The sequence below is a fragment of the Malus sylvestris genome, chromosome 12 (genome assembly GCF_916048215.2).
Source record: "Malus sylvestris chromosome 12, drMalSylv7.2, whole genome shotgun sequence".
NCBI lineage: Eukaryota > Viridiplantae > Streptophyta > Magnoliopsida > Rosales > Rosaceae > Malus > Malus sylvestris.
This window is the reverse complement of record NC_062271.1, coordinates 23,948,488-24,086,614: the sequence shown is the minus strand read 5'-3', so window position 1 is coordinate 24,086,614 and position 138,127 is coordinate 23,948,488. Positions and strand designations below refer to the sequence as shown.

Here is a 138,127-nt window from a genome sequence, read left to right as displayed (position 1 = left end):
TGTACCATCTGGTTTTAATTTCTTCTTAAAGATCCATTTGTACCCAATTGGCTTATTGCCAGGGGCAAATCGACTAATTCCTATGTATGATTTTGCATAATGGAATCTATCTCACTGTTAACTGCATCCTTCCAAAATGGAGCTTCAGGAGTGGACATGGCCTCCTTGAATGATTGAGGTTCTGTCTCGGTTACTAAGGTCACAAAATCAGGCCCAAAGTCCTTTCGAATTTTTGTCATTTTACTTCTTCTAGGTTCAAGTTCTTCTTCTTCTTGAACTCTAGACGAGGTTGAACCTTCATCATGTTCTCTAGGTTCGTAGTAACCTCAGATACATCATCATGTATCTCTTTTTCAATAAATTAGACTTGCCTAATTTGTATGGAAAAATATCCTCAAAAAATATTGCATTTATAGATTCTATAACAGTATTGACATGTATATCACTTACTTCGGAATGAAAAACTAAGAATCTATAAGCTGAACTATTAGATGCAAAACCAATAAAAACACAATCTATAGTTTTAGGCCCTAATTTTGTTCTCTTTGGCAATGGAACTTGTACTTTTGCAAGGCAACCCCACACTTTAAGCAATTTAAATGTTGGAGTTCTTCCTTTCCATAATTCATATGGTGACTCCTTTCTCTTTTTAGGTGGAATTCGATTCAAAATTTTATTTGCAGTAAGTAAAGCTTCACCCCACAAATTGTGTGGAAGCCCAGAACTATTCAACATAGAATTGATCATGTCTTTAAAAGTCCTATTTTTTTGTTCAGCAACACCATTTTGTTGTGGTGTATAAGGGGCTGTTGTTTGATGAATTATGCCATGCGTGGCACAAAATTTAGCAAAAGCATGAGACTCATATTCTCCTCCCTTATCGGATCTTAAGACTTTAATCTTCTTGTTAAGTTAATTTTCAACTTCTGCCTTATATGTCTTAAACATATCCAAGGTCACATCTTTGCTATGAAGTAAATAAACATAACAATACTTACTGAAATCATCTATAAATGTTACATAATAGTTCTTTCCACCACGAGTTGGATATGCTCTAAAATCACACAAGTCACTATGAATTAAATCTAACAAATCATTGGATTTTTCATGCACTGATTTAAAGCTTTGACTTGCAAATTTCGATTCTGTACAAGTTTCACATTTAACATTATCTATATAATCAATTATGGGTAGCAAACCTAAATTATGCATTCTAAAAAGAGAACGGAAATTACATGTCTTAATCTAGAATGCCATAAATTAGACGAATCAACAATATAAGCATAAGCATTATTTATTTCATTCATAGCATCAGCAAGTACATTTAGTTTGAATAATCCATTAGCAAGGTAACCCTTTCCCACAAACATTCCCCCTTTAGTTAATACAAACTTATTGGATTCAAAAACTAGTTTGAATCCCTTATTACTAAGGATAGGGCCAGAAACAAGATTCTTCTTTATATCGGGAACATGCAACACATCAAGAAGGGTTAATTCCTTTCCAAAAGTGAATTTCATAACACACTTCCCTATTCCAGCCACAACAGATGCGAATGCATTTCCCATAAACAGCTGCTCGTTTCCCTTGATTTTCTAGTACAAAGAGAACATATTTCTGTCACCATAAACATGGCGAGTAGCACTGGTCTCTATCCACCAATCAGCATGGTCAGATACAAGGTTGATTTCAGAAATCATTGCAGCCAGGGCATCCACATTGTGTTCAATCAGGTTTGCGCGGTTGTTGTTGCCTTGATTTCCAGGACCTTTATCCCTTCAATGGCGATATTCTTGAGCCCTATGGCCTTGCTTTCCACAAACCCAGCAACTTCCCTTGATTTTCTTGAAGTCTTTGCCTTTCGCACCAGGGATAAAGTGGCTTTCCTTCTTTTTAGTTTTCTGGAATTTCGGCCTTTACTTTGATGAACTTCCTTCAACAACATTCGCCTTAGCTTCCATACTCGAAACCATGCCCTTCTCATTCTTTCTGTTATCTTCCTCAATTCTCAACCTTATAATGAGATCCTCAAGGGTCATCTCCTTACGTTTGTGCTTGAGATAACTCTTGAACTCTTTCCAAGAAGGTGGCAGTTTTTCTTTAATGGACGCCACTTGGAAAGACTCATTGATTATCATCCCTTCAACATGAATGTCATGGATGATTTTCTGGAGATCTTCAGTTTGAGAGGCAACAGACTTGGAATCCACCATTTTGTAGTCCAAAATTTTGCCCACGACAAATTTCTTTGAACCAACATCCTCAGTTTTATATTTTTTCTCAAGTGGTTCCCAAAGTTCCTTGGTTGTTTTGAATGCCCCATAGACATCATACAACGAATATAGTTTCTGCAGAGGAAATCATTATCTTTCCAGGCATCAATGGCAGTTAAAGTTTCTGCAGAAAAAATATTTTCTCCATCTACAGTAGGCTCTATCTCGCTCAGAACATTAGCCAAGTTTAGTGTTGTCAAATAAAACAGCATCTTCTGCTGCCATCTTTTGAAATCTCCGCCCTTAAATTTCTTAGGCTTCTCAGAATGAGGTTTAGTTCCTGATTGTTCCATACTGTTCGAAGATTGTTGGAGAACAATTCAGAAAAAAACAAAAATAACAGAAATTCTACTATTTTATTAACCAAAATATACTTGTTGTGCAGAATGAAAATTATACAATGAATACAGAAATTAATGTTACTAACTTGATTACAAAAGGTAGATGTTAGCGTGAAAGCTATGTCCTTCGAACAGTATTTTCGTTCCACTCATGTGTTTGTGGTTCTACGACGTCTGCTCGACTAGGATTCAACTACCTAATTCTCCAATCCGCACTGGATTCTAGAACTCTAGCAAATTTGCTTTTTGTGTGTTTACTCTCTAGAAATTCGTACAGAAGAAAGAATTATCCATTTGGAAACTGTGATTGCAGATATATAGGCTGTTTCACACCCTGAAGGTACACAACTCTTACAAAACGTTTTTAATTAATAAATTAATTAAAAACTTAATCCAAAAATTAAAATTAATGAATCAGATTAATTTTGAATTCCAAGGCCCCAAGCCTAAGGCCTTGTCTTGATTAATTAATATTAATTGTATTTAGGCTATATTATACAAGCCTAATCCACACAACCATACGGCCTAAGCCTTCAATCCATTTCCAAATGGCCCATGTTGTAATTACTAGACTAAAGCATTAAATCTATATAAAGACCCTTGAGAATCTTGTTTTCCCCAATGTGGGACAAGAGTCTCAAAACTTCTAACAATATGTTCCTAAAGCATTAGATTCCCACTAGAGGCACAATGGCATACTCTGGTTTGAATCTAGCACAAATCCGATCTGGTTAAAAATCGGCGCGGCAACAGCCTAACTCACCACTAAATATCCAAACAGATATGCACAATTGCTACTCCGACGTTGATTCTACCATATATTAGTTTGACGATGACAACCAAAAGCTTCTCCAATATAAATTAATTAAAATCGTGCATGATGTGGAAATATCCCATTGCAATCACTATAAGGTACAAATCTGCCTACGCAAATCACCCTTTCTCTTCAATATACCTAAGTTAAGTGTACGTCCTCTCTTTGCCGACTCAAACTGATCACGAGTATGGAGACTTCGTAATTCGTATAGTGGTCCAATTCTTTTGATAAAATCTCGAAGACTTGGTTTTGTTAAAAAGAAGAAGAAAATGAGGACCAGAAATAAGCATAAGTTTCATGGTGTTTGAACAGTTTCATGTTGTTTGAACTCAGTAAATGAAGATGTCTGCATGCCCTTGGTGCCAAGACTTGGTTGTCATGTTTTAGTTCCAAACAAAAGAGTACAATACCATATGTATTACGTAGTAGTGTAAGTTTATCCCAAATATTTATACGTGTATTTGGCGATAGAGAAAGTGTTGCCAAGATCTTATTAGGAAATATCTTCAACTACTAATCTCTATATACTATGATGGATATTTTGATTGCTTCCGCACACTTCCAATCAAAGCAAATGGAAGCATCAAAATCAAAATATCCCATTTCTTATACAAATACACACACACACACACACACACACACACACACACATATATATATATATGGCACTCATCAAATTTTAATTTATAGAAAGCAGCTGGACACTACTAAAGGTAAAGGAGATGAGCAGGCTGCAAAGTTCCAAGGAAATCTGATATGGTCGTCCTCATGAGGGATATAGCAGAACTCTGAGTTAAGTGCAAGCTGGACATTGTGGTCATTTTGATGATGGTGAAGCCTGAGCTTCTTCTTCACAGTTCGGAATTGTTCTGCAGATGTTTCTGTTTCACTTCTGTCAGGCTCCGAGTCCGATGCAAAGTCCTTTGCATTTGATTCTGAGTCGTCACAGAGAGAAGGCAGCAACGTCTGCGACAAGGGAGCTTTTTTAGGTTTTGTGACCAGGATCGGACGGTTCTTGTTTGTGTCATGGTGTTCTGCTGAATATCTTTCAAGAAACCTTCCTTGGGCTTCAAATTTCTGTTTCAGGCTCTTTTGCACCTTAAAAACGAACCCACAAAAAGAATCTTATTAGTAATTTTTGGTGATCGTGACCGTGTTCGGTACTCATATGACAGAAACCTCTTTGACATAACATGTCAGTAAGTTTTGTTTGTGACAAGAATATGGACACACATAAATGACACATCAACGTATATTCTTTGTTAAAACAGACATCCGTTACATATATAGCCTGTCAATTTATATGGAGGTAGAAATTTTGCAGATTGTGATTTGGATAAACAATTTATTTATATACCTCATGTTGATCACTGAGTCTCCTGTTTACTTGTACTTGCATAATTTTGAAGGCTTCATTGAGCTGAGCAGCACTAGAAATTGTTCAAAACACACAGTAGGTTCAAAATTTTATTAGTGAAGCTAATTCAACAATTAACTGATACAACATGGTTATTATTATTTTTAACTTAAAAGAGGGAGAGGGAACATGATTACTCACGATGTTGTGCCGAAATTAGGCAGCATTTCTGAAATGTTTTTCTTCTGAAGCTTGCCTTCTGTGGAAAATCAAACAATAGTACCACAAGATAAGTAAGCAGTAGGAAATTAGATGCCATCAGATGTACCAAAATATATGAAGGAAATAAATAGAAGATTAAAATTGAACTTACTACTAGTCGACTCTGGAATGAACTTCGAGATTCTGTACTTCTGAAAATCATAAAAAGAAAAAAAAAACAATCAGATACTTTTTCCTGGAAAATTATCAAAAAGCAGATACAATATGCAGTGCAGTCCAAAGTTTTACATTTTCTCGTTGTTTTCCCTTGGTCTTAACTGATCATATCTCAAAACGGGGCGTGACAAAGGGAAAGAGAACGAACCTGCAAATGGCTTTTGATGTGGTAAATGGTCAGTCCAGAGACGCTCATGGCCTTTAAGATACCCTTTGGTGTTGCCCCTATAAAACCAAAGTGATTATAAACCTAAATGAATACACACCGGCTAGCTATATAGAACAAGCCATGCACACCATATTAATAACTGGGGGATTCGAGCGTGTCACCGAGAATTCACCCCCTCTCTCTATCTCTCGCGTTACATAATCACTCTCGAATCACATGATACAGAGAGATCAAGTAACTGGGACAATATTCACTTCAAATTAAGTAAATTAACTGCATGAACTAAACCTAGATTAATTGGACTTACGATCAGGGCCACCAAGCTTAGTAACTGCCTCCACAAACCTATCATGCAGCTCTTGCGTCCATCGCAGGCGTTCCTTATTCGCCGCAGAGCTCGCTGATCGGCTTAAACGCATCTCAAATTCGTCAAAGATCAGAAGGTGCTCCTGAGCTCTGTGGAGAGGAGGAACACGATTACAACAAAAAGAATAACATGTACAAGAAGCACCAACAGTTGTAAGCACCAACAGTTGTAGACAAAAGACGATGTGAACTAAGTGGAGAGTGCTGCGTTTGGAAGCTGTCTCTAACCGTCGGATGAAACTAAGAAAAAGCAGCAGAGTCCGCAACATTTGAAACTTTAATGTTTTATGTCTTAAAACTTTCTAAGTCAAATATTTCGACTTAAATTCTTTGTTTGCAGTGTTATGTACGAAGTTAAATTTACCTTGGTCAAAGTTGAAACCTTATTCACTAGGAAAATAGAGGGGCTGACTGCTAGAAATTATATATGCCCAGCTGTCATATGTGTAATTTTCTTTAAAATATGTTTTAAATAAAAATTAATATAGCATAAATTAGTGTCACTAATAAAAATGAGCATGTTCATTAACATTAAAGTAATAATTCAATCATCAACAACTACATAATATAATTTATAAAATTTGATCTAAATAGTTGGTCTCTGTAAAATTAACCAAAGATAAAATTGTGTGACGACTAATAAAAGTAAAATTGCGAACAAACATGTAGACATCCAAGTAAGTCAACCCCAACTAATTAATCAAATCAAGAGGGCCAGGGGACGAGGAGAAACTCTATACTAATTAAAAATGCTTTGGAGACGCTGCTTAGTACTACAGTCTAGTAGTATTATTCTTCATTTGTTAGGAAGAGATCTTATGTTCGATTCTTGCCAAATAATATATCTAACTCCCTCCATCCCTTTAATGCGCTTTACAAGTGACAAATATTTATTGAACATATAATATCTCCCAAGATTATATCTAACTCCCGGCTTTCTCGATACATGACTCTTATTCCAACTTTCAATATAAACTTACACCCTGCACCAAGAATGCCACATGTACATTTAAATCTGAGTCATTTCAGATTTGCCAAACCTGGTTTATACTCATCTTAATTTCATAAGGTTGAAAGGTTCAAATATAATTCATACAATTTGTCATGATTAATAACTGGAAGATAATATAAAAACCGAAGCAAACGTTTGATGGGGAAGAAGAAAGGCTCCAAACCCTTTGAACAGAGCATCTATTATGAACAAGCATCACAACAACAAATGCAGTACATTAAGTAGTGACATTTCCTATACTACTTTGTCAGCCACTGAGACGACGCTATCTGCCTTGTTCTCGTCCGATGGTTTGGGTTGAGTGTCCGCTACTGCCTGCCCCTTTTCAAGCTGCAAGACGGGCATTTGTATTGCTTGATGTTCTCGGCCTTAGCAGGTGTTATCTTGACACATTTTCCGTGGAACCATTTCTCACAGATGTCACAGCCGATCCAAAATTCATCTGCATTGTAATTTCCGCCACAGCTCCCGCAGAGAGTTTCACTATGTTCATCATCATCCTCCTCGAAGCTCTCATCAGGTGGTAGCTTAGGAGTGCTTTTCACTAGTCCATCACCGGATCTCTATAGAGAAGACGAATCAGTTAGTGGCTACTATATAACAAACACATATTCCAAATTCCTACATCAGCGGTACTGAAAAGCTAGCAATTATAAGACATGACATCTTTGAGTACATCGGCATCCGTGGTTTATCTGTAACCAAATATATTTTTGTTCTTTTCTTTTCTTGAGATGGAAAAAGAAATTTACTGTACATCAAAGCAAAAGATTCTCAACAAGTAAGAACCTTACACAAGAACGGGTAATATAAGATTCTAAGATGGAAAAAAAATAAAATAAATAAAATAAAAAATAAATAAAAAGAACAAGAAACGATTCATCTGACCTTTGTGCTGCCTCGAGATTTGCTTCCACTATCCACGCTGGGCTTTTCTTTGACGGGTTTCCGTTCCGTCACAACTTCAAAGACAGTAGGAAGATCATTGATCAAGCTAAATAGGCGTTTCCTGTAAATATACAGAGCAAATCCTGATGAATAAAACTATCGAGAACTCAAGCAAAGATGCATAAGAACTTGCTGCAATGAAGTTCCTCAATTCCAAACAATGACAGACATTTAAAAGCTGAAACATACAGTCATTTTATACTTGGAGCCTGGCTGCAAGTCGCAGAAAAAAGGGGTCAAGTGCTCAAAATTCTTCAATGGCCATAATGGACTTTTTTAGGTTCGTTTTAAGTTTGGTATATAGTCAATGCAGGACACTGGAAAAGTGACTATTAAACTAAACTACTAAGGATTTCTGTCAGATAATATCTGATTTCAAAATTTAGTGGAGATAGCTAGCGCTTATACCAATTGCTCCACTCACGTAGCTATTCTGCATCAGGTATTATATGAAAAGAAATTTTAAATCAGGATATAGACATCTTAAATCATGCATCGACAACATAAGAAGAGGAACACTAGCAGCTATTTATACCAACGTGCAGCAACAACAAAAAAAACATCTCATACCTCTCACTGCGGTTAAGACGTGCTCCAAAATAGAACGCGACAGAGAGCAGCCAAGAATCACTGTGAACAGCAACCAGAGAGAGCCAGTCCTTGCGGTTCATGCCATCTCTTGCAAAATTGATCCCAAGTGCTGGCTCAGGAAGCTCTGGTGGGACTTCTTCCGCCGGAAGTGTCACCTCCCAGGTTTCATTCGGGTGCCCATACAGACACAAATTCTCCTTCTCTGAACCAAACCAAAGATTTGTAACCAAAGAAAATCATGAATTGGGTCAAAAAAAAAAAATTAGAAATTGGTTTCAGTTTACCTAAAGTAAACTTAAATGAAGCTAAGGTCAGAAGGTTCCAGTTTTAACAATTAATCCAATTAATTAGCACACAATTACAGTAGAAATTAAGATTTAGCAGAATAAAAAAAAAACAGACAAATGTATCCTTTCCCTAGCTCCTTCCAAATTCGCAGTCTCTAGGAAACATATACAAATTATTTTTACAAAATACATTAAGCATTTAATTAACAGAAATACATTCATATTTTCATACAAAATTACAAAAGCCAGAGATTTTAGGGTAAAATTACAATTAAAATTTCACAAAAGCAAGCAAAATGTAATTAGAAGTCTGATCTACAATTAGGCATTTACCTGGATCACAGAGTCCGTAAAATTCATCGACATCTGCGAGAAACCAAAACCACCGAAAAGGTCAGAGATTTCCAATACCCAAAGAAAATTAAGAGAGAGAAACAGAGGAGAGAGAGAGAGAGAGATTGGAGTACCGTAAGTTAAAGCGCGGACAACGGCGGTTCTCCGAGCACTGTAATCCTTGAAGATCTCCTCCACCGTTCGCGGACTCGAGGCCATCTCCATGGGATCTAAAAGGGAGCGTTTTGGGGAAGAAATTGGGAATCTAGCGTTAGGCTTTCAGTGCAGGGAAAGAGTTCGAATTAGAGAGAGGGAAGGGGAAAAGCATGAAGACAGATCGGAGGAGGAGAGAGATGCATGTAAACGTGCGAGGAGAGAGAGAGAGAGAGAGAGAGAGAGCAGGGTGTGTTTAGGTCGCGGATACTTGATAATTCCACTCCCCCATCGAGTTCTATGAAGAATCTAAAATACTGAGAAATTGTAATTTAGCAAGGACATATATTGTATCAATTTCACAGTCGCCTCTATACTCGTTCTGATTTGCAATTTGGCCCCAACTTTCTTGGGTTTATTGTATGGGTGAGTAGGTGTAGGTGTCAACGGACCAGGATCCTCGCCGGATCCATTCCCTAGGGATTCCGCAATCCTGTCCATTCATTGTATATCGTGCGGTTAGAAATCATTTAAAATTTAAAATTCATATGTAAATAATACCTAAAAAACACTGACCGCACGATATACGATGAACGTACAAGATTGCGGGATCCCTAGAATCCCTAGCGAATGGATCCGGCAAGGATCCTAGTGCGGTGTCAACCGGTTTGCTTCGGTTTAGACCTCAAATTAGTTAGTACAAACAAGCTAAACCAATTTGGTAGTGACCGATTTGGTCGGTTATGTTCCTTTATAGTTACATGTATCAAATGGGGCTTTATTAGGAAAAATAAACAAGGATAATGCTTGTGTCCTCTTATGGAGAACTTACTTGTCCCTCACTTACGATTAATGAAATTTTACCGTTTGAACATTATAATCAAAACTGTTCATTCTCTTTATCACCATAAGAATATCATATCTAGACAAAATCATTCAATTTCAAGATCGTTTGGTCATTCATACGTGTTAAACTAATCAACGTTTTTTTGTGATCCGTCCATATGTTTTAGGAAACTTTCATGAAAAGGGCTTGGACTAAGTTTATTTTAATAAAAAAATCATGCTATAACTTTATTTAATTAAAAAGACTTAAATTTTAATAAAAAAGGACAAAAGAACTTAAATTTTAATGAAAACGGCATAATTTTAATATTAAAAAAATTAAAACAAAAATCTGACGCGAAGACTCATGCATCCTCACACTGTTTATGAAACTTCTACACTATTTATGAAACTTACGACACTGTTTATGAAACTTACTACACTGTTTATGAAATTTAACAACACTACACCATTGTGTTATGTTTGTAACCTGACCCATTCTCTTCTCTTCCCCTTTTCTTTCTTCTTTTCCTTTTCCCCCGTGAACACTCCAGAACTCTCTCTCTCTCTTTTCGAACTATCTGCCTTTTCTCTGAACCACCATCACCACAAATTCCAATTTAATTGAGACCCCAAACCACCAAATACAAGACATGCGCAAGCTGGGGATCCCTATGGTACCATGGCATGTTAAATTCTGTAATGGGAAGTAGGATAATCCAAGCAGGGGTTCTTGGTAAGAGTTGATCTAATGGAATTGAGCTACAACCTTTGAAATAGGAGGTAAAATTAGCTTGGTTTTGTTGTAATTTGTTGCTAGTAATGTCTTCTAGTATCTTGGATCAAATATGGGTTTGAAATCTAGGTCTGATGGAGTTTTGGGTGGGTGGGTAGGGGAAGCTATGCAAAGGATATTAAGAAGAAGAAGACAACAAAAGTCGATATTAGTCATGGCGACAACTGAAACAGACACAAAAATCACAAATCAATCGATTTTTCTTGGTCCAGCCGGGGAAGCAACGTATGACAGCTGCTTCTTTACAGACGTTACTGATCACGATTTTTAATTTTTATGTTTTTTTATTTATTTATTTTTGTTCTTATCATTAAATAAAGTTAGTTTATGGTTTTTCATTAAAATGCAAATATTTGAAGCACTTTTCATTAGTTTTCCTTATGTTTTATGCATATGAATGGATATCAACATTTACATTTTGCATTGTTGACTGCCGATATCAGAAATATCCCTTTAACGATTAGGTGTGAGGGGGTCTTCTAGCAATGGAAGGAGGAACTTGGCATCTCCAACATGTGCATCAACATGATGCACAACAGGGAAATTCCTTTGCATTTCAGATTCTTCGACGTTCTCTGCAAGAAACTCTCCATTCTTTTCGCATGTCCATAGACAAGGATATGAGGAACCTTCATATAGAAATGTTAAGACAGTTTCGCATGCAAGAGTGGAAATGTCGAATGTGATGAGTGCAATGCTGGAGAACCAAGTTGAGCTGATGAACAAGTTAGGTCTAACCGGAAAGAAAACCGGTAGCGCAGCAGCTCTAGCAATTGGTTTGAGCTCCGGTTAAGACTGTCATTGTCACTTTTGACTAGTTTTTTGTTGATTTGGGATATTGTCACATCCCGACCCGAGGTCCACTATATTCCGGACTCGACTCCGTCATATTACGATATTGTTCGTTTTGGACCCTAACCATGCCCTCATGATTTTGTTTCTGGGAACTCAGACGAAAACTTCCTAGTGGGTCACCCATCCTGGGATTGCTCTTGCTGTGATCTATCTTAACTTCGGAGTTCCTACAGAACCTGAAGCTAGTGAGCTCCTAAAAGGTCTCGTGTTATATGGAGGTAAGCATGAACATATAAGGCATAGAGGATCTACTCCTCCTGAGCGATGTGGGATCTAACAATCCACCCCCTTTAAGGGCCCGACGTCCTCGTCGACACACTTCTGGCCAGAGATTGGCTCTGATACCAAATTGTCACATCCTGACCCGGGGTCTACCACATCCTGGGCTCGACTTCACCGTAACACGACATTGTCGGCTTTGGGCCCCGACCACGCCCTCACGGTTTTATTTCTGGGAACTCACATAAGAACTTCCCGGTAGGTCACCCATCTTGGGATTGACCTCGCATGAACTCGCTTAAGTTCAGAGTTCCAATGAAACCCGAAGCCAATGAGCTCCCAACAGGCCTTGTGTTATATGGAGGTGAGCATGTACATATAAGGCATAGAGGATCCACTCCCCTGGGCGATGTGAGATCTAGCAATCCACCCCCCTTAGGGACCCAATGTCCTCGTCAACACACTTCTGGCCAAGGATTGGCTCTAATACCAAATTGTCACATTCCGACCCGGGCTCCACCACATCCCGGGCTCGACTCCGTCGTAGCACGATATTATCCGCTTTGGGCCCCGACTACGCACTCACGGTTTTGTTTTTGGGAACTCACACGAGACTTCCCAATGGGTCACCCATCTTAGGATTGCTTTCGTGCGAACTCGCTTAACTTCAGAGTTCTGATGGAAATCGAAGCCAATGAGCTCCCAAAAGCCCTCGTGCTATATAGAGGTGGGTATGTACATATAAGGCACATCACTCCTTTTCCACTTGTCGATGTGGGATGTTACAGATATGTACATTGTTTCAGTGTCATAATTTTCTCTCCATCCATGCGCGTTTGTTTTCTAAGTAGAGGAGGAAATTGTATCAATTTATGCATCATGTTTCGGCGTTGGTTCAACTGGATCTATTTCTCATTCACTCACACAAGGTTTCAACCAAAAATATTTAGATTGATGAAAAAATTAGACATACTGAAAACATACATACATGAAAAGATTTTTTGTAATTGCTGATAGAGCAGCAATCTACTTGTTACACAAGCAAACACACCAAACACCTACTTAGAACATCTAGGAAAGCTTACACTACTTAGAAGGATAATATGAACTGTTACGAGTCAACAACCGGCTTTTACAAAGATGTCAGAAACATTCTGATGTTTTTCCTCCGTACTGTCGAGGTTTTTCAAAAAAAATAAAAATAAAAAGCAACATTCTGATGCTTGTTTTCTGCTCCGGGGTCAGCTTGGGGAACTTGACGCTGAACTTAACAATCAAGTTCCCTTTCTTGGATTGTTCCTTCTGGATAGGCATCCCCTCCCCTATAATCACTCCTTCATGGGTCTGGCCGATAATGGAACTAATGGAGATGCTCAATTTTCTCCCGTCTAGGGCTGTCAGCTGCGCGGTGTGACCCGTCAGAGCCTCCGCTAGAGAGATATTCTGAGTGACAATCAAATCGTCCCCGTCTCTCTTGTAAACACCATGAGGCTTTTCATCAACGATGAAGACAATGTCTGCTGGTATCACACCTCGCCGTGTGTCGTGCCCCTCCTTAGGGAAAGTGATTTTCGTGCCCTTTTTCCACCCTGGCTTGATCTCAATTGTTAGAACTTCCTCCACTGTGCTTTTTCTTCTGCACCAAAAAATTACTTCCCAGAGCACAAAATTAAACAAAAAATATAGATTCATGAAAAAAAGGAAGAATGGACTTACCCACTAACACCAAGAACATCCCTAGAAATCTTCAGCTTCTTGGCGGCGCCCTTATACAGTTCCTCCAAAGTACAAGGTAATGTCCTCTTAATCGTCGCGGCTTTCCTCGACCCATTTCCAAGTCTTGAGTCCGTGCATTCAAACCACTGGAATCCATTTTCCCCTATTGTCCCTCCGACTAAAAACGTCGAGAATATCTCTTCCGGTTCCACGAACTCCATAACTCGAGACGTAACTTGAGCCATGCTGGTCCATGCCCCGAAAAACTGTGTGAATGGGTCAGGGCACTTGCCGTTCATGCGGCCAGACCTGGGTGAATGAGAAGGTTGTGTTGCCCCTCTCCTCAAACCCTCATCGCCCTGCTGATCGTACACCGCTCGTTTTCTGGGATCACTCAAAAACTGCCCATTTACCCATAATTAGCAACAAATTTCAGTTAAAATAAACTAAAATCGTAATTTGCAGCAATTCCTGCCCATTTTGCATACTACCACTAAAAGCGCTTTTGATTCATGAAGAAGCACCACTTCCAAGTGCTTGAAATTTATTAACAAGGGCTTTACTAAAATCATTTCTAATAAAAGCACTTGTATATAAAACTGTTTTCTACATAAACAGTTTCAAACGAGACCATCTTTACGTTGGAAAGCGTTTATGAGCATAAGTGTTATTATAAAAAAATAGTATCAACAAAGACCATCTATGCCGCCAACAAATTAGAGTAGTCTAGAATATCGCTTACTAGAAAAAAGGAAACTGAAATCCGAATGATCACATACCTTGTAGGCATCGTTGATTAGATTGAGCTTGGCCTCGACCACTTTCCTCACGTCTCTGGCGTTTCGTTGAACTTGAAGAAGCTTGTAGTAATCGACGGTCACTGCTCTCTCTCTCTCTGCTCAATCAAAACCATTGGATTTTCTGTTGGTCTAAACTCTCTGAACTATGACTAAAGCTTCAAATGCGACCATATTTAGATAGCGAGCTCAATTATTGATCAGACAAAGAAAACAGAGCAGGGTCACAGTGTTGGATGGAATATGCAAAAGTAGAGGGGCAAAAGGGTATTTTCGCAAGCCTTCCGAGGCAAGGTACCAGTACAGTGGCTTGAGTTACTGCAGCAGAAGACTATTTGGTTGAGCAGCTGCTTTTCAAGAAAAGTTGATGGCTTTTGCTTTTGCTTTTGCTCATGAACTCCTCGTTTAGGGGTTTTGGAGCACATGAAAAACAACTTCCTCGAGGGTTCACTTTTTTTCTGGATAAGAGATGAGAACTAATTTAGACCTTGTTTGGTATTCTATTTGAGTTCAAGGTTTTTAACTCAAAAACTGTTTCTCAATTCACAACTCAAAAATTTGTTTGGTAAGCTTGTTTTGCAAAACTTGAACTAAAAAACTAGCCTAAAATCTGAGAATAACAAAAGTCTATTTTTACTGTTTTTTTTTTCTTCTTCACAACATCTACAGGACCTTGGCGTCGAGGCCAGCGACACCAAACACCAAACTATAAGAATCCTATATGGACTCAACTTGTTGTGATAAGGACTAAGTTGATAAAAATAAATTTAAATTCATCAATGAGTTGTATACGTGGAATACTAGCTTCCTATAATCATGGAAACACATCCAAAATGCTTTGAATACAAACTGTTCCTCCACTACTCAATAACTTCCAGGTTGTGATGATATGGGACGATAACCAACGCACTTATGATAGATGGAAGTTGGCTACCAGTCATCAATAAATAAAAGGGATTCCCTACTCACAAAGTATGGGTTCTAAGTCTAAGGTTCTATCACCACAAGAGCATAAAGGGCTTGAGTGAGTAGAAGAGTTCTTTTGACAACCACGATGGCTTCGACAGGTACATCTTCCTATTATATATATCACATTGTGATTTAGGGTTAATTGTTAATTCTTATGTAGTCCCAACACAAACACCAACTGAGAGTAACTGGCGGTGATGAGATATATGTTTACGGCAATTGAGAGATGCTCCGGCGACCATGGCATGGATCTTTCCGGCAACTGAGATATTTTCTTCCCACCATCCCTAACCCACCATCCCCTCACTCTAACCACCCGCAAGCCCCAACCTCACATCTCCGCCATTACCAAGGCTTTACTTCAAACTCAATTTGCTCAATTTCAATGGCAACATTTGATATTAGCAACCTACCACCATATATGTGAACAAAACCCATCTGAAGACAACATGACTTCATAGTATGAAGTGTGAAATTGAGAGTTCCAAATCAAACCGTCAAGATATTGGGTCTTGGTGAGTATTTTCCTGGTCGCTTCTCGGATCCCAACCCGACCTTAATATCCTTCCTCAGCCACTGCCACCTAATGGTTTTGAACAAACAAGTTTTTGGGTTGTAAAAAAAAATTGCTCTTGAAAGAAGTTCATCCAAGTTGTTTTTGTTGTAGTCTATTTTTATCTGACAGAGAGACTAGGGTCGGCGACAAAGAGAGAGAGGAGAGAGATGTGTGTTTGTAGAATTGTAGGGGAATGTATGTGTTGTTATCCCTCCTACATTGTGCCTTTATTTATAGTAGTAAAGGGAGAGAAGATATTTCTTCTCCTCCAAGTAATACAAGTTGTAATAGGAAAGGATAAATAGAATCAAATCTAATCTAGGATTTACACAATCACACTTATTCTAGGAATGTTTACAACACTCCCCATTGAGTGTGCAAATACTTAAGGTAGATTCAGCATCATGCAGAAGTTGAGGAAGTCGACTCGTCGGCATTGATTCCAAGGAACAACGCTTATTCTCAATAAGGTAGGAACTTGCATAAGTAGTAAGTCTCACTAAAAAACCCTAAGGCTATGGCAAAAACCCGAGTAGGGACAAAATCCATAGTCTAAGGAAAAATGCGTGAGAAATGCAAAGTCAAAATAAACGTCTACAGGACGTCATCGGGGATATGACCAGCCCAAGGTGGGTGCCTCGTTAAAACCTAGTTAGGTAGCAAAAACCCAGTGGGAAAAATGCTCCTAATCGTAGGGAAAAATAGTACATTAAGATCAAGCAAGTATCCAGAAGATACTCCCCCTGAGTTTGACATAATTCCAAAGAGAAATAGCAAAGTTACAACTCAGAAAGTTTACGCATACCAATTCCATGAACAAGCTTCTGAAACGTCGCATTCGGTAGTGATTTGGTGAAGAGGTCGACCAGATTGTCTTGTGATTGGATTTGCGTGACTTCAATCTTCTGATGCTCTTGTTGTTGATGTGTAAAGAAGAACTTTGGCGCAATATGCTTGGTGTTGTCTCCTTTGATGTAACCCTTCTTGAGCTGTTCGATGTAAGCTGCGTTGTCTTCAAAAATCATCGTCGGGGCATTAACGGCGGGATGAAGATCACAGGAGCTTCGAATATGGCCCATTACTGCTCTCAACCAAAAGCATTCCCGAGTTGCTTCATGTAAGGCGAGAATTTCAGCATGGTTAGACAAAGTGGCAACTAAGGTCTGTTTAGTTGACCTCCAAGATATTGCGGTGCCTCCAACGGTAAAGACATAACCCGTTTGAGAACGCGCCTTGTGCAGATCAGATAAGTATCCAGCGTCGGCATAACCAACAAGGCGAGAATCAACCCGATGAGCATAGGGTGCGGCATCACTCGAGGATTCATAGGGATAGAATAAGCCCAAATCCGTAGTACCCTTAAGGTAACGGAAGATGTCTTTCACGCCAGTCCAATGTCTGCGTGCTGGTGTATTGCTGTATCTTGCCAAAAGATTAACAGCGAAGGAGATGTCGGGTCTAGTGCATTGAGCTAAGTACAATAAAGCGCCTATCGCACTTAGATAAGGAACTTCAGGTTCCAGAATCTCTTCATCATCCTCCTTCGGACGGAAGGGATCTCGCTTTGCATCTAGCGTACGAACGACCATATGAGTACTTGAAGACTTCGCTTTATCCTCATTAAAACGGCGCAGCACCTTCTGGGTGTAGTTAGATTGATGTACTAAGATTCCATCCGAACAATGCTCTATCTCGAGACCGAGACAGTATCGAGTCTTACCTAGATCTTTCATCTCAAATTCCGACTTCAGGTGCGAAGCAGTTCTCGCGAGCTCTTCAGGAGTTCCGATGAGATTTATGTCATCGACATATACTGCAACAATCGCAAATCCGGAATGTGACTTCTTAATGAACACACAAGGGCATAGTTCGTTGTTCACATATCTCTGACTAGTCAAATACTCACTCAGACGGTTATACCACATTCTTCCGGATTGTCTCAAACCGTATAGTGAACGCCCCAGCCGAATTGAGAGCGTGTTCCGGGGTTTGGAAATATTTGAACCACTCAATGTAAGTCATTCGGGAACTTTCATATAAATTTCTGTATCAAGATCCCCATAGAGATACGCGGTTACTACGTCCATCAGCTGCATATCCAGTTTTTCGGAAACTACCAAACTGATAAGGTATCGAAAAGTAATCACATCCATAACAGGTGAGTAAGTTTCGTCATAGTCAATCCCGGGGCGTTGTGAGAAACCTTGTGCTACAAGACGAGCTTTGTAACGCATAATTTCGTTCTTCTCATTACGCTTCCGAACGAAAACCCACTTATAGCCAACGGGCTTCACATGTGAAGGAGTAGGAACTACAGGTCCAAACACCTTACGTTTCGTAAGTGAATTAAGTTCGACTTGGATTGCTTGTTTCCAGTTTGACCAATCAGCTCTACGTTGACATTCATCAACGGAACGCGGTTCAATGTCATCGCTCAACATGATCTCAGTAGCTACTACAAATGTTAATGCATCGTCGACAATCATCTCATTTCTACGCCACACATCATCTAAGCTAGCATAATAGACCGAAATCTCACGATTCTCGAGAGGAGGATTCGTCTCTTCAAGGACGCTTCCATAATCTAGAATTTCCTCATGAGTTGGGTAAAATGAGTAAGCGATAGTCGGATTCACGGTAGGCTCTTTGGGACTTTGTTCCGTGGTTTTCCTCTTCCAGGGGTGTGAATCCTTTGAACCAAGGGGTCTGCCACGCTTTTGTGTAGGGGCAGAGGATTGGCTAGCCGCTAATGTACGTGGATCACCAGAATTAGCGTCCCGGGCTTCCAGGAGGGTAGTCTGTCGTACATTTGGTACATCTATCTTTGCAGGCATATTCACAGCTGGAATATGTGATCTTGTCACGCGCGCTAGATCGGTGAAAGCATCTAGCATGCTCTGAGCTATGCTCTGGAGATCTAATATGCGTTGCACTTCAGCTTCAGACTGAGCGGTGCGGGGATCTAAATGAGACAAAGTGGGAGTCGTCCACGATAATTCGCGTCGTTCATTAGGAACGTTGACGTTCTTATCTCCCCCTAACGACGGGAAGACTGTCTCATAGAAGTGACAATCCGCGAAACGAGCGGTAAACAGATCGTCTGTCAAAGGTTCTAAGTAACGAATAATCGAAGGAGAATCATATCCGACATAGATTCCCATCCTTCGCTGAGGCCCCATTTTTGTACGTAAGGGCGGCGAGATCCGCACATAGACCGCACAACCAAAAACGCGCAGATGCGATATGTCGGGTTCGCATCTGGTGACCAACTAAAGGGCACTAAATGGTTGTGTCGCAACAGGCCTCAGGCGGACCAACTTTGCTGCATGCAATATTGCATGGCCCCAAGCAGCGATCGGGAGCTTGGTACGTATGACCAACGATCGAGCAATCATTTGTAAACGCTTAATGAAAGCCTCTGCTAGGCCGTTCTGGGTGTGAACATGGGGTACAGGATGTTCAACTTCAACCCCAACCGACATGCAATAGTCATCAAAAGTTTTAGATGTGAATTCTTCAGCATTATCCAATCGAATAGATTTGATCGGATAATCAGGGTGGTGAGCCCTGAGCTTGATAACCTGAGCCAACAGTTTGGAGAATACAGCGTTCCTTGTGGACAACAAGCACACGTGTGGCCAACGTGTAGAAGCGTCAACCAAAACCATAAAATATCTAAATGGTCCGCAGGGAGGTTGAATCGGTCCACAAATGTCCCCCTGAATCCGTTGTAGAAAAATAGGAGGATTCGAACGAATCTTGTCATAAGAAGGCTTAGTAATAAGCTTTCTCATAGAACATGGTTAACATGCAATTTCATGGATCGAACCTAAGCTTCGGGTTAGTGGATGCCCATGTGAAGTTTTGAGGATATGGCGCATCGCTATTCGTCCACGATGTCCCAAACGATCATGCCAAAGTGTAATTTCGTGCGCGGTCCCTGTGGTAGGGCCGGCCACATAATGGCATTCTATGAGGCTTATGGTCGTAGTATACAGACCACTCGGGTTACGCTCCATCTTCTCTAGAATACGCTTCTGGCCATATTCGTAGGAAGTTACGCACAGAAATTCAACTTCGTTTTCTACGTGGGTTTCAGCGTGGTAATGGTTATCTCTAATGTCCTTGAAACTTAGTAACGTTCTTCCAGAACGTGGAGAATAGAGTGCCTCAACAATGGTCAAGATTGTACCATTGGACAACATTATACGTGCCTTACCGTATCTTTCGATCAGGTTGGATGGGCCTGAGAGGGTTGTCAGATGTGCAATCTTAGGTACGAGGTTAGTGAAATAGATGCGTTCACACAAAACAGTATGCGTGGTTGCACTATCTGCCAGACAACTAACTGTCCCATTAGTCATACCTAGAATGAAAAATTAATTTGAATTTGTCACATGCATAAAAGTTTATAAAAACAAGTATCAATTCAAAATAATTTCATTTATTAAAAAAAAAGCTTAATATCCAAAATAAATCGCCAACTAATAATCCAAAACATAAAGGAAAATTGTTCAAAATCAACCAAAAAACAAGGTGGGGTTCGGCCACTAGGTGGAATTCGGCCCCAATTGTCTTATTTTAACTGAAAAATAAGTTTATGTCTAAGATTATAATCTTCCATAGGAGTGGTATCCTCCTGAAAGTCAGAAACCTCCATCTTTGTAGTCTTTGGTTCGTCCACTTGCATGAAGTTTGATTCAAACTTCGTACGACGAGAATGATATTCATATACAACCTTCTTGGGAGCACGGCAAATACGGGACCAATGGTCCTTTGAACCACAACGATAGCACATATCGTCATTCATTGTGGCAGGTGCTTTGCCCTTATTCATGAAGTTCGGGGCCTTGGGAGTGAGGTTTGGGCGCTTCGGGGCTTTGTTTCCTCCCTTGGGTGGGCCTTGGCTCTGTTGACCTTGGTGGGATGGCTTCTGGCCGCCCTTACCACGCCTCTTTTGACGTTTTGGGTGCTGATGAGTGCTATAATGTGCTTCAGGCACAGCAGTAGCCCCAGTAGGTCGAGCTTGATGATTCTTCATTAACAGCTGGTTCTGCTTTTCAGCAAGAAGTAAAACAGAGATCAAATCCGAGAACTTAGTGAACTTCTGAGCTCTATATTGTTGCTGCATGACAATATTAGAAGCAGAGAATGTCGAGTAGGTCTTCTCCAGGAGATCCTTTTCAGTCAAAGTTTCATTGCAAAACTTGAGAAGTGATCGGATTCGACAAACTTCAGAATTATATTCATTCACAGACTTAAAGTCTTGGAAGCGCAAGTGCTGCCAGTCGTGTCTTGCTTCAGGCAAGAATATGTCCTTTTGGTGATCGAAACGATCAGCCAAAGCGACCCATAATGCACGTGGATCCTCCTCAGCAAGGTACTCAGTTTGCAAAGCGTCATGAATATGTCTTCGGATGAAGATCATAGCAATGGCTTTTTCAGCTTCGCCAACAGGTTTATCTGTTGCTTCTTCAATAGCAGGACGCAAGTTCTTTGCAGTGAGGTGGAGCTTCACATCTTGAACCCACTTGAGGTAGTTCCTCCCAGAGACCTCCAAAGCGGTGAAGTCGAGTTTGTTCAAATTCGACATGTTCCTATCACAAAATAGATGGACAAGATGTGGTTAGTGTAATGGAGAAAAATCAATCCATTCACATAGGAGTAGAACATACAGGTTCTAATAGACATGTATTGGTTTAATTTCGCATGAAAAACTTCGGGTTTCATGGGTGATATGTTTAAGTGAAAACTTCAGGTTTTCAAACAAGGCATGTTTATAAGAAACTTCGGGTTTCAAAGTAATTATGAACTTCAGGTTCATATATTTCTGCAGGCAAACACAAATATATATATGCAAACGAATATGCAACAAATATTGTATGCAAAAATATTGTATAATGATAATTGAATTAATTTATGTAGTCTTCGGGGCTTAAAAACATAGGCAAAGCCCACAGGTGGCTCATGGAGCTCACGGGGAGACATGGGCAAGGGGAATGGGCTGCTATGTGCAGCACCAAAAAAATTTTTGTTCGTGTCGGGCTGGGCCGTGACATCGCAGAGTAGCAGCAAGCCCAAAAGGGCGCTGATGCAGGCCGAGGGACAGGAGCCCACTGGGTCTCGGGTTTTTTGGATCAAACACCCCAGCGAGTGCTGGGTGTGTGTCGCCGGATGAGAACACCGGACCTGGCGCTTCTAGCGTCGGTCGGGGTTTTGTGGAAGACTCGATTTGAGTCATGGTGACCATGGGGGTGAACGGAGATTTAAAAAAATCTCAATATTCATTGTCAAAACCCTAGAAATTCGATTGTAATTTCAAAAAAAAAAAATCGAATTTGCAGACAAAAAAATCGTCAGGGACGACTGCAGGTCGTCGGGGGTAACTGGGCATGGCTGCAGGCCATGTTGGTTGACGATTTCAAGGGTGGCGACGCCTGCTAGGCGTCGGGTCTGGGTGTTGGGCCTGGAGCCGTGGCTCCAGGATTGGTTTTCGGCTCGGGAAAAGCACGAGTTCGAAGAACCCTAATTCCTCAATCGCAAAAAAAAAATTTAATGCAATTATATTATATGCATGTATAATTCTAATGAATCACATATTTACGTTGATGCATATGCAAATAATAGTTTCAATGCATGTACATATGTAAGATTCAGTTCATGACAAATATCAAATTCACATAATTGTAGCAATTTTGGTGATGAAGCATACACAATTTATGTAGAATCTAAAATACGTTAAACGTAAAGTTAGGTCATGCATCATGGTGAATGTTCATGCTATCAGGGCTTGCAAAATATCGAGTTAAAAACCGTTGTTTGGAAAGAACCTGATTGTGTGATGATATGGATGATATGGATGATATGGAAAGAACCCTAAATCTCCAACGTCAGATTCCTAAGCGCAGCGGTAGGAGCGTGCTGATAACGTGTTGTAGTCTATTTTTATCTGACAGAGAGACTAGGGCCGGCGGCAGAGAGAGAGGAGAGAGATGTGTGTTTGTAGAATTGTAGGGAAATGTATGTGTTGTTATCCCTCCTATATTGTGCCTTTATTTATAGTAGTAAAGGGAGAGAAGATATTCCTTCTCCTCCAAGTAATACAAGTTGTAATAGGAAAGGATAACTAGAATCAAATCTAATCTAGGATTTACACAATCACACTTATTCTAGGAATGTTTACAACAGTTTATAAGAATTATAAATTTTTTTTTTAAGTATGATACCAGTATTTTCGAAAAAACAATTTGCCTGGCCTTTGGTGATATTGGATTATGATAGAAAGTGTATAACAAAAGTCATTAACTTTTGTCAAAATTTAGATAGTCAAATCTTTTTAGATATTAGACAATACTAATGCATTTATAATTTATTTGGAGTACGATTTTGAGGAGAATTTAAGTACCGTTTCTTATAATATCGTTTTATTACGTAATTTGTTGTAATTTAGCAAGGACATATATTGTATCAATTTCACATAAACGCCTCTATACTAGTTCTAATTTGCAATTAGGCCCCAACTTATGGGCGTCTCAACACTAGTTCTAATTTTGCAATTTGGCCCCAACTTTCTTGGGTTTTTTTTTGTATGGGTGAGTAGGTGTAGTTGTCAACCGGTTTGGTTCCGTTTACACCTCAAATTAGTTAGTACAAACAAGCTAAACCAATTTGGTAGTGACCGATTTGGTCGGTTATGTTCCTTTATAGTTACATGTATCAAAAGGGCTTTATTAGGAAAAATAAACAAGGATAATGCTTGTGTCGTCTTATGGGAAACTTATTTGTCCCTTATTTACGATTAACGAAATTTTATTGTCAGAACATCATAATCGAAACTGTTCATTTTCTTTATCACCATCTAAATATCATTATCAAAATATCATAACTAGACAAAATCATTCAATTTTAAGATTGTTTAATCATCCATGCGTGTTAAACTAATCAACGGTTTTAGTGAACCCGTCCATATGTTTTATGAATATGAATGGATATCAACATTTACATTTTGCGCTGTTGACTGCCGATACCAAAAATACTCCTTTAACGATTAGGTGTGAGGGGATCTTCCAGCAATGGACGGAGGAACTTGGCATCTCCAAAATGTGCATCAACAAGATGCACAGCAGGGAAATTCCTTTGCATTTCAGATTCTTCGATGTTCTCTGCAAGAAACTCACCATTCTTTTTGCAAGTCCGTAGATGAGGATACGAGGAACCTTCATATAGAAATGTTAAGACAGTTTCATATGCAAGAGATGGAAATCTCGAACGTGATGAGTGCAATGCTGGAGAACCATGCTGAGCTGATGAAACAAAGTTTAGTCTAACCAGAAAGAATACAGGCACGGCAGCTCCAGCAATTGGTTTGAGCTCCGGTATAAACTGTCATTGTTTTTATTAGGTTTTTGTGGATTTGGGATACGTATGTTGTTTCAGTGTTATAATTTTCTCAAAACCCGTGGGCGGAAATTACACTAATTGGAACTGCATCGTGTTTACTTGTTGGTTCAATTGCATCTATTTCTCGTTCTATCGCACAAGGTTTCATCCGAAAATATTTAGATGTGAAGAAATTAAACACACTGAAAACATACAGACATGAAAGGATTTTTTGTCATTGCTGATAGAGCAGCAATCTACTTGTTACACAAGCAAACACACCAAACACCTACTTAATTAGAACACCTAGGAAAGCTTAAACTACTTTAGGAGGATAATACGGACTGCTACGACTCAACAACCGGCGTTTATAAAGATGTCAGCAACATTCTGATGCCGGTTTTCTGCTCCGAGGTGAGCTTAGGGAACTTGACGCTAAACTTGACAATCAAGTTCCCCTTCTTGGATTGTTCCTTCTGGATAGGCATCCCCTCCCCTCTAACCACTTCTTCATGGTTCTGGCTGATAATGGAATCAATAGAGACACTCAAATTTCTCCCGTCTAGCGCTGTCAGCTGCGCGGTGTGACCCGTCAGAGCCTCCGCGAGAGAAATCTTCCGAGTGACAATCAGATCGTCCCCGTCCCTCTTGAAAACATCGTGAGGATTCTCATCGATGATGAAGACAATGTCTGCTGGTATAACACCTCGCCGTATGTCGTGCCCTTTCTCTGGGAAAGTGATTTTCGTGCCCTTTTTCCACCCTGTCTTGATCTCGATTGTTAGAACTTCCTCCACTGTGCTTTTTCTTCTGCACCAAATAAAAAAAAGAACATTTAAATTTACTTCAAAGTTCCTTTCTATTAGATCATGCAACCAAAACAAGTACTTCCCAGATCACAAAATTAAACGAAAAATATATATTCATGAAAAAAGGGAAGGAGGGACTTACCCACTAGCACCAAGAACATCCCTAGAAATCTTCAGCTTCTTGGTGGCGCCCTTATACAGTTCCTCCAAAGTACAAGGTAATGTCCTCTCAATCGCCGCGGCTTTCCTCGGCCCGTTTCCAGGTCCTGAGTCCGTGCATGCAAACGACTGGAATCCATTTACCCCTATCGTCCCTCCGCCGTAAAACGTCGAGAATATCTCTTCCGGTTTCACGGACTCCGTAACCCGAGACCTGCCGGTCCCTGGCCCGAAAAACTGCGTGAATGGGTCAGGGCACCTGCCGTTCATGCCGCCAGACCCAGGTGAATGAGGAGGCTGCGCTGCCCCTCTCCTCAAACCCTCCTCGCCCTGCTGATCGTACACCGCTCGCTTTCTGGGATCACTCAAAACCTGCCCATTTACCCATAATTAACAACAAATTTCAATTTGCCAATTTTAGTTAAAATTAACTAAAATCGTAATTTGCAGCAGTTCCTGCGCATTCTGCTTACTACAACTAAAAGCGCTTTTGATTGATGAAGAAGCACCACTTCCAAGTGCTTGAAATGTTTTAACACGGGCTTTACTAAAATCACTTCTAATAAAAGCACTTATAAATAAAACTGGTTTCTACATAAATAGTTTCAAACGAGACCATCTTTACATTGGAAAGCGTTCATAAACATAAGTGTTTTTATTAGAAACAGCATCAACAAAGACCATCTACACCGTCCATAAATTAGAATAGTCTAGAATATCGCTTACTAGGAAAAAGAAATCTCAAATCCGAATGATCACATACCTCGTAGGCATCGTTGATTAGATTGAGCTTGGCCTCGGCGGCTTTCCTCAAGTCGTCGTCTCTGGGGTTTCGTGGAACTTCAAGAAGCTTGTAGTAATCGACTGACATTGCTCTCTCTCTCTCTCTCTCTCTCAGTTTTCTCTCTGCTCAATGAAAACCGTTGGATTTTCTGTTGATCTGAAGTCTCTGCGCTGTGACTAAAGCTTCAAGAGGTTACATATTTATATAGTGAGCTCAATTATTGATCAGACGAAAGAAAACAGAGCAGTCACAGTGGTGGATGGAATTTGCAAAAGCAGAGTGGCAAAAGGGTATTTTCGCAAGACTTCCGAGACAAGGTACCAGAACAACTTCCTCGAGGGTTCACTTTTTTTTTGGATGAGAGAGGAAAAGTAATTTAGTATTTTGGAAAAATAATTTGCCCTTCGCCTTTTGGTGATATTGGATCGTGACAGAAAGTGCATAACAAAAGTGATTAGGATTGTGGGATAATTTGGGACTTTAGGCGAAAGCTTCTGTCCAAATTGGCCAATGAAATTTTTTTTAGTCATTTATTCACAATATCCAGAGATTCACCTCTCCCAGACCCTGCATAAAGCGGGAGCCTTGTGCACTGGGTACGACCTTTTTTTTATTCACAATATCCAGAGATTGGAATTTGGCTTGCAGATTTTTTGCCCAACATGGTCACGAATGAAGATAGATAGAGAATTGTGTAGATAGAAGGACGAAACGAACCAGCCTATTTTTTTTTTATCAGAATGACTGAAAAAAGAAAATTAATGGTGACCCCTTTCACCCAGGAGGCATCGTTGGAGAACAATGTCGGAGAGACAAAATGATGCACATCTTTATGCCATATTATCTTCTTGTTGTCATTTTTTAAACACTTAGACGTAAGTCACATGTCACTAAAGAATTGGGATCCAACCACGCCACGTACTAAAAATCGAAAATAGTGACGAGATAACATAATTGGTGAGAGTCTTAAATCAACCAGTTTGACCATGTGACATGTTCAATCATATTAACAAGTGTCCCTGGAAACTTAAGCAAAGGTCTAAATGGAAAGTAAATGATGATAAGACATCAAAATTCTTCGATGATGGACCTAGACAAGTGATCAAACTACCTGACCAAGATTTTTATTGAAATTGGATGTAGACATTTGGTTTGACATAGCGAGGGTATACAATATTCCACAGTACAAGCGCGCAACAGAGTTCCCGACAACCTTTAAAATCCACTCTGAAAATTACGGGGAAATACATAAAGCCGTCAACAAATAGATTACAAATTTCAAGTGTGAAAATTGAAGTCTATCCAGCATTTCTACATAGTAAAGAACAAGATTGAACAAAACACAAGAGGAATGTGGAAATCAACATAACCTCCTACTCAAATGTTGTGATCAAACATCAAACCCTCTTTCGAGGAGGCATGAATTTCCAAACCCGATGAAAAAACAGCTAAGAAAGCAAACGAGTGCAAACCTTTCACAAGTTCGGTGGGACGGACGAGAGAGCTACCGTTGGCAACTTGGCCTTCACTAAGATGTTAATAACCGTTTGATGTTGGATTTTTGGTCCGAGGTAAGCTTCGTAGGGAACTTGATGTTGAACTTGATTCTCAAGTTTCCCCTTTTGGATGGCTCCTTGGGAATAGGCATCCCCTCCCCTTTAACCACTTCTTCATAGGTGGGACTGATGATATTGGTGATGGGGACTGTTAAATTTCTCCCATCGAGGGTTGTCAGCTGTGCCGTGTAACCTGTCAAAGCTTCTGCAAGAGATATCTTTTGAGTGATTGTAAGATCGTTCCCATCCCTCTTGAAAAGGGTGTGAGGCTTCTCATCAATGATAAATACAAGGTCTGCGGGTATGATTCCTCTCTGTTCATTCCCTTTCTCTGGGAAAGTGATTTTCGTGCCCTTTTTCCACCCTGGCTTGATCTCAATTGTTAGAATTTCCTCCACCGTGGTAGTTCTCCTGTAAACAAAGAAAAGGAAACAAGAATAAATAGCATATAGATCCAACACAGACTTGCTAATGTATATCGTTTTTCATTACTTTTACCTCTAGTCAATTAAATTGATCCAAAAGGTGCCAATTCAACATCTGGAAGATAAACAATAACATTACTAAGGACAAGATCATCATGCTAAGCAGCTAAAGCCACAGTACCTCCCAAAGAGTTTCTTTCCGACATCAACATGTATTAGATTATGCAAATATTCATCCTTCCAATCAGCAAAACTACGATTCCCACTAAACCAACAGACATGTCTGCCACCCCAATGCTAAAATTTTACGATTTACCACTGCCCACAAACCATATGTACGTGTGGACCTCCCAGGCTCAACCATAGACAATCATACTAGCAGAAGGTCCCAAGAAGTTTAACATAAAGCCATTTGCACCCGCAAAAGAGGGTACGTAGATATGTTACACTAGGGTCTAAACATTTTAGTATGCCTAGCTAGGAGACACAGATAGAATACATAATCGTAGTAAACAATATAGGCAACAGTGCAAAACTTGACTATATAAGCAGACAAAAGAATCCATCATTAATAAGCAGGAATGAGCATACACTATCTTATAGTTATTTGGGCATCTTGGATTCCCTATCTGCTGCCAGATATTCAAATATAGAAAGTCTCATGTAGTACTCTGCATCATTTTTGGTTGACTGTCTTGATTGTGAGACAATAAAAGACAAAAAATACATAAATATCAGGAAATATACGTTCATAAGTGTTATGAGGTTGACTATTCCAAATTAAAAAATGCCCAAGACTATTCGATACTGCTTTCCAAAAGTTTTGCAATCCCAAAGAAGGAAATAATGTGACGTCGTGGCTTTCAAACATGAGTTACAGCTTACAGGTGACAGGTAAAGTTGTCTGAGATGATTATCAAGGATATAGTGGAGATTAGAACATAAAAGCTTCAAACAGAAATAGTAAGCATTACAGCTTAGTCAGTCAGTTAATCTTTAGTTTATATCTTCATCAGCATTGACTATCAGGTAGACCATTACTCAACAAGAAACATCTACACAAAGCTCCTATGTATATACATATAGCCAAATTCCTAAGTAGATGTATGCAAATTTTCTAATTATCCTATATTTGGAAACCAAGAAACACCTTGGTCAGGATGACAGCTAAAGTCTAGAAAGACGAGGCTTCACGAAGGAACTTATAAGGTTAGTACCGGAAAGAACCATAATCTAGATTTAGCACATTTAGGTAGCACTATTAACTAATTTTAGTTAATGAGATCAATAAAAAAGATGCACATAGAGTGATATATCAAGCTCTCGCAACCACTGATACATACTGATGTTTTGTGCAATTTGTCGACAAGAGCTTTCCTGCTCAAATAATGATACTTTTAATCCAATGAGAAGAGCTATCATGTGGGGAAACGAGACAACAATAGAAGGCTAGAAACTTAGACAACCCCCAGATCAAGATAAGACCCACAAGCCAATAAGTACCCACATCACTAGTCATAACATCGTCCTTAATACTTTAATCCACATCTTTCCTGCCTCTGGGTAGTAAACAAAATACGATGCAATACTTTTCTAGCAAGGATCATACATTCGCAAGCAAGGATCATACATTCGCAAGCAAGGATCATACTTTCGCAAGCAAGGATAATAAAGAAAGTACGATGCAATACTTACATTTAAGAATAACACAGACTAACTGAGATCTAACCTAGAGTTCTAAATACCTGAACCAAAAAATGTTACCTGAAAGATGTGAGAAGTCAGATATAGCTAACAGATAGCAGTCACATTACTATGAACAGCAACGACAGTCATACGAAGGATATTAACAACTAACAGACAATAGCATTGCTAAGACAGATAAATAGGAAAATGATTTGTAGAATCAAACAATGCCCACAGAGATAAAAAAATCTTACCCACTAGCATCAGGAACATCCCTAGAAATCTTCATCTTTTTGGTGGTGCCCTTAAACAAATCCTCCAAAGTACAAGGCAATGTCCTCTCTATCGGTGCAGCTTTCCTCAACGCAGCTGCAGAAGGCTCTGCTCCGCCTCTAAACTGAGCAAATATGTCTTCCCCAAACATACTCCTCGGAAACGGGTTCCCGCCAGCCCTCGACCCGCCTGCCCTTGACCCGCCCATGTCCTGCATCCCTCCAAAACTCGAAAACCCGAAAATTTCAGAGAAAATATCGTCAGGGCTCCGAGTGTTGAACCGGAACGTAGTCGGACCGCCCTCCTGCCCTTGCCCGCCAGACCATGACGAATCGGGCGGCGGTACCCCTCCTTTCAACCCCTCCTCCCCGTACTGATCGTATACTGCTCTCTTTTGGGGATCACTCAAAACCTAAACAATTCGATCGGAAGAAAAAAAATTGCGACAAATCTCAGCCAAAAAATTTGAGAATTTTGGGAATTTTCAAAAATAGAATTCAAATCGAGAGAGATTAACATTAACGTACATCGTAGGCTTCCGAGATTTGCTTGAATTTCGCCTCAGCGGCCTTCTTGTTGTTAGGGTTTTTATCTGGGTGCCACTTCATGGCGAGCTTCCGATAAGCTTTCTTCAAGTCATCGTCTTTGGCGCTTCGTTCTACCTGCAGAACCTTGTAGTAATCCACCCCCATGCTTCTCTCCTCTCTCTCTCTCTCTCTCTCTCTCTCTCTCTCTCTCTCCCCTCCCTCTGTGTTTTCAGTTCTCTCTGGTACAAAAGCCTGAGAGGATTTCTTCTTAAACCGCTGCGTTTTGATGCAAAACCTGGGGCTTCCTGTTCTGGCCGGAGTTCCGAAAAGGGGCTGGTGGTGTGACGTGAGCGACGAGTCATACACTAACAACCGTTTTATAAGAAATGGGCCGATGTGGGCCGTCGTGCGCACGCCTTATTATGTTGGACTTTTTTATTTATTAAATAAGGCCCACCTACTTACTTGTTTTTTTTTTTTTGGGTAATATGAAATTGAGTTGATTGATTGGATAAAAATCTAAAAATCATTTTATATTTTTTTTAATATGGTTGTTATAATATAAGCCCCCTCTTTTCTATAGGAATCGTTTAGAAAGCAGGTTGTTCCAAATACATTCAGACAAAAAAGCTGACAATAGATGTTATTGGAGGATTTTTTTTTTTCATTCATGTCTTAGTATAGGAATTTATACATCTTCCATAAAGGATCCGAATGAAACCAAAGCTTCACGTTCAATTTTGAATTAGAAAAGTTAAAAATGATGAATCAACGTCGACTATAACTCCCAGCCCAGACTTCTACGGGAGGCAGTGGTGGGGAAATTTTTGCAATGGGCGAAACCCTGATGGAGCAATGCTGCGTGGAGGTGGAAGGCCTACGGGCCGTGAACTTCTTTTCCCGAAGAAGAAGCAATGACGGTATCTGGGGAATGAGCATTAGCTAACTCTGTGTCAGCAACAAAGCTACAATACTTCCATGTATTTAATACGATTATTATTTCAACAGTTATATGGTAATTGTAGTAAGAGAATTATTATTAAATACATATTTTTATTAATTACATTTAATCATTAGATAATAATTGTATTAAGTACATATAACCATTGTAGACAATAGTTATAAAAAAAAAACCAATGATTTGTTGTCTTAAGTGGTTATTTCCATTCAAAATATATTACAAAGTAGAAGACTAGAAGTTGTATTAAAACAAAACATTCAAAGTAGCATGTTTAATGACTTTCAACATCTGAATAGTAAGTTGTATTAAAACAAAACATTAAAAGTACCATGAGAATCGATTTGTTAAGGCGAGATCATAACAACAAGATTTAATGCTTTTAGATTACAAAATGAAAAGAAAACAAAAACACTTAAAAGATTACTCGAAGAAAGACTCGTAGCATCCAAAAAATCAGAGTCACAACCCATTAAAGTGAAAGTTACTTGGTTTCTTCGAAGACTCGTTGGGTAAGAACATTCGCCATTTCGTCCAACGCAATAACTCTCTCCCAAAAAATTGGAAAAGAAAAATTAATAAAACTTGTCAAACTTAATAAAAAATGAAATATAAGAAGCGGCCATAGTTTGTCGAGGTAAAAGGAAAAGGTCGATCATCATTGCCTCTTTAAGCTAGAATCGCATTCAGTCACCGGTCGGAGTTGGGATGCTGATATGACGCCGATGGGCCAGGCCGCCGCCGCCGAAGTGTACGTGCCGATGACCCTTCAAGCATGGCGGGTCGTGAACTGGGTGGGCTTCTTCTACCAGATTATTCTTCAGATCCTGAGAGGCGCGCCTTGCCTTCCTCACCTGCTGTCCTGCATTTCTTCCTCTTCTTCTCCTGCTTTCAGGCCTCTGCCCGTCGCTGAAGTCCCTCTCAACGACTTGTCGTCCTCCGCCCACGTCGAAAACGGCGTCTTGGATGGTCGCCCCGTCGAAATGCTCACGGTGCGCTTCTTCAATCTCCATCTCCTAGATTTATTATCACAGTTGTTAATTTTTACTGTTAGAAGTTGATTTTTTTGGCCTTTTTCTTTCTGGAGCAATTCAACTGAAATATGCTCGGATGTAGTTGATTATGCGAAATCACAATCTGGATTATTTGCTTTGCTTTATTTGTTTTTTTATTTTTAGCTAGTGTACAAGGCTTCCGCTTTACGCAGGGTCTGGGAGAGGTGAATGTCGGCTAGCCTTACCCCATTTATGGAGAGGCTGCTCCCAAGTCTCGAACCCGAGACCTACCGCTCATGGGCGAAGGCAGTTGCAAACGAGCATCCCAAAATCAATCCTTAGTAAAAATCGATAACCCAAAATCAATTTTACTAAAAGTGTTTCCGTCATTTTAAAAGCACTTCCAAATGAGCATCCCCTTGGTGGTGTTAATTTTTTTTCCTTTGGATTTACTGATAGAATTTAAGTGATTGGATTTTGTTAATTAAGCTTAAAGGTTGGAACTTTTAGGATTGTATGGTATAATTTTGCGAGTTGTTAAGGTTGAAGTTTATGCTTGGCGGACAAATTTGACAACACTTAGTTCAAATGACATGAATATGCTAGTTTTTTCCGGGTGACGGGTTTTGATTACTAATGGATTTTGTAATGGAGGTGGTTCTTGATTTGGATGAGACTCTAGTGTGTGCTTATGAGACATGTAGTGTGCCTGCAATTGTTCGCGCTCGAGCAACGGAAGCTGGGATGAAGTGGTTTGAGATGGAATGTCTATCTTCAGAGAAGGTGGTGGATCGCTCGCTCGCTCTCTTCTCTGCAACTTTTGTGCTGAAATTTGTGTGCCATCTGAAATTGTGTTTGATATGATAATTCTTTGGGTTGAAGGAGTCTGATGGTAAACCGAAGATCAATTACGTGACGGTGTTTGAACGTCCTGGTTTGGGAGAGTTCTTGAAACGGGTTTCTGAGTTTGCCGATCTTGCGCTATTCAGGTTTTTGCTGCAACCGTTGAATGGAATTCCATGCGTTCCATTTTCTGCTGGACAGCCATACGATGATCAGGTAATTCATTTATTTACAGTTTAAACAAAGAGACGAACAGTTATCTGAAGTGTGCTCTGATTACACTCTTCTTTGCCTTTCATTCCGTCATGTCGATTATACAGCTTTTGGAGGTCCTGCTTCCGCTTCTCAAGCGGCTCTCCCTGCAAAAAGATGTGAGACCTACGCTTCAGGAGAGATTCCACATGGCTGAATGGTTTCAAATGCATGGATTTCATGTTTGTGGTTGACAATATCGTTGGGAATTAGGTCACGTAACGGATAGCTGCAATCTGTCTCGGGCCAAACCAGATAGAAGTCTGGTGGAAGCGTTTCTCGAGAGGTTTTCTGCTCTTGTAAATTAAAATTCTGCAGGTTCCGGCCAAATCCAAATCCGTTGCGTGATACTGCTTCCAAGGCCAACAAATTTGACCTCGGAATATATTACGAAGGCCGTCTTATGGTAGGGTGTAATGCGTTCGGAAACTTATGGGAATGTTATGAAAATAGTTTGGTTCATTGACGGTGTAATGTTAGCATGTAATCTCTTGATTTGATAGTTTTGTTTCAACGAGGCTTTTAAGATAATACTGCAACATAAATTTAGGGCCGGTTTTGGACTGCTTTAAAATATGTTTCGGAGTGTAACTTAACAAGTGCTTCAAGGTTCATAGAAGCGCTTTCTAACTATCACTAGAGTCAACAGTTAAACCTGAAAAGGGCTTCAAGGTCACGGAACGGCTTTATGAATAAGCACTTGGACTTGTAGGAAACGCATTTATGAGCGAAAGAACTTTGGTACACAATTGAATGTTGCCTATTATGCATCTCTCTTACTGTAACTATTCTAAGAAAGCGGTAAATCTGTTTTACATGGCTATGAGTTCGGAACTATTGCGGTATCCCCCATCTGAAGTTCAACTAGCACTAGATGACTCCTTTGGTTTCTCTGTGACTGCTTCCTTTTCCGAGTTGCTTGCCTCCCCAGCCTGGGATTGACTTGACTGTGCCTCGGTCTGAGACTGACTTGTTTGTGCCTCGGCTTGAGACTGACTTGTTTGTGCCTCGGCCTGAGACTGACTTGTCTGTGCCTCGACCTGAAACTGACTTGTCTGTGCCGCAGCCTGAGACTGACTTGTATGTGCCTCGGCCTGAAACTGACTTGTCTGTGCCGCAGCCTGAGACTGACTTGTTTGTGCCGTGGCTTGAGAATGACTTGTCTGTGCTGCAGCTTGAGAATGACTTGTCTGTGCCGCGGCTTGAGACTGACTTGTTTGTGCCGGAGAATCTGAAACAATTCCCAAAACTACCAATATCGACCTGCAAAAAATAATCCAAACAGCAGAGCTGACCCTCCCCATTCTAGAGATCTTTAATGTCAAATGAGACAAAAGGAATTTTCATTCACCTTGGAAGGGAAGATCGGATGTCCGGTTGACTAGCATGAGCAACCAACGGTCCTTTCAGAGCTGCAGTTCTCTTCAGTGCGTTTTCTAGCTGTGCTGGAGGTAGCTGAGACAATAAATTATATACCATCAGCTCATACAGATGTGAAGAACACTTGTTTCAAAGTCCAAATAGATTATTTAGGATAAACAATTTCATCATATATTAACTTTAGATTTTCTTCCCTCTAGTGAACAAAATAGTCCAATGAGCGCGCAGTTTATTATCCATTTAAAAGATCGCTAAAGAGAATCACAAAGTCGGGCTTCTAGTGCAATAAGTAGTGATAAAAGATTGCAAGGATAAAGAAGCAACACTGTTAAAAGCAAAGACACACCTGAAGCAGCACGGCAAATGACTGAGGTTTTGTCAAGAACGTACACTTTAAGAATCCCACCCACAACTTTGGGTATTTCCATATCTACAACATGCCATCAGTCACATAAACACGCCACACGTAATAAATGAATAGAAACAAAATTAAGAAACTGAAAACTTACCTGCTTGCTCACAAGCCGAGACAGGATCTCCATTATAAAATCCACCTATGTTATTTATTGACAAAAACTTGCCAAGTCAGTAACAGATGTTATAGTTTCTTATTCCCCAAAAAGCAGTTTATTATCCCTAAAAGCAAAATCAGCTGTACTACTCGAACTCGTAGTTTATTTAATTAATAGATAACTTTTTCTGTCTATAAGTTATGATGACAACATATCAGTCAGACCAATTACATTTAACGAGGGGGAGATGAATATGATTGAATTTCTCAGCAGCATACGATTTGCCGTAGGATTGTTGTGGTCCAACTTGCCTAGGCGCTCCTTGTGTAAAGGAGTGATTCCTACCAAGAATCGCACTAGTGTGATGCCGGTAATTTCTATCCATTTATTGTAATATTTCCATGCTGTTCCTTGAATTTTCCTATTTTTCCTCAATTCTCAACAATTTACAGCATGCATCTCACATGTTAAACAAACATCAGTAATCATAGTCCAAAGAAAGTACTAAATGCATGTATTTTCCTTCTTGTCCTACATCAGTTTAAGTTTATAACGATTTATTCAGATCTTACCAGTGCAGGAAAGGCACCTATGGCTTGTAATACCGTACGCATAAACAGTAAAGGAAGAGGAATCTGCTCAACCTGCAAGTAAGAAGCTTGATCATCTTTAAGTTCTGCTTGAAAGCGGTGTAAAAGAAAGATAAGGAAATATCTAATGGTACAAACCAACTGATTCAAAACTTTGGCAAGAACTTGTTGGGTGAATATCTGCCTCTGCTCAAAGCAGGCATTGCATGCATCTGTGACCTGCTCACCAAAAAAAATATTATTCAGCCATTCATTATTGCCACTCAGAGAGATTTCCAACCAAGAAAAAAAAAAGATGACATGCCTTCTTTAGTGGAATTCCATCTCTGTCGGGATCAATTCCGTGGATAGCAATCAAGATTTCAGCTGGAGCCAGAAGAGGACCAGACTGGGATGATCCCCGTGCAAGGTTGATTAAAGATCAAGCAACGAATAATAGAAGTATTTCGCAAGCATATTAATAGCAAAATTTACATGTGAAAACATCTGAAGGATTAAAAATGTATGTCTCTAGATTGGGTGAGCAAGTCTCTTGTCTGTAGAGAAACATGTGCAAATAAATGAAAAGAAAGAAACCATCATGAACACATCAAAGAATACAACAACAAAGCCTTTTCCCACTAAGTGGGGTCGGCTATATGAATCCTAAAACGTCGTTGCGCTCGGTTCTGTGGAAGACGTCAAAGAATGATGCATAAAATTTGTAACAAGGGAACTTTGAAATATCTGATAGCATGCACATTCACGAATGGAATTATAACTGATAATAGGGTCTTACAAATAATTTATCACAAAGTGGGGCATGGGAAGCAATAGTATAAAAGATTTGAGGTCACAATTGTATCAGAAAATGACAAGGATCATTGAAAGATTATGGCATTATCTTCTCATATTGTCTGTAATAACTAATGACCCATATGAAACAGAACAGTCTTACACTTAGAATTCATAAATTGCCAAGAACTAACAAGGAAACATAGATACCTGTAGTATGCGAGCTAGTGCTGCTTGGAACTTATCCAGTTGAAGATTCATAAGTTGGGGAAATATAAGCAAAACCTTAAAAAAGAAAGCTTATTAGATCATTAACACCAAAATAATAAAGAGCCAACTGACTTAAAATCAGTATGAAACATTCTAAGTCTAAAGAATCAAATGCAAGTAACAAGAGCTGGAAAGGTTCATCCATAATATACCAAGTACAAGATAGCAAATTGCGTTTAAAGTACTAAGATCTACTATTGTGGCAGTTATTTGGATTGTGGATAGAGAGAAATAACATAACCTTCGATGATGAGTAAGTTAAATTCTACGGGAGAGAAGCATGTTATTGGCACCTTTATGGGCATCAACGCCAAAGCATTTTATAGTATATTCCTTTAATTTAACTGATATTCATTGACAAGAGTTAAGATTCATGAATAAATTTGTAATCGCTTTCTTGTAGCTTCAGCATTATTTCTATCATACACAGAAACCTTGTTCGTCTCTTCCAGTCCATCATTTATCTTTCCTATCAATATTAACCCAAGAAGAAAAACAGTTTACGCTATTTCAAAAGAGCACAAAATGTAGTTGATGGAATAGTGTAGTACCCTCAGCCACTCTCAAATATTATAACAAGAAAGGCATGTAACAAGAAACATAAACACACACATCACATGGTAGTGCTATTATGAAAAGACAGTGAAAGGGATGGAACCTCATCTTTAGGCAGAAAGGGTAATATTGGAATAAGAATCTCTATATCCTGTAATCATTCATAAACAACAATATATAAGCTAATTTTCCAAAGAAAAAATAAACCATATATAAGCTAACAGTGTCATTTAATTTCAACTGTCATACAGAAATGATAAACGTACCTTCAGTTTTGAATCATATAGCTTTCTAACAGTAAAAATCAGTTCTTGAGAGGGAACTGTTCCATCCGTCAGGGTATGTAAAACCTGATTCCATTAAACAGAAGAGATGTTATTTGTTATTGGATGGTACTGACAAAACTGTAATGTTGTTATTACAAACCTGCATCAGGAGGTTCTCGCTTCCAGTTGGAGGATCAGAAATAATTTCAAGAAGATTTGGTGATGATCCCATAGTTCGTACAAGTATTGGAATTTGGCGTTGAACCGCCTGCACTGCCCCATATAACTGATGAGAAGAAAAACATCCTCATGGGGAAGGAGTAGCAAGCCCTATGCTAATTTCTACATCAATATACAATTAAAAAGAACTAAACCTGCTTGATGGCCTTTGATGCGCTTCCGTAAACAACAAATATTTGGCGAAAAAGGGAATGCTTCTGCCAATTGAGGTTTTACCAATCATGTTAACTTCAATAAAAATAATATTGAATATTTTAATAATTAATTAATGGACATTAAAAGCAACTCAGTGTTTGATAATAAGATAAAGTAACACCTTTGTACAAAGAGCAAAATACAATGACAAACACCGCTGGGCCTCAGCAATTGAGAGGGACGACACATTTTGAGAACTGAATGACTGATGATTATCAGAGGAGATATCTTTACTGTTACCACTCACTGATGGAGGTTCATTGGAATGTTTTTCTGAATCAGAATCCTGAGGGAAAACCATTTAAATGTTAACTCTCTGATTCATAACAACAATACAAAATATATTTGATAGAAACCCCACATCGACAATGCAAAGATTAGAACCTTCTGTAATTCATATTTCGATCCTTCAGCATCTATCTTTTCAGTTGCATCACAACTTTTTAGAGAAAGCAACTTTTCAATAGCGAAATCTTCTATTCGTTGGGCAATAAATGACAGAGGATAAAGCTTGTTTGCAACCTGTTAGACAAAGCAACCCATAATGCAAACAAAGTTAGAACCATACAGTTAATTTGTTGAGCTAATAGCAAGTTGTGAATAAGTACCAGACGTATAGCCTTCATGCGCACTTCCTCCAGATGATGGACTGCACTCTTCCAGAGGAAAAATAGAACAAAGTCAGATGAAATAAAGGAAAAAGAAAAATTCTATAACACCGAATGGTATAGAGGAATTTCAGAAATGGGAGTAACGTAGGGATAAAGGAAAGAACCTGTAAAGCAATTTTTAAGCATGGATCTCGGAGAGGAGGCCTTAGCAAAATCAGGCTCCAGACAATGCTAAGACCTTGAGTCACTCGATCCCCACCTTGTGTTTCCTTCTCGGTTTTGTCGCAGTTTCCAGGTGAGCACATGCACTCCAAGAATTTCAAAACTGAATCTGGTAAATAAGGAACCTCACCAAGCAATCTGCTTAATGACTTGTCCGATGGTGGAAAAGAATCTCTAAGTGTATCCACCTGCAATGAAATGAAAGATATTATAAAATGTTCTTCGACATTTGTAAAGAAAAAAGATGGTTAATAATATAGAGATAAAAGCACACCGCAGTTGAAAGGAACATTTCATATACAGAAGTAGCAGTTGTCGAAGAAAAGAAATCGCGTTCCTCTTCTGCCTCTCCAAATAACCTGTATAGGACACGCAATGTCAACTCGTGTCCCTGAAGAGATTCCAGAGTCACTGTCAGTTATTATATATGTCAGAGAATCACAAGAACACATAGTTAAACAACTACCATCCTTTTTCTTTAACAACTAATATCTATTACTAATTTAATATCTATTAAAAATATTTGGATGAGTATCTGCAACAGAAATGAATTTCATCCCAGTATCCATAAAATACGGTAATTTATTACAGATGGTATTATTCCAAGAATGTGAGACACTTTGCACTAACATCTGGTAATGTTACCAGGTATATATAGTTCTTAAAATTTCTACAATCGAAACACGTAACTGAAATGGAAGCCATCTAAATTCCAATACATACCTGAGTAGCATACATCTATTCAAAGGGAATTATTAACTCCACTCCTCAAACAATCAAAAAATTTCAAACTTCCATAAAACAGATCATCCTTTTCACCACCCATTGTGTCCAAAAGACTCAAACTGAGTTTTCAATTGTAATAAACCAAAAGTGCATTCTTGTATATATCAAATTAACATGATAGAGAAAAAAATACAACTATATCCTAAAATCACCAAAACCCGTTCACATACCTCATTATTCGTATAATCTGCCAAGATATGCTTCTGCAGCAGTTTCCATGGGTCTAACTCCAAGGGGAACTACAAAGATAAATCAAATTTTGGTTCTGTAAGAAACCACAGCACTGAGAAAGTTTTCATAGAAATTAAGAAAATGACATCATACAGTTAGCCTCCACTAAGAATGCCTAGATTCAGCCCCTACCCGTAACACCAAAAACAAAGAAAGAAAAACTAAAAGGGGCTTAAGAATAAAATAAATAAATATCTGAAAAAACAATAACTAGGATTGAAACAAGGAACAACAATTACAGCCGGCGCAAATTACAATTAGCCACATATAAGAAGCTTGAATTACTACCTCAACTCCTAAACTTATAAGGAGAGAACATCGTAATTGGGAACCTCCTGCAACGGCTATTTGCTTGTATGCCTCGATGATGCGAGTAAAAGCCAACTGCTGCAACCAATCCTTCTCTTCATCAGAAAGGATAACAACCGGTGCCGACATCTTGGGCAGGACAAGATGATGGGACAACCCAACTGAAGTTGCTGTCGAAGAAAGCACACTGACATCTGCAACAGCTGCTCGTGGACTAAGCTCCTCAGACTTATCAGTTGATAGTGACGGAAGTAGATTAAGTGGAGTCCTTTGACCCATACTGGTAACTTGCTCTTGGCTTGCATTTTCTACCTTAACACTGGTAACTTGCTCTTGGCTTGCATCTTCTACATCCATTAAGGTTGATGAGGATGCAATGATGGGTTCTGATCCACTATTACAAGCAGAATCCAGTCCAGGTATTTCACTCTCAAGATATTCCATATCATGATCAGATGGAAGTGATGGGCAACCATGCTCCATTTCAGATGAAGCTGGTAAACGCATAGGTAAGATGGCAGTTTCATCTCCAAAAACATAATCCATGCCAGTAGATGCAACACCGCTATCAACTACATCTGGTACCTGTTCTTCCTCCTGTTCGGATTTCTGCAATTACCATAAACATTGCAATTCAAGAAAAATAAGGGGAAAAAGGGGGTGAAAACCAAAATGAGAATAGAAAACTGTACCACTATATCACTGGACACTGACTGATGAGCATCTAGGAGTGCAGCTATAGGAGGGAAAGTACTTGTAAGTGAAAGAACATCAGCAATAAATGATGGTGGATATTTAACTCGAGAATCACCGCCGACTATATGCATGTTCATCAGAGATTCATCTCCTTCATCTCCAAGAAGATTGGGTGGAAGGTTGCACATATTAGCCATCACTACCTCTGCTAGCAAGTCAGCAGAGATACTTGAGATAAGAATTTCCAAAGAACCAACAGCTTTTTCACCTTGAGCAACCAATGCACCAAACATAGCAACAAGTTGCTGCACAGGTCCATTATCACCGTCTCCTCTAGAAGTGGTAGTTCCACTTGAAGAAACATCATCTAGAGACGCAGAAACATTCCTTCCTACCTCTTTAGCCGAATCCCCAGAGAAACTAGATGTCGATTTGGCACGCTTTCCTGATACATCTTGATCCACTGCAAGATCACTACCATCAAGTGCTCCTAACCGTTTCTTCCCAAAACTACTTTGCACAGCATTAGTTATTGTAATAGTTGGCTTCTCTTCCTGCAAAACATTAAGCTCATGCTCAAGACGCTTCAAGATACATGTATGCCAATGGCCCAATGTGTACTTTTGCAAGAGCATCCACTTTTTGTATCTCTACAGATCCAATGTAATATAAAATAGGAAGGATACCTTAGTAACTAGAGAATCATCTAGCCCGTCTTCCACACTTCCATTAATCTTGCATTCTTGCTGGGTGGCTAGCTCTACCAACCCTCCAGCTTGCATCTTTCTCAACGCACCAACCAAACGATCCCGCCACTGCAGAATGCAAACTCCATTATTCAGATTCTTTATACTAAAGTAAATCACACAAAGGAGAAACCAGATTCAAGAAAACAAACAGTGTGGTATTTCAACAGATAATGAGAATAATGAAACCTTTTTTTTTTTCTGAAAAGAAATCAATGTTTTCAAAGCTATCAGTATTTCCAAAGGTATCAATGTTTTCAATGCTGAAGACAGGCAACGAATTTCATAGAATTCTTCAAGTATATAAAAAAACTGGAGTTCTAATTATATTCTTTCAACCTTTACTGAAAGAGTTTGTCTGATAATTCCTTTAGGTTGGAAATCTTTTGGGTAAACACTAATCAATATTCACTATCACTGATCCATTGCTAGACTAAATAAGATGGTGATAGAAAGCTTTTCCCTCTTTTGTTATAAAATGTTGAACATACATGTGCAAACCGTTCATATCAATCTTCTAAAAAGCTAAAGTTTTATAGAGTAAGGCCCTGTTTGTTACACCTCCTTAAGAGGGACAGGCTTAAATAACAGTCCTATGTTTGGTATGGTCAAGGACTGCAATAATGAGACTAACATGGATTAAGAGAGGCTTTGCGCCTCACTAAACCCCATCATCTAATCTTGAGCCGAAGCTTGGTATTAAAAAGTACAAGCTAGAAAGGAGGACGATGGCCTCACCCCACCACTTTCCTGCATGCATCTTGCTCTTCCTCTCTCTTTTCTCCCTTCATCCCTCTCTCAATCCCCGCCTTTCTCTCCCATTCTCTCTTTGAACCGACGACAAACCTCTTGGCTCCAAATCTGGGTCAACCTGGCGCAGGCCTCCAGCTGTAGACAGGTTGGACTAATTGGCGAGGAGATTTAGGTCCAGATCTGGTGGGCGATTTTAGTAGGGTGTTCCAGTAGACTCTGGTTTTGGTTTATTGAACAAAGGAAACAAGTTAAACAGAAATTGTCGTAATGTGAGGAACTGCAACATGTGATGGTAGTTGTTCTGGTGTATTTCTTATATTCAGAAAGCTCTGCACTTGCACCAAAATACCATCAAGAATTTCACCTAAGCTGAAACTCAAGAACACCCAGATCCTCTCTCTATCTCTCTCTCTCGTGGATATGGACTCCCCCAACCCAAATCAACCGCCACCAACCCACCACCACAAATACCTACAGAGGACGATGGAGAAGACAAATGTCAAACCAATTACCAGATAGGTTTCCAAACTAGAATTCCTATGGATATTTTGTACCGAGTTACCGAACAGTCTGAAATGGAATAGAACAATTGGTTTCCAATGATCGATAGCAGCTCCACCGAACGGGACATGCAAAGGGAAAATTCTATGGGGTTTATCTACAATCCATTGTCGGACAGTGCGCACTCAATAACAATATCATGGCAGGCACATTTTCATGTTTTGTAGAAAGTTCTTCAATTGTAACAACATCCTTACTGAAAGAGAGAGCAACTATTATTTGTCAAAACAATTATTCCTTTACACACTGGAACCTAATGATCTTCAGAGCCACATGTTATCAAGCATTTTTGAGCAATTATTCATTAACTTTCACTGCCTTATTCATAAGTAACTGGTACCACAACCACAGGTATATCAAGAACATTTTACACAACAAAAGTCTTAAGGTTTTTAGTATAGAATGATATCAAACAACATACCGGTGCAGCACCCTGGTGTGTACATTTTAAGCAGGTGAGGAAGGCATTTTTTAAGGCATGACGTGGCCCAGAAACATGTACCCCATTAATGACATTGCTTGAGGGATCAAATCCAAGTAATACAGGCAAAATGCGACCATAGAATGCAGGCCTCTTCCTTGCAATTGCTGAAAGACTGGCAAGACATGTCATATAAAATAAAGAATAAGAAACTTGCAGTAAACTGTAAGCAAGCAGACACAAATGGTTACAATTGTACCCAAAAAAAAAAATACAAGGAAGCTCCCACCCAATAAATACTATATTTATAATTTACTATTTTTTTACAAAAGAATATTGGACATCACAATCTACTCTCCTTCCAGGATATTTTGTCCTCGAAATTTGCATAACCCTACTGCTGTCACTATTATCTTCACCCTACCTATGATCCTAAAATACAGTCCTCTTGTACATAACAATCAACCACTTAACTCCTTTATAAGTTGACATATACCCAACATATAGGTCATCACGCCACACAAAGAACAATCCTTTATAAATTTAAACATCATCGCACGGGGTAACTGTTTGATATCAGGAGACATAGTTATCACTTATCAACACCCATGACCTAGGTTCATGCATAGGGTATGTTTAAACTTTTTTGTTAACAAACCCTCGTGAAAAAGGAGCGGAAATGAAAAGGAAATTCCCTTACAACATGCACTTCCTCCTATTATTGAGAGGCAGTGTTTGTAAAGTGAGAACAATTTTTACACCTTCTACTTTTTTTATGGACCCCACTTAGTGGGATAAGGCTTTGTTGTTGTTGTTACTTTTTTCATGGAGAACACCTTCTTTTGAGCTCCAGAGATGGTTTACAAATATTAAATCTTCAAAACTAGTTTTAAATTACAGAGAGTCATCTAAACCTTATCAGCATTTAAATTTAGGATACAAGGGCTCTATGGAGTAACATGTAACATCAAAATTGCTAGAAAATTGAATATGACCCACGAAAGCCAAGATACCTGTTAATAAGCACAACGATCACTAAGTTACCAAGCGATTTCACAGTTGGGAACCTAAGTTGATCAAGCAATAAACCCAAACTTTTACTAGCCTCAATTGACAAATCTCCAACATTGAGCAGAGGATGCCCACCACGAAGCCAAGATACATTAAATTCCACTAAGTCCCCTACAAAGCGGACAAGCATTCTTGATAAGCAAAAAACAAACCATTTCAGTTCTGAACCTGAAGAACAGAGACAAATTTTATTACCTTCAAGAGCAGGGGGGCCTGGGGAGCCATTAGGATCAGGAGTATAAAGAAGAATGACTGACTCAACAAATTTCAGTGCTCGCAACCTTACTCCCCCACTTCCGGGCTGGTAAGCATGATACAGTGAATTAGACATCAATGAAAATCCGATCACATGTTATTGTTAAAAGAATCATTTCTTACCCGAAAAGCTATAGAATATATTTCATCCTTCAGCTTTAACACACATGCCCAAGCTGACTCGAGCGAACTGTCCAATTCACTAGCATGTAGACCCTGAAAGGTTAACCAGTAATAAGGGTGTCGATTACTACAAACTCAACTTGGATTTACATAGTCAATACTTAACCATAAAATGTAACATGAATTCCCACAGTAGCATCAAAAACACCGTTGGTAAGCATTACACAACGTTCAAGTTCAACCAATAGAATTACCTGAATCGAAACCTTTTCGAGAACGCAACGAAATAAATTACTCCCGCTAGTGATCGCCTGTCGAGCAACTGCCGGTGTTTCATCACTCAAAACATCAATTAACGAGGGTACAATGTCTGGCAACAATTCTACGTGCATCAATCCAATTTCGCCAAGCATTCTACATTTCGAAAACAAAAGGGAAATTTCTCAATTAATTACGCTACAATAAACTCAAAAATAAAAATTAAACTAGTACAAACTAGGGTTTGACAAAAACGCACTCAGTGGCAAATTTGCGGACCGGGCTGAACCGGTCGGACTGAAGCTCGAAGAAGCGAGGGAGGAGTTCGGAGAGCAAATCAGGGTCCTGTTGCCGGACCAAATCCTGCTTCGATTGGCGCAAGCGGTCGAGCTTCGAGGGAATATCGGCGGCGAAGATGGCGGAGTCCATGAGACCCGCGAGCCTTTCGTGGGAATTGGCGGTCATCATCATCCCCACCATTGCAGAAACGAAACCCTAATTAATTTTTTTCTCACAGTCGAGACGGTGAGATGGTGGGATTAATATCTGGTCCGCGCATGGAGAGAGGAAAAAGGGTGGGAAGTATGAAGCGGAGAGTACAAATTCGCGGCTCGTGACCGCGGACGGGCAGAGGAGTATGTCGAGTTTCACTTTTAATTTTACTCCTTGAAACTTCACACGTATCTTACTCTGCTTTTTACCATCAAAGTTCGTTAAAAAATCCCATTTAAATTTTTTTTCGTGGTAAAATAAAACATATTGTTTGAGACATGTTAATAGATTTATACGGATTTTGAATGACTTTGTACGCATTTTGATTGCAGAGATGCAAGTTGAGTTTTTAAAAAGATGTTGAATTTTAAGAATTAAGCGAGACTCAAGTTGAATTTCAAGAGGTTAAAAGGTAATTAAACCAATAAGAAAATGAAACTAAAAACTAACGTATTTTTTTGTCAATGTCAAGCATTGTATGTAATTTATATATTTGCAAACGAGAATTAGGTTAGGTTTATGTGCTGCATTTTGTATCTAAGTTAGAATTCTCCTTCTCGCAACTTATGTTCTTTAGGGTATGTCTTTTTTATATGTACGGATTTTACTAGGGTCAACCACTTACATGCCTTGCACAACAATCTTCCACACTTTCATCCACATTTCCTTTTACGGGAGGAAAATGATTTGTCACTTTATCTTCTGTTTCTTGTCCTATAACATAAAATTATAATAAGAAAAACATTTCAAACGTAGTATTTTATAAATGACTTCTTACTTTGCATTCGTTTGTCTTTTCCCCTTTCTCCAATTGAATTCTTGAAGTCCAAAACCAACTAGTGAAGAATTCTCATAACTAAAATTCTGATTTTCAAGATTAAATTTTCGAGAAATTTTTTAATGTGACAATTAAATCAACACATGAAATTATCCATCTAATTAGTAACACCACGGACCACGGCTATTAAAACTTCTCAGAACTCGAACTTCAAATTATCCACCTAATTAGCAACACCACGGCTGTTGAAACTTCGTAGAACTCGAACTGGGCCGTTGACCCAAACTCCAAACTCAAACTGGGGCCGATGATCCAAACTCAAACCCGAACCTTATCCTGCATAGAATTGGGAGTCAAACACTCCAGCCCAATTCACCACTTGGGGAAGAAAATCACACCTAATATTAACGGTTCCATTAAAAGTGCTTTTTTAAAACGTTTTTAATAAAAATATTTTTGAAACAAATTTTTAGTAAAATATCATTTAATTAAAAGTTCGTTTGAACGTGCTTAAAATGACTGACAGCGTTTTTTATGAAAATATTTTTAGAACTAATCTTTAATAAAAATGCAAGTAAATTCTGAAAAAATGCTTAAAGTGCTTCCTGGAGCGCATAATTAGTGTTTCTTGCAAAAAACACTTTAAATGCTTTGGAATCTAAAGACATTTTCTCTAAAAACGTTTTCAGTAATTTGCACATCCAAACGAGCTCTAAATTCTTAAAAAGCACTTAAAAGTGTTTTCTCTCAAAAACACATATCTGATGCATCATCCGACAATCACTTAAATTGCTTTTAAAACACAAAATCAAATGTCCAAAAAATTCTTTGTTATTTTGAAAGCTATTCCAAACAATGCATGCAGTGCTGCAGGAAAAAGAAAAAGAAAAAAAAATCAGCCAAAAGCAGAAAACACAATTTAATCCATTATTAAGCAAACAAAATCAATACTACATCCAACAGCAAAAAAAACAAATCCAACCCAACCCAACCCAACCCACCACATAATCTTAAATTTTTTATATGTAAAAAAACCACTAAAACCATCCAAACAGTTCCTTAACTCCATCACTCAGACCGACTCGCAAACCTCTCCACGTTCGCATCCTTCAAGTTCAACCCCACCATCGCCTCCCCCAACCCGCAGCTCACCTCCGCCAACACATCGGGGTCCCGGTAGTGCGTCACCGCCTGCACAATCGCTCTCGCCCGCTTCGCCGGGTCACCGCTCTTGAACACGCCCGATCCGACGAACACCCCGTCGCACCCCAGCTGCATCATCAGCGCCGCGTCAGCCGGCGTCGCCACTCCTCCCGCGGCGAAGTGCACCACCGGAAGCCTCCCGAGCTGCTTCGTCTGCATCACCAGATCGTACGGCGCCGCGATCTTTTTTGCGAAGGTGAACACCTCGTCATCGTCCATGTTCCGCAAAACCCTAATGTCCCCCATCACGGACCGCACGTGCCGCACCGCCTCGATGATGTTTCCCGTTCCGGCCTCGCCTTTCGTCCGGATCATCGCCGCGCCCTCCCGGACACGGCGGAGGGCCTCGCCGAGGTTCCGGCAGCCGCAGACGAAGGGCACCCGGAAATTATGCTTGTTGATGTGGTGCTCCTCGTCGGCGAGGGTCAGAACCTCGCTCTCGTCGACGTAATCGACGCCGATGGCTTCGAGGATTTGGGCCTCGACGAAGTGCCCGATTCGGGCCTTGGCCATGACGGGGATTGTCACGGCCTGCTTGATTTCTTTAATGAGTTGCGGGTCGGACATCCGGGCGACGCCGCCTTGGGCGCGGATGTCCGCGGGAACACGCTCCAGGGCCATGACGGCACATGCGCCGGCCTCCTCCGCGACCCGGGCCTGGTCGGCGTTGACGACGTCCATAATCACACCGCCGCGGAGCATTTGGGCGAGACCCACTTTGACGGAGAACGGCGACTGCTTACTCTCGGCGATTGCGCCATTTCCGTACACCGCGACTACTCCTGAACCCGCCATTTCTAGAGAGAGAAAAATGAAGGTTCTAGAGAGAGAGGGAGTGAGGAAATGGGGTGGCGACCGGCGAGGGTTTTGGGTGGGGAAAGGATTGGGGGGGGGGGTTTATATAGGGTAGCGTTTGAATGGTTCTGAGAAAAAGGAGGTGGGTACCACGCCAGGTGGAGTCGCGTGGGTTGATACAGTCGGTTGGGGAGTGTGAATAATGATGACCGTTGGATTTCGTTTTTGATTCGGAGTCCTTTGTCGATGGTGTGAAGTATGTTGATCGGACGGTTGACAGGGGAGGGAGGGAGAATGGGCCGCGTGGAGAAGCCCACTTGGAAGTTCGTTAGAGTAGAGGCCACGCAATTTAATGTGCCGAATCGATTTGCCACGTGGGAAGTAGGATTCCAGTCATTGGTGATAAAAATGTAAAGACCGACTGCGCAGCCTCAAATCTTAGGATTTGTTTATTTTTCGATTATTTAGTTCTATTTCCTGGAGAATTTTGTGTACACGTACATTTTATTATTATAAGGAAACCAGTTATTAATTTTCCATGGCAATCCATTTTTCAGAGATAGGGGGAACTTGTAAAGTTATGATTCTTGATTTTTCCTGCTTAAATTAATACATTCGTAATCAAAAAGATATGTAGCTCTCACTTATAATTTCAAGACTTGAAAAACAACGTTTTAGATCTGTTAAGGAGGTGATTTCATTTCTACTCATCATCTCTCTTATTACTAATTCTCTTATTTATAACTTCGTTCGTTTCAAATAAGTACATGCGATATAAGAATTCAAAACAGAAAGAACAAAAAGTGCAATTTTCTTTCTCAACCTCATTCTACCATACATGATACAACCCCACTTGTCTTAAACAAGTCCAAAAAGGTGATGAAAATGGCACTAGACAATGCGATTGATCATTTTCTACCCTCACACACACTACTTAATGTTTAAGTAGGGAAAAGAAGAAGGCGTCTTCAACTTGGCCTCCTAAAAATTCTCGTATAAAATGTTATCTTTTTCTGTTGGGATTTTTGGGAGGGGCATTTTTGGAGGACTACGTTTATTGGACAGTCTCATTCGCCAGGACAGAGAGACAAAAGACAAAAGCAAATCTTTGTCCCACTTTAAGCCCCTTTGCCTTCACGATTTCATCACTGCAAAGTGTCTTAAACCCATATATAAAATAACGATGATATTAGAAATATCAGTAGTTCAAAAATATGGAAATTTCGATTAAAATATCGGGATATTATCGATATCGTTAAAAATTGAAAAAAAACCATGGAAATTGTAAGAAAAACTTGGAAATTTTTATTGAAACTTTAGATAATGTTTATTTAGTCAATTATCTATTAGTTTATCAAAAAAAATTAGAAGGAAATGCATTACATGATGGATTTAACTGATTTAAGTTGATCATACACCGAGTTGGCAAACACTGTGAGTGTAGAAAATATGTAGTAATTAATGAAAAAAAGATTAAACACACCATAATCATTTATATATATAATGATTTACTACAATATTTTACACTTTATACATTGTATGGTAAGATACATGAGTGATTTAGTACCACATAAAGTTCCTATGAGGTTCAAAATTTTCCCTATCTTCATCATCTCTATGTGTAGAGTAAGTTTATTATGAAGAGTGTTCATCAAATGATAAATCCCCAAAATAGTTTTGCATGTAATTGTTAACATGTCACTCATATAAGTATAAATATTTTAGCATATTATCACTAAAACAAAAGTGATATATGGTGGTTACGGTGTTAGAAGAGTAAAAAGGGAGGGGTTCAAATCCCCTTTGTTTTTTTTTTCCTCCCTTTTTTTTCATTTTTTTTTTCTTCTTTTTCATTTTTTTTCCTTCTTTTACATTGATATTTTCGATATTTTAGCGATATTACACCGATAAAAAAAAAATTCTTCTTTTTCTTTTTTTTTTCCTTCTTTTACATCGATATTTTCAATATTTTAGCGATATTACACCGATAAAAAAAAAGTCGTACCCAGTGATATTACACCGATAAAAAAAAAATTTCTTCTTTTTCTTTTTTTTTTCCTTCTTTTACATCAATATTTTCAATATTTTAGCGATATTACACCGATAAAAAAAAAAGTCGTACCCAGTGCACAAGGCTTCCGCTTTACGCAGGGTCTGGGAGAGGTGAATGTCGGCTAGCCTTACCCCCATTTATGGAGAGACTGCTCCCAAGTCTCGAACTCGAGACCTGCCACTCATGGGCGAAGGCACTTGCCATCGCACCAAGTGCGACCTCCTTAGCGATATTACACCGATATTTTGACAAAATATTTTTGAAGTGCGAGCGAAATTATCGGCATCGATATTTTTCGATATTATCGTCGATATTGTCGATATTTATACGATATGTACATAGATATGTTCCGAAATATCCGTGATTCGAAAAAACCGAAATATCCTCGATATTTCGTCGATATTATCGATATTTCACACTATGCTTAAACCTATTCCATTATTTTATCTTTACATATTTCTAACTAGTTTACCAATTAGCAATTTGACAATCTAGTGTTTGGTAGACTTGGAGGGATTACCTTTCCTCCCAATCCACGAGAGATTTTTTAGTGTGCTAGAACACAGTTAGATATATCAAGTGTCGTAATACAATTAGTTGAAAACTTAAAAAAAAGAATCAACCAAATGAATTATGACACTTGATTTACCGAGCCCTATTCACGGAACACTGAAAATTTTCTCACAATCGACCCTAGGGCACATATAATGAGAAGGAAAGTAAGGTGCTCACGTTGCTAGAGGTTTTGTTTGAGAAGGCTACTCCAGTTCTAATTTATGAGAGAGGATCAAGGTCGGATCATACAAAACACGAGCACATTAATCTAACCAACTGTCCAAGCCCTATATATATACAATGGGAGATCAAACTCAGGTACAAAGAGACATGCAACATTGTTCGGATCAACTGTGCTGACTGACCCTACGTAGTCCACATTCTCCATTGTTTTGACAACTAGCTAGGAAGGAACAATATTGGTGAGATTCATTAATTACCAACAAAAAAAAGAAGAAAATATTGGTAAGATTCATGAAACCGGTTTTACAACCAGTTCTTTTTCTTCAATTAAGTCCTCGTGACTAATTGAGCTCAATCACACAAATATGATGCATGAATTTGCAAAGCATTCTGAAAAGGGAGTTGAACAAACAATATGCATCAACAACATTAATATCATTGAAGATTGCAACAGAAAATCGAGTAACTTAACCCAACCTACAACGTGGGGAAAGAAAAGAATCGAGACCTTTGAATTCTTTATCCTATTTAGGTGTATTGAGGCTTTCTACACCCGGAAACAATAATACATAAGGGAAAGCCGTTGTAAAGCGACAAGGCACGGCCAATCCACACTTAGAAACTACCTAGGTAACCAGCTGAGCTCTGATCAGTTATATTGACGGGTAGTAAAGAATGGCGCATACCAGCATTACAAGGAGGTTTGTATTACTTAAACTGTAAAGATCTTCCTCACCTTCTTTATGTTCCTCCGACAAATTGGACAAGTAGCAGCTGCCTCTGCTATCCTGTGAAAATTTGAAAAATGTAATCAATCATTAAATTGGATCTGGAACAGATAAACAGGACAAATATGATGCATGGAACACAGTTTACTAGTATTCTAGAAGCTCATTGGATGAGCCTCGTAAGAAATCAGAACTTTTGATGTCCTAATGGGCAACTGGCCTTGTCAACTGTCATAACTAGTATGTGGACTTGTTGCAGGGTACAGCGTAGAGGAACTTCGCAGTTAGAAATGGTAGAGAAAAATACCTTGTTGCACACTCAAAACAAGCCACACAATGCCCGCAGGGAAGGAAAAAGCAGTCCCTAGGAGCATCAAAGCAGATTGCGCAAAGACGACGAGTATTATTACTTTCACCATCTCTTGACATCTTCCCTTCTCCTGCCAGTAAGTCTTCAAGATCCCCCTCATCGTTTGAGGCAGAATCATAAGATGAGCCCCAACTTGATTGATCATCATCTTTGTAGGAAAGCAATGGGGCTCTCTCAGATCTGAACTCATCATGTCGTACTCTTATTCCATCTTCATTGCACTTGTTTAAGAAGTTGAAGGCCAAGAACATGAGCACAGTCATCCCACCTACACAGGCTAAACAAATTAAATACGGTAAAGATTGACAGACAAAGGTTCCATTATGCGAAGAAATAAGAGAATGAGCCTACCTATACCAACAATATATGTGGCCCATCTTGGTCCATATGATAGTTTGACATACTGGTTTGCAGAAGGTGTATCCTGAGGAAACCAAAAAAATGTAAGACGAAAGAGTAACAATCTACTGAATTCAAGTTTCCGGGGTAACATTTATTTGACAATCCACTAGATTAGTCTTACCTGCTCTGGACCAGGAGTGGTCAACACAGCTTCATTTCCCTCCGGAAACAAAATTTTCAAAGTACAGGATTCATCCGTGAAAGTACATTTGTAATAAGCCGAATTTGTATTGTACAATAAAGCATTCACTGTGATGTTTAATTGTACCTGTTCAATGTAAAGATGAACCCAAGTGAATAGTGTAATGAGTAAAAATTAACGTCAGAACAGCAACAATATTCCTTTTTTTTTTTGGCCGAAGCCTGAGATGTCCCACACTCCGTGGGGTAGGACTAATCGCCAGTGGGGCTCAGAAAGGCTAAAGGCATTTCGGCCCACCCCTGGCCACAGTCAAATGGCACACATCCTCCCAAAAATTTCAACCAAGGAATCATCCATGTTTTTGCCAGCTTCATGCCTCGAACCCAAGACCAGGGAGCAAACCTGACTTGGAATTCTACTGCATTTCCACTGGACCACTTGCCATGGTTCAACAACAATATTCTTTAATGTAAGATATAAAAGCATTAGGAAAAGGGGAAAATAGAGACCCTTATGAGGGACACTCTCAAGACCAACACATCAGGATGTTTGTCTAGCGCAAAATAAGGTTTTGCATTCTTACTCTCACTCAACATGATGCTTACTTTAGCAGTACGCTGCAATTAATGTCAATAAAGTAAGCAGTACGCTGCAGTTAATGTCATTAATCACTGTAACAGCCCATGATTACAGTAACAAAGATTAATAAGTACCATGCCCAAATATATCTTTTTAATCGGATGAGTACAGACCAGAATACAATAAAAGAAAAAGTGCACAAGCTATTTAAATTCTAAGGTTATGGTTTATTCTACATGTTCCACAATTACCTCCACATCCTCTGCATTCAAGTTACCCACAGAAACATAGTAGGTAGAAGACTTTGATAGGTCCTGCTCAATCATACCACTTCCTGGGAGGAAGTAATTACTGACATTAGTATAATAGTAATAGTACTTGTGTTGAGAAGACAATAAGATCATATTCCACACTTCGTCTCACCATGAATGAGGTTCCATGATAAAGAAGTATTAGGATATGTCGGTTCTTCCAGCCACTGAGCAAGGCCTTCTTTACCTGCAATGCGCTAGCTTCAGAATGCTATGGAGGTCGAATAAACTTTGCAATTAGTTAAAAAAAATGCATGAGCAACTGCAGATAATTTTTATTTTTATAAATAATGCACAAAGACACCAGACCACAGAAAAAGAAATCGGAGAAATGTAGCAAGAAGACTTGCTCTCGTAAGTGACCAATTAAGACTTCAATTAACAAGTTGCTCTGCACTCTTGGCTCACTTATGCGGCTTGCTCTCTATATAACAGTGATTCTAGGTGTATATACTATGAATTTGAGTGGAGGGTCAATGACTGCACAGCAATGAGCAAATTAAACAATTGGTATTCCAATTTCCTCAGCAGCCCGTTACACTAATCGTATCAAAACATACTCAAGCTTACTCACAAAACACAAAGAAAGATATTAAGCTTTCACTGCTGTAAAAGTATTTATAAATGGTAGCTACTAACTACTAACTAGCATGGATATTTCTTAAAATGAAGAGAATTTTGAGTAGGAAAGAAAAGGAAATGTAAGTTATATACCTTGAGCAATAATAAGAAAAATAGAGAAGCTCGGAGAGTTCACGCTGTATGAAATACTCATTTGAGACCCCGCATTTAGGTAATATATCCATTCCTGAAGAAGAAGCACAACGAATTATCATCCTAATCAACAACTACAATAGGTTCAAAAAATTCAGAAATTTCTGGCAATAAAACAAAAAACAACATTTAACAGAATGCAAACTTGCCGTATGAGAATCAGCTGGAACCGAGACAGTATGCATTTCGGACCAAGTGGTAGCAGTATCAAGAGGTGGAGTACTGTAGAAACCATATAGTACAGGCCCAGGACTTGATATATTCAGCTCTTCTACCTAACAAAGACCAAACAAAAAACCAACCCAGATTACTAAACAGCACAAGAAAGCAGGCATATCAGTAAAAAATGGAAAATGGTAAAATTAGAGCAAAAACCTACCTTTATAGACTGCACAAAAAATGGGTTAGGTTGCAGAAGAATTGAGCTATTAGGGCCAAGCTCTAAAATCGAAGACCCGTAAACTCCCAAAATCAAAGTCATCGACACTGAAACATCCAATTACAATCAAATTATGGATAATCAAATAATTAATTACCATAAAAAAATTCAAAATATAATCTGAAAACTGGATACAAACCGAAGAACCAGAAGGTGAGGAGGACGACGATGCAGGACCACGAGTCATCCGTAATCACCGTCGACACCTCATCGAACGCCGGCACATTTCCGCCGTACGAAGTGCCGATTTCGTGGTTTTGCTCCAGCTCCGGATGCCGGAAATGCGTGCGTTGCTGGTACTGATTGTCATCGTCCTCCTCCTCCCGCACCTGCGAAGCGCTCGAAGACGACGTCGTAGCGGCAGCAGCAGCACCGCCCGAAGTGTCCCTACTGGTCGAAGCAGCAGCACCGCCAGAAGTGTCCCTACTGGTCGAAGCAGCACCAGAAGAAGAAGTAGATGAGGAGGAGGAGGAGGAAGACGATGGATGTTCTTCCATTGCAAAAAGAGGGGATATTTGTGGGAAATTAATTTCAGAAACCCTAACCCTAATTTAGGGGGAAACTGGGAAATGTAACGCACCTGTAGATGTCTGAGGAAGAAGGTCCACGGAGGGGAGGATGGTCGGGTGAGTAACCGATCCGCTCACCAAGCAGTCGTTTCTTCTCCGTTGGACTGGTAGCTGCGGAGAGTGACGGTTATTTTTCTGGCGGTTCCTGCTAGCCAATCAGCTGGCGCCAAATGGACCAATGGTACTTTACTTGCTAACTTGGTCCAGTCTCGGCAGCAGAGATTTTTTTTTTTTTTTTTGAGTATATTGATATTTTTACATTAGGAAGATGGGGAGTTTGACTAAACCACACGATGTACAGCCTAATTTGGTATCGAATTTGTCATTAACGAAATTCAAACCTAAGATCTCTTACTTCTAAGCAAAGAGGAATACCATCATATCGTAATATTAAGTGGCGGCAGAAAATAATTGATGTAGGGCGTTTTTGTTATTTTGCTTAGGTTACCAGTAAAATTCAGGAAAATGAAAACAATTGTGTGGATAATAATTGAATTGTTACATTGTGCTCAATTAAAAATTTAGAGGGAGATTGGTTACTCTCATCACCAGTTTCAGGGCATGCCCACAACTTTAAGCTAGAAAAACTAACACGTGACACCTAACTGCCAAGTGTTAGTATATATTTACGTAGGAATTTATAGACGAGAGAATTGCTAGCGACGGGGATCGAACTTGGATTGGTGTTTAACCCAAAGTTCTAAAAAACGCTAGGCGCTAGTTGGGCGGTATGCAGGGGCTGCTAGGCGAGGCCTAGACGAATTTATGTAAATTTATTATATATCTTATAAATAAGTGCTTATTTATATCTATAAAAATTTAAAAAAAAATTATGCTTGTATGGATAATAAAATAATGATAAAATGCAAAAATAGAAGTAAAAGAATACACAAAGTATATACATCCAAAAAGTTCAATATTTAAAAAACAGTAAGTATATAATCATAATGAGGATGATTCTTAGATGATAGACTAAATTATTCTTGTTCATGATCCTTGCATTGGATTGGACATAGACCAAATTATTTAACCTTATTTTATCTAGTTTATTTATTTTCTTTGTATGTATCCCCTCAAAAGTGCTCCAATTCGTTTCACTATTGGATGAACTTGTAGTAAATCCATCATTTGCAAATTAGGTACACCATTTTCATAAGTATACCACCATGAAACCAAAAAGAAAAAAAGCACACAATTAATAGAAAAAATAAAAATAAAAACCGCCTAGGACTGCCTAAGAGCCGCCTAGCCCTCCGCCTAGACCGATTTTTCGAAACAATTTGTCCTAAATCATGGCGGGCCTTCACCGCCTAGCGCCTAGATGGCCGTCTAGGTCGATTTTTAGAACACTGGTTTAACCACAAGCATTAAGGGAACCAACCCTCACTGGTAATTGTTGCAATTAATTGTGTGAATATTAGTAGATTATGTTTATGAATTATATGAGATTTTCTAGATTTTTTTTACTGGACTATGTATTAGTATTGCATGTAGAAAATTGGGGAGTAAATGTTAAGGATGAACTTTTTTTGGTAAGTAGAAGAGTGAGCATTTTACCGTCGAAGCTAACTCGTTAAGTAGTTTTAATATTCTTTGGGATGGTTAAACGCATATGGAAATCACAATCCAGAAACACGGTAAAATACTTTGCCAAAAAAGGGGTATTTCTATTTGTGGTTCAAAAAAAGTTTCACCAAACACAGTTAAGAATAAGAGCCTCCATTCTCCAAGCCACCTAACCAAACAACTAAATTTATTCGTGGTGATTGTGACATTTACAAGTTTAATTAAAAATAGCCATAGGGCAAGGAAAATTGTACCATACACATATATAGCCATAGGCGAACTAAAGCGAAATCAAAACTAAAGAGAGCAAAGAGATTTTTCATTTAAGTCGATTTGATTTGAAACTCGCAATTTTGTGTATGGGAGAGCGACGTAAACAAATGAGGGAAAGGAGTCGAGACCTTCGGTCCTTCTTCGAGCAAAAAGGATGGAAGGTCGTCGGCGTCTGGAAAAGAGGGTGGTATAGAATCCGAACCAACCTCAAGATATAGCTCGGAGGACAAGAAACCAAATTCATGGATGCCGTGTCCTTGTCAATTGGCTCATTCCATAACAACTTATACTTTTAAGGCCCAGTAATTTGTGTAACATGATATTAGAGTCTTAGTTTGTAGGAGGTCCTAGGGTTGAAAACCTCCCATCGTTTCATTGTTCAATATCCCTTGTTAATTTGATGGGGTGCGTTTCAATATGGCTCTTGAATGATACAATTTCGAAGCAAGCATTTGTTGTTTCTACTGAGAATATGTACCATTCGTAGCATGCATATAAGGAGAAGGAATTAGATGAACCCGATATATAATTACAGTGACATATCGGTTTAGTAACACAATATCATTTCACAGATAATACACATAGCGTTGTGTTATTGAATTGAGTCATACGTTAAATGCACCTGATCCATCTTAATTGCTCTCGCATATGAAAATTTATCATTTAATGGGTTTTAAAACGTCAACGTTGGGAGAGCAATAATGCTGCAGACAATCCTTGTCAAAATGTTTTGTGTTGCACATGGAAATCTTGTACGTTTGCATCATTGAAGCATACCAATGCCTAGAGTTCAATCGATTCTCATACTATTGTTTGCCAAGAGGATCCATCCTCTTTATAAGGATCTTGGGGATCTTCCAATAACATCCGTTCATCGTACATCGTACGGCTAGTTTTGTCCTGTTTATATTCAATTTTAAATAAAAAAAATTACAATAATTTTTTACTGTACGATATACGATGAACGGATGTGATTGGAGAATTTCCAAGATCCTCACAAAGAGAATCCAACATGGATCCTCACTCTATTGTTTGTACCCAATATTACATATATGTTTGTACAATCGAGGCCGTTAAATAAATGGACATAGATCGATTATTGATGATTTGGAGAAATTTTTAGTTGTGACGGGAATACGGATGGTACACTACATGTTTTTTATGCAAATGGTGGAAAATTTTAATTTTTAAGTTATTAACTTTTTAACACACATAACTCACAATTTGTATAAAAACACATGATATACCATCTCGTGTGACGGTCACATTGAAAAATCTCTCAATGATTTGATGAGATTTTGTAGGTAATTGGTACTGGTCCAATGAAAGAGGCTGACTAAATGAATTGATGATGAGGAATTCTTATTGGCCACGTGCTGCAAAGGTGATCAAGAGAGAGTTTTTGTTTTGACCATTGGGAGGATAAAGATGGTAGTTGTGTACGATTTGGCGACCATTATCATTTGGCCACAACATCAACCATTGGTTTATCATTATCCAAATTTGGAATTTTTTTTGGTATTATCACCTGATGGCAGATGGTTTTGGTCTACCATCAAAAGACAGTTACGTGTCTAAGGCTTGGATTCTATCATATCGTTTCATTGCTAGCCAATTGAGAAATTATGCTTTTAGTCAGGGCCGGTTCTGAGTTTTTGGGTGTCCGGTGCAAAAGCTCAAAATGTGTTATTTTTTATTACGAAAACATATGTTAAAAAAAAATAATGTTTAACAAGAGCTGGAACCCAGTCGAAGCTGGGGGGCTAGGCCCTCACGCCCAAATTATATTACTTGAAAAAATATACAACAGGTGGGACATAGCACCTAAACCCCGACAATAAAAAATACAATCATATACAACCATTCCTAGCAAAACTCCTTGAAATTTCAACCTTTAAGAAATTGTCTTCTAGCATTTTTTGAAGCAAAATCATCAATTATATCATCATACTCCAAGTCTTCAATCTCATCCTTTTCAATGCATAAGATTGCTAATCCATTTAGCCTATCTTGAGTCATAGTGGTTCGCAAGTAAGATTTTAATAATTTCAATTTTGAAAAACTTCTTTCTGCAGATGCCATGATCACAGGTACAATCAACAATACACGATAAACAATCTCGTTATCCTCTTAAACTTTCGGCAATTTCGTTATTCTTTGTTTTTTTTTCCTAAAAGACATAACTTCGATAATTTGTTTGCAAAAATTACCTACACATGATATAACAAAAATTTCCTTTCAAAATTATCATTCCAACATATATTATATATTATAAAAATACTAACACATAGTCTAACATATACAAATTGATAAAATTGAACCTAAATATTGAGTTTGAAATGAAATCAAATAATTTAATTAATCAAGAATTCAATTCATCCACAACAACAATTCTATACATCAATTATCATATAATTATATTTCTATGTCACTTGCAAAGTTTTATATTAAATTATGAATTGATAATTCAAATTTTAAAAATTAGTTACCTCAAAACTCAAAAGGGTTGGTGATGAGTGAATGCACTTGTAGTCAAATTCCAATACCCAAATGAATGGTGTTGTGCTGTCACGTTGAGAATAAGGAGGAGAGGGACCTCTTCCTGCTGTGCTGTCTGGCTGCTGCTCACTCACATCACCTTGCAGACTCACCCAGCCCAAGGGCAACACACGGCAGCAAGGCATAGGGGAAGTGGGTGGGGAAGGGATTGGGGAACAAAGGGGATGGGGAATTGGGAAAAGGTTGGAAGTTAGTGGGGATTGGGGAACAAAAGGAAGGGGTGCGTGGGGGAATCGGGAAAAGGGTTAGAAATTAAGGTTTATGGGACCGAGAGTGGTCCCTGTTATGAGTGTATGACCTTTTTTTTATAATTTTTTTAATGCATAAAACCTGGGCCCCTTTAATTTGTTGTCAATCTTGGGCCGTCCCTCTATTTGGAAATTGGGCTCTAGTAATTTTTTTTTATACCTAGTTATTTGGGTTTTATTATTTTGGTGCCCCTTTAATTTTTGGGCCCTGGACAGTTGCCCTTGTGGCACTGGGCTAGGGCCGGCCCTGCTTTTAATAGAGATAATATTATTTGTTCAGAAAAAACTTTAAAATAAATAAATAAATACAAAAGGCTTTGCAACAGAGGAAGGCACCTTCAACTCAACAAACAACTTAAAACACCATACATGAAAATCCTCATTTTACGTGAAACCCTTCTCACATTTTTTGAGAAAAATACTAACGATCCTAACTCCCCCGTCAACACATCTTTAGTGACGACAAGTGCATACACCATGTTAACAACCGGCGACACCTTTAGTTTGGATAAGTGAAAAGCATTGCAACTGATTGGTTGGTTATCTATTCAAGTGTCGGCAAATGAAGAATTCTCTCTTCTTGCATTTCAGAGTCTCAATAGGTCATCTCATCAGCTTCAGTGAAGTGAAGTGAGGTGTTCCCCAATTACTCCTTGTTCGGCACAACGAAAACCAAACCAATTATTAAACTTCACAGTGATTAATGGATCTTGAAGTACTATTTCCGCATCTCTTTGACCAAATCCACATACCTTAGGATTACTCCTTAATGGTTGATCAAGTTTGATAGATTCTCCCTTTGAACAAGAAGTTTCGTTCCTAGAGGGGAATTGATCTACAAATTCTTTGATTCAAGTTAGTAAGAGGGATCTTAAACTAAGAAATAGATTCTAGAAGCTAAAAAAGGGTATCCTGAGCAATTTCAATAATCGGGTTCATTGATATTCCTGGTATAGTAACACATCCAATATCATACTTAATTCGATGGAATTGTTTTATCTTTAAGGGGATCTTCTAATGCTTGTTGGGTATTTTGGTTTAACACTACTTCACACCCAAAAAGAAGTGAGCTACGTGTGAGTTAAACTTGGAGATGGAAGTCTTTCTTTTGTTGCTCGATGGTAAAGTAAGACTAAGCTCATGAACTTATTATCCTAGGTCGGAACAAGTTGATAGGATCCCCTTTTTTACAGCCCAGGTATCATATACACCCCAAAATAAAGAGCCTTGAATACTAGAAGAAAAGCACCTATACCTAACAAGATTAAGTGAATACCCAAATCTTGTGTTCAGGTTCTAGAACCCAAGGTTGAGACATGTTCCTTCCTTGGTAGTGATCACCTCGACAACACCACCACCTCCATTCTACTCTCCTGACCGAGCTAGGTTGCGAGTTAGCACACCCAAATTTACAAAAATATTTTATATACCTAGATCAGTAGTCATACTAATATTGTAGAGCCTTGCCCTATATTGTGAACCATTGTTTGTGTACTTACTACTTACACGAGCTTCGCAGCTTATTCAAGTTTTGATTTGCTCGGTGCATCATTTCTACGATGTAGTATACAAACCTTGCAAGATAACATGTATCATTGTTGTGAAATTTATACAACCAAAATTAACCTCATTAAGTCTCGCAAGTATATGAATAAGATGATAGTATAACAAACAAGCACGGATATTGTCCCACATAAATCGAATTGATTCTAGAAATCTTATTAATTAAATTGAAACAAATTCTAATTGAGAAGATAATAGATATGAGATTTTGAGTTCAATTGGAAATTAAATTAAGCATGAAATTAAACACAAGGAAATAATAAATTGAAAACATACAAAAAATAAAAGACTTAAATTATTCAATGACCATGTCATCTGGTTGCACCAAAAATATCATTACATGTAACCTTCTATGGCGAGAATTTAAACAAGTAAAAACCCATTAAGTTCTATGAAAATTGGTGGCCAATCACATAAACCCTAATTGCATTGCATCTACAAATAGGAATTCATGGTATATTACAAGAAGCTAAGCCCAATTTTGTTGGAGCAATAATAGAAAATATGGAAATAACACAATAATTCCAATAATAATAAGCATAAAGAAATTCACAACATCAATTATATATGAGATTAATATAAACAACTAGAGAGAAAGTTAGAAATACTAACAAACTTAGAGATTGAGGCTTGCATAAATACAATGTCCTAAAGACAAAATTTCGCCCTACTCTTATACTTGTAGTTCTGTAGACGTTCGTCTCTTAGAATTCAACAATCTATAATCCGAAAACACTTCAATCTTCGGACTCTGACGAACTTCATATATTATGTACTCTCAAGACATGAGTCGGAATTTGACAAACGAATAATGAGAGAAACAAAGTGGGGAAATCCTATTTCTCAAGAGTAAAAATTAACTCTAATTTTCTATTCTTAATGATAATGGTTTCATGGGTTTATATAGAACCCAAGTACTTCTTGTTAAAGAGATGTAATTTTTCATCTATAAGTATACATCATTTAACAAGGGAATGCACATAAATAACATAACCTTTATGGTTAACACTATTTTTCATTCAATTATTAAAATTATATATTACAATATTATATATTATAATATATAATTTCCAACAAATTTAAGTACGACTTCTACTTTTTACTTGCATCAAATCAACTCAATTAAAGCCTAGATGCTGAAGCATCTAAATAAAATTTAGTGCATTATGCAAAAAAGATATTCAAACGGGAAAAAAAAATCTTAATAATAACAATGCCAAAACAATTTAATGAATGCTAATGAAAATGACTTGAAAACTTTGAGTTTTAACGATAAGAACAAATAAAAGTTAAAGTAAATATTACCATGATTGACTTTTTAGTGTAATAGTATCATAATTAGGATTCGTAACTCGAAAAATGAAAATCTCCAAAGTATCATTCCTGTTGTGCCGCAGTCCTCTGTTTTGTTCAACCTTTTTCTCACAAGGAGAAAGAAATTCCTTGTATAAAACTAAAGGCAAGGCAAGGGCAATATATTTCTCAACACTAATTGCCTTGTAAAATTCTTATTTTTTGATAAGATGATAGCATTAGTAATTAATGTTATGTTAAATTAGAGAGTCGACGGCGTTCTCACCCACACCGAAATGCAAAGGCACAACTCCAAATTTCTTGCCTTGCACAATAATATTAGCTTTTTTAAGCAATGACACTTATGCAAAGCAGTCACTAATCACCCCAACCAATAAACACCCCAACCCAACCATCCAGAACATCGACTAATTTCGCATGCCAACTATTTTTAAGAAAACCTGGTTAGCTAAATTTTGAATGGTTAAGGTGGCAAGTAGCAAGCTATATATATGTTCTCAAAGAGCTGCGATTAGTATCATATTTTGGAAGAAAAAGATTGCATACTTTCCCGTCAATCTCCTTCAGTACTTCCTTCTTTCGAATTAGATGGGCGAACTGAAGGAGCAAGTTAAGCAAAAAAGCAAGAAAATGAAGAAGGCGTTCATCACACAAGGAGGGAAGGTCGTCGCAATATGCAAGAAAGGATGGTACACTCTTCGAAGATCCGTCTCAAAGTATAAGAAGTGATTGGTATACATATTATGCCTTTGAGAACCGAAATGTAAAAGTTTTAGATTGTATGCAATGTTGACACTCTGATACAAATACACCAGCTATTTTTACCGAACGCGTTGAGAAAATGTCAATTCTTGCTTGAACTAGTGTTGGTGTATTAATATATATATATATATATATAGTTGCACCTCATAGATCATCCTTACAAAATATTAACTAAATCGGAAGTATTTAAGGCATCTAATTGAGTTCAAAGAAATTGACAAACACTATGGTCTAAGAAACATTGAAATTTTATCTTGACAATTAAATGAGAACTGGTTTCGGATTGAGTTGAGTTTTTGCATAGAAGATCTATGAATCGAGATTACAAAATAAGTTCGGATCGCTGAAGTTCGATGTGGATTCAGTGATGAAAAATAAACGGTTCAAAGGCTTGAAGCCTTGTTGTATTTCTCACCTTCAATTATTTTTATTTTCTTGTACAAAAAGTGAATTTGGTGATGAAAAATGAACAGCTTTTATCCTCTATATATATATATATATATATATTATTACAGCATGGTTGTTTGACTAAATACATTTCAACGCTTCAGCAATTAAACACGCAAAACACATACAGAATCGACCATGCACATGCATGTAATTTAGGGTTTAACCCTTTACATGTGCGCTTAACTTGTTCACGTGCAGAGGTCTGTTATTGAAAATTTCTTAGACCCAAAACACCTAAATCAAATAAAGCCCAGTAATATCACGATCTGCAAAACAAATCAAAGAAATAATGTCGGATTCAAAATTTACCATACAAGAGGAGCAAATGAGGGCGAGCAGGATGCAGCTGAGGGCAAGTAGGATGCAGAGATAAAGATGAGTAGGACAACAATGAGGGAGCAGGGCAAGGAGGGAGCAGGACGAGGATTGAATTGCAGGAGAAGAGAGATTATGGGATTAGAGGGCGGCTTAGCAGTCCTTTCTGAATTAGGGGGTCTCGCTAAGACCTGTTAGCGAGGGACTCAGTCTAGGCGAGTCCCTGCTAATGCCACTAAACGTAGTCTAGGTAGGGAACAAATACTGGACTAAAACTTAGTCCAGTCTAGTCCAGTGAGGGCTAGTGATGCCAAACAAACACACCCTTAGGGTTTTGATTTTTAGGGTCAAATTGAGATTAAAATTTGGGGTTTTCACATTTTATGCCATTTTCAGTCCCAAAATGATGATAATAATCATCACAAAATTGTTGTTGTAAGGGCAGATGCAAAGTTAAATTTGTAATTTAGGTCTAGTTTCAACAGATTTTGGTATCAGGTTGGACTAGAGTTTTTGGATTTTGGTATCGGGTTTGAGAAATGAGTTGAGTTGCATTTAGTAACTACACTCATAAAGACACTCACACATTATCCTGTATAAATTTCATCTTAAACCTTATGGGTGGGATCTCAATTGTTGCAACAGGTTTACAAGGTTCCAGCAACTGACATGGAGGCCCTTAAATCTTCACTCATGGGTCTATTTGAAAAGTGCCATGCACACTAGTTCATCCTATATATTCAAGATTATAGTGAAACTGATCCTAAAACACATGAGGGAATGGACTTAACAAGAGTGACAACTAGAAATTTCATCTTATGCCTTACAAGTATGCATATGGTTGTTTTTATTTATAGGTCTGCAAGGGACACAATATCTTCTCTGTTCTTCTGTATCTTGCTTGAAGGCTGAAGAAAAATGCTTATTCCCTAACACTTACTGAAAATTTATTGCATTTTGACAGGTTATGAAGGTTGGTAAGGTTGCAAGAGCTATTGCCATCATGAGCCATCCAATTCCAAACACCAATGAATCTCACTCAGTGCAGGTTATCCTGCCACATAAGCAGTTGGGTTGCAGATCAAATATGTGAGTTCTCTTATCTTTTGTTTGGGACCAATATTTCTTTTGCAATGAATGCCGTGTGCATATTTGAGAAGGTCCTTAGTAACTGTTGCTTTAGAAAAAACAATCTCATGACTAGGTTGCTTTATGCTATGGCAAGGAAATGGAAAAAATGAATGGTATAGTTTATATGCATACAATGTCTAAACCACAAATTTTAAATTTCTGTTGTGTAATTGGATATGCAATTGCAATGTTATATCGGGTGGAGGGTATAATCAGTTATATTATTCTATAACTGTTGGAAGGGTTTTGTGGTAACACTTGCTTGATGCATATTAATATTATCCCACTATCATTTCAACTCCAAACTACTACCAAAGGGAGAAAACAGTGGTATTGAGAGCAGACCTCTGGGGAACTCATGTATACTTTGAACCAATAGCTTGTTGGTGGATATTTATTCATCTTGAGTTATCCCTGTATCTTTTTTGTTGTATTTTCTTATTACTGGTGGCCAATTCTTTGGTGCTTTATTGAACAAGTATCTTTTCTCTTGCTCCTACTCTCACAATGTTGCTCCAAAGGGAAAATTTATTGCATTTGTATCAACAGACGCAGAGACTGATCATCCTGATACTGAGCTTGCATTGGATTGACCTTTTAGGGCCTGTTGACGAGATATTTTTTAAGACTTATGACACATATAAGCCTGTTAATGAACCCACTTTGGACAATTGCTTTATATCAACCGTAAGTCTTATTCAAGCCTTGACCTGTACTGGGCACTCTTCAATATGATTTATGCACACTTGACAAAAAACTTCTTATGTTTAACAGAGTTATGATGCCACAACACACTTTAAGTCCACTGTCTTGGATGTACTCAACATGTACACCTTGATAACAGGGAAGGTAAGAAATACAATTTTATGCATCGCCCAATTAGTTTGATTATGTTGTTTTCGATTTCATGTCGTCCTTAAAGTCGATGGACATTTGCTTGATTAACTAACTTGCCTTTGTTTTTTTTTTACTTTTTCATAGAACCGTGTCTTTCATATAAGGTGTTGATGCACAAAACTGGAGGGGTCTTGGAACAACGTAAATCCGACCGTGAATTTGCAAGAAAGTACAGAACACAAGATGTATCGTGGTTCACTCCAATGTTTGGGCTACATCCACACTGATGTTGATATTGTTTCACTCTGAATGGTGAATATACAAGAAGGCTAGAGGTAGTGTGCTCTCTAGCCTATTTTCTGTGTTTGCCCTCTCTGAGATGTTTTCTCTCTTCCCATGGCCTAAACCTTGACCTCCCTAATGAGGAGAGTGAGGAGTCCTTTTATAGAATAAGGGCTCCTCACTTATTACATATTTGCCCCTTCATTTATTACATAATTACATTTGAGTTCCCTGAGTATTTATACGAGGTCTAAATACGGAGGCCCTAAATATGGTACAAACAGTAGTCCCCCAAGTCTTCAGTCAAGATAGTCTTTTGGCTGGAGACTTGAAATTTAGTCCATGTGTGGGCCGAAGTAACTAGATGTCGTCTAGAACTGATACTCGATATGAGGCGGTGCTCAATGTGAAATGATGCTCAACTAGAAGTAGCACATGTTGCGAGGCTGCTTGGCTTGTGGCTTATGTTGCCTTGGTTGGTTCTGCTTACGGCGTTTGAAGGTGAGGGAGTCCCTTTTATAGAATAAGAGATCGCTCATCAATTCATAAATGATGGGGTAGAGTTGATGCTCGCGGCGAGATGGTTGCTCAGCAAGCGGCGATGCTCTCTAATGATGGTGAGGGAGTCACTTTTATAGAATAAGTGCTCGCTCATCAATACATAAATGATGGGCTAGAGTTGATGCTCGCGGCTAGACGGTTGCTCAACAGGCAGCGATGCTCTCTAATAATGGTAAGGGAGTTCCTTTTATAGAATAAGGGTTCGCTCCTCAATACATAAGTGATGGGTTAGAAGTGATGCTGGCGGCGAGGCGGTTGCTCAGCAGGCGGCGATGCTTTCTAATGATGGTGAGTGAGTCCTTTTTATAGAATAAGGGCTCGCTCTTCAATACATAAGTGATGGGTTAGGAGTGATGCTCGCGGCGAGGCAGTTGCTCAGCTGGCGGCGATGCTCTATAATGATGGTGAGGGAGTCCCTTTTATAGAATAAGGGCTCGCTCTTCAATACATAAGTGATGGGCTAAGAGTCTCTCTCTAATGAAGGTGAGGAAGTCTCTTTTATAGAATAAGGGTTCGCTCTTCAATACATGAATAATTGGTGCTCTCTAATGAAAGTGAGTGAGTCTTTTTTATAGAATAAGGGTTCGCTTCTCAGTACATAAATAATGGGCTAAGTCCCCCAAGTATTTTTCGTACCCAGTTGCAGAAACCCCCAATATATGGTACATAGTGTAGTCCCTCAAGTCTTCAGTCAATAGGGTCTGTAGGCTGGAGACTTCAAATTCAATCCATGTATGGGCCAAAGTGGCGGTTGTTTGAAAACGGTCTTTTTATACCATGCACTGAAGCTTTGTAGGTGAAGCTTTGAAAGTGAAGTTTTATAGGTGAGGCTTTGAAAGTGAAGCTTTAAAGCTGGAGCTTTTGTAAATGAAGCTTTGAAGTCGGAGCTTTGTAAATGAAGCTTTCGAAGCTGGAGCTTTTGTAAATGAAGCTTTCGAAGCTGGAGCTCTGTATATGAAGCTTTCGAAGCTGGAGCTCTGTATATGAAGCTTTCGAAGCTGGAGCTTTATAAATGAACTTTCGAAACTTGAACTCTCAAAACTTGAGCTCTATAAATGAAGCTTTCGAAGCTAGAGCTCTGTAAATGAAGCTTTCGAAGCTGGAGCTCTGTAAATGAAGCTTTCGAAGCTGGAGCTCTATAAATGAAGCTTTTGAAGCTAGAGCTATGTAAATGAAGCTTTCGAAGCTGGAGCTCTGTAAATGAAGCTTTCAAAGCTAGAGCTCTGTAAATGAAGCTTTCGAAGCTGATTGACATGAGTGATGCTCATGAATGTTTATGTTGATTGACATGAGTGATGCTCATGAATGTTGACATGAGTGATGCTCATAAATGTTTATGTATGATTGACATGAGTGATGCTCATGTATGATGGTGATTGTCATGAGTGATGCTCATGTATGATTTTTTAAAGGACGGGTTGTACTTTTAATCACCTGGTTGGTGATAATAACAACAGGTTGCTGAATAATTTTGGAGTACTGAACGTATTTTTGATCACCTAGTTGGTGATAATAGCGGCCGGTTGCTGAATAATTTTGGAGTACTAGACGTACTTTTGATCACCTGGTTGGTGATAAGCAAGTGGGTGTCCGATCAGACAAGAGATCACCATGAGCACATGGCTTATCAGTCTATAAGTTGGTAGACTTCTTTAATCAGCAACAATGTTGATCAGTGGATCTAGTTGCTCAATAATTTCTGACAATAAATGACAGTATAAGTATGACCGTACAATGAATAAATCAAATTGACAAAGTTTGTCAAGGTAAAATATTGTATTATGTGCCTTTTGTGAATAAATGATTTATTCTGTTGTGTGATAAATGACATGTTGCATAAATCAACAATATATTAGGTATTGCCTAAATGTGTGTGTGTATATATAATCATGAATAAATGATTTATTCAGTTGTTTGATAAATGACATGTTGTATAAATCAATAATGTGGTAGTAATCATGTGATATCAAAAATAATAATTATATTATTTAATCATGAGTCATCATGACATAAAAATAATAAAATTATTATTTTATAATTAGTCATCATGACACAAATAAAATAATAAGATATTAAATAAACAATGATATTGAGAAAACAAAATGATGTTTGCTGAAAATGAAAAGTAAAGCTTTTTTTATTTTTTTTCATTTTGTCAGATGGCAGACATAATAATGATAGAATTAATAATAGGAATATTGTAAGAAAACTTATCTTCTTCCTGTTTTCCACTAGTAGCTGTGATATTTGCAGGAGGTGGGATCCCCGTATTTGGAATGAAGATAGATAAGTGTGATAGAAATGATTTCCTTTGCTGCTTTTAGTGAAGGCTTTTTCAGCAAAGTGGGAACATGCACTCCCCCTCATCTGATTTGCAGTGACTCTTTGTATAAAGTAAGCCACACCCATCCAGAACCTTGCAAAGCAGCGCCTTTAGTGGATATGATTTCATGGAGAAAGAATCACTGGTTGATCGCGACAGTGAGGACAAAGAATCTCTGGAACTGAACGATCTCTTGCAATGTAGAATGACGTGTAGCAGTAAAGAATTGTTCCTTTGTTGCACCATTCTCACTCGCCCTGTTCTTGAGGTACTGGTCTAGCACCTCCCGCCTCACTATCCCAATGTACTCGTGCGGCTTCAGGGTCTGCCCGATGTCCACTGCCACGTTCGACAGCGATATCATCTTCATCTTGGTGACGCGGCGGTCAATGATGCCCAGTAGGAAGTCGAACTCGCCCACCATGCAGAGCGGGATGACACCGCCGTAGGGCTTGCAGTTGTCCATTTTTCGCTCGATGAGGAACGTCTTGACGCCGCCCTTGGCGAGAGTTTCTGCAGCAGCTCCCCCATACGGGTTCGCCTCCTATAACGGCGACGCGGAGGTTTTGAAGCTAGTGACTTTTAGGCTGGTTTTGTCAGGGATGATAGGGATGAAAAGCTCTGGCTGACCATCGAGCTTGCTTTTGTCGATCAAACTTTCAAATGGCTCGAGGGATCACAGGCAGCGCTCGAGGGAGTGGAACTCCAGAATTCAACTCTTGTTTGTTCAACACATTGATGGGTTCGGTGGAGGAGCAAAGCTAGGGAGGAGGGGCAATCCCGTCAATTAGGCATTTGGAGGCAGTTTCTTCAACATATTAGGGATGAATCCATATCTTTGGGTGATGCGCAATGATGTGGAGGAAGGTGAGTGAAGCAGGAGGTTCTCCGCAGCACGTAGAGAAACGAATGCTTCAGAGACTTGACGAAGAGGTAGAGAGAGTTGGAGAGTGGAGAGAGGAGTTTTAGTTTCTTGGGTTTTGCAGATTCACGGTGGACAGTGGTGAGGTTGTGAAGGTTTCACGGTGGTGAGATGAAAAAATGAAAGAGAACCGACGTAGCTTTTCGTGTCGTTTCCCACAGACGGCGCCAAATGTTGATGCACAAAACCAAAGGGGTCTTGGAACAACGTAAATCCGACCGTGAATCTGTAAGAAAGTAAAGAACACAAGATGTGTCGTGGTTCACCCCAATGTTTAGGCTACATCCACACTGATGTTAATATTGTTTCACTCTGAATGGTGAATATACAAGAAGGCTAGATGTGGTGTGCTCTCTAGCCTATTTTTTGTGTTTGCCCTCTCTGAGATGTTTTTTCTCTTCCCATGGCCTAAACCTTGACCTCTTTAATGAGGAGAGTGAGGAGTCCTTTTATAGAATAAAGGCTCATCACTTATTAAATATTTGCCCCTTCATTTATTACATAATTACATTTGAGTCCCCCGAGTATTTATACGAGGTCTAAATACGGAGGCCCTAAATATGGTACAAACGTAAGGTTTAACCAAATTTCCTGGAATGTTTGAGCAGGTTCTTGACCTCAATGTGGACCTAAGTGCTGCAGAAGAATGAATAGCAAAGCTGCATGTGGTGCTTGTAGTGATATTTGTGCTTTGTTCCAAGTACACTGAGCTGCTTAAGTTACCTTACCTGTGATGGTGGTAATCCTCATACCGTGGAGTATTATATGAGTTATCACTCATTTTTAATCATAGCCTTGATATGTTATATATTGTCATTTAAATGTACTTCCAAGTTTCAAATGAAAACTATATGTCTGGATTTCGAACATGACCTTGTGTTGGTTCAATGTATTTTCAGGATGCGAGAATGTGTGGAAGCATGTAAACAAAATGATAACTTGTCAAATAACTATTTCTTCCAAGTTAATGATGTGTGGGGTGGATTCGGTTCTAATCTTCAACTTTAAACCAAAGGTGAATAATTAAGAAAAACATCCTGAAACTTGTCGATTGTTGGGAGAACACTTTGTTATATTCATGTTTGGAACAATGCTACTCTTGAATCATGTATGTTTCTTTTGTTGGCAAGAAAATTTGGTTTTTGTATTTTTATTGAGTCTCACTCTTATCCAATATTATTAATTTTAATAATATCTTTAATAAAAAAAAAGCAATTAAAATAGAACAATAATATAGTCCTAGTCTGAGCAAACTCAAACTGGTGATAGTACTGTTTTCATTATCCTGCTTCTTAGTCCGATACTGCACCAAACGCTTCACTAAGCTAGTCCAGCTTAGTCTAGTCTAAACCAGTTCAGTTTAGTCCCTGCATCTAATCTAATCCAAGACAGTCCGGTACAACAAACGCATCCTTAATTTCTTGATGCGCCCTTTAGGCTTTAACCATCGGTTACACAGCTGCAACTACCAACACATTCGAAAGAGCTCTTACAAGCATTAGGATCTTCAGGTTCAACCTTGGAGATGACACATTTCCAGCCTTCACCACACTCGCAGTAGGCTTCGTTTGCACCAATTTTCTCTACCTCCTCGTTCACCGTCGTGGCCTCCTTCATCACTGTCCCATCTTCATAGCTGTCAAAAGATCAAATTAGGCATTATCAGTCTATATGCATCGTCGTGACCATTGATACACGTATCTACGGACACTACTAGCCTCTTGTTACATATGCCACGGTTATCCACCAGGCCAGGAAGATTCACAAAGGCATTTCAGCCTCCTTATGGTCATAAGTCTGGCTTCCACACCAACAACGGGTTTCGAACCCAAGACCTCCAGTTTTTAATTTAAAGGAAGCCTCGCAATCCACCATTTACTACTGGACCACCAGCTCGTGGTTATACAACCTTCATAACTAGAACTATTCATTCTAGAACTATTATGTAAATATTATATATATATATATAATTATTCGATTTGGAGACCGTTTTATTATTTATAAAATTAAACAAATTGATGGTTCATTAAATAGATGTTACTTGTCATCATAACCGTCAATTAATTCAACACATAAAAATGACTAAACAATCTTCAAATTGAATGAAAAAGAGAACGTAAAAATCGGACTATAACGTTGGTATATTGAAATGATATCACGTTGCCATTTCTAAACAACTTAGATTAGTTTATCCCTATGCTGATTGACATACATAACACAGGTGCAGTTTCCAGCACAGCTGAAGAAGGCCTTGCCGGCATCAGGTCCCTCAGTCCTAGTGATGACACACTTCCATCCTTCGCCGCACCGGCAAAATGCTTTGCTGATGCCGGATCCGAAGTTGCCTCCCGCTGCGACAGACCTGCACAAATTGGAGGCAGCTAATTATGGGCCTGCGAAACCTTTGAAATATAATTCTGGCATGCAAACATTTGCATAATCTTCGTCTCGTAATATAAATATATAACAAATTAGCTCAGTGAGAATAAAACCTGACAGATTGCTCGCCAGAGCTCTGAGTCTCCATTGTCCGAAATTTGTTGAGAGATGGAAATTTTCAGAAAAATCATTCATCTTGTAAAGAAAACAGTTTTTGACAAGGATGATATTGTCCATACACTACGAAATTGTCATGTTGTAATAATTGAGTGCCAAAATCTGTGGCCCAAAATTTATGAAATTTTATCCGAAGAGAAGATTGTTCCCAACCAAGGAAGAAAATATCGATGATATCGGAAATATCGGTAGTCCGAGAACACGGAAATATCGATGGAAATATCAGTAAAATATCGATATCGATAAAAATTACATGGAAACCACGGAAATTGTAAGAAAAACTTGGAAATTTTTATTGAAACTTTGTAGGATGTTTATTTAGTCAATTATCTATTAGTTTATCACAAAAAATTGGAAGGAAATGCATTGCATGATGGATTTAACATTATCAAGTTGATTATATAGCGATCTGACAAACATTATAAGTGTAGAAAATATGTAGTAATTAATGAAAGAAGTCTAAACACACCATAATCATTTATATATAATGAATTAGTACAATAGTTTACACTTTAGTACCACATAGAGTTCCTATGAGGTTCAAATTTGTCACTATCTTCATCATCTCTATGTGTAGAATGAGTGTATTGTGAAGAGTAGTTATTAAATGATAAATCCCCAAAATAGTTTTGCATGTAATTGTTAATATGCCACCCATATGGATCCGAGATTGGTTGAGGTTGTCTATAAGAAAAATCATTTGAAGATTGAGGCTGGGATTGATTCAATGAGTCGCTCGATTCCATCCCAACAGGAATGGGATATGAAGGGTAGGGAAATGGTTGGTTATGAGTATAACCATAGTTACTACTTCCCAATCCAACAGAGTCTGAAGTTCTAGATAACGAGTCATCTTCTTGACTTGACAAAATCCCTTTGCCTCTTTTTCTGCGAGTATAGTCCTTCCCTATGGCACCAATTCTTGGTCCTGCCCGCCTACTGCCATGGTCATCATCCTGTTTTGCATGTGAAAGATGTCACACGATTTCATTATGAAAGCAGTATTATTTGTTGTCCATGTTCTGAAATTGCAAAAAGTTCTTTGGCTCATTGGATTAGAGAGGTAGAAATAGGTTTGGAATGATTTGGTTTTGAATAATTTGGAGCATTGGATGCTTTTTTTTTCTTACACGCCACCACTCAGACAGTCAAAAAGACTGAAAAACTCACACTCCACCACACACACACTTCGAGACCCCCCACACCACACCACACACGCACACCACACACGTACACCATACACGGAGCTCAGTCTCTCTCTCGATCTTTCATTTCCCACTCCACTACCATATTCTCGAATCCTCTCAATCTCTCTCTTCTCTCTTTTCTCTCTCTGAGGTCGGTCTGAGCCTTCGTTCTCACCGAGAACTTCTCAGTCTTCTCCCTCCCTTCCCCCTTCTCCAGTTCTTCCACACACACACAGAGACATCATCTCTCGAATCTCGATCCTCCTCGTCCGTGTCTCCGTGTCTCCGTGTCTCCCTGTCTCCCTCTGCTCCTCCCATCTCACCCGCCCTAAACCCAGCCGTCGACACCACTCCATAACCGCCTTCCTTCTAAACCACCTTGATCCATGGAGATCGACCGGAAATCATCGTAGTCCAAGCCGTCGACACCACTGAGGAGCACGACGTTGTCCCAGCCGTCTTGGATTCGTGAGGAAGACGATGTTCCCAGGCTCCTACTTCTCTTCTTCTTGGCTTTTACTTTAAATTTTTGTACAGATTTCAATCTTTCTGCATGTTGCACCTTTGTTGTACTGAAATTGATTTTAGGGATTTAGGAATTAGGGTTTCTATTTTTGTACAGATTGCGATTTATCTGCATGTTGCTTGATTTTTGTACTGAAATCGATTTTAGGGATTTAGGAATTAGGGATTCAGTCAGTTCATTTGCTTTGAATCCGAATTTGGGGATTTAGGGATTCGGTTCATTTGCTTTGATTTTTGTACTGAAATCGTTCTTCTCGGCTTGTAAACATGTTGATTTTTGTACTGAAATCGATTTTAGGGAATCCTGTATTGTAGATTCAGTTCATTTGCTTTGAATTAGAATTTGGGGATTTAGGGTTTCGGATTATTTGCTCCGGCTGTGTTCTCCGATGATTCCATACCAAATATCGCGATAGTTTCGAAAATATCGCGATATTATCGATATTATCGATAATATCGCGATATTCTGCCGAAAACAAGTTGGAAAGTTAATAAAATATCGAGGTCCCAAAAAAACGATAATATCGGCGATATATCGCCGATATTATCGATATTTTCTTCACTGTTCCCAACAAGCAATTTATGAAAAAAAATCTTAGGAAGAGACCTTGGTGTATGAACTTAATCATATGGTACAGCCGAACTCGTCTCAAATTATAAGAAGAAGCGACATATATGATGATGCCCTCAATGCAAAATTTAGGCTGCATGCCATGTTGGAAATTTTATGTAATCATATAAAAATTCTAGTTATTCTCTAGACAATATTGATGCATGAAGAAAATCTCATTTTCATTGAGTTTTATCACAAATGTTTTTTGAAATTGACCCACCACATTAAGATTGGTTCTTGAAATTGAAAATCAATCAATGTAGTCCTTGAAATGAGTTTCCCAAACCAATGTGGTTCTTCCGTCACAATTATGTCAAAATTTCTGTTATGTCATGGATTATTTGTAATAAAACCATTTCTTATTTGATCTAAAACGGTACACCTAAAGGCCTCAAGCGTTATTGTATAGAATTATCAAAGTGAAATGATTTAAGCAACATTTTTTCACTTATGTACACTCCTCTTTTCATCTAGCCATTGTAGTGAAAAAAAAATCAAAGATGAATCGAAAGCTACAACTAAGAAAAGTGTGAATAAAGTAGAAAATGGTGTGTTGAAATCACTTCCCTTATCGAAATACGAAAAATATATTTAGGAATTCAAGACTTGAGACCTTGTTCAAAATGCCAATATTTGGAAATGCATAACAGATTTATCAAAAGAATATAGAGCATTGTGAATTGGATTAGCATTTCATCCCTTTCAACAAAACAGAAAGTTTTCGAGAGAGACAGATCCGTCCGACTACGTATAAGCTGTATCCAGAGAGTTTCAATATAAAATTGAAAGAAATGCATATAATGGAGTGGTTGACACCTAAAACCAACAAGGAAAACTAAAATAATAAGAAGGGGATGGTAGAAGCATATAAAAATCGGAGTAGGTTCTCTCATCTTCCATCCTCTCATATTTAAACGGTTACGATTATACCACGTTTACATCTTGTTTTGAATTTTTTATATAGAGAATAAGACAAAAGGAAAAGTGTGAGAGGAGGTGATAGAAATGGATGATAATAGGAGGAGATAAAATTCTACTCACATGTTCTTCGTGTCTTGCCAATATAAATATAATAAGATTTAGTGTACTAGTAATGGAGAAATAACACATAAGGCCATCTCCAACCGAAGGGTCCAAAGGGCTCTGGAATCTGGGAGGGCCCCACAAAATCGAAGAGGGCTAGAGGGTTGGCTGCATGCATTGGCCAGCGTGAATCTGGGAGGGCCCCACGTGAATCTGCACAACCCAAGAACCCAGAACCTCCATCCTTGGGCTTTTCCAAAAAACCACAGTTTCTTCTCTCTCTATTTCTCTTTGTAGAAAGCTCTCATATTTCTCTCTCTACATTTCTGGAAACACTACAGACTACACCAAGAAGTTTGGGTCTTTATAGATATCAGAGGAGGAGGAGGACACTCCATCTAAAGAGATATAAAAGCTCCATTCGGGAGTCGGGACTTCACGAAATCTTCCGAGGTCGTATCTCTCCATCTCTCTTCCCTCTTGCTTTATTATTTGAGAATGATCTGTCTTAGATCTGAAACTTTGATTCAACGGTCCGATCCAGTTTCAAAATTTCCCAGCACTTTTCCATTCACTCCAGTTTCTCAACGTCTCCGACAAAGCATTGGCTCACTCTTTTCAAAACCCACCAAGCTCACACAAATCTCCTGCTCCTTCACTCTCTTTTTCTTTCTTTCTCTAAACAGCAGTGCAATTGGGTTCGCCATGGCTGGAAGAAAGAGGAAGCTGAAATCGTTAGCTGAAACAATCACAAATAGTAACAGAAAAGCAAGTAAGACGAAAAAGGAGAAACTGGAGCTGCAAACTTGCTCTGACCTTCCTACCGAACTTTTGGAACTCATTGTGTCTACTTTCACTCTGCGAGATAACATTTGCGTATTTGTTGTGTTGATGCACAAAACCGGAGGGTCTTGGAACAACGTAAATCCGACCGTGAATCTGCAAGAATGTAAATAACACAAGATGTATCGTGGTTCAACCCAAGGTTTGGGCTACATCCTCACTTATTGTATTTCTCTGAGAGTATTTGTGAGGGAGAAAGTGTGAGAGGGGTGAGAAGGCTTAAGAAATTACATCCTCTAATTGTGAGGGTGATGAGTCCTTTTATAGAATAAGGGCTCTTCACTTATTACATATTTGCCCCTTCCTTTATTACATAATTACATTTAAGTCCCCCGAGTATTTGTACGAGATCTAAATACGGAGGTCTTAAGTATGGTATAAACAGTAGTCCCCTAAATCTTCAGTCAAAAAAGTCTTTTGGCTGGAGACTTGAAATTCAGCCAATGTGTGGGCCGAAATAACTAGATGTCGTCTAGAGCTAAATACTCGATATGAGGCGGCGCTCTATGTGAAATGAGGCTCAAATAGATGTAGCACATGTTGCGAGGCTGCTCGGCTTGTGGCTTATGTTGCCTTGGTTAGCTCAGCTTGTGGCGTTTGAAGGTGAGGGAGTCCCTTTTATAGAATAAGGGCTCACTCCTAAATCCATAAATGATGGGCTAGAGTTGATGCTTGCGGTGATGCGGTTACTCAGTAGGCGGTGATGCTCTTTAATGATGGTGAGGGAGTCCATTTTATAGAATAAGGGCTCGCTCCTCAATACATGAATAATGGGCTAGGGTTGATGCTCTCTAATGATGGTGAGGGAGTCCCTTTTATAGAATAAGGGCTCACTCCTTAATACATGAATGATGGGCTAGAGTCCCCTAAGTATTTTTCATGAGGCCTAGTTGAGGCCCAATATATGGTACATAGTGTAGTCCCCCAAGTCTTCAGTCAATAGAGTCTGTTGGTTGGAGACTTCAAATTGAATCCATGTATGGGCTGAAGTGGCGGTTGTTCGAATGCGGTATTTGTATACCCTGCACTGAAGCTTTGTAGGTAAAGCTTTGCAAGTGAAGCTTTGAAGCTGGAGTTCTGTAAATGAAGATTTTGAAGCTAGAGCTTTGTAAATGAAGCTTTTGAAGCTAGAGCTTTGTAAATGAAGCTTTTGAAGCTAGAACTCTGTAAATGAAGCTTTTGAAGCTAGAACTCTGTAAATGAAGCTTTTGAAGCTAGAGCTTTTGTAAATGAAGCTTTTGAAGTTGGAGCTCTGTAAATGAAGCTTTTGAAGCTAGAGCTTTTGTAAATGAAGCTTTTGAAGTTGATTGACATGAGTGATGCTCATGAATGTTTATGTTGATTGACATGAGTGATGCTCATGGATGTTGACATGAGTGATGCACATGAATGTTGACATGAGTGATGCACATGAATGTTGACATGAGTGATGCTTATGAATGTTTATATATGATTGCTATGAGTAATGCTCATGAATGTTTATGTATGATTGACATGAGTAATGCTCATGTATAATTTGGGAGTACTGGACGTACTCTTGACCACCTGGTTGGTGGTAATAGCAGCAGGTTGCCGAATAATTTTGCAGTACTGGACGTACTTTTGATCACCTGGTTGATGGTAATAGCGGCAGGTTGCCGAATAATTGTGGAGTATTGGGCGTACTTTTGATCACCTAGTTGGTAGTAATAGCGGCAGGTTGTCGAATAATTGTGGAGTACTGGGCGTACTTTTAATCACCTGGTTAGAGCTATTTTGGGCTTATGGGCCTTCGCCCTCTACATAACATTCCAGCCAATTTATTTTGGGCTTTGCCCTTTTTTTTTTTAGTATTATTACCCTCTGATGTGGTTTATAAAGATGTCTCCGAGAGATAAGAAAAATAAATTACATCATACATCTGTCAAAAAAGTAAATTACATCATTCTGGTGGGGTGTTTATTCCTTACTTTTGCTTTCTGCTTTTGCTTTCTCTTTTGCCTTTTCTTTTCACTTTAACATCATGGTGTCATCTGTGAAGAGTGGGAACATGCATGATGAAAGTTGGTGGGCATCTTCTGTGTTGTCATCGTGCCAAGTTGATTCCCTTAATCAACTTGGAGCTTGGGATGTTGTGCATTAGTGGGTAGCTATGCTTTCTGCTTTTTTCTTTTTGCTTTCGCTTTTGTTTATGTTTCTTGCATCTTCTTTTTTGTTTTTGCTTTTGATCTTTTCTTTTTCTGCTTTGTTTCTCTTCTTCGACCTCCACGCGCTGCAAATCGTCAGCAATTTCTTCTCCGACCTCAACAAACTTGGGCACGAAGGCTTTGGCCCCATTTACAAGGTATGTACAGACTTGTAAATAGCTGGCTCGATCAGGGCTGACGTCATCATTTTGTGAGAGATTATACCTTTTGGCAGCTCTCATTTCTCTCTTGTGAGGTTATCGGGGACGACAGAAGAAGATTTCGTCGTTGCTACACATGCCGTGAAGGCAGGAACTCATGTATAAAATCTGCGAAATTAAGACGAAAGTGCTCTTTATCGCCTGACCATGCTTGTCTATGCTGTTGAGCAGCTCTAAGTAATGGCTTATGACACCATAACCTCACCATCAACATGATTAACCACAAACTGCACATTGGAACCACCACATTCCACTCCAATCTCCCTTATGATAGCAATGGAATAGTCCCTGAGCCGCTGATACTCTTTATCCATCAAAGTCTGAGCCGAGGCCACAGTGATCGAATCCCTTGTATGAACCCCCATTGGGTCAATATTCTCAATGGAACATATAATCACTACATTGTCAACCAAGTCCCTCATCACCTCAAGCTCATACTCCTTCCATCCCAACAACGACTTCTCAACTAAAACCTGAGACGTCACACTAGCTGCAATCACCGCCTTACAAATGTCCTCAAATTCTTCTCTGTTATAAGCAGTGCCACCTCCGGTTCCTCCCAAAGTAAATGCCGGCCTGATAATCAATGGAAACTCCCCAATCTCATTCACAATTTTGATACATTCCTCTGAAGTAGTCGCAATCCCAGATGGCGGCGTCTTGATACCTATGTTCTTCATAGCCTGCTTGAACAAGTCCATGTCCTTTGCTTTCTTGATGGCATCCAGCTTTGCTTCGATCAATTCGACCCCGTATTTAGCCAAAGTCCTGCTATCGGCCAGTGCCACGGCCAAATTCAGCGTCGTCTGGCCTCTCATTGTCAGCAACAGAGCGTCAGGCCGCTCCTTCTCGAGCACCTGCTCAACTAGCTCAGAAGTCATGGGCGTAATGTAAGTCTTGTCGGCCAAGTTCGGGTCGATCATGATCGTGGTCGGGTTGGAATTGATCAAAAAAACCTCGTATCCGTCCTCCTTCAGCGCCTTGCACACCTGAGTCCCCGAGTAATCGAACTCGCAAGCTTGCCCAATCACAATCGGCCCAGCTCCGAGAATCATGATCTTCTTAATGTCCATCCTCTTCCCCAGCTTCGGTGCCGCCTCTTCCTTAGCCGCAGCAGTTCCGCCATTATCTGAGTGGCACCGGACCGAGTTGACTCGGTGACTAGTATGGTTGGGGAAAGTGGCGAACTGCGACTGAAATGATCGGAGGCGGAGAGCGGAGGAGGATGAGTTTCACACTCCGAGTTTCTTGAAGTAAAGAACGAAGCAGAAGCTGTTTGTTTTCAACGAATAGGGCTTGGAGTTGCCGAAAATTGAGAGCTTCGGGGAGAGAGCCTCGCTGTGGTTCAAGCGCAACGGTCCATTTCTGTTGTCGAAAATGGAGACTTTTGTACGAATTCCTCATCGACGACGGTGGAAATGTCAAGCAGTGGGTTGCCCCCCCAACAGAATTCCATCGGACACCATCACAGCGAGAGAGAGCTAAAGCTTAAGAAACAATAGCAATTATAAAGATGGGGAAATTAGATTAGATCTTTGGATATTGGTAATGGGAAGGAAACCAAACGTGTATGCTTCCAAGTGGCTATGATTTTGGTGTTGTAGTGGTGTAATAGTATGATGGTGATAGGTGTAGTAGTTAGATTCACGATGCTGCAATGTTGTTGGGTGTTTCCAGATTTTGCAGATTCACAGTGGAGGTATGAAAAATTGAGAGAGAACCAACATAGTTTTTTGTGTCGTGTCCCACAGACGGCGCCAAATGTTGATGCATAAAACCGGAGGGTCTTGGAACAACGTAAATCCCACCGTGAATCTGCAAGAATGTAAATAACACAAGATGTATCGTGGTTCACCCCAAGGTTTGGGCTACGTCCACACTGATTGTATTTCTCTGAGAGTATTTGTGAGGGAGAAAGTGTGAGAGGGGTGAGAAGGCTTAAGAAATGGTCTCCCCCAATTGTGAGGGTGATGAGTCATTTTATAGAATAAGGGCTCCTCACTTATTACATATTTGTCATTTCCTTTATTACATAATTACATTTAAGTCCCCCAAGTATTTGTATGAGATCTAAATACGGATGCCCTAAGTATGGTATAAACATGTTGTATGCAAGAGATGGCACTCAGCTGCCATTTTCGTGCGGGTGGTCAACCAATCACCACTGCTTATGTACTTTCCCAGATTTGGTGACCTTTATGAAATCTATGATCCATCGCAATGCAAAATCTACTCCTTGGAGTTACCTAAGATGACTGGGTCTAGGATTTGCTACACTAATGGTGAATTTGCGAACTAGTGGATTTGCCCATCTATGCTACAAGTGCGGAACCAGTGGGCGAATCAGCTGCTGTCTCTGATCTCTTCCTCACAGGCTTTACCAGAACCAGCCATTGGAATTTCACCAACCCTTACCCACCTCCTGCTGCTCTCTCTCCCGCCCGATTTTGATTCTCTGAGGGAAAACGACATCGCTTTGCAGCTACCCGAGCTCAGGAAGCTGCTTCAGGTGCTAAGAGAAAACAGGCACACTGAAGGTGACATAGGCAGTTGTGGGCTTGGCAATGTCTTCCTGGTTGGTGTCCAATGATGTATTGGAATTGGTTGCCTCTGGTGCTAGACTTCTATATGTGGGTAAGACTACGGAGTACCATAGTAGAACCTAGAAGAAGAAGACGACGAAGGTGATAAGACAGTTCGTCATCGGAAATTCAAACGAAGAAGACGAAGGTGATGAGAATTTCCCAAAAGTGAAATTCCGACTGTGGAGTTGAATCTTCAAGTGAACTGCTGCAATAAATCACAGTTTTCAAATTGCCGAAACTGCAGAGTTGCAGGCGAAACAAAGCAATTGGTATCGAACAACATTCGGAGAATTCAAGTCAAAGCTTGGGTTTTTGATTTTTTGTTTCCTTTCGTCTTCTGAAAGCGAAAGCGAATGTGCCTTCGAACTTTGAAGGCTCCCCGCCAATCTGTGAAGCTGAAGTAGTCGAAAGAACTTGAAAACGGAAACAGAAATCACTGAAGTTCCTTTAAAATTACGAATTTTTCAGGGAAAATAATATCTAAGCCGGCGGCCTGTGCAGATATGGAGCTTCCTCAGCCCCGGCCGTTCGGAACAGAAGGAAGAAAATCGACGCATGATTTTCTATCACTCTACAGTCATTCAACTGCCCAGCAATATCCAAGATCACTTGCTCAAGGTTTCTGCAGGGGATCAGAAAGAAGAACCAATGACAGCCATAAGGTTACATCTCATTTGCATTTGGCGGGCATGCAGTTGCGCTTGAAGTCCAGGCCACAATTTCATCGACTCTCGAGAAGCCGTCGAGAATTCCCATGTGGAAAGGTGCCCTGGGAGCCTACTTTATCAACGTAATTTGCTATTTCCCGATGGCCCTGATCGGGTACTGGGCTTTTGGTCAAGATGTCGATGATAACGTGCTCATGAATCTTGAGAAACTTTCATGATACAACCCACTACTCAATCAGTCTCAGAGATCATTGCAAACCATCAGACAGCTCAACCACCCCCACAAAAGAAAAAGAATGTATGGAGAAAAGCAGAAAGAAAAGTAAAAGATAAGCTTCCTATTATGATGATTCATTTTGTTTGCCAGGTGAAGAGATAGAGAAAGTGCGGTGGAAAGCAAAAGCAAAGCAGAAAAAGCAAAAGCAAAGCAGAAAAACAAAAGCAAAAGGCAAAAAAAAACAGACATAATTGCGGTGGTGATGGCATTATAGGCGTGACCCATTGAGCAGAGGGTCGGATTTATTTTTTAATGATGTAATTTATTTTTCTTATCTTTCGGAGACATCTGTATAACCCCATCAGAGGATAAAAAAAAAAAAAAAAAAAGGCAAGCCCAAAATAATGGGCTAGAATGTTATGTGGAGGGCGAATGCCCATATGCCCAAAAGAGCCAAGCCCTCTATTATCACTAACCAGGTGATCAAAAGTACGTCCAGTAGTACAAAAAATTATTCGGCACTTTGCCGCTATTATCACCAACCAGGTGATCAAAAGTATGCCCAGTACTCCAAAATTATTCGGCATCCTGCCGTTATTATCACCCACTAGGTGATTAAAAGTAAGTCCAATACTCCAAAATTATACATGAGCATCACTCATGTTAATCATACATAAACATTCATGAGCATCACTCATGACAATCATACATAAACATTCATGACCATCATTCATGTCAACATTCATGAGCATCACTCATGTCAACATTCATGAGCATAACTCATGTCAACATCCATGAGCATCACTCATGTCAATCAACATAAATATTCATAAGCATCACTCATGTCAATCAGCTTCGAAAGCTTTATTTACAGAGCTCCATCTTCGAGAGCTCCAGCTTCAAAAGCTTCATTTACAGAGCTTCAGCTTCAAAAGTTTCACTTGCAAAGCTTCACCTGCAAAGCTTCAGTGCAGGGTATACAAATACTGCCTCCGAATAACCGCCACTTCGGCCTATACATGGATTCAATTTGAAGTCTCCAGCCAACAGACTCTATTGACCGAAGACTTGGGGGACTACATTACATTATGTACCATATATTGGGCCTCAACTGGGCCTCATGAAAAATACTTGGGGGACTTAGCCCATTATTTATGTATTGAGGAGAGAGCCATTATTCTATAAAAGGGACTCCCTCACTGTCATTAGAGATCACCCATTATTCATGTACTGAGGAGTGAGCCCTTATTTTATAAAAGGGACTCCCTCACCATCATTAGAAAGCATCGCCACCTACTGAGCAACCGCCTCGTCGTGAGCATCAACTCTAGCCCATCATTTATGTATTAAGGAGCGAGCCTTTATTCTATAAAAGGGACTCCCTCACCTTCAACGCCACAAGCCGAGCCAACCAAGGCAACATAAGCCATAAGCAGAGCAGCATCGCAACATGTGCTACTTCTAGTTGAGCATCATTTTACATTAAGCACCGCCTCATATCGGGTATTCAGTTCTAGACGACATCTAGTTACTTCGGCCCACACATGGACTGAATTTCAAGTCTCCAGCCAAAAGTCTCTCTTGACTGAAGACTTGGGGAACTATTGTTTATACCATACTTAGGGCCTCCATATTTAGATCTCGTATAAATACTCGGGGGACTCAAATGTAATTATGTAATAAATGAAGGGGCAAATGTGTAATAAGTGAGGAGCCCTTATTCTATAAAAGGACTTCTCACTCTTCTCATTGGGAGAGGCCAATTCTTAGGCATAAGATCCCCAGAGCCTCACTCTTACATACGGGCTATCTTTTTCCCTTACAAACAGAGAAATACAATATTAGTGTGGACGTACCCCAAACATTGGGGTGAACCACGATACATCTTATGTTATTTACTTTCTTGCAGATTCACGGTCGGATTTACGTTGTTCCAAGACCCTCCGGTTTTGTGCATCAACAGAGTTGATCATTGCTTTTATACCTACCCAGCTGGTGGAAGAAGTATCTCAGACATAAGCAATGCCTATGAATTGCTCGAAAGTGCATATTTTTGGAATTCCTCAATGCAAGGACATCAGCAAAGAGCACCCATTTCTGCATTTCCTCCAATATATACAAAAGAGTCTTGAGTTTCTGAAGACAAAACTCAATGCTTTGTGTTGCTGAGAGCCCCAATTGAGTGAGACTCTCCCACAATAACCTATATGCATATGCAAAGACCCCAATGTGAATTACATAACATAAAAGAAAAGAAAAGAAAAATCAATTTTTGACAATGATTTAAATAATTACAGTAAAGCCCAGAAATTTCTAGGGTTTTTCAATTGGGAAAATCAAGTAAAGGTTGAAAATTTAGAGGTGGAACCAACTAAACCAAAAACCAAACACTCTCACTCCATTATTCGTACGTGAGCTAAAATCAAACTGGAATGCACAGGGAGAAGCGGAAGAAGAAAAAGTGGCCGTGGTTGGAGTTGACAGAAATCGACGAAGCCTTGCGCGATTTCATTGTTGTGAGTTGTGAGAGAGAATATGATTGTCACATCACGATTCTCTCACCCGAGGTCGAATCTTCCAAGTTCTAAGTTGGAAAAGAGAAAAATTAAAATTCAAGAACAATAAACTAACAGAAAGAACTTACAAAAGAGGAAACAATCAAATTACCTCAACAATAATCCATGATTATTCCATGAGTCCTGAGTCTATAGGTTATGAAGGGGGGAAGTTTTTATTTGAGTCCATCTTCCTGCTCCTCACCTTCCTTCCTCTCACCGAATCTCACACCCATTCCTTCTTACCGATAGCAACCCTACCCTCTGTGAGATAGAAGCAGAAGTCGAGAACGGCGAGAGCATTTTTTTTTTATAGAGAGAGAACTAGAATTGCACAGCGAACCCTTGTTCAGGAGAAGTTGTGGAATTCTTCAGGCTCTCTCTTTCTCTCTCCATCCCTCTCTGCAAGCTGAAGGCTCTCTCTAACCCATCCCCTCACCAAATCCCACCACACACAGCCGTCGATCCCACAAATGCAACCCGATGTAATAGTCAGCCCAACACGTGTATAGCAGGGCACCCAATTCCTACGGACAAAATTACCCTCCTATCTTTTCATAATTACACTCCAACATGGCCCCAAATCAGATGGCTTTCTTGCAAATAAGGTGAAATCAAGGGGCATTTTCTTGATTGTAGCCATGAACAAGCCAATTCCCTTCCAACTTTAGAATAGACAATTTCACTTTAATCTCAAACTTTTTTTGTCCTCAAATTATGGCTTAAGATTATGCCAGTTTTTGGGGCGATAAAAAATAATTTCAGATCAAATTGACCAATTCTTTGCATTAATGCTTACACTCCTAGGCCTTTTCTTTTTGGGTAAATTACATAGTAGCTCCTCAGGTTTGAGGTCTATTGCAATCTTATACAACATCTTTAAAACATTTCACTTTCATACCTCAAGTACTATTTTATTTCAATTTCATACAACCGTTAGATTTTCCATCCATGGATCTGTTAAATGCTGACGTGGTTGCCACATATATGACACGTGGCTGCCAAATGTCTGCCATGTGGCAAATAAAATAATTTTTTAATTTTTTAAAGAAAAAAAACATATCTGCCACTTTTTTTTTTTCTCTTTCTTCTTCTTCTGGGTTCGGACCTTTTTTTTTTTTCCTTCTTCTTCTTCTTCCTCATCCTCCTCCTCTTTCTTCTTCTCTTCTTCTTCTTCCTCCTTCTTCTTCTGGGTTCCGTCCCTTTTTCTCTTTCTCTTTCTTCTTCTTCTCTTTCTCTTTCTTCTTCTTCTTCTCTTTCTCTTTCTTCTTCTTCTGGGTTCGGACCCTTTTTTTTTTTTTTTTTTTTTTTTTCTTCTTCTTCTTCTTCTTCTTCCTCCTCCTCCTCCTCCTCTTTCTTCTTCTTCCTCCTTCTTCTGGGTTCGGACCCCTTTCTTTTTTTTTCTTTTTTTTCTTCTTCTTCTTCTTTCTCCTCCCTCCTTTTTCTTCTTCTCTTCTTCTTCTTCCTCCTTCTTCTGGGTTCGGTCCCTTTCTTTTTTTTTCTTCTTCTTCTTCTTCTTCCTCATCCTCCTCCTCTTTCTTCTTCTCTTCTTCTTCTTCCTCTTCTTCCTCCTTTTTCTGGGTTCGGTCCCTTTTTTTTTTTTTTTTTTTTTCTTCTTCTTCTTCTTCTTCCTCCTTTTTCTGGATTCGGTCCCTTTTTTTTTTTTTTTTTTCTTCTTCTTCTTCTTCCTCCTCCTCCTCCTCCTCTTTCTTCTTCTTCCTCCTTCTTCTGGGTTCGGACCCCTTTCTTTTTTTTTTCTTCTTCTTCTTCTTCTTCTTCCTCCTCCTCCTCCTCCTCTTTCTTCTTCTTCCTCCTTCTTCTGGGTTCGGTCCTTTTTTGTTTTTTTTTTCTTCTTCCAATTTCAGGTTTTTTTTTAAAAAAAAATTTATTTTATTTGCCACGTGGCAGACATTTGGCAGCCACATGTCATATATGTGGCAGCCACGTCAGCATTTAACAGATTCGTGGATGGAAAATCTAACGGTTGTATGAAATTGAAATAAAATAGTACTTGAGGTATGAAAGTGAAATGTTTTAAAGATGTTGTATAAGATTGCAATAGACCTCAAACCTGAGGGGCTACTATGTAATTTACCTTTTTTTTTTTGTTCTTATCTTTTTTTTGTTGTAACATTCATTAAGTACAAAAAAAGTTACACGACAATCCAAAGAAAAGTAAAATAACCTAAAATATAATTGGAGAATTCAAATGCACAAAAGCCAGCCCAATAAGCAAATAAACAAAAATTAAAACCTTAATCTCTATCTTCCAAATGCAGAGAGCTGTCACGAACGTCATTCCAGTAGCCACCAAAGTAACAACATTGGATAAATGACTTGAGTGGTTAATTTGACAAAATACACAACCAGATTTCATCACTGAAAACTTTCTGACTGAGAAATAGTCACATGGTCCAAATCCCTTTCACCAATTCCTGTAAATATATACAACAATAGTAACACATGGATAAAAGGTGAGGCTAATGGGGTATGTAAACTACTCTTACTTTGGCCGAAGCTGCATAACACTTGACCTCAAGGGGATTCTGGAAGGCCGGTCGAGGGAGGGGAAGTGAGCAAGGGAGATGGATTTAGCATCCATTTTTTTTTTGGAGCTCGCAGATCAGAGGACATGATGGGGTGGCGATGGATTATGAGGAAGTGATGTAGAAGGAAAATATGGGGGGAGATGGAGGTTTGAGTTTCCAAAGGCACGCCTAGAAGAGAGGAAGGGTGGAAAAAGACCGATGAACGTTGAGGGGCATGAATCCCAAATTTGAGACAAGCTGAGAGGAAATATTGAGACCAAAGCTCAAAGAAAACCGAAACAAAGCTCAAAAGAAAATTGAAATAAGAGAAAAATGGAAGAAAAAAGAAGAGGAGAAAAAGGGTGGGCTGGGGTCGGCGACTAGAGTTTCTTATCTCTGTTCGTGTTTTCATGGAGAGATAGTTGAGAGCTTTTCTCATACAAATTATTTATATTCAAATTCGGCAAACATGGGAAGAAAAAAGTTGGTTCTGGTCTAGTAGATGAGTTATCAAGAATTCAAGATGTACTACAAAATATGGTCAATTGCTTTTGTATCAACTTTTGTGATGACAGTCGTTGTTTGACATTAATAACCAAATTATCAAAGTTAGGATCGGCTTGGGATGAAATAAATTAGAAGGACAAAATGAAAGCGCCTAAAGAATTTAGGGAGCAAATATGAAATTGACCCTAAATTAAAACAAAGTAAAGATGGTCCCACCTTTTTGTTTAAACACTGTCTTGCATTTAGCCAAGAGTCGAAGACGTCACACACTTGAGAGCATTTTTGTGCACCAATATAAATTATATTGTATGTTAAATACCTTATTTATTTTTATTAGATGAGTTTAAATTTTGAAATTCATATAGTGAATAAATACAAATTTTAAATTTAAGGGGGTGTATTCAATTGGGATTTTAAGGGATTTTAAGTCTTTTAATGAATCTAGAGATATTCAATCATGATTTTAAATGGTTCTCTGAAATTATAAGGATATTCAATTAGAATTTTAAAATAGTTTATTAAAATATTTAGAAATTCAGGTGTATTCAATTAAGATTTTAAAAAAGTTTATAATTCAATTAGAAATTGATTTTAAAGAATTTGAGAAAATTAAGAAATTAGAGGGAATTGAAGAGATTTCGTAATGTATTTTAAGTATCTACAAATCTCATTTCTTCCCATGAGATTTCCAAATGAGATTTCGAGGGAATTGAATCAAAATTTTATATAGAAGCTCTAAAAATTAATTAAACTCCATAAAAATACATGGATTTATAAATTCATTAAAATCTCTCACATTCTCAACTGAATACACCCTTTAAACTTATCAAACAATAATAAATAAAATGATAAACATTAACACTATTTAAAAATGGTGGGCAGAAATACGCTCCACAGTTTCCTCGCCGCGGAGCTTTCGAGCGATTATTACATGTCTCGAACCGGCCTCTCGCCTCGAAGTGCGACAGCCTGTTTGTTTGTTGTTTGCCACGGACGCCCCTCCTCATTTTACAGTAAAACCCCCGAACGTCCGTCTTCGCCGCCCTTCCCACACCGTAACTAACGACCTCTTCAAGGACAGAACCGTAATTCTCACTCCAAACGGACCTAACCTACTCTCCCTCCCCAACAAACCACCTCCCCGGAACCGACCCTCACCCTTTCCCCTCTCTGCTTCGTTTCGAATTAGCGACAGAGATCTGCGATCACTCGAACGCGCAATTTCAAATCCCTAACCCTAATTTCTGATTCCCCTTCTCGATCTCTCCGACTCGATTCGATTCGGATCGAGAGCAGCTGAAACGACGCCGCCGTGATGGGCGATTTCAACCTCGCGCTCGTCATCGTCGCTATTATCCTCTGCATCATCGTCTTCGTCTTCAATGTCTACCTGCTCGTCAATTACCAGCACCCCGACGACAAGAACCAGGCCTACTTCCCCAAATTCGTCGTCGTTTTGGGGCTCTCCGTCGCCGCTATTTCAATACTCATGCTGCCGGCCGACGTGGCCAACCGCCAGGCGTGTCGCCACGCGATTTATAATGGCGCGTGCAATCTCACTCTTCCGATGAAGGATCTGTGGCTCGCAATCTATATCCTTGACGCCGTGCTCGTGTTCTTCATCATCCCCTTCGCTATGTTCTACTACGAAGGAGACCAGGACAAGTAGGTACTTCTAGGGTTTTTTTGTCAAAGTTATCATTTTTCGTTAATGCGGGTTAGATGTTTGTGTGTGAATAGCTTGACATTGTTGATTTGTGAATTGGGTTTGTGTTTTTGTGTTCAGGAGTGTTGGAAAACGGATTGGAAGCGCGTTGTTGTGGGTTGCGGTGACCGCCGTTGTCTGCGCTCTCGTGCTCGGAATCTTATACGGTTAGTTCCCTTCACTTGTTATTTTCATCTGAACGTTTTATCTTTGCATTGAAAGAATTGTTCTTTTTTCGACAACTGTGCTTTACGAATTTAAGCATTTGTTTGGTTACATTTTGATTTTTGTTGTACATATTTTGTTAGAACACTCTGATTGTGTATCATGTGTTTACTCTTTGATTGTTTATCAGGGCTAGTTGGGAAGGTGGATTTTACTGTTAGGCACCTCTCTTCTTCCACAACTTCCTTTCCCAGTTCATTTCAATTTTCTAGCAGTAATGAATGCATAAACGGCGCAAAGGCGGTATGAGCTTGTCACATGTGTTTTTTGATTGGGCTATTATTGAATCAACTCTATCCTCTTACTCATATTGGGTTTCTTTCTGTCCTGCTTCTCTTATCCTTACAGTGCTCTGCATATCTTGCAAGTGATACATCAGAGAAAACATGGACAATGCGTACCACCTTTCCAGAATATGTCGTTGCTCTTGCTACCATTGTTGGATCCGTGCTTTTTACTGTAAGTTCATTACCAGAAATCTTCACATATTCGTGTTGTTATTGAATATGCATGTGATAACCGGGGAGTCTTTACCCATTATTAGATAAAATGTAAATGATGTAAAGAGATCAGCTTCTTTTGTTTTAATCTTGAGAACTATTGTGTTGGATAACTTGGCTATGGTCCAGGGGAGCAACATGCCCCCCCAGGAGTTGATTAGACTGCCTCTTTTCTTTTGCAAGATACTACATATGGATATAGTATATACATATTATGTATGTCTCTGTGGAATATGTTAAATTTTTATGCATGTGTGTATAGTCAACAAAGATATTATACAGACATCTTATTTTCCTATCCTACTTTTATTTAGTATAAAATATAATTAATCTCCAATGTTCTATATCATCCAGATATTCGGTGGTGTTGGCATTGCTTGTCTACCACTGGGACTCATATTTTCATTCATTCGGCGTCCAAAGGCTGTTATTACTCGGTCACAGTATATCAAGGTACTACTTTATTTTCTATCAAGTGTAAATGTTAAGATGATGAAGATCGTTGTGATTGCTTATGGGGTAGTTTCTCTTGTTATAATCTAGGAAGCTACTGAACTGGGCAAGAAAGCAAAAGAGTTGAAGAAAGCAGCTGATGCGCTTCATCAAGAAGAAAGAGCTGGCTCTAAGGGTAGAAAATGGCGTAAAAATGTAAAGGCAGTAGAGAAGGTATAATTAAATTTTGCATGCAAAGTGAATTTTTATTTCACAGTTAGGCATTAGCGGTTTTTTTTTTCAGTTTTGTTTAACGACTTAGATGGAGAATTAGATGGAGATCTCAACCATAGAATACAAGCTGGATGGATGAAGTGGAAGAGTGCATCCGGCGTGTTGTGTGACCGCCGTATGCCACTGAAGCTCAAGGGAAAATTTTATAGGACGGCAATAAGGCCGGCGATGCTGTATGGCACAGAATGTTGGGCGGTGAAGCATCAACACGTACACAAAATGGGTGTAGCGGAGATGAGGATGCTTCGTTGGATGTGTGGGCACACGAGAAAGGATAAGATTAGGAATGAGGATATCCGGGGTAAAGTAGGAGTAGCCGAAATTGAAGGAAAGATGAGAGAAAATCGGTTACGGTGGTTTGGACATGTGCAAAGAAGGCCTACTGACGCTCCGATTAGAAGATGCGACTATGGGACAGAGGTTCAGGGCCGAAGGGGTAGAGGAAGACCTAAGAAAACTTTGGAAGAGACTCTAAGAAAAGACTTAGAGTACTTGGATCTAACGAAGGACATGACACAGGACCGAGCACAATGGCGTTCTAAGATTCATGTAGCCGATCCCACTCAGTGACTTGGATTTTCCAAGTCTCCAACCGAGAAGTTTTCCTCACTCAGGAAATTAAGGGAACACTACCTCAACCTACATGCTCCACTCACAAAGCTCCAACAAAAGAAAATTCAAAGAACTTAGAGAAGAAGGCTTTGGTGTATTTAACACAATACGTTGAAATGAAGGAAAGCTTATTTATTGATATCCCCGATAAGCTACAAATATGTACATATACATGAGTCAAAATAAACAAACAAGAGAGAGCCTTCACAAAGGTTGCTTAGGAGAAGTCGCAGCAGTCGGTAGAGCCCCAGAAAGAGAAGGCACCGGAGGGGGATCATTCGGAGCCTCAGTACTGGACAGAACCCTAGAAGGAGGAGGCATCAGAGGTTGATCATTTGGAGCTTCATTACGCGGTACAGCCCCAGAAGACGAAGGCAATAAATGCCTTTGGAACAAACCCACAAATCTCTGATGATCAAGTAAAACCTGACCATCAGATTCCTTCATCTGGTCCAGCTTCCTCTTCATGTTTGTAGCATAGTCATGTGCGAGACGGTGCAACTGTTTATTCTCATGCTTGAGCCCTCTAATCTCCTGTCTGAGACTCATCACTTCAGCCGCCAATGATTCAACTTGGCGGGTTCGAGCAAATAGGCGTTGGGCCATATTAGACACAGAACCTGCACACTGAACACTGAGAGCCAGAGAATCCTTAACAGCTAACTCATCCGATCGTTTGGAAAGTAGTCTGTTATCTTTGGGAGTGAGAAGGTTCCTGGCCACCACCGCAGCGGTCATATCATTCTTCATAACGGAATCCCCAACGGTAAGAGGACCAGTAGGGGAGACGAAGGATGGGCGCCATATGTTGTCTGGAGAAGGCGGGGCTGCCTCTTCAACAAGGTTCAAGTCAAAACGACGGTCGGAGGGGCCAGACATTTTCAAAGGTGTTGAAGAGAGAAGAGGTCGAACAAATCAAGATCTTAGAAGTGTAAGAATGGAGCTTCTACTGGTGGAGATTCAAGTGTGCTTTGGAACTTAATGCCAGCCCCTATAAAAATCTGCACTCAACGGAGCTTCAGAAATCGAAGAGGCGCCTGCTCAGAAATCGAAGAGGCGTTTGCTTTCTCAAAAGCTGGGCTGCTCAGAGACCACGAGGGTCGATCTCAGAAATCGAAGAGGCGTCTGCTTTCTCAAAAGTTGGGCTGCTCAAAGACCACGAAGGCCGATCTCAGAAATCGAAGAGGCGCTTGCTTTCTCAAAAGTTGGGCTGCTCAGAGACCACGAGGGCCGATCTCAGAAATCGAAGAGGCACCTACTTTTCCAGCCTTGGCAGCACCTGTCACACGCACACTCAGCTTTGCGGAAATTATGGGCATTCTGTCGAAGACTTCTGGTGAAGTAGAAAGCACATGAGTCTTACTGTTCAATCACCCACTTCCCACACGCAATAGTAGCTCATGTGTATCACAGATAACTTTGCCAAAGTTCTCTGCCAAAGTTGAGCACGTGAAGCTTGCAGCTTCCACTACATCGCTCTGACCAAGACGGGTAAAAGAATAGCAAAGAAACAGCACTAACAAAGTTTAGACACATAAATTTTGAAGGTCTAGCTACCCCATATTATTACCCACAAGGGTAAAGGAACAGTATCACTGCTGGATAATTGGAAAGTCCCTGTGTGTCAACCTCTGTGCTTCGTGGCAAGGTAGACTAGCAAACATGCCCAACCTTTACTCACATTCGAGAAAACACTCCCAACAAGATTGCTTGCTCCAAAATCGAAGAGGCACCGTCCTCCGAATCTCGAGAGCCAGACTCCCAACATGACTACTTTCTCAAAAATCGAAGAGAGGGTAAAGGAACAGTACCATTGCTGGATAATTAGAAAGTCCCTGTGGGTCAACCTCTGTGCTTCGTGGCAAGGTAGACTAGCAAACATGCCCAACCTTTACTCACATTCGAGAAAACACTCCCAACAAGATTGCTTGCTCCAAAATCGAAGAGGCACCGCCCTCCGAATCTCGAGAGCCAGACTCCCAACATGATTACCTTCTCAAAAATCGAAGAGACACCGCTCTCCGAATCTCGAGAGCCAGACCCCCAGCAGGATTGCTTTCTCAAAAATCGAAGAGACATCGTTATCCGAATCTCGAGAGCCAGATCCCTGATAGGATTGCTTGTTCGAAAACCGAAGAGGCAACACTTTCCCAACTACAAGAGCCGGATCTCCTTGGATAAAGCTGTCTGTAATCTTCACACGCAACATCAGCTTTCCACATACCACAGACCACTTTTTCAAAGTGCTCTGACAGGGTAAAGGAATAGCATTACTACTTGTTGTTAAGGAGACTCCTATATATGTCAACCTCCATCCCCAACGGACAGACAGACCTGCAAAAATGCTCAACCCTTCCTCATATATGAGAGGGCACTCTCAACGAAGCCTTTCGAAATATTCAGCTTTCTTTCCCCCCGATAATACCTCTGCAAACAAGTTATACTAGAGCAAGAATATCTCATATCATCAGGGTTAAAAGCAAGAGTATCCCATATCATGCTTTTTCCTTGTCTTTTCCTTTGGCCTTGTTCTTACCTGCAAGACAAGGAGAAAGAGAGCAATCAGTCAGCACTTGGAATCAAGCTTCCAGCCAGGAACTGACTGCCTGGAACTTACTTACCTGGCATTGCTCTCGAGTACTCATCTTCAACATCTTATGCTTCCAGGGAAGATACCGCATCTGCCTGAGGAACAGATAGGGCAAGTGAGAAGGATACAAGGAAGCATGTGGAGACAAGCGTAACAGCACACGTGCCGATACATCCATTACTCTGTCAAAGCAAAAGTACCCCATATCAGTAGGGTCGAACGTACTCTAGATTTGATGGACTTGTTTTGACCCTCAAATTCTTCAGTCGGCCTTATACTCTGGAGGAAACCAGAAAACCCTCCAGCTCAGTTCAAGAATAAGCCTGTGGAAAGTTACTTCTTCAAAAGCAAAAGTATCCCATATCATCTCTTCTCATTTTTCTTCTCTTTATCCTTCATGCTGCCTGCAAGATAGGGAGAATGTGAACAATCAGTCGGAGCTCTGATTGCTTACCTTGTCTGTCACCTCTTTCAGCAAATCCCCTAGCTCGGCAACTTGAGGGACTCCTACTACATGGTTTGTATCGCGCTTGACCAAGCCTGAAACTACAAGTAAGCTTCAAGTGAAATTGATACATTACCTTGTGCATCTCCACCAGTTAAAGATACCACCCCTGGATGGAGGAAGAGTACTTCCAGAGAAGATGCCACATCTACCTGTGAGACAGATAAGGCAAGTCAAGACGATACCACATTCCGATACTTAGAAGTTTCGTGATTACGAGATCATTCTCCCACAATATTTCCTAATGTCATTTGTACTAAATCATTCACCTGTACTCACTAAAGGAAAGCTTGAACCTATGTACTTGTGTAAACCCTTCACAATTAATGAGAACTCCTCTATTCCGTGGACGTAGCCAATCTGGGTGAACCACGTACATCTTGTGTTTGCTTTCCTATCTATATCCATTTATATACTTATCCACACTAATGATCGGAGCAATCTAGCGAAGATCACAAAAAGCGACCGTTTTCGCTACCTAGGATATATCGTGCAAGAGAACGGAGAATTAGAGAGATCTCAACCATAGAATAGAAGTTGGATAGATGAAGTGTAAGAGTGCATCCGGCGGGTTGTGTAACCGTCGTAGGCCACTGAAGCTCAAGGGAAAATTTTATAGGACGGCAATAAGGCCAACGATGTTGTATGGCACAGAATGTTGGGCGGTGAAGCATCAACACGTACACAAAATGGGTGTGGCGGAGACGAGGATGCTTCGTGGGATGTGTGGGCACACAAGAAATGATAAGATTGGAAATGAGGATATTCGAGGTAAAGTAGGAGTGGCCGAAATTGAAGGAAAGATGAGAGAAAATCGGTTCCGGTGATTTGGACATGTGCAAAGAAGGCCTACTGACGCTCCGGTTCGAAGATGTGACTACGGGACAGAGGTTCAGGGCCAAAGGGGTAGAGGAAGACCTAGGAAAACTTTGGAAGAGACTCTAAGAAAAGACTTAGAGTACTTGGTTCTAACGGAGGACATGACACAAAACCGAGCGCAATGGCGTTCTAGGATTCATATAGCCGACCCCACTTAGTGGGAAAAGGCTTTGTTGTTGTTGTTGTTGTTGTTGTTGTTTAACGACTTAACTATCTCATCAAAAGTTTTGCTTGCTTAACCTTGCAGGAGTTGCTTCAATTAGAAGAAGATGTAAAACTTTTAGAAGAGGTGTATCCTCAAGGAGAGAAAGTAAGGGGCGTTCACATGTGACTTGTTGCATGTTCCATATACATAGCACTCTTCTATTCTAATCTTCCTGCCTCATTTCAGGCTGAGACTACTTGGGCTATGACAGTTCTTGGGTACTTGGCAAAACTTGTGTTGGGAATCTTAGGGTGAGTGCTGATGTTGTCCCTTTAATTATTGTAAAATCTATATGCCCAATGATTTAAATAGCACTTGCTTCCTGAGAAGATTGAGATGGGATGGATATTTTAGTGCAGAAAGTCTCAGAAAAGGAAGAGGGAAGATTATGTTTGTGGAAGGGAAATTTAAGCATTTGTTATAACTTATAAGTATAATATATGCATTTCACTACGATTTATTTTTGTTGGTGCTCACTGTAGGCAGTGATGTACCCATATAGCTTGATTATGCAGTAACATTTATATAGCATGGGCGGTTAGGAATGCTTTATTCTCTTTAAGGCTATGACGTGGTATCATTCATGATTTTTATCATAACATATACTTCCATAGCTCTTGTTTTCTTGTGTGTCACACTTTCGTTAATGACTGATGATTTATTCAGACTGAAACCTTGTGTTGTGCCTTTGTTTTTCAGATTGATTGTTTCAGTGGCTTGGATTGCTCATATCGTCATATATCTATTGATTAGCCCTCCGCTTTCTCCTTTCTTGAACGAAGTTTTCATCAAGCTGGATGATGTTTGGGGTACTTTCAGAATGAATATTTCTTGCTCTACGTTTTATAGTTTCTTCTGAATGAATATGAGTTTGATCTGCTTATCTTCTTCATCAGGTCTTTTAGGAACTGTTGCGTTTGCATTCTTCTGCTTCTACCTTCTGCTTGCAGTCATTGCTGGGTCGATGATGCTTGGGCTGAAATTAGTTTTCATCACAATTCATCCGATGAAGTAATGATGTTTCTGTTTCCGGCCCTACTTATTCAATAATGTTTGTTTACGCCTCTATTGTTTTATCACCAGAAGGCTTGGTTGCTCATAAATTTAATTTACTCGTTTCAGGTGGGGTGCTACTCTAATGAATTCATTTTTATTTAATGTGGGACTTATACTACTTAGCTCCATCAGGTTTGTATCTTTGTGGTCCTCATTTACATTTTAGACGAAGGCTGCATGTTCATGGTTCTATAAATTTTTTAAGATTTCTAGAATTGCAATCGTAATTATTGTTGGTTTCCACTGTTTCAGTGTGATTCAGTTCTGCTCCACGGCATTTGCATACTATGCTCAAGCAACTGCAGCACAAGAAATATTTGGTCACACCTTGGAATCTCTTCGTGGAATTAGATATCTGTACAAGTGAGTTGTTCTCTTTGATAGGATTCATTCTAATTAGACATTCATGTATGTTCTACTGATATGGTTATACACTTTGGTATTTGCATTACAGGTACAATGTGTTCCAAATTGCATTTATTGTCCTGGCAGGACTGACGTTTGTGTACTATGCTGCTTTTGTACGTTTTCTAACTGTATATTCTTTCTTTTTTCTTCGGTTTATTAGTCTTTTCTACGGGCTTCCAAGAGTAAAGTATTTTCGGTTTAAAATTTCAGGGATGGAGAAGAAAAAAACCTAGCGGCAGGTTCCAACTTTCCTCGTAATTTACGTTTTCTCTGGACATGCACTCACTTGTAGCTGTTGGAATTCCCGGTTTTATAATCTCTTTTCGGAGTGGCTTTAACGTTCGGATGCGTCTGCCTAGGCTTGATCTACTGTTGAAAGGTTTTGGAGGATTAGGCGAATATCATCTGAGTTTGCGTTGTGTTAGTGCAGGGGGCGTGGCAAGTTCAGTGTTCCGCTGCTGCCACCCCCGTTTGCTTTTCCCCCATTTGTATGTAATATTCCTTTATTTGACTTCTTGTGTTACAAATTGGTTTGATCTTGTAATCGTGTTGATCCTTTGCACCCGTGGAAACTGGATCTCCGGAACTGCCCTTGATGTAACATAACCGTTGGGAACAGATGATTGTATGAGTAACCATTTTAGTTTCATATTTGTCCACATTTCTGGTAGCAATTTCAGACACGACACTCAACATGAGCCAAAATGACTTGTATTCATGGTTTTTAGTCGGTTTTGCAAATTCGTACGTAAATCATCTTTCAATCTATTTATTTTTTAAAAGTATTCAGGCTTTATGACCGACATGTTCTCAGGCACTTAATTTCCAGATAAAGAAAATAAAGTACAATGTTTAATTTGTAAGACAATTAGACACATCACATGTTCTGATTATCAAGAAATAGACGAGCCAGAGGTTTACTCATAAATATTCTACTAAATATACATTTGTTACCCAATAAATTGTTAATTTGCTTCCAAATGCCAAAGTTTTCCGTAATGTTCAAGGAAAATATTTTGTGAAAATTCTCTTTATTTTCACCTTTATCTCACTATGAAGTTTTGAAAATTAAGGTGAGACTTTCATCGAGATTCTTGAGTGTAGAATCTCATTTGACAATGTTTTGGGCTTCACTACTATAGTTTTCACTTATTTTTTTAGTTTTCGGCTCAAATATTCTACTAAACATACATTTGTTGCTAAATAAATTGTAAAACTGCTTCCGAAGTCCTTAAAAAAGTCCAGCTTAATGCCTGGAAAAACTATTTTGAGAAAATAAAAAATTTGCATTTTTGTCAAAAAACATGGGTGACGCAAAACGAGGCAAACTCAGCTCACACAGAATGAGGTGAATCATGACATGCAAAACCAAGCGGGCTCCACTCACATAAAATGGGGCAGGCTTCTGGCACACAAAACAAGTTGAGCTATGTGCACGAAAAACGAGGCAAGATATGTCGCACAAATCGGGGCAAGCATTGCGCACGAAAAATGGGGTGGGCTTCTGGCATGCAAAATGATGCGGACACCTCACATTCAGAACAAGGCGAACCCAGGCACACAAGATGAGGCGGGCTCTGCGCACGCAGAACGAGGTGAACTTTCGAGTGCTTAGAAAATGAGTCGGGCTCCATGCACAGAAAAATATATTTTGAAGAACGTGAATATGATAGTTTGTGGTAGTGGTAAGAGAAATAAAAGAAAAATGTACAAAAATAATTCAAATTCTTGCAAGTGCTAGAAAGTCATGCGTGACTTTCTTACTGTGAAGTTTTGAAAATTAAGATGAGACTTTCCGTAGAGATTCTTGAGTGTAGAACCCCATTTGACAATGTTCTTGGCCTCATTACTATAGTTTTCACCTATTTTTTTTAGTTTTTGGCTCAAATATTCTACTAAACATACATTTGTTACTCAATAAACTGTAAAACTATTTAAGCCGAGTTAGCCACTTTCAAGCCATATTCCGGCCAAACCACGACGAGTTAGCTGTCGAGAAAAGTACCATTCTATTCGTCTCGTTGAGAAGTATGATTTTCATTTTTTGAATCATTCTATTTCGTTGAGTATTGAAGAAATTATGAACGTTCAAAATTTACCCAATTTTTTGCGAGTTTTCCAGTTTTCCCGCGGAGGAGTCACGCTCAGGCTATTTTCAGGACATCTCCGGCAACCATTGGGCTTCCAAATGATATAATCTTGTTCTACACTTTCATATTTTCATTTTGATATATTATGGGTCGAATTTGGTTAAGAAACGATTGAGTTACGAAACTTTGAAAATTGCCCAAACTTCCGGCCAAGAGCTCCGGAACACTTAACGGAGTTTTTAATTGAATGACCAAAATAATGGATGGTGGACAATCTCAGGGACCATTTCTATTGATTTTCAATCTCAATGACCAAAGTGATGTGTTATGCAAATCTCAGGAACCATTTTGGCTAAAAAGTCGATTTATTTTTTTTTACAATTTTCTTTTATTTCTCTTACCACTACCACAAACTATCATATTCATGTTATTTAAAATATATTTTTTTCGTGCAAAATCTGTTATAATTCGTATTTAAACACTTGTAATTAACGATTTAAAACATAAAGTTAATGATATTTGAACCTTTTTTTTGTTAATTTTTCTTTTATCTAAATCTAAACTACATATTAATAGAACCCTCTTTGTCAACCAAAAGAGGGTGAAAGACTATTGAACAAAATAAAATCTTGCTATTTTTTTGTTTAAGCCCCACATAAAAATGATTTTAACATCTCTAATTTAAAAAAAAATAAAAAATATACACTACTTTAACGTCTCTATATTTTTCACTTATTTTTTTTATTTTTTGGCTTAAATATTCAACTAAATATACACTTGTTGCTTAATAAATCTTAAATAGCTAGTTTCATACCGGTCTCCCCTTTTTAAATTTTTTTAGTCTTTTATTTATTTTTGCTAATGTTTCTCTTATTTCTCTTAACATAACAACAAACTATCATACTCATGTTCTTCAAAATATATTTGTGGATGCAAATTTCCGCCGTCTTTTCCTTTGACAAAAATGCATCTGCAAAATAATAATACCTAAGATTAAGGCCAAAAGCCTCACGCGCCCACAATGAATTTGGGGGGGGCTTTGGCCGAAGAATCTTCGATGCCAAAGTTAGAATTTGAGAGAGAAAGTGTTTAGGAATTTTTGGGGAGAGAATGACTTAGGTTTTTGGAGAAATGTGGGGCTATATATAGGGATGTGGCCGGCCCTATTTGGAGAAATAGGGACCAGCCACTTATGATGGCATTTTGATATAATTGCAAGATATTATTTGATAACCTTTGACTCTTCCTCGATTGAGCCGTTATCGTCCGTTGTATGCGTGTGGGAATCCCGGTGTGCCTACAGGGTAATTTTGTCCTTATCACCCTAAAGTCCACGTGTCACCTTCATAATTTTCTTGATTATTTTGGGCTCCAAAATATTTTTCCATGAAAAATCTATTACAATTCATATTTAAACACTTGAAATCAACAATTTAAAACCTATATTTCAAGCTATTTGAATTTAATAGTGGTTACTCAAATAAAGTAATGTATGAAGAAACACTCAATGGAAAAAAACAAAAAAAAAAGAAGAAAATAAATAAATAAATTGGAATAGGAAATGAGCAGTACCAAGCTACCGATCATCGCCCAGTCGTAATTAAATAATCGTTCAATCTATTTATTTACACATCCGCCTTACCATGAAGTTTTGAAAATTAAGGTAAGACTTTCCGTTGGGATTCTTGAGGGTAGAACCCCATTTGACAATGTTTGGAGCCTCACAACTATATTTTTCACTTATTTTTTTTAGTTTTCGGCTTAAATATTCTACTAAATAGAAATTTATTAATCAATAAATCGTAAATCCGTTTCTATATGCCTTATAAAGTTTTCCGTAATGTTCACAAAAAACATTTCCCAAAAAAAAAAAATTTACATTGTTGACCAAAAAAAGGTGGATTTTTAGTTAAATTCGTATATAAATCATCGTTCAATCTATTTATTTTCACATTCTCAATCTATTTATTTTCGCCTTCGCCTTATTATGAAGTTTTGAAAATTAAGGCAAGACATTATGTTGATATGCTTGATAGTGGAACCCCATTTTAACAATGACTTGGGCCTCTCAACAATATTTTTCACCTATTTATTTAGTTTTCGGGTTAAATACTACACTAAATATAAATTTATTTTTCAGTAAACCGTAACACCGCTTCGTAATTCCTTATAAAGTTTTCCTTAATGCTCATGGAAAATATTTCGTGAAAATAAAACATTTGAAATTTTCACAAAAAACATGGGTGACCCCCGGTTTTTATTCAGTTTTGCAAATTCGTACATAAATCATCATTCAGTCTATTTATTTTCACATTTGCCGCACCGTGAGGTTTTGAAAATTAAGGTAAGATTTTCCAATTATATTCTTGAGGGTGGAACCTTGTTTTAACAACCCCATTTTAGTGATTGATCCTCAAAATCATCACTAGCTTCATACCGATGGAAGAAGACGGGAATTCAAGATGGTGAGAGTTGCAGAACGAGCGATGGAAGAAGACAAGATTCAATCCGCCTAGCACCGCCTAGTAGTTTAGAGATGCCTAGGCGGCTGCCTAACTCCCACCGATTTTTGTAAACAACTTGCCCCAAATCGCATCGGACGTCCATCGTCTAGCACCTAGGCTGCCTCCTAGAGCATTTTTATAACACAAGTATTCATTAATATTCATGTGGAGTCTATATGAATCTATTAAAATTCATAGACACCATGGGAGTTATAATTCCATTAGAATTCATCAAGTTGTCAATTGAATACATCCCCTTTTGTGATATTCTCGCCGCCTATAAGGAGAGGTATTAGGTTGACTTTCATAATTTTCGGATTTGAATGTGAACTTCTTTTTGTTTTTCGTTGTACATGGAAAATAAAAAAATAAAAAACGCTTTTTGTACAAACACCCAAAATGTGTACAAATTATTGTCAGAAAAACATGAACATGAGAAAATTGATAACTAGTATCTTTTTATCCAATTAGATTTGTTTACCATTGTTTATCAAATTCAAATTTTGTAGATGACTTCAACTTATTCTTTTACTTCTTATATAAATATAGGGAAGTGTTATTGACACTCCAAAAATGTCATTCTACACTCCTCACAAATGTATTTTTCTTTCTAAACATAGAAAGTTTGGAGTGTAGAATGAGAATTTTGGAGAGTCAATAACAACTTCCTAAATATATCGTAATAATTTAACCCTATGACAAGGAACAATAAAAGAAGAAGGAGAAGGATTCAAACTTTGAAGGAACCTATTTGGTCTGGAAACATGATGATAAACTTTACTGGGTAACAGCTAGAGTTCTGAAATCTATAGGGCGGGAATTTGACAATATTTTCTTAAGCACAAGTAGAAAAGAAGAATACTCAAACTATTGGACTGGTTCTGATATTTAACTGTTGTTTGGGGGGAATTTGACAATATTTTCCATGACGATGATGACTCTTCTCTCTCTCTCTCTCTCTCTCAGGTCTAATTGCAGGTGAGGAAAACACAGAGAGCCAGCAAAGCTTCGTACAGAGGTGGCACGCTTTTCTTGGAATAGTATGTCTATTCCTTCATTTGGGTGACACCCAGAAACGTAAATTTGTCTTTCACTTCTTCTAACTCTAATTTTTCATATTTTTTTCGTTTCTATTCTTATTTGTTAGATTTGTGTTTTTTTATTTATTTATCTCTTTCCCATTTGAACTCACTTAATGAAATGAAATTTCTGAAACATGTTAGAGTGTAATTTTATGCGTTCGATTCGAGTTTAGAAACAACGTATCTTTTGTTCAGTGAATAAACAAAAGTGTATATAACATTATGCGATTGCACATTTCGCTACTCCAAAAGCCTCCTCTGCCCCTGATAGAGATAGAGAGGAAAGTTCGTGGAAATTGCAGTTCCTATACCCCATGTACATGACATTACATCTCAAAACAACATTTCTGTCGTTATTAATCCGAAGGTGTGGTATAAATCTTATGCATGTCCCAGCTGAGCTCCTGTACAAAACAAATCATGCAATTATATAGAGAACGACGTGATAAAGATGTGTACGGACGTGCCCACAAAGATGGAGGAAGCTTCGTGGAAAGCTCTGTCTAGGGCTCCACAGACATGGATCGTGCGGAGGGCAAATATACTCTTGGATATTCTGGCAAAAGACATAATGACAGCAAGACATGTTTTTGGACTGTGTGGAGTGATCGATGATAGATAATATGTGATAAGAGCTCCAATATGTGATGAGAGGCCCAAATATTTTGAAAGCTTTATTCTCTAGATTTTTTTTTTTTCATTTTCTCTCCAATTCTAGGTTATAAAGAAAAAGAAAAAAAGCTTGAAGAAAAACGAAACCGAATTCGGTTTCTACTTTACAGATTGCAAAAACATAACCAAACCAACTAGTAATCTTGCTTTGATTTTCGATTTTAAAAAAAAAAATCGAACTGAATGAATCCGTATTCATCCTTATTCTTAACGGAAAAGACCAAACTAGATTTTTCCACACTTATTACATTATATATTAATTTGGCCTCAAAATTTTTACCAAATTACTTGATCATGGAAGCACAAGACTATAAATAAAGAGTGGAGAAAAGATGATCGAAGTAGACAAAATGCACAGAAAATAAAAAATTAAAAACAAAAAACTATTGTAATCGTTATACTTTCAAGATCATGTTTTAGTTTATTCTTCTTTGTTTCTTCCTCTCCCTCCCACCTCTCCTTTACCACTCCTTTCACCCTTATACTTTCCTTAATCTCACCACAAAAATTAAAGCTAAAAACTAAAAATAAAATGACTATCAGAAAGAGTAGAGGTGAGCTTATGAATAAGAAAATACTGATTACATGTAAATTTGGTTGCTTAATAATCTCCATGAATTGAGTAACCTCCAAAGAAAATATTATAATTAAGAGTTGTGAAATCAACTGGTACCGGAAATTCAGAGCTTGAGATTCAGAGTAGGGTCATGAGCATACGTACATAAGTACGTTTATGGACACATGATAGCATGCAGTAAAATAAGCAAATTACATGGAGCAAGCAAGAAACCCTTCAACAATCCAACCCTTGATAGCGCAGTTTCAAACTTTGGACCGCCGAAGTTCATCTGTAAATATTGTGCAGAATTGAGAATCTACTCGAGCCGCAAATATATATAGGCGTACTTAAAAAATTTTTCCTTTAATAGTGTATATATATCTCACGAAATTTCTTTCTACCTTCCCTAATTTTGTCACTTTTGCTTCTAATTAACTAGTTGGGTACCACTCATATGTCGCATTATAAACGTACCCAAGTACGTGTAAGCAAGATAGTAGCTTGATAGTTGATATGAAAATCTTTCTTTCCCCCTAATCAGTTTCTTCTGATATAGACATTTCAATTGAACCCTTCACGTGTGTAATCGTAATGTAACTATGTAAGACTGGGTCTGGAGTAGGGCAACCAAGGTGACCGCTCAGGGCCCCCAAAAACGAGGGGCATAAAAAAATTATGTTAGTTCATGTATGTATAAGGTTTTGTTTTGTTTTGAATAAATAATAAACATTCATCTTAGTTATCAAATTATCTTATAAGCCGGAGTGCTTTTGTGCGGTTTTTGTTTCCATGCCCACCCATCTTCAATTCCCTCTCTCAACGTAAAGGGTGCAAGTTTAAATGTGGCATTTTTCAGTAGTGGGTTTTTTTTTTTTTTTTGAAGTTTGATTGCAAAATCAGGTTCAAGTTTGTCTATATATAAATTAGGGTTTTTCTTTTCGGTGTAGCTCAATTCCCTCTCTCAACGTAAAGGGTGCAAGTTATTAAATGTGGCATTTTTCAGTTGTGGTTTTTTATTTTTTAAGTTTGATTGCAAAATCAGGTTCAAGTTTGTCGGTTTTTCTTTTCGGTGTCACTCAGGGCCTCAAAAAGCTCAGACCGGCACTATATATATGTGACTTGACAAATAAAAACCATGCACGCTTCTATACACATTAAAATGTGAGCAATCCAACGTAAAATTAATTGGTAATATATGACGACGGTAAAAAACAAACAAAAACAAAATAGAACAAAAAAACAAAAAACGATCGTATGCTCATGTGCAACTCCATGTGAGCCTGTCAGTCATCCCAATCTAGCAAGCAAGAACTTCATGAAGGGATAGCTCTTACTCAAGATTATGTTCGAGTATGGAAAGCTAAGCATAACCGTCATCGATCCATCGAGGAGTTTCCAGGAAGGTTCGTATGCAGTATACGTACGTTTCTGTACAACTACTTCTGAGAGTTCTCAGTTATTATCTGATCTATGCGGCATGCATTTGGCCCAGATAATATAAAAATGAAAAATAATTAATACGCAGTTGTATTTGCACATATATGGTCAGGGGGCGGATTACACTGGAACCAAGGTAGTCCAAGGACAACTTGAAATTCGAGAAATATACATATAAAGGTTTTTAGAGGACGTTCCGAATGTTGGTGTGATCTTTTTATACTTATTAAATATTTGATGTAATATATGTTAAGTATATCTTGATACATTACGTAGACACCACTCAATATCACTCGTCAAATTACTTTAGTATTTGATATTTGTTGACATGTATGCTATAGAATGGCTGATAGCAAGTTCGACATTTGTTTAAAGAATACCTCAGTGAATAAAATGACTTTTTTGTGTTCTTCCCGCTCTGTAACACTAAAACCTCCCAGAATTAAAATCTTAAATCGGCCACTGTATATGATTATGACATCATCATCGTCATTATTATTTCTCTTTGGTCTCTGTATAGAGAATATACAGCGTACAATTCTCACTGTGCTAAACGTTGGACTTTTTTGTTTTTTTTCTCATAATTATATTGGATATACGTGGTTCAAAATCAACGTGACGTGGTTCAAAATCAACGTGAAATTATGTGATTAATTACTAAAAAACAAAACGTCAATGGTTTTCTGTCTCTACTGGCTTTTACCTGTACTTTCCAGAACCGCACATCAAGTACATAATCGGCAGTCAAAAGTCAGACGCAGTTTTTTATCTTGGTGATTGCTGTGGATGTACTACTTCAGATAAGAAAATTGAGGTTTTAAAATAGAACTAATTGGTGACACGGGAATTCGATTTGAACAGATAACACAATTTGCAAGCACTTTAGAAATTTGGTCTTGCTCGACGAAATTATGACAAACGGAGCGCATCTCGTCTGGTAGAGGGACTTTACTCAGACGAATTTTTCAGTTGGTAAGACAAAGTTGGTCAACATTTAAAGTTTACTCAAAACTTTTAAGGTACGTTGAAGAAAAAAAAATTGTCTCCATCTCGAAGATAGGAGATGAATATTAATCAAGAAAATAGCTTATACATTCTGATTCACCATAAAATTATAATCTCCTCAAAAGGAAAAATATGGAAAAATATTTCATTTTTACTTTTGAGCATCACGTGAAATTCCGTTACTTACACCTTTTGTAGTGCTTGAATTTAGAGTGTTACTCATTCTAATACAATCCTCTGTACGAAACAACATATGTTATGAATTATTTATTGTATGTCTATGGCCCTAGCTTATTATGTTTGTAATTAATAACCGTAAAGTTATTAAACTGTCTATTTGCGAGTATCTTTCTAAATCTAAGTTTTGATACGGATAAAAATGTATAATCTGGACAGTTTGCTTTAGTCCAGATTCCCTAATTCTGCTGTGTTAGCTTGCTTAAAACTCAACATATAAATAGTAATCGTGTCAATTTGGTTAAAATCAATAAATCATATATATCAAGTTGTGTCAAGTTAACTCAAATGCGCACTTTATGAAAAATACTAACGTGGTAGTTTCCCATCATAGGCCTTTCTATCTATAGATTAAGCCATTACCAAGGAGCTAATTCGTTCAGAACTCAGTTGACTGATTCTATAGATAAGGCGGAGCGTCCTTGGCTCAGTATTATAGAACATAGGGCTTCGGCGCTACTACAATGCTTTGCTAACTCGAAGCGCCATGCTATGAGAATCTAGCTTCGGTAACCTACTCTAATGAAGCAACACTATCGTGTTAGTTCGCAAAAAATAAATTAAGAAGTGTAGCATGCATGACAAATATACGTATTAGTTTTGATCTCTTATTTTAGAAAATAAGTGGCATAAAAAGTCTGCAAGCTACAAAAAACAAAAAGAGAGGATTTTTGCTCATCATCATAAACTATGTTCTATTGTATGCTTACCATCATATTTACCACCGTTAGATGAGTTTGAATCTCGAGATTCATGTAGTAGATAGACAAAAATCTCAAAATTCAAACTCATTTATTGATGATAAATAAGGTGGTGAGCATTACCACCACTTGAGGGGGTGGGTTCGGTTTTATTTTCTTTCGGTTTGGTTTTGTTTGGTTCAGTTCTAGTACAATTTCAGTTTTTATTTTATTTTATAAAACTTGATTTTGATATATGAAATTTAGAAAAGAGGCTTGTATTGCTAGACTAATAATAAGAAAATGGGGAAAGTGGGGAAATAGGCAGGTAATTGTACATATACAAGATCATATAAACCAATCATATTCTATCAACGATCTCAATTGCAAAGAAAAATGATAACCGTATCCATTCAAAAAGCAAACAAATAGAGAAGCTCATCCAAGTTCTAAAGCATTCCAAAACTTTCATCTATAACCAATAAAATATCCTCCCCTAACTAAACCAAGTATGCTCTTTGAAAAAGCCCTAGGCTTAGTTTCAAACTTGGCAACAAAGTTTTACAAAAGAATCATCATGGGCATGCATTCATAAAGTGTAAAGGGATTGCGGTTCAGTTTGGTTTAGTTTCTGAAACTCCAAAACCAAAACCGAACCAATAAAATTTGGTTCGATTCGGTGTTCAATTCGATTTCGAGACTTGGGAGCAGCCTCTCCATAAATGGGGGTAAGGCTAGCCGACATTCACCTCTCCCAAACCCTGCGTAAAGCAGGAGCCTTGTGCACTGGGTACGACATTTTTCTGTTTTTTGCACTCAAACAAAAAACGAAACTTCCTGGAAGCCTACAATTATACTTGGCAGATATTAACCTCACAAAAGAAACATCGCAACTCTATTTAACTGTATTAACCTCAGCTACCTAGCCAGCCAGCCTGCTACGTATACATTCCTTGCCTTGTTTTTCTTCTACATTTTTGTGTGCATCACCATCGATCATGGCTTCAAACCAAGACCAGCCATGGCTGTTAGAAAATGGCACCCTCAAGGGTTTAACCAAGGAGACCGCCCGCACCAGCCGGACTGCGCACAACATGTCATCCTCTTCACTTCGGAAGAAATCCGACCGCACACTTGTCTCCAAAGTTCCGTGTGCCCTTCTCAGACAGTTTCTGGGGAATTTGCAAGAGGTTTTATTGGGGACTAAACTCTCTGTTTTGTTCCCAGCCATCCCTCTTGCCATTGCTGCTCAGTGTTTTGGCTTTGCAAGAGTGAGTTCCACTTTAGGGGTCTCAATATAACAGTGAAACAAAACATTTTTATTTAATTAATTTCAAAACGTCATTTTTTAAACTTGATTAAAATTAATTTCCCATGCATACAAATAGGAAGCATCTGGCTCGTTCTCTAGAAGGATTCATTCCTCCTTGGAGAGTTACATACAATTTTAAAATGCGTCTAACTTGCCACTTAGTACTACGGTCTAATATTATTTCTCTTCATTTAAAAGTAAGAGGTCTTAAATTCGATACTCACCAAAAGTGACATTAGTAATAGCCCATTGTCAGACTTAACCCACTTTCCCCACCCATTAGTGTAGATAAACTTTGATTTTAAGTTTAGGAAATGATTCCTTACAAGAATGAACCAAATAATTACGCATATATTGATTAATCCAGTATAAATATAAAATAAAATGATATGATACATCATATATCGTATATATCATTTGGTAAATAAATTCAATGAGTTTAAACTTGGTGCATGAATCTAATTATGAGTTCATATCATTTACATACTATGATCATAAAAAAAAAAAGTTTTAGACCGTAACTGTTCTGACTTCTTTATGTGGTTGTAACTCTTTTGATTTCTTTTCTATGACCGTAACCGTTCTGACTTGTTTGTGATTGTAACTGATCTTCTGATTTCTTTTCTATGACATTAACCGTTATGAATTCTTTTATGTGATTGTAACCGTTATGACTTCTTCTATCTAACCACTTAATTTATATGATACAGCCTTGGGTGTTTGCATTGAGCTTAATTGGACTCATGCCTCTAGCGGAACGAGTCAGCTTCTTGACAGAGTAAGTATACTGATCTTCTGCTTAATTAGTAGCGATTTTGACACTCCCAACTTATATTGTCGCACTCACACATAAGTATATTAAAATTCTGTAATGATTTTGAATGGGAGAAACTAAATGAAGAGTGCTAACTTTGCTACTATTTTTCATTCATACTATTTTATGTTAGTAGTAGTGTAATTTTTATTTGTCATTGACATTAACCACTAACATTTTGTTTTTGTTTCCCAAAAATGCAGACAAATTGCTTATTACACCGGTCCAACAGGTAATTCACTTCATTATTTTTAGTTGCCCTACCATATTGTTAATTATTAAGTACAAAAGGGCAAGATAAGCCACTCACTATGGTCTATTGGTATTCATGTTCACTTGTAAGTGAGAGGTCTTAGGTTTGAATCTCGTGGATAGTGAATTTGATATTAAATTAGGTTGTCTATTATGTGGCTTAGCCAAACTCCTCCTTATATATTGTTGTACTAAAAAAACAAGGAGGAGATAAAAGGAACTATATATCAATTTATCATAGTCCTAAAAAAAAGGTGTATGAAATTTTCATATGACGAAAATGATTGATTTATTTATTCTAATTTATTTATTTTTGGGTTTGCAGTGGGAGGGCTTCTAAATGCGACATGTGGCAATGCTACAGAGCTCATAATTGCAATATTTGCCCTAGCCCAACACAAAGTTGCAGTGGTGAAGTACTCTCTACTGGGTTCCATTCTCTCAAACCTTCTCTTAGTCCTCGGCACTTCTCTCTTTTGTGGTGGCATTGCCAACATCAAGAAAGAACAAAAATATGACAGGGTAAGCTGGCTCGACTTGAATTAAATTATTTCAATTAAATTGTATCAATGTCATGGCCGTTGTTTAGCGAAATTTATAAATGTTGGAAGTTCACGTATTAAATTGGATTACTGTCCACACTTTATAGAATTAACTTCGACCTATCTCCAATCCTATCGATCGAGTCCCAGCCACCAAACGGCCCTATAATATAAATACTTTTCTTGGACAAATAGATACCTCTGTCAATTTTTAACTTATCCTGGATAGTGTTTGGTTTCATTTCATGCTTATCTAAATATTTTGTTTGGTTGTTCATACAGAGGCAAGCTGATGTGAACTCCCTCATGCTGCTCCTGGCTCTGCTGTGCCACTTGCTGCCAATGCTGTTCACGTTTGCTGCTGCAGGGAGCTCTACTGTTATTGGAGTGGACCCCACACTCCATTTGTCCAGAGCCAGCAGCATTGTGATGCTCTCAGCTTACGCTGCATACATAGTCTTCCAACTGTGGACACACCGTGAATTATTTGAAGCTCAGGAGGTAAATAATTAATTAATTAAGTTAACAAGTTGTATTGCACCTTTCATGATCTCATAATCTAGTGTTCGACTAAAGAAATTGTGGGAAAATGTTCTTTTGCCAATTTGAACCACCAAATATCTCAGAATCTTTTCCCAATGTGTGGTTCAGATTCAGTCTTGCAGCATAAGTATGGCGAGAGAACACTGTTATGCAAGACTATTGAAACCGAAATTTTTTGGGACAATTTTGGCAGCATTGATTTGTGCTAATTACTAACTTAGCCATTTTGCTTATGGTGTTACTAATGACCAGGAATCGGACGATGATGTTGTTTCGGAAGAAACACCTGCGATAGGGTTATGGAGTGGAATTGTGTGGCTGGTTGCAATGACTGCAGTCATTGCCTTGTTGTCTGAGTATGTTGTGGGAACTATTGAGGTAAAAGTCAGACCACCTTGATTGAATTAGTAACCTTATGTTGTTTACTATGTTAATATAAAATTAATCACAACTTTTTTGAACAGGAAGCAGCAGATTCTTGGGGCTTGTCCGTCAGCTTCATCAGCATAATTTTGCTACCAATTGTTGGCAACGCAGCTGAACATGCAGGAGCAATCATATTTGCTTTCAAGAACAAGCTGGTGAGTGATCTTCAAAGAATCACAATTATTAAGTTTCCTATTGCATTTCTAAACATATGATTAATCTTTCCAGCACGTTTTTGTTGCCACTATTGACTTGAAAATCTAAGTTCTCAAGTACATTTTTTCGGGTAAACGCAGGATATAACTCTCGGAGTTGCTTTGGGGTCTGCAACTCAAATAGCCATGTTCGTTGTACGTATATATACACTAAAATATGTAATGCTAGTTTTTTATTTCAAATTTGATTGAAGTTTATAATTTCTAATGCCATTGAAATGAACTTTCAGGTTCCGTTGTGCGTGATCGTTGCTTGGATTATGGGAATAAACATGGATCTCAATTTCAGTGTCATTGAGACTGGCACTTTGGCTTTATCAATACTTGCTGTGGCCTTCACATTACAGGTAATTAATTGAGAATCTAAGATTGCTAAAATTTAACCTAATCAGCTTTCCTTTATTAGCAAGCAACCTTTTATCTCACTTTCTCCTTGATTTTATAGGATGGCACTTCCCACTACCTGAAGGGATTGGTTCTTCTGCTGTGCTACATTATCATTTCAGCCTGCTTTTTCGTAAACAAATCTCCTCTTCGTAAGTACTTAACAACCTAATTTGCTTGTTAATGTAACAATTAAAATTTTTCGTATCTAAAACATAAGTTTTTTTTTTTTTTTCCTTTTAGATCAATCGAACATCGTGAACCTGGGGCTTCAAACGTCCACTGGAGCAGTTCTTGGAGCTTAATAAGTTCATTACGGTAAAATTCAAATATTTAAATTCCAACTAGCAAGTTATAAAGTTAACTAATACATGAATTCATTCGCTTTAAACCAGGTTTTAGCGTTTTGGGGTCATTATTTCCCGATTGCAGCAAAAGATTGAGCCTTGATCAGCAAGTTTGGCTGGATGCAGCTTTGTTAAATTTCTTCAATTTTGGAATTGTGTTATAGAGCCTGTCTGAAAGCAAACAGTTTTCGTTTTGCTTGGGGATCCAAATATGGTAACAGTATGAATTGGTAGTACTGGTGAAGCTTGATGATCGATGACCGGCTACAAGCTATAATATGTATGTCATATGTATAGCTCCAAGTCGATATGATCAGATTGTTTTTATCATCTGGTCTTTCATTTCTTGTTCTGAATAGAGTTGTGGCATATGTCATAGAGGTTCAGTACTTTGCTTTGTAATCCAATAAAAGAACTAATGAATTCAAAATTGGGGTGGGTTTTGCAATTTGTAAGTTCTCTTTTACTCTGAGACCAGACTTGTTTTGAGCACTTTAATTTCTTTTTAGTACATAACAACATCTAAGATACAACCCGACTTGTATATATGTTGCCAAAATGGACCAAAACAACGCATGCTTTAGATTTTGAAAGTGATTGAAATGAGAGGCCAAGATGACTGGCTTTTAGCATACTATAATGGGAGTTCATACAAAGATTTCCAAAAAAGTTAGAAGATGGCTTATTAGAGTTTCTCCAAGAGATGCGGTAAAACAACCAAAATTTTATTTTAAAGAGCCAATTTAAATAAATGAAAAAACCCACATCCGTAAGAGGCTCTATAAAGAGTCTCTATTATAACAAACTAAACCGTCACTCTTTAATTTACAGAGAAATTATTCATCAAAATATTAAAAAAATAAATAAAACTCAATGGTGGACCGTTGCTAGAGAAATCAAATTTGCAAACCAAATTATGTGTCACCAATAGGAAATAAGCATGTTAATCGACACTTAAATAATAATTCAATCATTAACATCCACATTATTTGGTTTAAAAATTTGACCTCCCTAGCATTACCCTTTAAAAAATGGGTGGCTTGAGTTTGATAAATATCAAAGTTTGTTAAAATAGTGTTGTTGGAGATGAAAAATTAAACACAATAACTAAAATAATTTTTTGACACTGATGACTTGTTAGTATGACAAAAATTTAGGGTTTGTTTGGTATCCTATTTAAATTTTTTTATAATTTCTCAAAACATTTCTTAAGAATTTTTCTTGAAAACTATTTTCTTTAAGACTCAAAAACTTGTTTGGTTTGTGATTTAAATATTCTAAATCTTACAACTTAAACTGGACAAAGAGATCCAAAAAGAAGGGGTATGAGAGAGAAAGAGGATAGAGGAGGAAAGAAAGTAATAGATAATTGGAGGAAAGAGAAAAAAGTGAGATGATCGGAGGAGATAGAGAGGAAGAGGAGCGAGAAAAAGAACCAAGAAAATGAATAGAGCGGATTGAAGGAGAGACAAAAAAGGTAAAAAAAAAGAAAGAGAAGAGTGAGAGAGAGAATAAAAGAGAGATAGATTTGGAGTGAGGGGAGATGGAAGAGAAAAGAAATGAGTGAGTAAGTTTAAAAACTCTAAAAACTTACTTTTTTTTGTTTTTAGAGAATAGGCTATATTTTTTAGTTAGTCTTGAATTCAGTTTTTGAAAATAGTCCTACCAAACAAGTTTTTAAGACCTAAAGCTTGAAAATTGTTTTTGAGTTAAAAAGTTAGATTCAAATAGAGTAACAAACAGACTCTTAGATGCTCTTAAAATCTCATGGTGGTGTCCAATCCTATAAAATGCCCTACTAGCCAGTCTAACCCTTGTGGTTTTGACGACAGATGATGATCATTGGGCCAAGATCAGGTCAGCTCATTTTGCCTCAGAAATATTGGGCCGGCCTAACTCCTTTTCTATTTCAAGCTACGGGTTCTTGCTTTCAGCCGAGAGTAGACCCATTTTGCTCGTTTGATGTGTCATGGTTTGGAAATAAACGTAGAAACTTGAGTGCAACCGAGTGCGTACCATTTATACATATTTTTCGCCTCATGTGACGCATTTGTGAGGTGAGAAATAAGCATAATCACTCGGTTTTACTTAAGTTTTGGTTCACAAGTTTACTCGCAACCTTCAAGAAACTCCTTTTCTCAAATTTTTATTTATATTTTTTTTCGCTCGTACTCTTTCGTTTTAATGTCTCTCACTATTATTTGGTGAGACAAAAATTGTAAGTTAGTTGGACCATGGGTGGGTTGGGTCAACTGATCCGCTTTTGGCGTGCATCGATCAGCTCATCCCTTCTACTGATGATACACTCCCAACAGCAGCGGAGCTACGCTAGGAGTAATGTATGCTCACGATCCCAATAACCCAATGCTCCTTGTATTTTGTTGTCTTGACCTCGTAATCAGTTCAAAGAAGACCAAATTTGGTGGCGTAGGTGGAGTGGTCCTAGATATTTTGTATACCATCCAATTGGAATTTGGCTTCATCAATTGGATTGGAGATACTAATTTTACTTCCTAATTCATGTGGGTTGGTCTTTGTTTGACCAGTTAGTGCACTACATATGTTCATCTTTTGCTTGCGAATTAGAATATTACATAATTCACTTAATTACGTCTCTCATTAATTGTTTCAGCAACTATCTTCTTATTAAGTCTTGAATATGATCACAATTTACATTATCATACCTAGTATCCATTATGGAGTTTTAGTTTTCTTTTCAATGGATTGAATGGATCTAATAATTCAGCATTTGTAACGTAGGATAGGATATACAATTTGAGCCTTGTGACATTCATCTAAGACTCAAGGCACCCGATCACATATATTTTGTAATTCATTTAATACAACGATATATTTATACTAAATGGTGAGAGAATGAATTGGTTTGTGAACTCATTATTCACAAGATTCGAAGCTAAGAACTTTTACTTACAAGTGAAAATGAATAACACTAAACAATAGAAATTTTGGCTCCACCACTGGCTCTCAACCTTAATTGTTCGAGTCATGCCTCTAATGCTGTGACTTGGAAAATTTTAAAGGAAAACTAATAAAAAAAGGTTTGAAAGTTTTGAGTTTTAACGATAATGACGAAATAAATGGTAAAGTGAATAGTACCATGATTGACTTTTTTGTATAAAAATATGATTTTTCGTTAAAGTGAACAGTATCAAAAACTTTTTGTTAAAATTCCCAAATTTTAATTGTCCAATCTAACTTTCTATATTGATTGTCCGCCACGATACGAATATTGCCCACGATACCTTTTTACTATAATATTGTCGTGCACCATTTTAGATTAAACAAGTTCAATAAAAGACAAGTTACCGATAGTGACGTTAGTTATATAAAGAATTAATACAAAGCCACTAATCCTCATGCTACATAGTAAATTGAATAATTAAGAATATTTTTTTATACGAGATGATATTCTAATTTATAAGATAAGTCATGGAATGTATAGGATAAACCATGGAATGTATACGAGTCATGTACACCGTCTCTATTGACTTAATTCACAATGAAATTCTACTCTAAAGACCGGTTAAGCCAATGAGCGTAGTGCTATAGTATAAAGAATAACGCTATTCACACACATAATTATACTTACTACAAATCCTTATTAATTTTTTACCATTAATCTTCTTCAATTCATTCGATATGATAACCGAAAATTAAAAAATGTGTGTGAGAAGTAAAAATGACTGTGTGAATAACACTACTCCAATATAAATCAAACACCTTACGACCCCCTCACCAAAGATCGGGGCTCCCGACCTCCTTTCCCTTTCACCGTAGAAACCCACATAACTGTTGGAAAAAAAAAAGGGCCTAAGCCACACAATATGCTAATCATTACTAACCATTAACTTTACACATATATTATACGTTATCGTTATTCATATGAGTCGATCTTGAGATCACTCATTAAAGTATAAATAAATTAATAACTCTATTCCGGTACCATTAAAATAAGTCTCACCTTTTATGAAATGGATTTATCATGACCATAACATTTCAATCGAATAATACATTATTATGTGAAAAACACGTCACGTGACAAGAAAATAAGTCATTCCTGTATATAAAGCCCGATTATTTATAAAATTAACCAAATGAAACATGGGGTCCAAACTCCATAATCTTTCCAGACCCAGAAGGTATGGGTAACGGTGGCTGTCGACATGGGGCCCAAAGGTCGCCTCTTTTCAGAACATATGTATGGCGATTGGTGAGTACGCGCATTTCTTACCAAATTAGCAAATAATACGCGCCTGTCTCTACAGATTTGAGAGTCGGAACAAAGTGCGCCTTCCCGTGCACTCTGGTCTCCTCTCTCTCTGCAACTGCCTCCCTCGCCTTATCCCTTCACTCTTCCACCTCCCTTGTTCAAAATTCCCACGCCATGGCCGGAGATTCCAGAGCCATTGTATCATGGCGGAGCATCCCGAGCCTCAACGCCTCCCGCTGCGCCGTCACCGACGCCGCGGACCACCACGAGCCGCTGTGGAAGACCGCGCAGCTCAGCTTCAGCAGCGGCCGTGGAATTCGGTGCAATTTCGCCTGCGTTTCGGTGGCGGAAAGGGGAGAACAAAGGAACGAGTTTTTGCCGACCTCGGCTCAGCTGTTGAAGCATCCTTTGGCTATTCTCGCATGCGTGCCCAAAGACGTTGCGCTATTTGCTGCCGGAGCCGTCGCTGGAGCCGCCGCTAAGAGCGTCACGGCTCCGCTTGACCGCATCAAGATTCTTATGCAGGTGCTCGTTAACTCTCTCTCTCTCTCTATCTACCTTTGATTTTTGTCACATTTCTCACAATTTTATGCTCCGATATGCTTACAGCGTCGTATGGAAGAGATTGTGCTGCCTTTTGCCTTTCCCTTTTGTGTTATGGTTTCGGTGAAAATACGAAGAAAATGTTCAAAATTTGTTGCTTCCGGGGAATTTAGAAGGCATTCATTGCAAAATTCAGAAGTTTTATTTGCATTTGTGAATTTGGGAAGTAGCTGATTTGAGAAAATAGCATAGAAAAGAGAACATTAGGTTAGACATCTTGTAAATTTATGAACAACGTTACTTTGGAAATATCAAAAGTAACTCTCGGTGGTTGTTTTTGCTACAGGGCAATGCTTTCGATCTAAATCAAGTAGTAGTTCAATTGGAACTGTATAGTAATAGTACTCTAAAATATGTTGACATCTTTGCAGACTCATGGGGTGCGAGTTGGGCAACAAAGCGCTAAGAAGGCGATCAGTTTTCTCGAGGTATGTTATGGTTCGTCCGGACCATCCTCTGGCTCTGCCCGGTTTTTTAACATCATAAATTATTTGCATTTGTCTTACAGTCATGCACTCTATCGCCTGCTCATTAGTTTCTCGTATTGTGGTTTTGTGGCTTGCATATTTAATGAAGATTTAAGATCTTTTCACAGAGTTGCATAATTTATGGCTTTTCAAAATTTATTATTTTTTATTATTTAATATATCTTTTAGAAGCATTTGACTTTGTCCTGGATGATCACCTCCTCATGTTTAATCTTGGTGCATGCCCTACAGGCCATAACAATGATAGGGAAGGAAGAAGGGATTAAAGGGTACTGGAAAGGCAACCTTCCTCAGGTTTTCTGCTGGTTAAATTTATCATTTGGTTACAAATTACTTTCCCATGCAATATAGAAGGGGGTTTGCTTGAGTTGCATTTAATTTTGAAAATTCTTTAATTGTTTAGGTGATACGGATTATCCCTTATAGTGCTGTTCAGCTTTTTGCTTATGAAGCTTATAAGGTAATTTTGAAACCCTCTTCAAGAAAATCTTTGTGCAGCATTCCATGTATTCAGAACTAAAGCTCCTAAGTTTTTTTATTTGAATTTGAAGAAACTCTTTAGGGGCAAAGATGGTGAGCTATCGCTTCTGGGAAGACTTGCAGCGGGTGCTTGTGCGGGCATGACATCCACTTTTGTGAGTAATGCATTTATGGTCATTTGTGGTATTGTAACATTTCTAGTTGATGAGCCTTTTCCTGTTAATCGTAAACCTGTTTGTCAGTGTAGTACTCCATGGAACATGTAAAACCTTGTATTTTACTTAACTCTATGGATAGTTAACATTGTTGGTTTTTTGTTTTTTATCTAGCTTATTTTCATTCTACCTGTTGTGTAGAACAATTCACAAATCTACTATTTTCCATCTGTAGGTAACATACCCATTGGATGTCCTGAGGTTGCGCTTAGCAGTTGAACCAGGGTATCGAACTATGTCTGAGGTATGACTGACCTGATAGTGTTATTTTTAATAAGATGCCCTTATGTTCATGAAAGATGAATTTTGAAGTGTTGTTTCCAGATTGCCTTAAACATGCTAAAAGAGGAAGGAGTTGCATCCTTCTACTATGGTCTTGGACCTTCTCTTATTGGAATTGCTCCATATATTGCTGTGAACTTTTGCATTTTTGACTTGTTAGTTCACTCCTACCTCTTTCTTTATTACACTGAAGGAGAATACAAATTATTGTATTCTATGTTAGTTATAGACTCAAAGTTTTTCGGATGACAGGGTGAAGAAGTCTTTACCGGAGGATTTTCAAAAGAAAGCTGAAGCATCTCTATTAACGGGTTTGGTGGCAGCTTCCCTTGCCACACTCACTTGTTATCCTTTGGATACCGTCAGAAGGCAGATGCAAATGAAGGGCACACCTTACAAGACAGTTTTGGATGCCATTCCAGGTAACATGAGACATGAGATAGTAACAAGTCTGAATGTAGTGGAGTCTTATAGAATTATAACATGAGACATGTTGTTACAGTTGCAGATGTCTTAAGTTTTTCTCACTATTATGTATTGTATATTTACTTGGTTCGTCTATGATACTATGATTAAATGGGGCACATTCTTGGGGACCAGGAATTCAACTCTCCAACATTCTTGATTTGGTTCAATGTAGTATACTAATATGGGTAAAAATACTTATATGTTCAATATCTCTTCATGAGTTATGCTTACAATGGTGGGCAAAAGATAATGAATTTGGTATACATGGATCATACTTTGCATTGGAGTATTAGTTCTGAGAATATTCGTTGCGTGATAGTGTAGGATTTAAATGTTTCTTTGAACTGAAGAACATGGACCGTGTGTGCATGATATTGTTTCATCTTTGTGTGTGAGCTGGACTCAACTTTGGATTGTGACGAGTTATATCTTTGGGTTCATAGTCAAAGTCATTTATCTGAGTTGATGTTGCTTATGCAGGTATTGTGGAGCGTGATGGACTTGTAGGTTTATATAGGGGTTTCTTGCCTAATGCTTTGAAAACTTTACCGAACAGCAGGTTCCATGAACATCCCTGTCTATTCATTCCCTATCACATTATGTTAAAATATAAGCCGAAAGATCTCATTCCTAAGTGCAATTTTGGTTAACTAATGAAATCTCTCTTTCAACTGCAGCATTAGGCTCACAACTTACGACATGGTCAAGCGTCTCATTGCGACCAGTGAAAAGGAGTTTCAGAGAATTGTGGAGGAAAATCGCAGTAAACACCATTAAAAGGCTGTTGGGTGAACAGTCCAACATTTTGTGCGACTGTATTGTATTTGGTTCAGAGAACTACACCGAATTTTCTTCCCGGCATTATGTGGAACTTGTATTAGTGAGGACTGAGCTGCCCGGTCAATGCTTTGTCCCGAAGGTTCTATATATTTTTGTAGAACAATCATTAGTTCTAGCTAGGTTGCCTATTAGTTCTAGGTAGAAAACCCTTGGATTTTGTAGTAATTCATCGACCCGGCCTTTCTTTGTTGTAACGTTATCCTTCCAGCTAATGGAAGCTGTTCTGATTATAATTTCCATGTAGTAACATTCTTTCTTGAGTCAATTCTGTAGGAATCGAACATGCGATGTTATAACACGTGAATTAGCAACACGTGTCTGTGCACTTGCTACATCAATTCTTTTAACTGCTGTAAAATGTGGCCGTGCAAAGCATCATTGGGAGTAAAAATCCATAGTAAAATGTATGTATTTGATAAGAGAGATTTTCCTACACCCCTCATATGGAGGATTAAGATGAAGTGAGGAGTGAAGACGTCGATGTTGCGATGTTCCAAATCAATCATATCTTACGACACTAAATGGGGAGTTAAAACATTTGGCGATGCATGACAAGTTTGAAATGTCACGGTGGGATAATGAAGTTGTAGGCAACTCCTCCCTAGAAAAATGAAATAAGAAACTACAAGTTCGGTTATTAAATTTAATCTGTATCATCAACATGATTCCATGAAACTTGATAATACATTGTGAATTCAAAGTTAAACTAATTAAGTACTAGTGATTAACTTGCACTACATATTTAAACTGCTTAATTATAGCCAGTTAATTAACTCTGGCCTCTCTCTTTCTTCCAGAAAACTTAAGAAAAAAAAGAAAACAGATCAATCGCCACCACGTTCCGCGAGCGTACTGGCCGGGTCATCATGGAGCCGCACCAATATTCCGACCACCAGACGGGGCAGACCCTTCATTCTTGCCAGACTTGTCGATTAACTTGTCCCTGTGCAAGTGTGCATTAAAAAACAATGAGAGCGAGATAGGGAGAGAGAGAGAGAGAGACTGAGAAAGATGTACTTACTTGACATACAAGGCACAGGCTAATGTCATGGCAGTGTCTCGCACACCCAGCAGAACCATCTTTCCGGTGATGCACCAGCCGCTCGGCGCACTCATTGAGGAGAAAGGAAACAATGGAGGAGGGAGGGGGAGAGAGAGATTGAATGATGAGTATGTGAGTAGTATGTGCTTGAGATTTGAGTGGTGGGTTTGTAAATAAATAGTGACTGTTTAACTTTCTACCCAAGCTTATTACTCGGGGGTGAAGTCAACAGAGTTTATTTCTCATCAAGAAATACAAGAAAAAAGGAGTGTGGGCAACAAACAAACCAGCAATTTTGTAGCTGTTTTTTAATTATACTCATATATATATGTATGTATATATACATGTGTGTGTGTATGTATGTGTGTGTGTATATATATATTATATATAAAAAAAAAAAAATATATATATATATATATATAATGGATAAATTAGGTCCAATCGGGTAATTATCGCATTAGGTGATAATTAACTAAAAAAAATTAATTTTCTAGCAAATTATTTGATTCATATCATAATCGAATGGATAATGATAGGAAAACCAAATTTTCGAACCAAATAATGTGTCCCTAACAGAAAAGATATACGTTAACCAACACTTAATAATAATCAAACCATAGAATTATTAGTGCATGTTTCCTTTTACAATGCAACTATTAGGGTTGGAAGCCATATTTGTAAAAAAAAATGAAGCACAATGTAAAGAAGGGTTTTAAATGGGAACACCAAGTGAGCCTGGCTCGAGGCCCATTTTGTTCCATGCGTCATGACCACCACTGGGATGGGCAAAATATCCATAAGTTTGGGTAACCGCGGTTACCCGTCCATTTAAAGTTCACGGTTATGGTTATGGGTAACCGTTTAGACAAACAAATGGTTATGGGTATAACCGTTTATCTGTGAAATTTAAATGGACGGTTATGGGTATTATCCGCGGTTATAACGGGTATCCATTTACCCATTTAATTTAATATATGTAAAATTTCATATAAATTATGTATATGTTCAAAATTTTACTACTTTAGCCTAATTTTAATTTTTACTATTGTACCAGATTCAAACTCTACTCCTCGTGTTGAAGATTCCTCATTTGGTGATAATATTGATGTGAATGTGGTAAAAGCTAATCTTTATTTTTGTTTTTTTATGCATATAGATGTGTGAAAAATCATGGAAAGTAAACTTTCTGTTTATGCATATTGATGAATGGTGATACTAACTCAATTGATTTGGTACTCCGCTTTTGTTTGATTTTTTTTTCTGTTTTTTTTTTTAAGATAACTAAGTGTACAATGTAAACTTTATGTGATCACTTACCTCTGTTGGATTCATGCTAATTGGTGTCAGGGTTCCTATATGGGATACTAATTCAATTTATACATTTCTTTTGTAGGCTTCTTTTGGTGACAACGAGTCGATGAGACTTTGTGATTGAACGTGCTAAAACATTAGTGTTCGAAAGTGTTTAGTTTCGGAATATTTTGGAGCTTTGAATAATCTAGTATTCAAGATAATGACTACATTTTGTTTATAGAAGCTTTACTTTGTAATCGTATGGATTGTAATTAAAGCCTTGCTTGGGTGTAGCAGAAAAATATCGTTCATAAACTATTATTTCAATTATTGGAATTGTATGAGGACTTAAATGATTAAAAGAGAGAAATGCATGCTAAAATGTACCTATAACGGTGTTTAATTGTCAGAAAACAAAAATTATGACAAATTTTTCTTTTGTAATCTTCAAGTTGTTAAAAAGATGTAGACGAGTGAAAAAAGGGGTAAATAGGTAAAAAAAGAAGATAAACGGGTTCAAAAACAGGTAAATGGTTATGGTTAAATGGGTACACCGTTATGAGTATGGTTAACCGTTTATAAACGGTTATGGTTAAATGAGTACACGGTAATGAGTATGGTTAACCGTTTATAAATGGTTATGGGTATGGGTATAACCGTTTATGCAATTACCCAATGGGTAAACGGTTATACGGGTATGAACATAAACGGTTATGAGTAAATAACCGCAGTTACCCGCCCACCATAACCGTTGCCCATACCTAACCACCACCTCTGTCTTCGTACACCCCGCCTCATAGTTGGGCCAACAATATTGAAGGAACAACAAGTACATCGTCACAATGATAACATCAAAATAGGAATTTCTTCCGTTTAAAATTTTCTACTTTCTAATTTCTCCTATTTAACGGACGATTAAGTCACGTCAATATGATGTTGACGAGATAAAAAAGAAAAAAGAGCCAAGTTAATTGGTTGATCCTAGAAGCAAATGGTAGCTTCTCAATCTAGACGATTGCACTTTAGATGCAATCTCTGTTGCCTTATCATTTTCATCCAACCAATCATTAAGGCCATCTCCAACCGAAAGGTTCAGAGGGCCAGAGGGCCGAAAATAATCCGAAAATCGTCTCCAACCGAGGACTAGGCCAAAGGGTTCGTTGGCCCCACTAGATAAAAAAATGGCCAAAGGGCCAACCTGCTGGCCCAACTCAGCCAGCCAGCCTAGGGTCAGGCCAGAATTTTCATTATTCTTGTCGGTTATATTTGACATGAATGGTAGGCCAAAATTTCAAATACAACGGCTACCTGACATCAGTTACTTATCGTTGGATTCAATATTTTTTTTTTTGGCCAAATTTTTTTTTATGAATTTAATTTGTAGTTTTTAAATTTAATTTTTAGTTTTTAAATTTAAGTTGTAGTTTTTAAATATAAGTTGTAGTTTTAAAATTTAAGTTGTTGTAGTTTTTAAATTTAAATAATAAATTATGTTTGATTCTATGGCCCTTTGGCCCTAGGTTGGAGACAGTTTTTTGTGACAATGCTAAAACGAGCCATATGGCCCTCGGTTGGAAATGGAGGCAAATATGGTCATGTACTATTCATTAAAATATTAATATCTTGGACGGCCAAATGGCTAAAACAAGCCATCTAGCCAGCCTTCGGTTGAAGATGGTCTAAGTATCCAATCCTTTACTGATTACATTTCCTTCCGTTGTCAAATTCTTTTCTTGAAAACTCGGCGGAAATTTATTGCTACGAGAAATAAAAAGTTAGACCTAGTCATGGAGAAATTCTTTAGTGTAATCGGAACACGAGGTAGTACACCACATGTTATTATGCAAATAGTGAAATATGTGTGTTAAAAAGTTAATAATTTAAAAAATAAAATTTTCCACCACTTATATAAAAACGTATATTCTGTGTTCTGATCACGATAAAAAATTTCTCTAGTCAATGAAGACAAAAAATTTACTCCTCATATTACAAGAAACGAGGACAGAACAAAAACTTGCCTAGTGAAACTTGAAGAAAATGAATACAAGAAAAGAAGAAGTTACTGCAACCAAGCAACAATGTACAAACCATATCCCAAAAGATTACATCAGAACGAAAAAAAAAGGAAGTCCAACTCCTTTACGATGCCTAAATCAGGTACCAAGTATCACCACATAAAACTATTATTTTTTGCACCAACTCTTTTATATGATGCCTCTCGAAAATCATTTACCAGCTCTTCTATATGATGCCTCGAAAATGCAAATTACTAATTATTTTTTGAAACTGTTATTAACATTCCAAAATCTCATTCTACACTCCTCATAAGTGTTTTTTTTCTTTCTAATTATAGAAAGTTTGGATTGCCAAATGTGATTTTTGGTGTTAATAACAATTCCCTTATTTTTAACACAAGTTTTTTTGGGAATATTTTTAGTCACCACCATATTTATCATGATTAAATAAGTTTAAATTTCGATATATGTATAGTGGATAGACATAAATCTAAAAAATGCACTCATTTTGTTGTCATCAACTTTTGCTATGATCATTTTATACCATTTGTCTTTGTAAGTTGATGAACATTACCAATTATAAATATTAAACTAAACATGGTAAATACCAATATTAAACTAAATATGGTAAATACCAAAAATATATATGACAATATTTGGGAATTTCTTATATATTCATTAATCTCCAAAGTGGAGTATATATAGGAGTTACAATTGGTATTACATATGTACTTCACCAATGTGAGACAATAAACTACTATTTACACTTTAAGTAATATATAACTCGCAACACTCTCCCTCAAGTTGGTGCAAAGATGTCACGCATGCCCAACTTGTCAAGCGAGTTGGAAAACACACTATTAGACATAGCCTTAGTAAGAACATCAGCAAGTTGATCTTCAGATCCCATAAACGGAAAGATAATAATTCCAGCATCCAATTTTTCCTTAATGAAATGTCGATTAATCTCTACATGTTTTGTTCGATCATGTTGCACTGGATTATGAGCAATCTCAATAGCAGCCTTGTTATCACAATGAAGTTTCACAGCACCTTTGGGTTTAAACCCAAGATCTCTCAACAATTTTTTCAACCACAACAACTCACATACACCATGAGACATACCACGAAACTCAGCTTCTACACTTGACCTAGCCACCACTTTTGTTTATTGCTTCTCTAAGTAACTAAATTACCACCCACAAACGTAAAGTATCCAGATGTAGATCACCGATCAGTAATAGAATCTGACCAATCTGCATCTGTATACCCTTCGACATTCAAATGACCATTCTTGAAGAAAACCAAGCCTCTACCAAGAGTCATCTTCAAGTACCTCAAAATATGGGTTACTGCATCTATCTGAGCTTCACTAGGTGAGTGTACAAACTGACTTACCACACTAACTGCATAAGCAATGTCAGAGCGAGTGTGAGACAAATAAATTAATCTCCCCACAAGCCTCTGATACCGTTTCAGTAGGAACTTGAGCTGGAAATAAGCCAGACGATGATTCTGCTCAATCGGAGTATCAACAGGTTTGCAATCTAACATACCTATTTCAGCTAACAAATCAAGAATATACTTCCGTTGAGACAGAAAAAATACCATGCTTGGATTGTGCAACCTCGATTCCAAGAAAATACTTCAATTCACCAAATTCTTTCATCTCAAATTCAGTAGCTAGGTACTTTTGAAGGCGTTGTATCTCCTTCTGATCATCACCAGTTACTATCATGTCATCAACATAAATAATCAATCTAGTTAGCTTACCATTTTGTCGCTTTAGAAACAAAGTATGATCTGAATGATTCTGGATATACCCAAACTTCTTCACTGAACTTGTAAACCTCCAAAACCACACTCTAGGAGATTGTTTCAAACCATACAAGGCCTTTCGTAACCTGCATACAACACCTTTTCCAGGAGATGTTCCAATACCAGGTGGGAAATCCATATAAACTTCCTCCTTAAGATCACCATGAAGGAAAGCATTCTTAACATCAAACTGCAACAAATGCCAATCATGGTTTGCTACTAAGGACAAAAGAACACACACAGTATTAAGTTTGGCAACATGAGCAAAAGTCACCTGATAATTCACCCCATAGGTTTGAGTATAACCCTTAGTAACTAATCTGGCTTTATATCGGTCAATGGAACCATCTGCTTTGTGCTTAATAGTAAACACCCATCTACATCCAACGGATTTTTTCCCGTTTGGTAAAGGAACCAAATCCCAAGTAGAATTCTTTTCCATAGCTTCCATCTCAACTTTCATGGCATTAACCCACTTAGGGTCAAACAAGGTATCTTGCAATTTTGTTGGAATTGATACACTAGATAGTTGACATATATAAGATGCATATGGTTTGGACAAACGATGAGTAGACACATAATTATTGATAGGATATTTGGCTTTGGCATGTATATCAGGCTCATATTGTACTTTAGGTTTTCCACGATTAGCTCGCTAAGGCAACTGATAAGTAGAAGAATGGTCAGAATTTAACTCATGTATGCCACCATCTTATACCAAACTGTTAAAAGAATCATCATTGGATGAACTATCATCAGGCAACTCGTTAGACATATCAACAGCAGGCAACCGATCATCATAAGGTAATTCGTCAAACATACTAACAGGCAACTCGTTGGGCACATCTGATATGTCGTTAGTATAAATAGTTCCAGGAATGACATATAACCGATCACTATCTGTAGTCGACTTATCAGTATCACACAACATAATAGGTTTTGTTCCCAACTCTGCATGTAACATATCATCCATACCATCTCTTCGAATCTGCACTTCACTCCCCCTCTCCCCTTGAAGTGGAGAGTCGGAAGAGGGTTTCACAAAATACGAAACTTCCTCATGGAAGGTGACATCCATGGTAATATAAGTTTTTTTAGTCAGATGATGATAACACTTATAGCCTTTTTTATTGTTAGCATACCCAATAAAGACACACCGGAGAGCACATGCATCAAGTTTACTCCGCTGATGAGAGTAGACATGCACATACGCAATACAGCCAAACACTTTCGAATGAAGCTTTGATACATAAACAAGATAAACATGTTTTTGTAGTACATCAAACTGTGTCTGAAAATCAAGAACCCTACTTAGAACACGATTGATCAAATACACAGCAGGAAAAACATCATGACCCCATAAATGATTAGGAACACATTTATCCAACATCAAGGAGCGAGCAACCTCCATTATTTGACGATTCTTCCGTTTGGACACACTATTTTGTTGGGGTGTAAACAAAGTAGTCGTTTGGTGAATAATACCATGATCACGAAAAAAACATGCGAAAATGTGATTCACATATTCTTCTCCGTTATCAGACCTAAAGACCTTAACTTTGGTCTGAAACTAAGTAGACACCATTGTACAAATTTTTTGAAGAAGTAACGGAACATCACTCTTATTCTTCATCAAGAACACCCAAGTTAACCGAGTACAATCACAAAAAAAAAAGTAACAAACCAACGGAATCCATTAGAAGTAACTTTCGCCGGACCCCACACATCAGAATGTATCAAATCAAATGGCAAAGTAGCTTGAGAATCACTTACGGGAAATGAAGCACGATGACTCTTAGTCATGACACATGTTTTACACTTGAACTCTGAATCACTACAAGTGCGAAACAAAGAAGGAAATAGATGCTTCATATAACTGAATAATGGATGTCCCAATCGTCGATGCCACAACCAAATTTGATGTCTGTCATCCACTTTAGCACTTAAAACTTGATGATTATTTGAACCGGAAACAACAGTATCCTTCATAGTCAAGATGTACAAACCCCCTATTCTTTTACCACGACCAATTATCTTCTGAGTTTGAATGTCTTTAAAATAACAATACGTAGGGTAAAAGTGAGCAGAACAATATAAGGTATCAAGAATTTTTCATACCAATAAAAGATTGCACTTAACATCAGGAACAAGTAAAGCATGGACCGGTGATAAGGTTGGAGTCAGAGAGATAGTGCCTTCACCCTTCACAGGGGAATGTGCTCCATTTGCACTAGTAATATACGGATCACGAACATAGTCACATAACTCATCAAACACTCTAGGGTCACTAGTCACATGATCAATGGCTCGAGTATCAATTATCCATTTATTTGTTCCACCAATATGCATAACAACACTATGATTATATTGAGCCATTGAACAAAATCACGAACAATAAAGACACAAAAGATACGCAGCAGAATAAAAATAATTTACCATAACACTATAGCAATCACTGTTCATGGCATTGTAGCAGAGCACTATTCACAGCACTGTAGCAATCACTGTTTACAGCACTGTTCACAAGCAGGCCACTGTTCACGCACTGTAGCAAAATGATGTACTGTAGCGCGACATTATTAATTTTTTTTTTTTTGCAACGAAGGAAATCACAAAAAATGTGGGCATAAAATTAAAGCACACATGTTACTAAGAGCGAACTGTTCTGATGCCATATTAAACTTGTTAATGCACAAAATCGGCAAAGACTTTGGTACAACAGAAAATATTAAGTTTGTGACATTCGCTAGATTACTCCGGTCACTAGTATGGATAAGTATGTAAATGGATAGAGACAGGGAAGCAAACATAAGATGTACGTGGTTCACCCAGATTGGCTACGTCCACGGAGTAGATGTGTTCTCATTAATTGTGAAGGGTTTACACAAGTACATAGGTTTAAGTTCTCCTTTAGTGAGTACAAGTGAATGATTTAGTACAAATGACATTAGGAAATATTATGGGAGAATGATCTCCTTTTATAGAAGAGAGTTGCTAGCTTTGTTTTGACATTGACACGTGTCATGTTGTGATTGGCTTCTAATGTTGACACGTGTTGCGCTATGATTGGTTTCTGATGTCGACACGTGTCGCGTTGTGATTCGCCTCCTGGTTGGAGAGGAACTCTTCTGGGTCCTTGACGGTATAACGTTGACCGATGCTCAGTAGTTTCGGGATTGGTCAAGTATGGTACAAACAGTGCTCCCCTAAGTTCCCGAGTGAGGGAAGCTCCTCGGTTGGGAACTTGCAAGATCTAAGCCGCTGAGTAATCACGAAACTTCTAAGTACCGAAGTGTGGTATTGTTTTCACTTGCCTTATCTATCTCATAGGTAGATGTGGCATCTTCTATGGAAGTACTTTTCCTCCATCCAGGGATGGTATCTTTAACCGATGGAGATGCGCAGTGTAATGCATCAATTTCACTTGAAGCTTACTTGTAATTTCAGGCTTGGTCAAGCGCGATACAAACCATGTAGTAGGAGTCCCCCAAGTCGCTGAGTTAGGAGATATGCCGAAAGAGGTGACAAACAAGGTAAGCAATCAGAGCTCCCAGCAATCAGTCCAGATCAGAAGTTTGATTTCGAGTTCTGGCTGATTATTCTCATTCTCCCTATCTTGCAGGCAGCAAGAAGGATAAAGAGAAGAAAAAAGAGAAGATATGATATGAGATACTTTTTCTTTTGAATAAGTAACTTTCCACAGGCTTATTCTTGAACTGGGCTTGAGGGTTTTCTGGTTTCCTATAGAGTATAAGGCCGACTCAAGAATTTGAGGGTCAAAACAAGTCCATCAAATCAAGAGTGCGTTCGACCTTGATGATATGAGATACTTTTGCTGTTGACAAAGTAATAGATGAATCAGCATGTGTTCTGTTACGCTTGTCTCCACATGCTTCCTTGTATCCTTCTCACTTGCCTTATCTGTTTCACAAGCATATGTGGTATCTTTTCTGGAAGCATAAGATGTTGAAGATGAGTACTCGAGAATAATGCTAGGTAAGTAATCAGGCAAAGAGTTCCAGGTAGTCAGTTTCTGATTGGAAGCTTGATTCCAAGTGCTGACTGATTACTCTCTTTTTCATTGTCTTGTAGGTAAGAACAATGCCAAACGAAAAGACAGGGAAAAAGCATGATATGGGATACTCTTGCTTTTAACCTTGATAATATGAGATACTTTTGCTCTGGTGTGGCTTGTTTGTAGAGGTATTATCGAGGCTAAAAGAAGCTGAGTATTTCGAGAGACTCTGCTGAGAGTGTCCTCTCGGATGTGAAGAAAAGTTGAGCATTTTTTTATTTGCAGGTCTGCCTGACTGTGCAGGATGAAGGTCGACATATATAGGAATTGTCCCAACAACGAGTGGTAACGCTGTTCCTTTACCCTTCTCGATCATAGCAATGTATTGGGAGCTGCAAGATTCACGAGTTTTAACTTTGTCAGGGCACTTTGAGAAAGTGGTCTATGGTATCTGGAAAGCTGATGTTGCGTGTGAAGATTGCAGACAAGCTTTATCCAAGGAAATCTGGCTCTCGAAGTTTGGAGAACGGTGCCTCTTCGGTTTTTGAACAGGTAACCTGTCGAGGATATGACTCTCAAGATTCAGAGAACGGTGGCTTTTCGATTTTTAAGAAAATAATTCTGTTGGGAGTTTGGCTCTTGAGATTCGGAGAATGGTGCCTCTTCGATTTTTGAAAAAGTAATCCTGTTAGGAGTCTGGCTCTCAAGATTCGGAGGGCGGTGTCTCTTCAATTTTTGAGCAAGTAATCATGTTGGGAGTCTAGCTCTCGAGATTCGGAAAGCGGTGCTTCTTCGATTTTTGAGCAAGCAATCTTGTTGGGAGTGTTTTCTCGAATGTGAGTAAAGGTTGGGCATTTTTGCCAGTCTGCCTTACCACGGAGCACGGAGGTTGACAAATATAGGGACTTTCCAGTTATCAAGCAGATGTGCTGTTCCTTTACCTTTGTGGGTAATAGTAGGGTAGCTGGACCTTCAAAATTTATGTGTTTAAACTTTGTCAGATATCTTTGACAAAGTTATCTGTGGTATCGAGGAGCTGATGTTGCATGTGGAGATTGTCGACATATTTTACTCAGGAAAATCCATTTCTTGAAATCCGGAGAGTGGTGCCTTTTCGATTTTTGAACCAGCGGCCATGTTGCCCTTTCTTTTATAAGGACACCAATTGTGTGCAAGAAGTACATTCAGAGAGTTATTGCTTGTTGGAATTTTCCCCTTCTTTTTGTACTTCAGAGATTTATTAGACCTCATTTCTCCTTAATGATTTCTGAAAAATGTCTGGCCCATCCAACTATCGTTTTGACTTGAACTTTGGTGAAGAGGTAGCTATGTCTTCTCAAGATAACATATGGCGCCCATCTTTCTTATTCCCTACTGGTCCTCTTAGCATTGGGGACTCTGTGATGAAGAATGATTTGACAGCTGCGGTGATGGCCAAGAACCTTCTCACTCCTAAAGATAACAGACTACTTTCCAAACGGTTTGATGAGTTGGCTGTTAAGGATTCTCTGGCTTTCAGTGTTCAGTGTGCAGGTTCTGTGTCTAATATGGCCCAACGCCTATTTGCTCGAACCCGCCAAGTTGAATCATTGGCGGCTGAAATGATAAATCTCAAACAGGAGATCGAATGGCTCAAGTATGAGAATAAACAGTTACACATGCTCGCACATGACTAAGCTACAAATATGAAGGGAAAGCTTGACCAGCTGCAGGAATCTGATGGTCAGATTTTACATGATTATCAGAGGTTTGTGGGATTGTTCCAAAGGCATTTATTGCCTTCTTCTTCTGGGGATGTACCGCGTAATGAAGCTCCAAATGAACAACCTCTGATGCCTCATCCTTCTGGGGTTCTGTCCAGTACTGAGGCTCCGAATGATCACCTTCCAGTGCCTTCTCTTTCTGGGACTCTGCTGACTGCTAAGACTTCTCCTAAGCAACCTTTATGAAGGCTCCCTCTTGTTTGTTTATTTTGATTCATGTATATGTACATATTTGTAACTTATCGGAGATATCAATAAATAAGATTTGCTTCATTTCAACGTATTGTGTTAAATACACCAAAGCCTTCTTCACTAAGTTCTTTGAATTTTTTATTTTGTTGAAGCTTGTATGTTGAAGCTTTGTGAGTGAGGCATGTATGTTGAGGTAGTGCTCCCTTAATTTCTCGAGTGAGGAAAACTTCTCGGTTGGAGATTTGAAAAATCCAAGTCACTGAGTGGTCGTGAGATTTCTGAGTATCAAGGTGCAGTAGCATATGGTAGGAGTCCCCCAAGTCTCCGGTCGAGAGAGTTGACGAAGGAGGTGTCTTGCTAGTAGCCAAGTTTCCAAAGTAACAAAACTTCACCATTTTCCTTTCGAAGTGGTAGCCCAAAACTCCTCCTTCATATATATTTGTTATGAAAGTTGTTAGGCCCAAAGAAGATGAGGCCTAGGTAATTTTTTTTTTCGATTTTTCGAATTTCTGAATTTCTGAATTTTTGAATTTCCGAAAAAAAAATATATATATATATATATATTTTAAGCTTTGTATGTGAAGCTTTGGTGTTGAAGCTTTGTAGGTGAAGCTTTGAGGTTGAAGTTTTGTTGGGTACCATGAATTGATTTTGCTTCACACTATCTTGATCCAGAGTGTGTGAAGCTTTTGTGGGTGAAGCTTTTGTAGGTGAAGCTTTTGTTGGGTACCATGAATTGATTTTGCTTCACACTATCTTGATCCAGAGTGTGTGAAGCTTTTGTAGGTGAAGCTTTTGTGATGGGTGATGCTTTTGTGGGTGAAGCTTTTATGGGTGAAGCTTTTATAGGTGAAGCTTCTATGGGTGAAGCTTTTGTTGGTGAAGCTTTGTAGGTGAAGCTTTGGAGTTGAAGCTCCGAAGGTGAAGCTTTTGTGTTGAAGCTTTTGTAAGTGAAGCTTTAGAGTTGAAGCTTTGTAGGTGAAGCTTTGGAGTTGAAGCTTTTGTTGGGTACCATGAATTGATTTTGCTTTACACTATCTTGATTAAGATTGTGTGAAGCTTTTGAGAATTGTGGTTTCCCTCCATTGATAAAACTTTTGTTGGCACCATAAATTGGCTTTGCTTCACACTGTCTTGATCAAGAGTGTGTGAAGCTTTTGAGAATTATGGTTGAACTCTTTTGATGAAGCTCTTGTTGGCACCATAAATTGGTTTTGCTTCACACTATCTTGATCAAGAGTGTGTGAAGCTTTTGAGAATTGTGGTTGCCCTTCATTGATGAGGCTCTTGTTGGCACCATAAATTGGTTTTGCTTCTCACTGTCTTGATCAAGAGTTTGTGAAGCTTTTGAGAATTGTGGTTGCCCTCCATTGATGAAGCTCTTGTTAGCATCATAAATTGGTTTTGCTTCACACTATCTTGATCAAGAGTGTGTGAAGCTTTTGAGAATTGTGGTTGAACTCTTTTGATGAAGCTCTTGTTGGCACCATAAATTGGTTTTGCTTCACACTGTCTTGATCAAGAGTGTGTGAAGCTTTCTAAGAGTTGTAGTGTTTGCATTGTTACAGAGGAGAAATGTCTGAAGCAGATGCAAAAGGGCTGAATAGCTTGATCTTCGTATGCCATGCACTAAAGTTATTGTTGGCTTGCAATAAGACTTTGTTGGTGACTATAACTCTTCTTGGGCATAAGTGCTCCCCTAGTTGAGTTGTCAAGCTTGAGGGTATTTTATTATTTGTGAATGCTAGGAGTTCACATGTACAAGTTGTACCACTCGTCTTTTGGTAGGTGGAATGAATGGTGAATTGCTTTCATCACTTGGTTGGGGGTACGAAGGTGAGTTCCTTCATCACCTTTCATCACATTTCATCACCTGGTTGGTGGCATGAAGGAGAGTATGGGTTTTACATTTCATCACCTGGTTGGTGGCATGAAGATGAGTTCCTTCTTCACATTTCATCACCTGGTTGGTGAGAATAAGGGCAAGGTGTCGAGGCATATTGTAGCAAGTGTCGAATGACACAAAGTATGTTGAACCCTTTCGAAGCATAGTTGGCTTATGTATGAATGTGTTGGAATGTATGATTGAACGAATATACTGTGAAGTTGTTCGTTTATTTGTATAGTCTTGTTGACATATACTTAGACTTTGTTTCATGTTGGAAGCATTCATGTTGAAGCTTTGAATCTGAGTGTTTCATTGCTAGGAATGTAAGAAGATTAGGACCGAGTTGTCTAAATCACCTCTTTATTGAATTCATGCCAAATAGTCTTCGTTACATAGGATGTCGAACGGCTGAAGCTTAACACTTGTACAATGTGAGTTTACTTGTAATAGTACTTCAAGTGATCAGCGTTCCATGGATGGCCAAGGGTCTTGCCATCAGAGCTTCTAAGCATGTAGGAGCCAGGGCGACTGATGCCAACAACTTCAAATGGTCCATCCCAGTTTGGACTAAGTGTTATTTCACTCGGGACTATCGCAGAGTAATATTTTCTTCAATACCAGTCTCCCACTTTGAAAGAACGAGGTTTGACCCTTGAGTCATAGTAGTTGGAGATGCGCTGCTTGTAGGCGACATTCCTTAAGTGAGCCTGGTTTCTGTGTTCCTCGACTAGATCTAAGTTGAGGGTAAGTTGTTTATCATTTTCGCTTTGCACGTAGTTCTGGACTCGAAAAATTGCTTGCTCAAGCTCAGCTGGGACAATTGCCTCTGTACCAAAGGCAAGTGAGAATGGGGTTTCTCCTGTTGATGTCCGATACGAAGTGCGGTTGTACCAAAGGTAACTAGGACAACTGCCTCTGTACCGAAGGACAGTTTTCGCCTCTGCGGGTGTAAGGCATCTTAGGTATGGTAGGTTAAAACCCCGTTTGTAGAGTTGGTCATTAATGGTCAAGTAACGAGTAGCCTTGTATCGAATCTGCTTAGCTTGGACTTTGTCATTTGGAAGGGTGCCATGAGGAAGGAACCTATAAATCAGGGTAATCCAACTATCCCCCTATTGTAAGTTGCACACTTCCGCAGCTTTGGTGCTTGGTGCTACCAACAATTTGACCTGAATTTTTCTCCCAATCTTATCTTCCACTGTTGAGGCGAGGTGAGCCAAAGCATCTGTATGACTGTTTGCCACTCGAGGAATTTGGGTGATCTGGTAGTGGAAGTGTTTGAGCAACAATTGTGTTTGTGCCATATATGCTGCCATGAAGCTATCCTTAGCGTCAAAGTTGTTGGTGACCTGGTTAACCACCAATTGGGAGTCACTGAAGATATCAATTCGTTTAACCCCAAGGTGTTTGGCCAAACGTAAGCCTGCTAGGATGGCTTCATATTCGGCCTTATTGTTTGACGCCTTGAATTTGAAACAAATAACATACTCCATCGCCACTTTGTCAGGGGTTGTAAGGACTAGTCCTACTCCACAACCCTGTTGGTTGGATGAGCCATCAACATATAGACTCCATGCTAGGGCTGTTGGTTCTATTTTATGAGCTTCCGAGGGTAATGAAACAATTTCTTTAGGCGTAGAAACAATGTCAACAGGATATGTGAAGTCGGCGATGAAGTCTACCATTACTTGGCCTTTCTCAGTTGGCTTTGGTTGGTAGGAGATGTCAAACTCACCCAATTTTATCGCTCATTTAGAGTATCTGTCGAATAGGATGATTGGTAAGCACGATGATGGAGTGTGCTTGGAAGTAAGGATGAAGTTTTCGAGCAGACATGACCAATGCTAGAGCCAATTTCTCAATGTTGGAGTATCGTGTCTCCGCATCTTGTAAGGTCTTGCTAGCGTAGTAGACAGGCCGTTCGACATTACCATCATTTCGAATGAGAACAGAACTTACTGCTGAAGCCGATACCGATAGATAGATAATGAGAGTGTCACCAACCTCAGGTTTGGAGAGTAGAGAGGCTTTACTCATGTAGTCTTTGAGGTTTTTGAATGCCTCAACACATTCATCAGTCCATGCAATGTACTTTTTACTTCCTTTAAATGCTTTGAAGAAAGGAGCACATCTGTCTGTGGCCTTAGAGATGAACCTAGTTAAAGCCGCCACCTTGCCAGTAAGGCTCTAGATGTCTTTTGAAGTTACCTGTTCCTTCATGACGAGGATTACTTTGATCTTCTCGGGATTAGCCTCAATGCCTCGTTGACTTATCATGAAGCCTAAAAATTTGCTAGAGCTTACGCCGAAGGCACATTTGTTGGGGTTCAACCTCATTCGATACCTCTTCAGAATGGTGAAAGTTTCAGATAGGTTGGTGATGTGTTGATCAACATGTTTGCTCTTGACTAGCATATCATCAACGTAAACTTCCATGCTCTTCCCAATTTGTTCGGCGAACATTGAATTGACCAATCGTTGATAAGTCGCTCCTGCATTCTTTAGGCCAAAAGGCATGACTTTATAACAATATAGTCCCCTATCAGTAGTGAAGGCTGTGTGTTCTTGGTCCGGATGGTTCATGAGGATTTGGTTGTATCTTGAGTAAGCATCCATGAAGCTCATAAGTTCACATCCTGCCGTGGAGTATATAAGTCTGTCTATGAGAGGAAGGGGAAAGCTATCTTCCGGGCATCCTTTGTTTAGGTCGGTGTAATCGACACACATTCTCCACAAGACATTTTGGAGTAGGAGACTTTCTTTGGTCGGATTCTTCTTAACAAGGACAACATTTGCTACCCACGTTAGATTATTGACTTCACGGACGAAGCCTATGCCTTTGAGTTTTTCAACTTCTACCTTCATTGCCTCGTACTGTTCAGCGTCATAAGATCTTCGCTTCTGTCTCACTGGCTTGGTCTTGGGGTCAATACTTAAGCGATGACAAATGATATCAGGAGAAATACCTGGCATGTCCTCGTATGACCAGAAGAAGACCTCAGTGTTCTCTTGCAAAAAAGA

At 38.6% G+C, this 138,127-nt stretch overlaps 15 protein-coding genes, 4 long non-coding RNA genes and 1 pseudogene across 23 annotated transcripts; 6 read left to right on the top strand and 14 right to left on the bottom strand.

Annotated features, from left to right (window-relative positions):
- Nucleotides 1-4,063: 4,063 nt before the first annotated feature.
- LOC126594292 (myb family transcription factor PHL7-like) lies at nt 4,064-5,894 on the bottom strand. Its single transcript, XM_050260537.1, has 6 exons — nt 5,703-5,894; nt 5,375-5,451; nt 5,162-5,201; nt 4,990-5,047; nt 4,789-4,861; nt 4,064-4,529 (listed from the first exon to the last, which is right to left on the bottom strand). The coding sequence occupies exons 1-6, from the start codon at nt 5,812-5,814 to the stop codon at nt 4,116-4,118; spliced, it is 774 nt and encodes a 257-aa protein (XP_050116494.1). The 5' UTR covers nt 5,815-5,894; the 3' UTR covers nt 4,064-4,115.
- Nucleotides 5,895-6,765: 871 nt separating this feature from the next.
- On the bottom strand, nt 6,766-9,397 carry LOC126593590 (PHD finger protein ALFIN-LIKE 1-like). The gene is made up of 5 exons (XM_050259693.1): nt 9,067-9,397; nt 8,933-8,965; nt 8,292-8,514; nt 7,662-7,782; nt 6,766-7,336 (listed from the first exon to the last, which is right to left on the bottom strand). The coding sequence occupies exons 1-5, from the start codon at nt 9,155-9,157 to the stop codon at nt 7,082-7,084; spliced, it is 723 nt and encodes a 240-aa protein (XP_050115650.1). The 5' UTR covers nt 9,158-9,397; the 3' UTR covers nt 6,766-7,081.
- A 3,526-nt stretch (nt 9,398-12,923) lies between these two features.
- On the bottom strand, nt 12,924-14,068 carry LOC126592285 (uncharacterized). Its single transcript, XM_050257994.1, has 3 exons — nt 13,988-14,068; nt 13,497-13,897; nt 12,924-13,416 (listed from the first exon to the last, which is right to left on the bottom strand). Exons 1-3 carry the CDS (start codon nt 14,066-14,068, stop codon nt 12,924-12,926), a joined length of 975 nt encoding a protein of 324 aa, XP_050113951.1.
- A 10,292-nt stretch (nt 14,069-24,360) lies between these two features.
- On the bottom strand, nt 24,361-26,140 carry LOC126593588 (uncharacterized). The gene is made up of 3 exons (XM_050259692.1): nt 25,929-26,140; nt 25,149-25,537; nt 24,361-25,007 (listed from the first exon to the last, which is right to left on the bottom strand). The coding sequence occupies exons 1-3, from the start codon at nt 26,034-26,036 to the stop codon at nt 24,566-24,568; spliced, it is 939 nt and encodes a 312-aa protein (XP_050115649.1). The 5' UTR covers nt 26,037-26,140; the 3' UTR covers nt 24,361-24,565.
- A 908-nt stretch (nt 26,141-27,048) lies between these two features.
- Nucleotides 27,049-30,758, bottom strand: LOC126593587 (uncharacterized). 2 transcript variants are annotated; one of them, XR_007613005.1, is made up of 4 exons: nt 30,417-30,724; nt 29,871-30,301; nt 27,422-27,916; nt 27,049-27,176 (listed from the first exon to the last, which is right to left on the bottom strand). XR_007613005.1 is itself a non-coding variant. In XM_050259691.1 (3 exons), the coding sequence occupies exons 1-3, from the start codon at nt 30,579-30,581 to the stop codon at nt 27,478-27,480; spliced, it is 1,035 nt and encodes a 344-aa protein (XP_050115648.1). In that variant the 5' UTR covers nt 30,582-30,758; the 3' UTR covers nt 27,152-27,477. The 2 variants fall into 2 exon arrangements, 1 of the variants encoding a protein (XP_050115648.1); XM_050259691.1 differs by having other exon boundaries at nt 27,152-27,916; nt 30,417-30,758.
- Nucleotides 30,759-31,869: 1,111 nt separating this feature from the next.
- Nucleotides 31,870-33,995, top strand: LOC126593583 (uncharacterized). Of its 2 annotated transcripts, XR_007613002.1 has the most exons (5): nt 31,870-32,366; nt 33,024-33,152; nt 33,252-33,428; nt 33,533-33,877; nt 33,918-33,995. XR_007613002.1 is itself a non-coding variant. In XM_050259688.1 (4 exons), exons 1-4 carry the CDS (start codon nt 32,091-32,093, stop codon nt 33,656-33,658), a joined length of 708 nt encoding a protein of 235 aa, XP_050115645.1. In that variant the 5' UTR covers nt 31,870-32,090; the 3' UTR covers nt 33,659-33,995. The 2 variants fall into 2 exon arrangements, 1 of the variants encoding a protein (XP_050115645.1); XM_050259688.1 differs by having other exon boundaries at nt 33,533-33,995.
- A 175-nt stretch (nt 33,996-34,170) lies between these two features.
- LOC126593580 (uncharacterized) lies at nt 34,171-45,932 on the bottom strand. Of its 3 annotated transcripts, XM_050259684.1 has the most exons (28): nt 45,549-45,932; nt 45,286-45,445; nt 45,032-45,124; nt 44,849-44,954; nt 44,596-44,764; nt 43,583-43,757; nt 41,788-41,916; nt 41,098-41,655; nt 40,385-41,014; nt 40,036-40,104; nt 39,354-39,470; nt 39,022-39,267; nt 38,855-38,902; nt 38,631-38,768; nt 38,368-38,532; nt 38,186-38,248; nt 37,972-38,079; nt 37,812-37,895; nt 37,649-37,696; nt 36,932-37,005; nt 36,251-36,347; nt 36,085-36,165; nt 35,929-36,000; nt 35,354-35,398; nt 35,191-35,274; nt 34,816-34,919; nt 34,532-34,727; nt 34,171-34,477 (listed from the first exon to the last, which is right to left on the bottom strand). In XM_050259684.1, the coding sequence occupies exons 1-28, from the start codon at nt 45,767-45,769 to the stop codon at nt 34,325-34,327; spliced, it is 4,233 nt and encodes a 1,410-aa protein (XP_050115641.1). In that variant the 5' UTR covers nt 45,770-45,932; the 3' UTR covers nt 34,171-34,324. The 3 variants fall into 3 exon arrangements, with proteins under 3 accessions (XP_050115641.1, XP_050115640.1, XP_050115639.1); XM_050259683.1 differs by having other exon boundaries at nt 34,171-34,727; nt 36,251-36,334; nt 36,931-37,005; XM_050259682.1 differs by having other exon boundaries at nt 34,171-34,727.
- Nucleotides 45,933-47,467: 1,535 nt separating this feature from the next.
- On the bottom strand, nt 47,468-48,651 carry LOC126593582 (probable pyridoxal 5'-phosphate synthase subunit PDX1). The gene has a single exon (XM_050259687.1). The coding sequence runs from the start codon at nt 48,555-48,557 to the stop codon at nt 47,628-47,630; it is 930 nt and encodes a 309-aa protein (XP_050115644.1). The 5' UTR covers nt 48,558-48,651; the 3' UTR covers nt 47,468-47,627.
- Nucleotides 48,652-51,764: 3,113 nt separating this feature from the next.
- Nucleotides 51,765-55,667, bottom strand: LOC126593581 (E3 ubiquitin-protein ligase APD2-like). The gene is made up of 10 exons (XM_050259685.1): nt 55,233-55,667; nt 55,034-55,140; nt 54,804-54,929; nt 54,595-54,688; nt 53,993-54,067; nt 53,821-53,903; nt 52,970-53,116; nt 52,798-52,870; nt 52,384-52,714; nt 51,765-52,136 (listed from the first exon to the last, which is right to left on the bottom strand). Exons 1-10 carry the CDS (start codon nt 55,588-55,590, stop codon nt 52,061-52,063), a joined length of 1,470 nt encoding a protein of 489 aa, XP_050115642.1. The 5' UTR covers nt 55,591-55,667; the 3' UTR covers nt 51,765-52,060.
- Nucleotides 55,668-59,245: 3,578 nt separating this feature from the next.
- LOC126593586 (uncharacterized) lies at nt 59,246-60,627 on the bottom strand. The gene is made up of 3 exons (XR_007613004.1): nt 60,173-60,627; nt 59,991-60,139; nt 59,246-59,506 (listed from the first exon to the last, which is right to left on the bottom strand). It is a non-coding gene; the product is annotated as an uncharacterized LOC126593586 (long non-coding RNA).
- Nucleotides 60,628-63,773: 3,146 nt separating this feature from the next.
- LOC126592284 (guanosine nucleotide diphosphate dissociation inhibitor 2-like) lies at nt 63,774-71,574 on the top strand (annotated as a pseudogene).
- Nucleotides 71,575-71,983: 409 nt separating this feature from the next.
- Nucleotides 71,984-73,417, bottom strand: LOC126593584 (uncharacterized). Its single transcript, XM_050259689.1, has 3 exons — nt 73,261-73,417; nt 72,981-73,130; nt 71,984-72,404 (listed from the first exon to the last, which is right to left on the bottom strand). The coding sequence occupies exons 1-3, from the start codon at nt 73,293-73,295 to the stop codon at nt 72,209-72,211; spliced, it is 381 nt and encodes a 126-aa protein (XP_050115646.1). The 5' UTR covers nt 73,296-73,417; the 3' UTR covers nt 71,984-72,208.
- An 8,798-nt stretch (nt 73,418-82,215) lies between these two features.
- Nucleotides 82,216-83,372, top strand: LOC126592283 (lysine histidine transporter-like 5). The gene is made up of 3 exons (XM_050257993.1): nt 82,216-82,438; nt 82,955-83,104; nt 83,182-83,372. The coding sequence occupies exons 1-3, from the start codon at nt 82,216-82,218 to the stop codon at nt 83,370-83,372; spliced, it is 564 nt and encodes a 187-aa protein (XP_050113950.1).
- Nucleotides 83,373-85,066: 1,694 nt separating this feature from the next.
- On the bottom strand, nt 85,067-86,348 carry LOC126593585 (uncharacterized). The gene is made up of 3 exons (XR_007613003.1): nt 86,039-86,348; nt 85,854-85,945; nt 85,067-85,433 (listed from the first exon to the last, which is right to left on the bottom strand). It is a non-coding gene; the product is annotated as an uncharacterized LOC126593585 (long non-coding RNA).
- A 3,501-nt stretch (nt 86,349-89,849) lies between these two features.
- LOC126593171 (LIMR family protein At5g01460) lies at nt 89,850-99,021 on the top strand. Its single transcript, XM_050259087.1, has 14 exons — nt 89,850-90,626; nt 90,748-90,833; nt 91,022-91,134; nt 91,240-91,350; nt 91,746-91,844; nt 91,935-92,057; nt 96,951-97,013; nt 97,095-97,159; nt 97,608-97,717; nt 97,805-97,919; nt 98,031-98,096; nt 98,217-98,327; nt 98,419-98,485; nt 98,583-99,021. Exons 1-14 carry the CDS (start codon nt 90,277-90,279, stop codon nt 98,628-98,630), a joined length of 1,527 nt encoding a protein of 508 aa, XP_050115044.1. The 5' UTR covers nt 89,850-90,276; the 3' UTR covers nt 98,631-99,021.
- Nucleotides 92,841-94,806, bottom strand: LOC126593172 (uncharacterized). Its single transcript, XM_050259088.1, has 2 exons — nt 94,619-94,806; nt 92,841-94,400 (listed from the first exon to the last, which is right to left on the bottom strand). Exon 2 carries the CDS (start codon nt 93,606-93,608, stop codon nt 92,934-92,936), a length of 675 nt encoding a protein of 224 aa, XP_050115045.1. The 5' UTR covers nt 93,609-94,400; nt 94,619-94,806; the 3' UTR covers nt 92,841-92,933.
- Nucleotides 99,022-104,185: 5,164 nt separating the features above from the next.
- LOC126593173 (uncharacterized) lies at nt 104,186-105,686 on the bottom strand. The gene is made up of 2 exons (XR_007612890.1): nt 105,394-105,686; nt 104,186-104,452 (listed from the first exon to the last, which is right to left on the bottom strand). It is a non-coding gene; the product is annotated as an uncharacterized LOC126593173 (long non-coding RNA).
- Nucleotides 105,687-109,535: 3,849 nt separating this feature from the next.
- Nucleotides 109,536-113,921, top strand: LOC126594418 (vacuolar cation/proton exchanger 3-like). Its single transcript, XM_050260725.1, has 12 exons — nt 109,536-109,909; nt 110,661-110,728; nt 110,968-110,996; nt 111,342-111,538; nt 111,841-112,059; nt 112,354-112,479; nt 112,566-112,682; nt 112,824-112,877; nt 112,973-113,089; nt 113,188-113,278; nt 113,370-113,444; nt 113,522-113,921. The coding sequence occupies exons 1-11, from the start codon at nt 109,637-109,639 to the stop codon at nt 113,429-113,431; spliced, it is 1,353 nt and encodes a 450-aa protein (XP_050116682.1). The 5' UTR covers nt 109,536-109,636; the 3' UTR covers nt 113,432-113,444; nt 113,522-113,921.
- Nucleotides 113,922-117,725: 3,804 nt separating this feature from the next.
- On the top strand, nt 117,726-121,361 carry LOC126594294 (probable envelope ADP,ATP carrier protein, chloroplastic). Its single transcript, XM_050260539.1, has 10 exons — nt 117,726-118,229; nt 118,679-118,735; nt 119,027-119,089; nt 119,199-119,255; nt 119,347-119,430; nt 119,666-119,734; nt 119,815-119,927; nt 120,025-120,194; nt 120,721-120,799; nt 120,918-121,361. Exons 1-10 carry the CDS (start codon nt 117,879-117,881, stop codon nt 121,015-121,017), a joined length of 1,143 nt encoding a protein of 380 aa, XP_050116496.1. The 5' UTR covers nt 117,726-117,878; the 3' UTR covers nt 121,018-121,361.
- Nucleotides 121,362-121,695: 334 nt separating this feature from the next.
- LOC126594295 (uncharacterized) lies at nt 121,696-122,257 on the bottom strand. Its single transcript, XR_007613202.1, has 2 exons — nt 122,102-122,257; nt 121,696-122,023 (listed from the first exon to the last, which is right to left on the bottom strand). It is a non-coding gene; the product is annotated as an uncharacterized LOC126594295 (long non-coding RNA).
- Nucleotides 122,258-138,127: the final 15,870 nt, after the last annotated feature.

What these genes read in the sequence shown, in the direction of transcription:
- LOC126594292 (XM_050260537.1), bottom strand. Translation starts at nt 5,814, where the DNA reads ATGCGTTTAAGCCGATCAGCGAGCTCTGCGGCGAATAAGGAACGCCTG. An exon ending in ACATCAAAAGCCATTTGCAG is followed by an intron (nt 5,202 to 5,374) that starts GTTCGTTCTCTT and finishes TATGATTTTCAG; the next exon opens with AAGTACAGAATCTCGAAGTT. An exon ending in GACTCAGTGATCAACATGAG is followed by an intron (nt 4,530 to 4,788) that starts GTATATAAATAA and finishes TTCGTTTTTAAG; the next exon opens with GTGCAAAAGAGCCTGAAACA.
- LOC126593590 (XM_050259693.1), bottom strand. Translation starts at nt 9,157, where the DNA reads ATGGAGATGGCCTCGAGTCCGCGAACGGTGGAGGAGATCTTCAAGGAT. An exon ending in TTACGGACTCTGTGATCCAG is followed by an intron (nt 8,515 to 8,932) that starts GTAAATGCCTAA and finishes GGTTTGGTTCAG; the next exon opens with AGAAGGAGAATTTGTGTCTG. An exon ending in CGTCTTAACCGCAGTGAGAG is followed by an intron (nt 7,783 to 8,291) that starts GTATGAGATGTT and finishes GTATATTTACAG; the next exon opens with GAAACGCCTATTTAGCTTGA.
- LOC126592285 (XM_050257994.1), bottom strand. Translation starts at nt 14,068, where the DNA reads ATGATTTTAGTAAAGCCCTTGTTAATAAATTTCAAGCACTTGGAAGTG. An exon ending in AATCAAAAGCGCTTTTAGTG is followed by an intron (nt 13,898 to 13,987) that starts GTAGTATGCAAA and finishes GTAAATGGGCAG; the next exon opens with TTTTTGAGTGATCCCAGAAA. An exon ending in GATGTTCTTGGTGTTAGTGG is followed by an intron (nt 13,417 to 13,496) that starts GTAAGTCCATTC and finishes TTTTTGGTGCAG; the next exon opens with AAGAAAAAGCACAGTGGAGG.
- LOC126593588 (XM_050259692.1), bottom strand. Translation starts at nt 26,036, where the DNA reads ATGTCAGTCGATTACTACAAGCTTCTTGAAGTTCCACGAAACCCCAGA. An exon ending in TAATCAACGATGCCTACGAG is followed by an intron (nt 25,538 to 25,928) that starts GTATGTGATCAT and finishes GTAAATGGGCAG; the next exon opens with GTTTTGAGTGATCCCAGAAA. An exon ending in GATGTTCTTGGTGCTAGTGG is followed by an intron (nt 25,008 to 25,148) that starts GTAAGTCCCTCC and finishes TATTTGGTGCAG; the next exon opens with AAGAAAAAGCACAGTGGAGG.
- LOC126593587 (XM_050259691.1), bottom strand. Translation starts at nt 30,581, where the DNA reads ATGGGGGTGGATTACTACAAGGTTCTGCAGGTAGAACGAAGCGCCAAA. An exon ending in AAATCTCGGAAGCCTACGAT is followed by an intron (nt 30,302 to 30,416) that starts GTACGTTAATGT and finishes CGAATTGTTTAG; the next exon opens with GTTTTGAGTGATCCCCAAAA. An exon ending in GATGTTCCTGATGCTAGTGG is followed by an intron (nt 27,917 to 29,870) that starts GTAAGATTTTTT and finishes CTTTGTTTACAG; the next exon opens with GAGAACTACCACGGTGGAGG.
- LOC126593583 (XM_050259688.1), top strand. Translation starts at nt 32,091, where the DNA reads ATGACGCCGATGGGCCAGGCCGCCGCCGCCGAAGTGTACGTGCCGATG. An exon ending in AATGTCTATCTTCAGAGAAG is followed by an intron (nt 33,153 to 33,251) that starts GTGGTGGATCGC and finishes TTTGGGTTGAAG; the next exon opens with GAGTCTGATGGTAAACCGAA. An exon ending in GACAGCCATACGATGATCAG is followed by an intron (nt 33,429 to 33,532) that starts GTAATTCATTTA and finishes TCGATTATACAG; the next exon opens with CTTTTGGAGGTCCTGCTTCC.
- LOC126593580 (XM_050259682.1), bottom strand. Translation starts at nt 45,769, where the DNA reads ATGGTGGGGATGATGATGACCGCCAATTCCCACGAAAGGCTCGCGGGT. An exon ending in GCGAGAACCTCCTGATGCAG is followed by an intron (nt 37,896 to 37,971) that starts GTTTGTAATAAC and finishes TAATGGAATCAG; the next exon opens with GTTTTACATACCCTGACGGA. An exon ending in CCTTTCTGCCTAAAGATGAG is followed by an intron (nt 37,006 to 37,648) that starts GTTCCATCCCTT and finishes TTCTTTTTTAAG; the next exon opens with GTTTTGCTTATATTTCCCCA.
- LOC126593582 (XM_050259687.1), bottom strand. Translation starts at nt 48,557, where the DNA reads ATGGCGGGTTCAGGAGTAGTCGCGGTGTACGGAAATGGCGCAATCGCC.
- LOC126593581 (XM_050259685.1), bottom strand. Translation starts at nt 55,590, where the DNA reads ATGGAAGAACATCCATCGTCTTCCTCCTCCTCCTCCTCATCTACTTCT. An exon ending in CCTCACCTTCTGGTTCTTCG is followed by an intron (nt 55,141 to 55,232) that starts GTTTGTATCCAG and finishes TGGATGTTTCAG; the next exon opens with TGTCGATGACTTTGATTTTG. An exon ending in TTTTCTTATTATTGCTCAAG is followed by an intron (nt 54,068 to 54,594) that starts GTATATAACTTA and finishes AGCGCATTGCAG; the next exon opens with GTAAAGAAGGCCTTGCTCAG.
- LOC126593584 (XM_050259689.1), bottom strand. Translation starts at nt 73,295, where the DNA reads ATGGAGACTCAGAGCTCTGGCGAGCAATCTGTCAG. An exon ending in TCTGGCGAGCAATCTGTCAG is followed by an intron (nt 73,131 to 73,260) that starts GTTTTATTCTCA and finishes CAATTTGTGCAG; the next exon opens with GTCTGTCGCAGCGGGAGGCA. An exon ending in GGAAACTGCACCTGTGTTAT is followed by an intron (nt 72,405 to 72,980) that starts GTATGTCAATCA and finishes ATCTTTTGACAG; the next exon opens with CTATGAAGATGGGACAGTGA.
- LOC126592283 (XM_050257993.1), top strand. Translation starts at nt 82,216, where the DNA reads ATGCTACAAGTGCGGAACCAGTGGGCGAATCAGCTGCTGTCTCTGATC. An exon ending in AGAAAACAGGCACACTGAAG is followed by an intron (nt 82,439 to 82,954) that starts GTGACATAGGCA and finishes CGAATTTTTCAG; the next exon opens with GGAAAATAATATCTAAGCCG. An exon ending in TCCAAGATCACTTGCTCAAG is followed by an intron (nt 83,105 to 83,181) that starts GTTTCTGCAGGG and finishes GCGGGCATGCAG; the next exon opens with TTGCGCTTGAAGTCCAGGCC.
- LOC126593171 (XM_050259087.1), top strand. Translation starts at nt 90,277, where the DNA reads ATGGGCGATTTCAACCTCGCGCTCGTCATCGTCGCTATTATCCTCTGC. An exon ending in CTTGTGTTGGGAATCTTAGG is followed by an intron (nt 97,160 to 97,607) that starts GTGAGTGCTGAT and finishes TTTGTTTTTCAG; the next exon opens with ATTGATTGTTTCAGTGGCTT. An exon ending in ATCACAATTCATCCGATGAA is followed by an intron (nt 97,920 to 98,030) that starts GTAATGATGTTT and finishes TACTCGTTTCAG; the next exon opens with GTGGGGTGCTACTCTAATGA.
- LOC126593172 (XM_050259088.1), bottom strand. Translation starts at nt 93,608, where the DNA reads ATGTCTGGCCCCTCCGACCGTCGTTTTGACTTGAACCTTGTTGAAGAG.
- LOC126594418 (XM_050260725.1), top strand. Translation starts at nt 109,637, where the DNA reads ATGGCTTCAAACCAAGACCAGCCATGGCTGTTAGAAAATGGCACCCTC. An exon ending in TTATTACACCGGTCCAACAG is followed by an intron (nt 110,997 to 111,341) that starts GTAATTCACTTC and finishes TTGGGTTTGCAG; the next exon opens with TGGGAGGGCTTCTAAATGCG. An exon ending in AATTATTTGAAGCTCAGGAG is followed by an intron (nt 112,060 to 112,353) that starts GTAAATAATTAA and finishes ACTAATGACCAG; the next exon opens with GAATCGGACGATGATGTTGT.
- LOC126594294 (XM_050260539.1), top strand. Translation starts at nt 117,879, where the DNA reads ATGGCCGGAGATTCCAGAGCCATTGTATCATGGCGGAGCATCCCGAGC. An exon ending in GCATCAAGATTCTTATGCAG is followed by an intron (nt 118,230 to 118,678) that starts GTGCTCGTTAAC and finishes ACATCTTTGCAG; the next exon opens with ACTCATGGGGTGCGAGTTGG. An exon ending in AAAACTTTACCGAACAGCAG is followed by an intron (nt 120,800 to 120,917) that starts GTTCCATGAACA and finishes TTTCAACTGCAG; the next exon opens with CATTAGGCTCACAACTTACG.